Below are 110,842 nucleotides of genomic sequence, written 5' to 3' on the forward strand. Positions count from 1 at the left end.
TAACCGCTGTGTACCTCAGCCCCTCAACATCCCCTGGCTGGAGTGTCTCCATCCCTACAGCCCCTCCCCCTGCAGCCGCGCAGAGCCACCCGGCTCGTGGCCGCTGTTTACAAGGACACGCGCTTCCTGACAGTGACGCGAGCCGCCTCCTCCCCTTCCCCACGCTCTAGGAGGGGGCCGCGGGGGCCCGGCTCCCGCGTCGGCCAATCAGAGCGCACTTCCGTAGCTGACAAACTCAGTATAAAAGCTTGGGGCTGGGGCAGCGCGGTGGGGACCTTGAGGGTGGCCAGGCCAGTTTTGGATCCTGCGGGGAGCCGGGAACCGAAGGAAGCGACGCCGAGGGAGCGGGCACACCACGGAGAGAGAGACGAGGTCCGAAAACCCGGCAGCGCTTTTACGCACGGCTGCCAACTGGCTGCTGCCGACCGTCTCCAGTTCCCGAGGACGCGCGACCGGACACCGGGTCCCGCCGCAGCCGAGGACAGCTCGCTGCTCGCCGCAGCGAGGCCCGGGGCGGCCCTTCAGGGGGACCTTTCCCAGACCGCCCGGATGTGCACGAAAATGGAACAGCCTTTCTATCACGACGACTCATACGCAGCGGCGGGATACGGTCGAACCCCTGGCAGTCTGTCTCTACACGACTACAAACTCCTGAAACCAACCTTGGCGCTCAACCTGGCGGATCCCTATCGGGGTCTCAAGGGCCCCGGAGCGCGCGGCCCGGGCCCAGAGGGCAGTGGGGCAGGCAGCTACTTTTCGGGTCAGGGATCAGACACAGGCGCGTCTCTGAAGCTCGCCTCCACGGAACTGGAGCGTTTGATCGTCCCCAACAGCAACGGCGTGATCACGACGACGCCCACGCCTCCGGGACAGTACTTTTACCCCCGTGGGGGTGGCAGCGGTGGAGGTACAGGGGGTGGCGTTACCGAGGAGCAGGAGGGCTTCGCGGACGGCTTTGTCAAAGCCCTGGACGACCTGCACAAGATGAACCACGTGACGCCCCCCAACGTGTCCCTGGGCGCCAGCGGGGGTCCCCAGGCTGGGCCAGGGGGCGTCTACGCTGGTCCGGAGCCGCCTCCTGTCTACACCAACCTCAGCAGTTATTCCCCAGCCTCTGCATCCTCTGGAGGCGCCGGGGCCGCTGTCGGGACTGGGAGCTCGTACCCGACGGCCACCATCAGCTACCTCCCACATGCACCACCCTTTGCGGGCGGCCACCCGGCGCAGCTGGGCTTGGGTCGAGGCGCCTCCGCCTTTAAAGAGGAACCGCAGACCGTCCCAGAGGCACGCAGCCGCGACGCCACGCCGCCGGTGTCCCCCATCAACATGGAAGACCAGGAGCGCATCAAAGTGGAGCGAAAGCGGCTGCGGAACAGGCTGGCGGCCACCAAGTGCCGGAAGCGGAAGCTGGAGCGCATCGCGCGCCTGGAGGACAAGGTGAAGACGCTGAAGGCTGAGAACGCGGGGCTGTCGAGTACTGCGGGCCTCCTACGGGAGCAAGTGGCCCAGCTCAAGCAGAAGGTCATGACCCACGTCAGCAACGGCTGCCAGCTACTGCTGGGGGTCAAAGGACACGCCTTCTGAGCGCCTCCCTCGCTCCTCACGGACACCCCCAGCCCGGAAGGCTGGGCGCCCGCCCCCCACTGGGATGAGGGGGGCAGGCGATGGGCATCCGCCCGGAGGCCTGGGGCGCCGCACACACACTGGACTCTGGCTCGCCCGCCTGCGCCCAGTCCCTCCACCTCGACGTTTACATGCCTCCCCCCCCCCCCGCTGTCAATGGATTTTGTATGTCTTTTTTTTTTCTGGGAAGAGACCGAATTCATATTGAATATAATATATTTGTGTATTTAACAGGGAAGGAGAAGGGGGCTATCGCGGCGGAGCTGGCCCCGCCGCCTGGTACTCAGCCTGCCGGGACACTAGGGAGGGACCTCCGCCCCCTGCCCTCCCCCTCTGCACAGTACTGTGGAGAAGAAACACGCACTTCGTGTCTAAGAGTCTATTTTAAGATGTGTTTGTGTGTGTGTTTGACTTTTTATTGAATCTATTTAAGTAAAAAAAATTGTCTTTATTAATTCCTGTGGTCTTCTTTCTTCCAAGCCGGGCGGGTGGAGGGAGAACGGGCTGCCCCCAGCCGTTGCTTTTGGAGCTCGCTCCTCTCGGGTATCCCAGGGCCCAGTACAAGCATCCAGACCTCCCATCCCCTGAGCGCTGACACCCGACGCGGGGCAGGCAGGCAGTGGCAGGGAAGAAGCCACCCAGGACAAAACGCGGAATGTGTACGCGCGCCCCGCCCAGCGCCGGGGCTTTCCCCGCTGACGCGCCGGAAGCGCTGCCCATATATGGGCCTATTCTGCTCAGTGACGCCAGCGCGGTCTCCGGGCAGATTCCGGGAATCCCCTCCCCCCAGCTCTGCCGGGCAGGGCCGCGGCGCCGGGAAGGGGGCCGGGATTTTCCCGGGCAGGCGGCTCTCTGGGTGCGGAAAGCCCCAGGCCCGGGTCCAGGGCGCCCGCGGCGGGAGGGCTATGCTCTCCTGGGCACAGGGAGCCACCCGAGTGGCTCTCAACAGGCTGGCGCCGGAGTCCCGCCGCGCCCACGCCCCCTCCGTCGGATCTGACCCTGGCGGAGCCCAGCTGCAGCCTCGGTGTAGCAGACGCCGTCAGGACAACTCCCGCCAGGAAGGGCGGCGCCCGCCTGCCAGTGTCCCCTCCCGTGTGCCAGGCCAGAAGCTGGCAACTGCCAGGTCTGGTCCTGTCGGGGCAGTCGTTTGGGCCGCTGGGCGCTGCCGCAGCCTTTATGCTGGGCCCACTCCCCAGCAGCTGAAGTCCCCTGGGCAAAGAAGAAAACCGTAGTACTAGGGTGGAGCCGAGGAATAACTAAGTAGTAAAGTGGATGGGCTTTAAGTCAGTCTAGGCTACATAGTAAGGCGGACCTCTGAGTTCGAGGCTAGCTTGGTCTACAGAGTGTACTCCAGGACAGCCAGGGCTACACAGAGAAACCCTGCCGCACCTCCCACCCCCAACAATACAGCACAACAAAACTGTGACCCCAAACAAACAAAACCCTAAGAGACAGCTTGGACCACACTATAGATAGGAAAAAGAAGAGAGAGAGAAACAGAGACACAGAGAGAGAGGAGATACGGGGTAGATGAGAAGAAATGGCTCAGCGGGTAAAGATGCTTGCCCCCAAGCCTGAGTACTTGAGTCTGATCCCTGGGTCCTGGAGGAAGAAGCACTCACCTTCACATACTTTCAGCACAAATGAGCACGCGCGCGCGGGCACACACACACACACACACACACACACTTTTTAAAGGAAGAAAAAAGAAAGGAGGGCTGAAGAGATGGCTCAGCAGTTAATGGCATGGACCACTGCTATTCCAGAGCATACACTGCACACACCTTAGGCGTCTCACGAAACTCTATAACGAGCTCCAGGGGATGCAATGCCCTCTTCCGGCCTCCACAGGCACTGCACTCTTCTAAGCAAAAAACCCACATATACAGAGCTAGTTCCAAGACAGCCAGGGCTACCCCCAAAAAAATCCCTGTCTTGAAAAACCAATAAAATAAAATAAAAGTGAGGGCAGACATGATTTGAAAAATGGTGATGAGAGTTAGGAAGGGTCCTATTAGCTCAAAGTGTGCCTGCTGGAGCAGGGAAGGCAGGCTGATCCATGAATGTAACGCACTGTTATCTCTGCAACAAATTTGGCAGTGTAGGGTCCGAGCAAAGCTTGGGACAGAGGGATGGGATGCGAATACTGTGGCCCAAACAAGATTACCTGAAGAAGGCACATGAAATGGGAAATCACAGTAGGGTGGATGAACTCAAGAGACCCAAGCAGGAGCTTTGAGGAGACATTAGATTCCAGGGAACAGCTGAGTGTGGGCCTCTGTGGTAGAGTGTGCACATATCCTTCAGGAGGCCCTGGACGCCATCCCTAGCATGGGTGGAGAAAGGGAAAAACAGTTCCAAAGGGGGGAGATTATGAAGGCAGGCACGAAGGTATCCGTGTAAAATCTCAGCTCTGGCTGAAGGAACTGTAGTCTGATGACTCTCGTGTCAAAACATAAATAAAAACAACCAGACTGTCTCTTCTGTGGAATGAAAGTGGAACTCAGAATGGCAAGGCTGTTTCAGTGCACACAGCTGAATGGAACCTCTGAAACACCCATCTCCAATCTAACCCTCCTCGGCCTTCGACCTCAGGAAGCAAATGCTCTTCCCTGCGACTCCCACCGTTGGCTCTCTCAGGACCTTGGTCTCACTCGCTTGCCCAAAATTTACATGGAAATGGGACTGAGCCTGGACTTCACCTACTGGAACTCACATGGTGATCTGATTTTATTCCCCGTCCAATGTGGAGACCCACTGACGATCGCCGTTGTTAAATAGCACTTTCCGGCTGATGGCAAGAAGCGGGCATCGGTCTACAGAGACAGGATCCATAAGTAAGCTGTCCACCTCTGTTTTGGTTGTTTGGAGCAAGAAGTGCTCTTAACGGCTAAACCATCTCCTCTCCAGCCCTATTATTGGTTTTTCCTTTTTCCTTTTTTTTTTTTTTTGAGGCAAGGTTTTTCTGTAGAACAGGCTGGTCTCGAACGCACAGAGATCCGGCTGCCTCTGCCTTCTGAGTGTTAGAATTAAAGGCGGTGCGCCACCAAGGCCCGATCCGGTTGGTTTTTTTTTTTTTTGTTTGTTTGTTTGTTTTTTTCTTTTAAGACAGATCTCACTACTGTCAGGTCACGGGGTAATGGATTACCGAGCAATGAATGTGGTAATGCCTCCACCTTGTGGTGAAGAGCAGTAATTGCAGAGCCACTTGTACAGGCCAGAGAGTAAAGATGGGGTTGGAGTCAAGCTAGAGAGTACACCAACACAGTCTTCCACTGTCCCTAATACTTTATTGGTTTCCTATAGACCTGTGCCCAGTTGGGTGAGTTCAGGGCAGGGGGTCACTATTCACCAGATTCCAGGTGGGGAATGAGAAAGCCTTGGCCCAGCCTCCAGCCCCTACACAGACTGTGGAGGGGGATCTAGTCTTTTCTGGGCCAGCACAGGACATCCAGGTGGGGCGAGATCCAAGAACTCAGGATCACTGATGTTTAGCCATCTTAGTTGTGTTTGGAGAAGTATTCCTTGCTGTCATCCACATTGGGCTTGATGGTGTCACTGCCGGGCTTCCAGCCAGCAGGACAGACTAGAAAAAACACACAAGGATGAACACGAGGCTGAGCACCACCACCAAGGTCAGGAACAAGTAGGCCACGCAAGAGCCTAGGCCGCACCGCACGGAAGAGGCTGGGAGCTAAGGGCCAGGGTTCCAAACTGCAGGCAAGGCAAGACGAGACGGTTTCCTGGGCGAAACTTTTTTCTGTTCTATTGTTTCGTTTGTCCTGGTTTATTTTTTGGCCTCGACCCCAGCCTGACTGCTGGGATCACAGATGTGTATCACCACACTAAGCTGCAAATTCTTTTTATTTTATCTGCTGATGTATTGGCGTTTGAGTCCTGGGCCTTTTGTAAACCAGGGCTCTACATCTAGGTGTAGCTGTCTTTTTTCTTAAAAAGGGGGCTTCTGTCTGGTCTTCAGCTCTCTCCATAGATCAGGCTGGCCTCAAGCATTCAGAGATCCTCCTCCTCTGCCACCCCAGGGTTTGGGCTGTATCACCACACCTGAGCCTTTTGATTTTAAAACTGTCTCTGGCTGTAGCCCAAGCTGGCCCCCTGCATCACCTGCCAAGTGCTGAGATTATAGGCCTGTCTCCATGCTCCTCCCCTTCAACTCAATCAGCCTTAACCTCCCCAAACTTTGTACCTGTGGTCAGCTGTCCCTTCCATATGACAGGGTGCTGATTGGACTATGGGTATAGCTCAGTAGAAGAGCACTGTCTAGTATGTTTGAAGCTTTGATCACTAGCAAGAGAACATGTGTGCTGGTCTACACAGCTAGCTCCAGGCCAACAGCAATGCATACTGAGACCTTTTCGTGTGTGTGTGTGTGTGTGTGTGTGTGTGTGTGTACTCTAACCTGACTAAGATTAACTTGGGACACTTTTCAAATACATTTTTTTTTTTTTGACTTTTTGAGGTAGGTTCTCATGAAGTTTGGGCTGGCCTTGAATTAACTCGGTGGCTGAAGATGACCCTCAATCTGACCTTTCTCCCTTGGTTTCGAGTGCTGGGATTACGGGCATACACCACACACCCAGCTTTATCTTGGTCACAGGGACTGAACTCAGGGCTTTGTGAATGCCAGTCAAGCACTCAACCAAGTCCAATTCCCAGCTTGAAAGCCTGTCAGTGCTCTACTTTTTTACCTTTTCGTTTTGGTTGTTTTAAGAAAAGGTCTCAGCCGGGCGGTGGTGGCGCACGCCTTTAATCCCAGCACTTGGGAGGCAGAGGCAGGCGGATCTCTGTGAGTTCGAGGCCAGCCTGGTCTACAAGAGCTAGTTTCAGGACAGGACAGGCTCCAAAACCATAGAGAAACTCTGTCTTGAAAAACCAAAAAAAAAAAAAAAAGAAAAAAGAAAAAAAAAAAAGGTCTCATTCTATATCATGGGCTAGCTTTAATCCTGCCTCAGACACTTCCTGCCAAGTGTGGGGATGGCAGGCTCGACCCAGCACACCTAGATCAAATACCTTCAGCCAGCTCCCAGCTCTTCAGCTTTGTTTACTATGTATACAAATCGCCACCCCATCCTAGACACTCCCCGCAGGCAGAGAACTGAATTTTGTATGGGGCTTAAAAAAAAAATCCAGTGTTTGTTTTGCCTGTGTACATGTTTGTGCCTGCTACAGGAGAGAGGGTCAGATCCCCTGAGACTGGAATTACAGATGCTTATAAGCTACCACGTGGGTGCTGGGAATCCAACCCTGGTCCTCTGGGAAAGCAGCCAGTATTCCAGCCATCTCTCCCACCCTTGTGTGGGGCTATGACATCCACCCCATAAAGCTGCTAGGGCAGACAGCTCGTGTATGCAAGCTGTACAGAGCTGAGAACCAAGGAGGGCCTCCCCATTGCGGACACTCACTCACCTTCCCCGTGCTCATCTGTATACTGAAAGGCCTGGACTAGGCGCAGAGCCTCATCCACAGAGCGTCCCACCGGTAGGTCATTGACTGTGATCTGACGCAGGACACCCTTGGCATCGATGATAAAGAGGCCCCTGAAGACATGAGGGCCTACAGTGAGGAGCTTGGAGCCTCCCACTGCCAGGACCAGGGAACGAAACACACACACACCCCATTAGCCACAGTGGTCCCTTTAGCTTTGAGATGGGACTCCTGGAGTTGGGCTGAGGTCCCCGCTGTACCTGTAGGCAATGCCCTCATCAGTTTTTAACACGCCGTAGTTCTGGGACAAGCTTCTAGTCACATCAGCAAGCAGGGGGATGTTCAGGGGGCCCAAGCCTCCCTCCTTCCGTGGAGTGTTGATCCTGTGGGTGAGAGAGTCAGGGTTGGAGACTTAGGATGTCCAGCACAGCAGAATTCTCCCCCGTGGGCCTCCAGTGTGATAAGGGCTGAGTGGGGGTACTGGAAGCAAGAGATAAAGGATTTAAAAATGGCTGGGGAGCTCCACCCACCCCACCCTGGTGGAGGCAGCACAGCTGGGAAGAGATGGCCCCAGATAAAGCTTCATCTTCAAGTAGCTTCACTGTGGGCTCCTGTAATTTGCAGTAGAGACACCACATCAGAGTTCCCATTGCAAAAGCAGGGATAGGAGCTCAATAGGAGGGCACTTGCTTTGCAGCAATGAGACCTTGGACTGACTCCTAGTTTTGAAAAAAGGGAGGGAGGGAGGGGAGTTCCCACCATCATCCAGCTCTGGTCTTTCTATCAACCCATCCTCTTGAGAACTAGAGTTTCCCGTTTCATGAAATAGGGCGATGCAGTTTGTCTCCTGAGAACTAAGCCACAAGCCTCTGCAGTTTCCTTCACCTTCCAACTAGGTGCCAAACGCTAATTACCGTCATCCTTGTAAGGGCTTGGGTTTAATTGTTTCCATTCTTTAGAAGATGAAGGTGGAAGACAGTTTATCCCCATAGCTTGGGCTTTCCTACATCTCTGCACCCACTCCCCCGCGGAGACCCATACCACGCCAGGTGGGTGAACTGAGAGTCCACGGACACTCCGAGCACCTCGCAACCCAGCTTTCGAAAGTCCTCAGCGTGGTTGCTAAAAGCGATGATCTCCGTGGGGCACACGAAAGTGAAGTCCAGCGGGTAGAAAAAGAGGACCACGTACTTCCCTAGGGAAGAGGAGACCGGAAGAAAAGTTAGTTCAAGTCCCTTTCATATTACCCTATCCCCACCTGGCTCCCCTCCGGGCAGCTTCACCTCTGTAGTCCGAAAGCTTGACTTCCTTGAAGGCGCCATCCACCACCGCGGTGGCCGTGAAATCAGGGGCCGGCTTTCCGATGTAAGCGTTGCCGGATGCCATGACTGAAAGAAGAGACCCACAACGCAAGGCTGGTCAGTGCCGCAAAAGACCCTTTGTCTGGCTTTCCCAAGGTCACTCTTGGGGCTGAGCCCAGACACTGAGTCCGAGAAGTGGAAACAGCAGTACTCATATTCACCCTTCCAGAACAAGGTCTGCAAGGACTCAGGAGACCCGCCTCCCCCCCACCAAAAAAAAAAAAACAGGGCCCAAGTGATGGGGTCACCGCTGCCACCTGAGTCAGCCCAAGCACGGGAGAAGGAAGGGTCGTGAGCCCTTAGTTTCAGAACGGGATGGCGAGCCTGTGAGCTTGGCGGCGCTACGGCCTGCAAGCCAGGGCTCCAGCCTTGAGTCGGCCTCCACCCCCCTCCATCCCACCAACCCCACCCCTGCAAGGACAAAGGCGGCCACCATAGAGCACGAAAAACAAAGACCTTCAGCAAGGAGGTAATAATAGACCCAGAACCGCACCAATGGGGCGCCTCCTATTCGTGTGCACTCTGGGTTTCCATACCTGCGTGGGCAAGATCCGGACACGCGGACGACCAGACACGACAGGACACAGAAAACAGAGATCTCAGAGCCAAATGAGTCCTAGGCCCTAGAGCTTTTTATGCGCGGCCCAAACCACGTGAAGCAGGGCAGGGGAAGGTGGGCGGGACAGCTCCGCGGTCGGATCCACTGCGCCTGCAGAGGGGGAGAGCGAGGACCGGTTCACGCGCTTGCACAAGGGAGATGGGTGGGGTGTGCCCTTGCGGACGCCGGGATGGTCTGTGCTGTGGGCTCCGCGCGGTCCCGAGCCGCCGGGGCGCGTTGGGGTCGGTTGGAGTCCGGGCATGGCCCGGAGCCGACTGGCTCTACTGCTCCCACATCTAGTGCTTCTGGGACTGGTGTCCTCTACTCAGATCGACCCGGACTACCAGTATTTTGGCCAGCAGGGCACAAGTGATACCTGGGAGTTGCTGAGGTTGCAGCGAAAAAAGGGTAAACTTGAAGGTGGCGGGAGTGACAATTTCAAAAGGTGCCCCCAGAAGCCTTACTTAGCCAGTTGGCTACACACAGCCCCTCCGGTGTTGACTCTGCCCAGCTCAGCACAGGCCTGTCCTCTGGGACTGGCCGCTTTTCTTTGAGTGTGTTGGTTTCTCATCTGTGAGTTGTTTTAGATTTGTTTCGTTTCACTATACTGAAAATTTTACCCGGCAGCTTCCTCGGTGGTCTGATCTATGTAATAGACACTGACTGTCAGGAGCAGGGCACCAGGAGACAATAAACAACCTATAAACACGGTGCTAGGAAGGGTGGAGACGGAGATGGAAACTGGCCCAGGCAGCCTGAGATGTCAGCAAAGGTGTGGTGAGGATGGTAGCAACCCATTCAGCCGGAATGACTGGCAGGGTCAAAATTACAGAGATTGGGCGACAGTGTCCCAGGAAGAGGGAACAAAAGCAAAGGCCAAAAGGCCTCAGGGGAGGATGGGAAAAGCTGGGAGTCGTTTGGCAAAGATCTGTTGAGGAAGGGTATGAGGCACCAGGCTGAGTTTATCTCCACACACAGAAGTATCAGTAAGGAGTGGTGATAAGGCTTAGTGTTGTGCTGATAGCTCAGACGGAGGAGCCCTTGGCCCAGCCAGCATGAAGTCTTGTTCCTTCCCCAACACTGCAGAATCCACTACCCTATAGCAGTACACACCTGCAATCCTAACTTTCGGAACTGGAGTCAGGGGATCTGAAGTTCAGAGTCATCTTTGGCTACTAAGGGAATTGGAGGCCAACTTGGAGTACATGAGACTCTGGCAAGAAAGGAGGGAAGGGAGGGAGGGAGGGAGGGAGGGAGGGAGGAAGGGAGAAAAAAAGAGTCCTGTAAAAGTGTAAGTCAAGGGGCTGGAGAGATGGCTCAGTGGTTAAGAGCATTGCCTGCTCTTCCAAAGGTCCTGAGTTCAGTTCCCAGCAACCACATGGTGGCTCAACCATCTGTAATGGGGTCTGGTGCCCTCTTCTGGCCTGCAGACAGACAGAACATTGTATACATAATAAATAAATATTTTTAAAAAAAAGTGTAGGTCGGAGCCGGGCGATGGTGGCGCACGCCTTTAATCCCAGCACTCGGGAGGCAGAGGCAGGCGGATCTCTGTGAGTTCGAGACCAGCCTGGTCTACAGAGCTAGTTCCAGGACAGGCTCCAAAGCCACAGAGAAACTCTGTCTCGAAAAACCAAAAAAAAAAAAAAAAAAAGTGTAGGTCGGGGGAGGAGGTAGTGCATTTGACCAGAGTGTGTGAGCCCTTACACTTATCTTTAGCACAACAGTGAAAAAAAAAAAAAAAAAAAAAAACTTCGTAGCTGCTCCTGAGCATAAAAAACTACTTTGTTGCTACACGTTAGCCAGGCAGGAAGGCAGCAGCAGGGGATTTAACTGCCCTCACTGAGTCATTTATCTCGCCCTCTGTTAGCCCTGCCTGTCAGGAGGCTGTGCACCTGCTGGGTCGGCCCAATGAAGTCCCTTAGAAGTCCCTTAGGATAACAGTCAACTTTGGTTGTCAGGTGTGAAGGAGGACAGAGTGTCCGTACTCCCAGCTGAACAGGCTGGCACAGATTGGGGGTATCGGTTTGCAGCTGTGGGCAGTTCATGTTTGTCAGCCTGACAGGTGGCTTGCTCTCCTAGCTCTCACCACCACACAGAGGCAGTAAAGTCTCCAAACGCCAGCTGTCATTGGGTTCCTTATCTCTGTCCCTCCATGGACAAGTCAACTGTGTGGAGGCTAATTTCCCCAACTGGGTTTTCATGTCCACCTTCCTTCTTCAGTAGTGGAAGAGTCCGTCCTAGGCCCGTGGGGAGAGTGGCGTTGTTTCTGCGATCTGGGCAAACAGGAGCGCAGCCGTCAGGTGCAGGGCACAGCGCCGGTCCCTGTGTTCATGGACCGGGAGAACCTGGTACAGTTGAGGCCCTGCCGGCAACGGGATTGTTCGTCTTGCAGACCGATGGACTGCGACTGGAGGATCTGAGCAGAGGTGAGCAGTTGGGGAGGCGCAGAGAAGCCAGAGACCCAGAGGACCCAGGAGTAGGCAGGGAGAGAAAAAGTGAGGTAGGGCTGACGTGAAATGAACACTTGGGCCCAAAGTCTGAGGCTTTAGGCTGGTGGGGGAGCAGGCAGCTGACTTTGAACACAGGAGTCTTTCTGATAGCCAGGGGGAAGGTAGGAAATGTGGGTAGGGGTGAACCTTGTTGGTGGTGCACAACTGTGATTCAGGTGCCCAAGACAGAAGCAGCAGGATCAAGAGTTCAAGATCAACCTGGGCTACATAGATAGCAAGGGCAGGCCATTTAAGGCTATAGGAAACCTTGTCTTCAAAACAAAAGCAGAGCCAGGCAGTGGTGGCGCACACCTTTAATCCCAGCACTTGGGAGGCACAGGCGGGTGGATCTTTGTGAGTTCGAGGCCAGCCTGGTCTACAAGAGCTAGTTCCAGGATAGACTCCAAAGCTACAGAGAAACCCTGTCTCAAAAAAACCAAAACCAAACCAATAAAAAAAAAAAAAAGCAGAAAAGGAAAGGGTTGAAGAGAAGAAGGTGGCACCAGAGAGGCACGTGATAGAGGAACCGGAACTCAGAGGATGGACCGTGACTTTGATGAGAAACAAGATTCCACACAAAAGGACATGTGTCCCACTGAGGAAGGGAACAACAGAGGAATGTGATTGAATTAGCAGAGAGGTCTGGGAGATGTGGGCTTCTTTAAATTAGGAAAGAGCAGGAGAAGGGGGGGGGAGGGAAGGGAGAAAGAAGCCTGCATGGTGTGTGCAAACCTTAAATGGGAATCTGCCGGGGCCTGGAATCTATAATGGTGGTAGAGAAGGCTTTGCTTCAGTGAGATGTATTATGGGACAGGTCCTGGAGGCAGCAGCGTCCTTGAGAACTATTAATGCGGGTTTTGGGAAATTGGAGTCAGAAGGCCTGAGCCCTGTTAAATCTGGGACACCTAGTACTAGGAGCATAGATGATGTGGAGAATGTGGAGCGTGTTGGCGCTGAGGAGGCAAACGCAGGTGTAGCTCTGTGAGTTCAAGGCCAGTCAGGGAGACAAGTGAGTTGCTGGGGAAAAAAAAACAGAAAACAACAACAACAAAAAAAAAAAACTAGGACCCAGTGAGGTCAAGACTCCGAGAGTGCAATGATATTTGATCTTTTGTCATTTTGTTAGGTTTATTCTTCTTTCAGACAAGGTTTCTCTGTGTAGCCATGGCTGTTCTGGAACTAGCTCTGCAGACCAGGCTGGCCTCAAACCCAAAGATCCACCTGCCTCTACCTCCGAGTGCTGGAATTAAAGGTGTGCACCTTCACCGCCTGGCTGATACTTAATATCTATTAAGTCTCAAAAAAGTCCGCTATGGCGCACTCCTTTATTTTTTTTTCTTTTTAAATTTATTTATTATGTATACATATTCTGTCTGCGTGTATTCATTCCTGCAGGCCAGAAGAGGGCACCAGACCTCATTCCAGATGGTTGTGAGCCACCATGTGGTTGCTGGGAATTGAACTCAGGACCTTTGGAAGAGCAGGCAATGCTCTTAACCACTGAGCCATCTCTCCAGCCCTGGCGCACGCCTTTAATCCCAGCACTCGGGAGGCAGAGGCAGGTGGATCTCTGTGAGTTCGAGACCAGCCTGGTCTACAGAGCTAGTTCCAGGACAGGCTCCAAAGCCACAGAGAAACCCTGTCTCGAAAAACCAAAAAAAAAAAAAAAAAGGTCCGCTGAATGTGGGGTGGTAACCTCATCATCCCGAAGGTAGAGAGGAGGCATTATGAGTAGAAAGTCATCCTAGGCCACGTAGTGACTTCAGGGGAGGCAACCTGGGCTTCATAAGAAACTGTCTCAAACAAACAAACAAGAAACTGCAAAAAAACAGTCAAGTGAACTGCATCTTAATTTCCTCTTTATTTCTCTTTACATCAGTCACTGAGGGCCTGGTTCCAGCAGCAACGGGGCGGAGCTTGCAAAGTGACCCCGCCCATCCCCGACTACAAACCGCGCCCTTAGTGGACTACAATTCCCAGAAGAGAGCACAGCAGCGGCGACAGCGGCGCGCGCTTCGACGACCACGCCGACGAGTGCGTCGGAGGCGGGTCCTGCACGTCGATTGGTCGGCATCGAGAGCGGCAACCGGACTTGCGGAAAACGCGCGCTGGGACCTGCGCCTGCAAAATTGTTTTCTGCAGCTTTTGGCTGTCGCTGAGGCGGCATGGATCTCAGCGAGCTGGAAAGGGACAATACGGGCCGCTGTCGCCTGAGCGCTCCTGTACCCGCCGTGTGCCTCAAGGAGCCGTGCGTCCTGGGCGTGGATGAAGCGGGCCGGGGCCCGGTGCTTGGTGCGGCCCCAGGGCCGCAGGCCGGGAGGCGCGTTGTGAAAGGGGTGTAGATTGCAGGGACGTGGGAGTGGGGATCGAGCACGGCCTTGAGACCCAGGAGTGATAGTGGGATGTCTTTGGGTCATGGTGGTGATGGAACAAGGCAGGCGGCTTTTAGGTGTTCACTGGTTGGTACCCCGCTCTTAGAAATCTGACTTCCCTCCCAAGGCCCCATGGTCTACGCCATCTGTTACTGCCCGCTGTCCCGCCTGACAGATCTTGAAGGCCTGAAAGTGGCAGGTGAGCCTGTGCTGAATGTCTGCATTTGGGGTTCCGGGGTATATGCAGAGGCGCAGGTGAGATGGAGAGGGGAAGCAGGAACTGAAAGACCCAGCGAACTGCTCCCCCCCCCCCCGCTTTTTTTTCTTTAACTTCTCAGATTCAAAGACCTTGACAGAGAACGAGCGGGAGAGGCTCTTTGCGAAAATGGAGGAGGATGGAGACTTTGTGGGATGGGCTTTGGACATTCTGTCTCCAAACCTGATCTCTACCAGCATGCTTGGGCGGTAAGGGGCCCCTGCGTGGGTAGGGGAAGAGCGACCAACACAGATTGGCCGGGTTCTGCATCCGGGATGGTGTCGGCTAAGCTCTGTCCCTTACCACAGGGTCAAGTACAACCTCAACTCCCTGTCCCATGATACAGCTGCCGGGCTGATACAGTATGCGCTGGATCAGGGTGTGAATGTCACCCAGGTGAGCTGTTGGGTCACAGCCCTTTGGTGACCTTCTGGTGAAAGGGGCTTTAAAAAATTGAAGCTGGGGACATAGTTGGAAGACTGTTTGCCTAGCGTGCATGAAGTCCCGGCTTCCATCCCAGCATCGCTTGGAATCAGAGTTGTAGCACTTAGGAAGTGGAGACAGGAGGATCAAGATTTTAAGGCCAGCCACCCTTAGCTCCAGAGTGAGTTGGTGTCAGCCTGTACCACCTGGAACCCTGTTTTGTTTTTTGTTTGTTTGTTTTAAATCATAAGGCTGGACATAGCGGAGGAGAATTGTGACTTCAGGACATACATGGAGACCCTCCATGTCTTAGTTGCTACATGCCTGTTGCAGAGGCATGAGTAGTGAAAAGCCATGGTGGCACTCAGGAGGCAGAGGCAGGCCGATCTCTGAGTTCCAGGACAGCCATCATAGTGAGACCCTGTCTAAAACCTTCCTTTGGATCCATAGCCCCCAGTGACACGAACCTGTCATCCCGATGCCAGGATGAAGGAAGATCTTAGGGTCTTGCTGGCTAGCCAGTCTAGGTGAATTGAGGAGCTCCAGGTCTAGTCAGAGACCTTGCCTCAAAATAAATAAGTTAGGCAAACAAACAAATAAATAAATAAAAATGTACACGTTCATTCAGGTGGAAGACAGAGGTCACAGTCAGGGATTTTCCTCGGTTGTTCTTCAAAAGTCACCCTAGAGCCAGGCTATAGTAAACAGTTGGAGTGGTGGTGCAGAGTCAAGTGGATGTCTGTGAGTTCGAGACCAGCCTGGTCTACAGACTGAGTTCCAAGATATCCAAGGCTACACAGAGAAGCCCTGTCTCAAAAAAAAAAAAAGAAGTGGCTAGAGAGATGGAAGTTTTGACAGCTATTCCAGAGGACCTGGGTTGGAGTCCCAGCAACCACAGGGTGGCTCCCACACAAACATTCTAACTCCAGTTCCAGGCAGCCTATGCCCTTGTCTGGCCTCCTCAAGCAACACACCCATACACATAATTTTTTTTTAAAGATTTATTTATTATTTATTAGGTATGCAACATTCCTTCCATGTACACCTGCACACCAGAAGGGGGCACCAGATCTCATTACAGATGGCTGTGAGCCACCATGTGGTTGCTGGGAATTGAACTCAGGACCTCTGGAAGAGCAGCCAGTGCTCTTAACTGCTGAGCCATCTCTCCAGCCCCCACATAATTTTTTTTTTTACTTTATGTGCATTGGTTCCCCTAGAACTGGAATTACAGATAGTTGGGAGCCACCATGTGGGTGCTGGGAATTGAACCCAGGTCCTCCGGAAAAGCAGTCAGTACTCCTAAACACACTGAGCCATCTCTCCAGCCCCAACATATAACATTTTAAAAAAGAAATTAAAGTACATATCAGTTATTTAAACAGAAAGGAATTAGGGGCTGTTAAGATGGCTTAGTAAGGAGGCTTGTGTCCCAGCCTGACCTGAGTTTGATTTTCCGTATGGTAGAAGAGCTGATTCCCAGCGATATTCTGTGATCTTGATGCAGTGGGAGTTTATTCCCTCCAACATAATAAATGTCGAAAAGTTTATTTTAAATATTTATTCATATATGGGTATACTGTGTAAGTGCCTGATGCCCACAGAGGCCGAAAGAAGATGTGGGATCCCCTGGAACTAGAAACAGTTGTGAGCCACTATTTGGGCGCTGGAAGCTGAGCCTGGGTCATCTAGAGAAGTGTTCTTAACTTCTGAGCCATTTCTCTAGTCCTATTAAAATAAGAAAAAAAGTAATTTTTAAAAATCAGTTGGGACTGTAGCCTGGCTATATAGGGCTTTTGAAGAGCAATTGAGGAAAAGCGCTGACTGTGACTTCCAGCTTCCTCCTGAATGTTCACACACCCGTCACCTGGCACGCTGGGGCACACATGCACCGTTGCACATGCATACACACAATGGATGGAAGGGAAATGAGGGTCAGCATTGCAGGTGAGCAGTAGCGCTGTGCTGAGCATGCTCCAGCACCTGGGCCTACTCTCCAGCATCAGGGTGGTTCAGTGCATAAGAACCCCTGGCAATCTGAGTTCAATCCTCATGAGGGACAACTGGCTTCTTCAATGTCTTCTGACTTCCACAGCCTGGCATGTGTGTGTGTGTGTGCACACACATACTACAAAAAGTGAATAAGATTTCCTTCAGGAAAAGTTTAGTTGGCAAATTCAGCATTAGAACCAGATTTTATTTTGATTAGTCCTGCCCTAAATATATGCCCCAACCTCCCTATTCTAAGTCTCCAATGGTCCAGAGTGATTCCACAGTTCCACTTGTTCTGGCTTCTGTCCTGTGTCAGGGTCCACCCTATACCTGGGAATCCATCCCATCCAGTTTTCTCAGTGGGCCCACTTTTAGATGGCCCCCTCTACCCTGCTTTTTGCAAAGCAGACAGTCTCAGTGAAATGTAGGTTTTTTTTTTTAATTTAATGAACTTAAAAGATTATGCGTATGGCTGTTTGCATATATGTCACATGCATGTATGGTGCCCACTAGATGTCAGAAGAAGGTATCAGATCTCCTGCAATTAGAGTTACAAATTTTTTTTAAATATTTATTTATTTATTATGTATACAATATTCTGTCTGTGTGTGTGCCTGCAGGCCAGAAGAGGGCACCAGACCCCATTACAGATGGTTGTGAGCCACCATGTGATTGCTGGGAATTGAACTCAGGACCTTTGGAAGAGCAGGCAATGCTCTTAACCACTGAGCCATCTCTCCAGCCCCAGAGTTACAAATAGTTTTGAGCCACATGTGGCTGTTGGAACTGAAGCCAGGTCCCCTGAGAATAGCAAATGCTCTTGACTACTGAGCCATCTTTCTAACCCCTTTTTGATTTTGAGGGATATCATGTAGCTCGGCATGTCCTCCAACTCCATATGCAGTTATCCCTTGAGCTTCTGATCTCTACCTCCGTTTTCCAAGTGCTAGGAGGACAGGCCTATGCCACCAAAGCTAGGAATGTGGTCCTGGGGATGGAATGGAGGCTTTGAGTGTTCTAGGCAAGCACTCTACCTGCTGAGCCATATCCCCAGCCCAAATGCAAGGATTCTAATGTAGGGTATTTGCTGCCTTGTCCTCAGCCCCTAGAATAATGGTGCGCACTAAGTGCTCAAGCCTGTCGCATGCTTAGGGAAAGTATATCTTGTTTTAGGTCAGTGGTTCTCAATCTGTGGGTTGCAATCCCTTTGAGGGGTCGTTTATCAGATATCCTGCATATCAGATATTTATATTACAATTCATAACAGCAAAATTACAGTTAGAAAGTAGCAACAAAATAATTTTATGGTTGGGGTCCCCACATGAGGAGCTGTGTTAAAGGAAGATTGAGACCAATGTTTTAAACAGTGCTGTGGGTGGGGCGGAAAGAGCTGCTCGTGTAGTAAGAGGCAGTCTTATGATTGAGCTATCCTTAACCCTGATAAATAATTTTTTAAAAAAATTGTGTGGCCGGGCGGTGGTGGCACATGCCTTTAATCCCAGCACTTGGGAGGCAGAGGCAGGCGGATCTCTGTGAGTTCGAGACCAGCCTGGTCTACAAGAGCTAGTTCCAGGACAGGCTCCAAAGCCACAGAGAAACCCTGTCTCGAAAAACCAAAAAAAAAAAAAAAAAAAAAAAAAATGTGTGGCTGGCCAGTCGGTGGAGGTGCACACCTTTAATCCCAACATTTGGGAGGCAGAGGCAGGCAGAGCTCTGTGAGTTCAAGGTCAACCTAGTCTACAGAGTGAGTTCCAGGACAGGTTCCAAAGCTACAGTGAAACTGTCCCTTGAAAAAGAAAAAAAAAAATTGTGGGGCTGGAAAGATGGCTCAACAGCTGAGAGCACTTGCTGCTCTTACAGATCTGTGTTCAGTTCTTTAGCTCTCAGTGACTAAAACTGTAAGTACAGCTCCAAGGGATCTGACGCCCTCTTCTGGCCTCTGCAGGCGCCAGGCAAACGCACACACAGACACGCATGCAGACAGAACACCTGTACACCATAAGATGAGCAACGCTGGGCTGGCAGCTTAGTGCTAGGAAGTGGGTTTGGTCCTCACAGAGCAGGAAACTGTGTGCTTTACAGTTGTCTTTTCTGCTGTCAGTTAGATGACTGCGTTTCTGTCACCGTGGCAGGTATTTGTGGACACCGTGGGAATGCCAGAGACATACCAGGCTCGACTGCAACAACGCTTTCCAGGGATAGAGGTGACAGTCAAGGCCAAGGCAGATTCCCTGTTCCCTGTGGTCAGTGCTGCCAGCATCTTTGCCAAGGTTAGCATCCTGCTGGCCAAGGCCCACTTCCAGCATCTCCCCTGTGTAGGGACAGGCACGACTCCCATGAGGAAGGAGACACTAAACTACTTCCTGTCTTGCCTGCAGGTGGCTCGAGACCAGGCTGTGAAGAACTGGCAATTTGTGGAGAGTTTGCAGGATCTGGACTCTGACTATGGCTCAGGCTATCCCAATGGTGAGCTGAGGGTCTTCTTTTCATTAAGTTTTAAAAACTTTTAATAATACTCTGGAGGCAGAGGTAGGAGGATCTCTGAGTTTGAGGCTATCCTGGTCTACATAGTGAGCTTCACAACAGCTAGGGCTATATAAAGACCCTGTCTCAAAAGGCAAAACAAAATTCTATTTTATATGTATGGGTGGTTTCCAGCATATATATCTGTGTGCCATGTGCATGTCTCATGCCTGCAAAACACATGGTGCACATATGTAAAATAAAAGGAAATATTTTCAAAAATCAATATGAGGTCTGTACAGATGGTTCAGTAGCTAAGAGTACTTGGCTGCTCTTGCTGAGGATGAGAATTCAGTTCCCAGTACCCACACTGGGCAGCTCATAACTGTAACTTCAGCTCTAGGGAAGCCAATGGCCTCCAAGGACACATGCATTCATACACACAGACACACATACATACACTTTAAAATAAACATTAAGCCTGGCGGTGGTGGCACAAGCCTTTAATATCAGCACTCAGGAAGCAGAGACAGGCTCATCTCTGTGAGTTTGAGGCCACCCTGGTCTATAGAGTGAGTTCCAGAACAGCCAGGACTACAAAGAAACCCTGTCTGACAAACCAAAAAGATTAAAAAAAAAGAAGAAGAAAATAAAATTGGGCGGTGGTACACACCTTTGATCTCAGCACTCAGGAGGCAGAGGCAGGTGGATCTGTGTGAGTTTGCAGTCAGCCTGGGCTACATAGAGAAACCCTGTCTTGAAGAACCAAAGCAATCAAACAAAAGCAAATGGAAGGAGTTGGAGCACAGATTCATTTCATACTCTTTCCATTATGAGACTCCAGTCTCCTCCATTATGGACAGGAATACTTGCACACCTGCTCCCCAAACGTGGGCTGCTGCGAGGATTCGGCGACTTGAGACTGGTTTATACCTCAGTGGCAGAATATTTGCTCATCATGGACAAGTCCTTGAGTTCCACCCCACAACAAAATTCTTTTTTTTTTAATATTTATTTATTTATTATGTATACAATATTCTTCCTGCGTATATGACTGAAGGCCAGAAGAGGGTACCAGACCTCATTACAGATGGTTGTGAGCCACCATGTGGTTGCTGGGAATTGAACTCAGGACCTTTGGAAGAGCAGGCAATGCTCTTAACCGCTGAGCCATCTCTCCAGCCCCATAACAAAATTCTTAAGAAAGGAAAGACACAGTAGTACTTTCTTATCCTTGAAACAGGAGCAGGAGGATCACAAGTTTGGGGCTAACCTGGCAGCATAGCAAGACCTTGTCCCAAACAAACAAACAAAAAATCAATTTGATGACTGTTACCCTTGTGTTTTAGGGAGTTGTCTCAGAAATACTCCCAAAACTTCTTAAGCACTGATGAGACACAGAATGGGGGTTGGAGACAAACCACACCTGCCTATGCAAAGGACATGGGACAGAAAGGAACTTAAGATAGAGGGGGTGTCTTGGTACTCAAAAAAGCCAAAGATATATACCCTTAATCCCAGCATTCTGGAGGCAGAGGCAGGCGGGTGACCAGCCAGTGGTCTACAGAGTGAAATTCTGTCTTTTAACAACAAAGTGAAGAAGCTGAGGATGAAGGTGGCACGTGACTGTCACCTGTCACTCAGGTGCAGTCACCATTGCTTCTTTCTCCCTAGATCCCAAGACAAAAGCCTGGTTGAGGAAACATGTGGACCCCGTGTTTGGCTTCCCCCAGTTTGTCCGGTTCAGCTGGAGCACAGCCCAGGCCATCCTGGAAAAGGAGGCAGAAAGTGTCACATGGTTCGTGTCCTGAGCGTGCTGGGGGGGCAGAAGAGGGAAGGAGGCCATGTTTGTTCACTCAGCTCCTTGGGAAGTGGCCAGTGTCATTCCTTTTCCCCACAGGGAGGACTCGGCCGCTGAGGAAGATCCTGAGCAACCAGGAAAGATCACATCCTACTTCAGCCACGGACCTCAGACCTGCCGCCCGCAGCTCCCCCACAGATACTTCCAGGAGCGAGGCCTGGAGGCAGCCAGCAGCCTCTAGGAGTAAATGTGTGTACCTACCCCTAGGAATGAAGTTCTTCACAGAGTAAACGCTGTGCTTTGTGGCTGAGGGCTGGCAGCTGACTCTTCAAACAGAATAGGTGTTTCTAGATTGGTACAGTTTGATAATTTTTTAAAAACAAAGTGTCACTGTGTAGCCCTAGTTTGCTGGAACTCACTGTGTAGACCAGGCTGGTCTCGAACTCAGAGAAATCTGCCTGCCTCTGCCTCCCAAGTGTTGGGATTAAAGGTGTGCACCACCACCCAGCAATAAGGTGTCCTTGAACTCAACAGTGATTCCTCTGCTTCTGCCTCTGGAGTGCTTGGGAGTAAAGGTGTGTGCTACCGTGCTTGGCCCCATTTAAAAATTTTTTTTTCCTTCTTTTTTTTTTTTTTTTGGTTTTTCGAGACAGGGTTTCTCTGTAGCTTTGGAACCTGTCCTGGAACTCCCTTTGTAGACCAGGCTGGACTCGAACTCACAGAGATCCACCTGCCTCTGCCTCCCAAGTGCTGGGATTACAGGCATGCGCCACCACCGCCCAGCTTATTTTTTTTTTTTTAAGATTTTATTAAAAGTATACAGTGTTCTGCCAGAAGAAGGCACCAGATCCCATTATAGATGGTTGTGAATCACCATGTGGTTCCTGGGAATTGAACTCAGGACCTCTGGAAGAGCAGCCAGTGCTCTTAACCTCTGAGCCATCTCTCCAGCCCCCCCATTTTAAATTTTTGTCTTGTTTTTCTTTTTTTTTTTTAATATTTATTATGTGTACAATAGTCTGTCTGCGTGTATGTCTGCAGGCCAGAAGAGGGCACCAGACTTCATTACAGATGGTTGTGAGCCACCATGGGGTTACTGGGAATTGAACTCAGGACCTTTGGAAGAGCAGGCAATGCTCTTAACCACTGAGCCATCTCTCCAGCCCCTTGTCTTGTTTTTCTAGACAAGATTTCTCTATGTAGCCCAGACTGTCCTGGAACTCAATTTGTAAACTAAGCTGGCCTTAAACTCACAGAAGTCTGCCTTTCTATTTTCTCCTGAGTGATGGAAATAAAGTTGTTGCTAGGCAGTGGCAACGCACGCCTTTAATCCCAGCACTCCGGAGACAGAGACAGGTGAATCTCTGTGAGTTCGAGGCCAGCCTGGTCTACAGAGCAAGATCCAGGACAGCCAGATCTCTCCGGGGGGTTGGGGGGGAAGATATACATGTTTGTCTCTGCAGCACATCCATGCAATACTGAATGAAGTCAGAAGAGGGCACCAAATCACCTGCAGCTGGAGTTAGAGACGGTTTTGAGCCACCTTGTGGGTATTGGGAATCAGGTCCTCTGCAGGAGAGTCAGTGCTGTTACTGGCAGGCAGTCTCTCGAGTCCTCTATTACCTTTCATGCTGTTGTAGTGGCGCACGCCTTTAATCCCAGCATTTGGGAGTCAGAGGCAAGTCCAGGTCAGGCAAGGCTACGTGAGACCCTGACTTGAAGCAGAAATAGTTTATTTATTTGGGGGAAAGGCACATGAGTGCCACCACAGATGTGGAGGTCAGAGGACAACTTGCAAGAATTGGCTCTTTTTGTTGTTGTTGTTTGTTTTGAGACAGGATTTCTCTGTAGCTTTGGAGCCTGTCCTGGAACTAGCTCTTGTAGACCAGGCTGGTATCGAACTCACAGAATTCCGCCTGCCTCTGCCTCCCGAGTGCTGGGATTAAAGGCGTGCGCCACCACTGCCCGGCAAGAATTGGTTCTTTTACTACTGTGTGAGTTCTGGGGATAGAATGTAGGTCATCAGTTGACCTGCTGGGCCATTTTCCTGGTCTCTCTCTTTCCTTTCCTCTCCCACCCCCTTCCTCCTCCCCTATGAGATTTTTTTTTTTTTTTTTTTTTTTTTGCAGTTCTCGACTACTTCTCCAAGTAGCAACCACATCATATAACGTGGTCTAGACAGTAACTTTATTCTGGGAAAGAGCAAAATAAGTGAGCGGTGAGCCATTTCTAGGATAATGGGTAGAAAAAGTCTGTCTAGGCAACCCCAGGGCGTGGTTTGGGAGGGAGAGGAGAGGGATGTGACTCTAGGTGGCTCCTACTCAGGGCTGTCACCGCTGCCGCTGCCTGCAGCATTCAAGATCCAGGTGCGAGAGCGGCGGGCCCGTGGAGAGGAGGTGGAGACATTGAGACAGTGGCGTGAACCAGGAGCTGCCACCTGTAGTATGTGGCCCAGAACTGTGCGACACAGGTCTTCCGCATTGGTGAAGGTCTAAGAGAAAGGGTGGGGTCAAGGTTAAAGAAGGTGGAATCTGCATTGCTGAGACAGGTCTGGTCCAGGGTGTGATCTGGGCAATGGTGTTCCTCTGAGGGACTGGTCAGTCTCTGGCAGGGCCAGAGCCAGGGGAAGGGGTAACAGGTTTCTTGGGCTGCTGAGAACCCAGAGCAAAGACTAACGTGGAAGGAGAGTCTGGAGTCAGTGGGCTCCTGGGTACTATGCACATGTCCCACACGGAGGCTGGGACGGTGGAAGAGTGGAGATGAGCCTGTGGGCAAGGTAGGGCTAAGCACTTTAGACTAGAGATGGAACTCACAGAGTGCTGGGATTAAAGGCGTGCGCCACCATCGCCCGGCTAACCCACACTTTTTGATTGAGAGTACTGGAGCAACAGGCAGATGGATTTTTTTTTTAATATTTATTTATTATGTATACAATATTCTGTCTGTGTGTATGTCTGCAAGCCAGAAGAGGGCACCAGATCTCATTACAGATGGTTGTGAGCCACCATGTGGTTGCCGGGAATTGAACTCAGGACCTTTGGGAGAGCAGGCAATGCTCTTAACCACTGAGCCATCTCCCCAGCCCCCGGCAGATGGATCTTGTCAGCCTGGTCTAAGTAGTGAGTTTCAGGATAGCAAGAGCTATGTAGAAAGTCCCTATCTCAGAAAATTACCTAGTTAGTTAAAAGACCTCAGGTGTTGGGGCACGTCGGTAGTCCAGACCACAGTATGAATCCCATCCCTCCCCTCACTCTGGTCCTCACCTGCCCATAGGTGCGGCAACTGGCCTCACAGCCCCTCTTCCCAGAGGGCTGCAGCCAAGTTGGGCCACAGGTAAAATCTGCCTTGCAGGTAGTGAGCCTGGGTATGTGAGAAGGGAAGATGGGTTAGGGTTTTGGAGCCAGTTGGTTTGTCCTGCTCTCTGACCTGACCAATGGCCTCACCTCTCAGGCTCCATTCCTTCAAAAGACCAACCCAACCTTTGCAGGGTTCATTCCCCAAGCTTGTTTATTCATAGACAGGGCCTGAAGCTGGTCTAGAAGCTATTTGTCTCTCAGGATGACCTTGAGTTCCTGACCCTCTTTCCCAAGCACTGGTATTAGAGACCACCAGTACCACCACAGTATCCATTCCCTTTATAAAAATATTTAACTTAGCCGGGCGGTGGTGGCGCACGCCTTTAATCCCAGCACTTGGGAGGCAGAGGCAGGCAGATTTCTCTGAGTTCGAGACCAGCCTGGTCTACAAGAGCTAGTTCCAGGACAGGCTCCAAAACCACAGAGAAACCCTGTCTCGATAAAGAAAAATTTAACTTAATATAGGGCTTCTCTGTGTAGCCCTGGCTGCCCTGGAAATAACTCTGAAGACCAGGCTGGCCTGGAACTCAGAAATCCTCCTGCCTCTGCTTCTTGAGTGTTGGAGCTAAAGGCATGTGCCGCCATCACCCAACTTAAAATTACTTTTTTTTTTAATATTTATTTATTATGTATACAATATTCTGTCTGTATGCCTGAAGGCCAGAAGAGGGCGCCAGATCTCTTTACAGATGGTTGTGAGCCACCATGTGGTTGCTGGGAATTGAACTCAGGACCTTTGGAAGAGCAGGCAATGCTCTTAACCACTGAGCCATCTCTCCAGCCCCTTAAAATTACTTTTAAATTATGTGTGTACACACTAGTGCCAGTGCCAGGGGGGGTTCCCAAGAGGACGTCAGATACCCTGGAGCTGGAATTACAAGCAACTGTGAGCCTGACATAGGTATTGGGAACTGAACCTGGGTCCTCTGAGAAAGCAGCCCAGAGAACCTGTTTGTGAGCTGCTCCTTGCATACCTCTTTTAGCTCCTCTAAGGGTCAAAAACTTGAATCTTTTGACACTTCCTGGCCCTCCAGAGTCTTCACGCTGTCTTAAATGCTAGGTCATTCTTTTACCTTGGCATCTACCTAGATCTACCCTTTCTACCTCGGGTACACACTAGGTCTCTAGACCGACCCTGGCTCTGTAGGGGCTAAGGCCCTCCTCCTTGCTCATACTGTTGGGCACGCCCCTGTCCCCGCCTCTCTCACCAAATCTGGCAGAGCTCTGGGCAGAGAGGCTGCTCTCGGTGTACTCCAAGCAGCAGCTGATGGAAGCGATTGCGGAGGGCACGTTGAAGGCGTCCCAAGAAGAATTCACATCTGGACGTGGGAGAGACAGGACAGGCAGGGCATAATCCTCAGGGGAAATTAAGTCTGAGCCCAGGTGCGGGCAAATAAGGCAAAGAACCGAGGGACAGGCTAGTGGGTGCAGTACTCACTCTGGGCTTGGCACACCGCAGTTCTCTAGAGGGGCCCCTGGGCTTGACGCCTCTGGCCCGTTTATCTCTGAAGTACAGCAAGTTTCTGGAACTGGTGATGTCTGTGAACCAGGATCTTGGATCCTCGGGTAAGGCTGTGGAGCCAAGGACTGAGGATGCCCTGACAACAGGAATTTTATCAGCCATCCCAAAGAGAAGAACCTTAAAAAGATTTCTCTTGAGTTGAACGAAACGGCATGGATCTGCAGTCCCAGACACTTGGAGATTGAAGCAGAGGGAATCTCAAGTTTAAGAGCAGTCTAGGCAACTTAGATCCTGGGTGAGAATAAGAACAAATGGGGCTAGGCATTAAGGCATAAAGCTTGCCTAGCGTGTGAAAGGCACCAGGTTCTGCGAAATGTGGCTTCGAGCAGTTAGAACTGTGTGTCACTCATAATAATCAGGTTATATCTGTAGCATAGTGTGTATGTGCTTTATTCCCACAACACATGTATGTTCATTCTGTGATTTCTCCATGTTTTTATTTACTGGGGGTTGGATCTAGGGCACTCCCGTGTTTGGCATACATGCTATCATTGAGCTATATCTTCAGCATTATTGATACTAATTTTTAGAATTGTATTGTGTGTGGAGGTCAGGGTAAGTTGCAGGCATTGATTCTCTCTTCACCGTATGGGTTCCAGGGACTTAACTCAGGTTGTTGAGCTTGTTGGTAGTCATTTCTACTCAGTGAGCCCTCTCGTCAGCCCTATGCATTTATTTTGAGATAGAGTTTCATGTGGTTCAGCCTGGCCTTCCAACTCCTTTTGTAGCTGGCCTTGAAATCCTAATCCTCCTACATCCACCTTCTGTGGGCTGGGATTACAGGTGGGCATCACCGTGCCTAACTCTCTACCAAGGTGAACTGACTGGCTCAAGGTCACAGCACCGAGGTGTGGATTTGAAATTGAACTAAGCAGCCGGATACCCACTATCCAGGTTCATCACTAACCCTGGCTACCCACCCTCGTCACTACCCTCTTACAAGGAAGCTCAGAGTGGGGTTTCTCTGGGTCAGGGCTTACATAAGATGCTCACCTGCTAGGTGCAGCTGGTTTGTGCCCACACTGGCTGGCAGCCTAGGGTGTCCCCAGAACATAACTTGCAGTGGGTGGCTCCCTCCACAGGCCACCAAGAAGATCCATGCCAGGATCAGTCGCAGGGCCCAGTCCAGGCTGCTGGGTTGAAGGTGGCCTTTGTGGGCCATGTCCACTGAGACAAGAGCCAGCTGGTATGGAGGGGTGAGGTGTCACTGTCCTGGAGGTTCAGCTCGGCGCTGGTGAGCAGACACCAGAAATGGGTGCCAGGAAGCACAGAGAACGGGCAATACTAGAGGAGCCAGGCAAAGGCCAGACTCCCAGAACCCTAGGGGGAGTTTCAGGAGGAGCCCCTCCCAGCAGACACATCCCTTCCATTCATTCTTTCTGGCCCATGTACCACCCCAGCTTAAACCACACATGCAAGCAATCTCTCATCTTGTTTGCCCTCTGCTACTAACTTCAGAGGAGCAGGATCACCCCAGTTCTTCCAAGCCCCACTTCCACCCAAGACTTCCTCTCTCTCTCCAGCCCTGCCCTCCTCACTACTTTCACGGTCACCTTCTCTGGATCCACTATCGGCTTAGGAGCTTCCACCCTGGGCTGGACCTTTAGTATCAGCCCGACTCTGGCAGGGCTGGGGTTCTGCCACTAGGCACTACAAGCTTCTGAACAGAGGAAGGCAAGAGTATGGGAGACAAGATTCCCACCTCCCTCCCTACTCCCTGGCACTCACCTTTAGCGGGCTGTTGTATAGGGACTGTTGAGACACCTCAGAACCACTGAACAAGGCCGGCTAACAGCGTCAACTGTAAGGGGTGCGGTTTGGTTCAGGGGCGGGGCTTTCCAAAGTCCCATCCCCACAGCCACAAACACGTGCTCTTGGGACTGGTGCATTTATATCCACAAGCTTGCCCTGTGTTAAACTTGGGATTTAAGATCCTGTCTGTCTGACTCTGTGTGTGTGTGTGTGTGTGTGTGTGTGTGTGTGTGTGTGTGTGTGTGATGTGTAGGTAATCCTGTCTCTGTTGTGTGAGAGGATGCCTCTTGAGTTTGTGGTTTCATGTGCGTGCTGGCTGGTACAGGCTGCTGTACCTTTCTCCAGTTATTGCAATGCGTGTCCTTTAGCATTCTGTCCATTAATTCAAGATATTTGTTTATTTATTTTGCGTTTTTGAGACAAGGTTCTGTGTAACTTTGGCTATTCTGGAACTTGCTCTGTAGACAAATTCACAGAAATCTGCCCGCCTCTGCCTCCCAAGTGCTAGGGTTAAAGGTGTGCACCACCACACCTACCCAATAGACGTTTATTAAACATACACTCTGAAAAGCTGGGCAGGGTGGCCCACCTTTAATCCCAGCACCGGGAAGACAGAGGCAGGAGGATTGGTCTACAGAATGAGTTCTAGGACAGCCATGGCAGAATTCCTGCCTCAAAAACAAACACACAAAGCAACTCGGTACTGGTTTCTGGGGTGCACTTATACAAGATATGACAATCTGTCTTCACAGAATTGACTCGACTCAAGATGGAGAACCAGGTGGGGGAAACAGCGCTGGAGAAGAGGGTATTCATGGCTCTCATGCGCCTGGGTGCGAGCTGCTGGGAGGAGTGTGTATCTGTGTGTTAGGTGGGAACTGTGCTGCACCATAGAGCATCCTTGGGTTTTGGAGTTGTGCGTGTTGAGTTTGTAATTCTTTTTTTTTTTGGAGTGTGCTTGCATTTGATAAGTGTCTGTATGTCTGTTTTTCCTAAATATATGTTTGTATGATTGCAGAGTGTGAGTTTTTAAAATGTATCTTTTTAAAAAATTTATTTTATGTACATGAGTGCTTTGTCTGCATGTATGTCTTTATACAAGAAGAGGGCATCAAATCCCACAATAGATGATTGTGATCCACCATGTTGTTGCTGGGAGATGAACTCCAGACCTCTGGAAGAGCAATCAGTGTTCTTAGCTGCTGAGCCATCTCTCCAGCCTGAGTGTGTGTGTGTGTTTGTTTATGCACATTATGTGTGTCTGTTTGCCAGATATTTGCAAATATTTACTTATGTTGTTTGTGATTCTCTTTGCTAATTATGTGTGTGTGGTTTTCTTTTTTATATTTTACTACTTTAAATCAGGTGTGTCTGTCTGTCTGTCTATCTGTCTGTCTGTCTCTGTGGATATGAGTGCAGTTGCCCTGTGAGGTCATAGTCCTCTGATCAGATCCCCTGGAGTTAGAGTTACAGGAAGCAGTGAGCTGCCTGACATGGGTGCTGGGAACTGAACTTGGGTCCTCTGCATGGGTGGTATGTTCTCTTAACCACTGAGCAATCTCCCCAACCCATTATGCACACTTTTGGAGACTAGGTGGGTCTCTATTTGAGGAGTATGTACACCTTATGTGTGAATACTTGCTCGTGTCTGTGTTAGAAGAGTATGTATGTGTAAGGATATGCAGTATTTGTGAATGTATTTGTAGAATATGTACAGAACAATGTGTGTGCAGAGCACTGTTTCTGCTTTTACTCATATGTCATATTCATGTTTTTAGAGATATCCATCCATCCTTATAGAATATTTATAGCACCACCAGAAATGTGTCTCCCTCCTATCTCACAGTGGGGCAGGCATTTTAAAGACTTACTTTAATTATTTAATAAAGATAATTATTTAATTATTTTAGTGTGCATTGGGTTTGGGGTGTGTGTGCACTTTACTGGGGAGGTCAGATGCCTCTGATCACCTAGAACTGAGGGTACACGCTCTTGTCAACTACCCAGTGTGGGTCTGGGAGCCAAGCTCTGTTTCTCTGCGAGAGCACTAATCACTCTCCTTTTAGTGTAAATTATTTCATGCATATATGTGTATGTGCATCATGCTTGTGCTAAACGAAGATGTCAGATCCCCTGGAACAGGAGTTATGAACAGTTGTGAGCACAAAGGCAGGGATATAGTTTTGGTCTTTTTTCATTGCTGAACTCTCATATTGCCAAATTATTACCGAACATGCTCAGTAGATGTTGAGTAAGGAAATTAATGAATTAATGCCCCCCTAGGGAAGGATATCCCTATGTAACCCAGGCTAGACTGGAACTTCTACTTCTCTATCTTTCTATGGGCAAGAGTGACATCACAGAGGTCCCAGGAACCAACTGTTACAAGAAACAGCTTTTGTCTGGGCTGGACCAAGGTGGTTGGGAGTCATTTCTATCGTATTTGTGGGGTTTGCTTCCCTCAAGACCCTGTGCACACGCATGCCCTCATCGCTTTCACGGCGCTCATATTTCAGCACCGTGGACAGGAGCACGAAGCCAGCACCAGGGACAGCTTTTTAGGCCGGGAACGAGAACATTTCCAAGTCGTGGATAGACAAATATAAGCAACAGACTCATTGAGGTGGTTACGCTGACAAACTGAGACAGAAAGACGCAGGCAACAATAACACAGGCAAAGGTGCAGAAACGAGGGCCAACCACCAAGAACACACTGACCCAGCCCTCTTCTCCCCTCCGTTGTCCGGCGGAGGTCACTCAAGTTCAGAGGACCTCTCCTCCAAGACCTTGGGTCAGCTACGGGATGCCACCCTAGGAAACCGCTCTGTCTAGGATTCAGGTGATGTCCTCTCCAACGCTGGGAAGCATGGTCAACTGGAGCGGAGTAAGGATCACTCCATCTGCCCCCTCCCCAGCTACCAGTTAATCGCTCTTATAAATATATCCTGACCTGGCCTAACTACTTAATCCTGGCCATGAGGCAAAGACTCTGGAGGGGCTGCAGGACTTAAGGGGCTCTGTCCTGTGTCAGGCAAAGGAAGGCGTTCTGAGTTGAGTGGATATGCACATTTTTCTGAGGGGGGGAAACTCCCATGAGAACCAGCCTCTTGACTGAACACGTGACTCTGGAAGAATGCATCTGTGGAGATCTGAGGATGTCCTGGGGTGGAGACAATTTCCCACAGAGAAGAGAATATGCCTTAGAGTGGTCCCATTGGGGGGGGGGGGTATTCGCTCCAGGGTCCCCAAATATACCACCAATGGGATCTTTGAAGAAATGCCTCTTCAGGAGAAATTGAGATGAAGCGTCACCTCTCAGACACTATCTCTAATAGGAGTGATTTTCAGAGTGAAGGGATAGCTCTGCATGGCAGATCACATCCTTGTGGGAATGTGTCACCTGTGGGGGGCCGCTAGTCGCACCGGGAATTCGTCTGTTGGGAATAGCTCCCTTGGGGATCTTTCTTGGGTTGGAGGGTCTGTGCTAGAGAATGTCTTGATAGGGTCTCGCCAGCATGCCTCCCTTAGGGACATCTGGAGGCTCCACCCACCCAACCCTGCTCGCCCCACCACCACCAGCGCGGGCAGCGGTGGCCGAAACCGGGCTCCAGCTCCCAGACGCAGTGACGGCGCCGGGCCCGCCCCGCTTCGCTCCGCCCTCCGGCCCCCCCCCCCCCCCCACCGGCCTCCGCCGCGGTCCCTGAGGCTTCTCTCTTCCTCCCTCCTCCCTCCTCCTGCTGCCGCCACCTCCCTCCTCCCTCCCCCGGACCGAAGTCGCCGCCGCCATGGACGATTCGGGCCTGATCCGCCGCCGGAGGCTGCAGGTACGCTGCAGCCCGGGCTCCAAGGAGGGGATGGGGTCGGTGCCCTGGGGCGGGGCCGAGCAGAACGCAGGAGAACTTGCGCCCGGGTCGGCCCTGGCGACCCTTCGTGCTGCTAGAGGATGCTCTGGGCTAGGAGTGCCGTGGCCGCTCGTCCTGGCAGCGCGGACCCCGCCCCTCAGGCGTTGCCCGTGTATCCCGGAGGCTACTGGAGGGGCTGAATCCTAGCGCGCCCCCTCGAGGATGGCCTGGGCTACATCTGGCCCCACCGGAGTCGGAGGCAGCGGGGCCCAGGTCCTTGCCCGGACGTCTGGACAGTCTGGGGGTGAAGGTGCGGCAAGTAAAGTTATTGCCCCAGGGTTCGAGCCCCTCGGGGTTACCAGTGCTTCAGCAGCTGTAAACATGTTTGTTCGTCAGCCTCCCACCTCACCACCCCAGAGCCCTTCCTAGGCTTGCGAACCTGAGTCCTCCATTCACCTGTCTGGCCACTAGGACTCTTCCTACTGCCCTAATTGGACAGGCACCTAGACAGCCTTCCCACTTTCCATTCCACCCCCTCCACTACAATACTCCCACCACACACACACATACACACACCCGCCCGCAATCCTTAAGTCCAGCCCAGCTTGTGGGTGGGCGGGAGTGATTTTTAGCTCCTTACAGTCAGTCTTCTAAGATGCTGATCGCTAGGCTGCGCAGGCGCAGGAGGCGTGAGTCCAGTGCACAGAGTGGGATATTGAGGGTTTTTGGAGTGAGGGAAAGCTGAAACAAATCCTCAGGCAGGTAGGGAGTTTGAGGCTGAAACTGTCCTCTGAGGTTTGGCTTGTCCTTCTGAGTTTATAAACTAACCTCATAGGGAAAATGATCAAGGCTTAACGCCTAGGGCTACCTAGAAGCTGGTCCTTCTGAGCCTCCTTGGAGGTCAGTCCCTGATTGTGCTCCAGAATTTGGACTAAATCAGTTGTGAGCCCAGGCTCTTGTCCAATTGTAGGCTCCCTTAATACATCATTTCCAAGATCAAGACAACGGAGAGATGAGCAATCAGTAAGGGCAGGGGGGAAAATGAGACTCGGTAGGAAGGACATCCCTGGAGGCTGGAACAGCCTGATTGGAAAGCTAATTTGCTTTCAAACAGAGTCTCAAAGCCTGGGCTTCTCGACGTCTTCCTCACTTTCCCTCCTGCTCGCAAGGTAGATCAGGAGTGTGAGTCTTGAGTACGACAGGGTGTTGCGGCAAAGCCAGAGGAAGTACTACAGCGGCTAAACTGGTCCAAGGCAGCCCCTCCTCGCAGAAGGATGGAAGTGGGCGGTCCCTGAACGGGGTGTGTCCCGGTCCTTCGAACCTGCGCCGAATCCCATTGGCTCAACGCCACGCGGGACCTTGTCTCTGACGCAAGCCTCCGCCCCCAACCCCTATTTTACTGCTGCTCAGCCACTCAGTTCAGGACATGCAAGGAATTCCTGCTCTCTCGAATGCGGCCACTTTAATGCCTGGGTCCACTCACTCGCATCGGTTCCCACCGCTAAGCAAAATATCCCGCTATCCCTCAGCTCCAGAGTCGCCTGTGTGCAGTTAGGATACTAAACACGAAGAGCACAGCACCCTACCGGGAGAAGCAGAACTGCTCTACAGTTGGAGTAGGGGAGTGGGAGGTGGCGTTTGTCTAACATGACTCCAAGGTTCTACATTTCTCTTCTTTCTTTATTTTTATATAATTAAAAAAAACTGTGTTGAGATAGCATCTCACTGTGTAGCCTGGAACTTGCTATATAGACCAGGCTGACCTCGAACTCACAAAGATTCCCCTGCCTCTGCCTCCCGAATACAGAGAGGATCTAAATTTCTGTGGCTCTGGTTGGTCCCTTTTCTCCACTCTGGGATGTTTATGGGGAGCTTGCAGATGAGGTCCATTCTGAGAACTTCTTTCTGTGGTATTTAAAGATTCTTTAAGGCTTATCATCTATGCCTCATTACAAAGGTCTGGAGACCTTGGCTCCATGACTAAAAAATCCGGGTATTACTTTTGCTAGGTCCATTAAAGCTGCTTAGCTTGTGAACCGGGAGACCAATTCACCTCAAACCTGCCATTACAAGAGAGAAAATCTAGTCTGGCTTTCTGGTCACTGTGGCTCCCCAGGGCAGTGCCCTTTGACCCTGACTGTCTGAATGCCCTTTGCACATGGAAGTGGTAGGATCCTCTGAGACATTCTCTGCTGTGTGTCATGTCTATCAATAACTCTTATTCTGACTTATTGCTTTAACATTTTTTATTTTTACTTAAAAATTTGTATTACTACTTTTGAAATTCATGTGTAAGGATGTTTTGCCTGCATCTATGTCTGTGAACTACCAGTAGCCAGGGATCATAGAGGCCAGAAGAAGGCATTAGATCCCCTATAACTGGAATTTCAGACAGCTGTGAACTGCCATGTAGGTATTGGGAATCAAATATGGATCCTCAGAAAGAACAAGTGCTCTAATAGCTGAGCTTTCTCTCCAACCTGTTCTCTCTCTCTCTCTCTCTCTCTCTCTCTCTTTGTGTGTGTGTGTGTGTATGTCTCTCTGTGTGTGTGTATGTGTGTGAATGTATGTATGTAGGTGAGCATGTGTCACAATTTGTAGGAGGGGGTTCTTTCCTCTCACTACATGGGTCCTGTGGCTGGAACTCGGGGAACTAGGCTCATGAGAAAACACCCTTAGGAGCTGAGCATCTCTTCTGCCCTGCACTTACTGCTTGCTGAGCATACGCCAAGTGCCAGGTACCACCCTAAAATGCTAAAACCTGCATCACCACACACTCCACTAGGAGACAGGGGTACTTTGGGAAGGTCATTTGCCAAGCTCACAAAAGGCAAGTTTGGGATTTTAAAGCCAGGTTTTTATCTCTGAGAGACCATAGAAAGGATTATGATGTACTTGTTTTGTTGTTTTTGCACACATATGTATGTGGTGTGCATGCATGTGTATATGGGTGTGAGTACACACGTGTGTGCACATGTGTGTGGAGGCTGGAGGTTGATACCTGCTGTCTTTCTCCAGTCCTCTCTTTATTTACTGATGCAGGTTCTCTAGATGACCTCAGAACTTGCTAACATGGGCTAATCTAGCTAGTCAGTCTGCCCTGGGGGTCCCTTATCTCCACCCCATCCCAGCACTGGGACTGCTGGGGAGCCCTCATGCCCATCTAGCATTTGGGTAGGTGTTGAGGACTAGAATTTGGTTCTTGTTTTTTGTTTTTTTTTCCGAGAGAGGGTTTCTCTGTGGTTTTGGAGCCTGTCCTGGAACTAGCTTTTGTAGACCAGGCTGGTCTTGAACTCACAGAGATCCGCCTGCCTCTGCCTCCCAAGTGCTGGGATTAAAGGCGTGCGCCACCACCGCCCAGAATATTTTTTTAAAAGACTTTATTTATTTTTATCTATTGAGTAGGGTGTTCCTATGTAGACCAGGCTTGCCTTGAATCTGCCTGTCTACTCTCTTCCTCTCAAGTGCTGAGATCAAAGTTGCATGCCACCGTGCCCTGCAAGAAGTGTTTTATTCTTAAAGGTCTGTTTTAATCATGTGTGTGTGTGGGGGGGTAGTTGCACATGAATACAAGTGCCCACAGAGGTCAGATGTACTAAATACCCTGGAGCCTGGGTTACAGGCTGTGAGCTACCTGATGTGGTTGCTGGGAACCGAATCCAGGTCCTCAGGGAGAGCAGTATGTGCTCTTAACTACTGATCCATCTCTCCAGCCCTGGAATTCTGGTTCTTAAACTCGTTCATTACAGTCTTTATCCACTGGAATGTCACCTTTTTCCTTCTTCAAAAGATCCATTGAAGCAAGGCGTGCTAGCTTGCATCTCCAACCTCAGCACCCGGGAAGTGGAGACAGGAATTCAAGGACAGCATAGGCTACAGGAGACCTTGTTTCAAAACAAAACAAAACAAATCTTTTTAAACCTTCACCCAACTCTCCTCACCTGCATTGCTAGCCAACCTACTTTACCTCAGCCTGTGAAACACTATTGCGAGATGATTGTTCCTAATCCCATTGCTCTCCTCTGAAAAGGATCGGGACAATGTAAAGACTTTTCCTCCTTTTCATTTGTGTTTTGTTTTTGTTTTGTTTTTTGTTTTTTTTTAATTTTTTAAAAAATATTTATTTATTTATTAAGTATACAACATTCTGTCTGTGTGTATGCCTGCAGTCCAGAAGAGGGCACCAGACCCCATTACAGATGGTTGTGAGCCACCATGTGGTTGCTGGGAATTTGAACTCAGGACCTTTGGAAGAGCAGGCAATGCTCTTAACCTCTGAGCCATCTCTCCAGCCCTGGTTTTTGTTTTTTAACAGAGGGTTTTTCTGTGTACCCCTGGCTGTGCTGGAACTTGTTCTGTAGAGTAGGCTAGCCTCAAAGTCAGAGATTCCCTTGCCTCTGCCTCTCAAGTGCTGGGACTAAAGTGTGTGCCATCACCACCTGGCCCTCCTTTTCATTTTCTAAAGATTTATTTTTATAATAAATTTTTTTAAAAAATTTAAATTATTTATATTTTATATCTGAGTGTTCTGCAAATACACCTACATGCCAGAAGAGGGCATCAGCTCCTATTATAGATGGTTGTGAGCCATGTTGTAGGTGAACTTTTCATGTAAGTATTCATGCTTGGTCCTTAGCTTAGGCTTGTTACTAACTAGCTCTTACAACTTAAATTAACCTATATTTCTTATCTAAGTTATACCATGTGGTCTATGGCTTGTTATCTCATTTTATTTCTTTTTTGATTATTTTGTTTAGTTTTTGCTTTTGTTTGGTTTGGTTTGGTTTGGTTTTCAAGACAGGGTTTCTCTGCGTAACAGTCCTGGCTGTACTAGAACTCACTTGGTAGACCAGACTGGCCTCAGACTCCCAGAGAATCATCCATCTCTGCCTCCCAGGTGCTGGGATTAAAGGTGGACACCACTAAGCCCCGGCTTGTTACCTCATTTTCTAAAAATCCTGCTTCCTCTGTGTCTGGCTCCCAACACTGGAGACTCCCAGTGTCCTCCTAGTCTAGCGTTCTCACCCAGTCCCTTTCTGCCTAGTTATAAGTCAGTCAGCTCTTTATTAACCAAGAGTATTACATATTTACCTTATGCCAAGATTGTTCTGTACCAACCACGTACCATGTGGTTGTTAGGAATTGAACTCAGGACCTCTGAAAGAGCAGTCCTTGCTCTTAGCTCCTGAGTCATCTCTCCAGCCTTATTCCCTCATTTCTTCTTTTCTTTTTTTTTTGTTTTTCTTTTCTTTTTTTTGAGACAGGATTTATCTGTGTAGCCCTGGCTGTCCTGAAACTCTATAGATCAGGGTGGCTTAGCCTGGAACTCAGAGATCCACCTGATTCTGCCTACCAATAGCTGGGATTTTATATATATATTTGTGTGTACATGTATATGTATATATATACATATATATATATTTTATTTTTTTATATTTATTTTTGTTTATTATGTATACAATATTCTGTCTGTATGCCTGAAGGCCAGAAGAGGACGCCAGACCTCTTTACAGATGGTTGTGAGCCACCATGTGGTTGCTGGGAATTGAACTCAGGACCTTTGGAAGAGCAGGCAATGCTCTTAACGGCTGAGCCATCTCTCCAGCCCCATATATAATTTTTTAATTAAAGAGCTTTTGGCTCCTCTCAAACTCCCATTTACTATGCTACCCCAACTCTGGGAGCAGGCCTCGAGTGAAGCAGGGCTATCAAAACGTAGAAGTCATTCATTTCTTCATTTATGCTTGAGACACCTAAGTTCTATATTATGTCCAGGCTTTCATCCTTGCAGTCTCCTAGATGCTCTCTCCACAGTTCCTCTGTGGCGGCCTCTTCCTTTCTTTTTTTTTTTAATATTTTATTTATTTGTTATGTATACAATATTCTGTCTGTGTGTATGTCTGCAGGCCAGGAGAGGGCACCAGACCCCTTTACAGATGGTTGTGAGCCACCATGTGGTTGCTGGGAATTGAACTCAGGACCTTTGGAAGAGCAGGCAATGCTCTTAACCTCTGAGCCATCTCTCCAGCCCCCCCTTCCTTTCTTTTTAAATTTCAGTGTGTGTGTGTGTGCGTGTGTGTGCGTGTGTGTGTGTGTGTGTGCGTGCGTGTGTGTGTGCCTGTGTGTCGTGGGTGCCTGTCCTGAATGAACATGTGGTACATGTGGAGATCAGAGAATAACTTCTGTAAGTCATGTAGGTCCCAGGGACCAAACTCATGTTCTCAGGTTTGGTAGCCTGACCCACTTTTTCCTTTTATTTTATTTATTTATTTTTGAGTCAGGATCTCTGTATGTAGTCTTGAACTCACTATGAAGCCAAGGATAATGATGAACCCTATTTTTATTTATGTGTATGTGTATCTTGCCTGTGTGTATGCCTGTACACAATGTGTGTGCAGTATCCACAGAGGCCAGAAAATGGTAGCATGATTTCCCCTGGAACTGCAGTTACAGACATTTGTATGCACCATGTGAGTCCTTTGCAAGAGCAACAAAGTGGTTTTTTTTTAAAGATTTATTTATTTATTTATTATGTATACAATATTGCTTCCATGTATGCTTGCATGCCAGAAGAGGGCACCAGATCTCATTATGGATGGCTGTGAGCCACCATGTGGTTGCTGGGAATTGAACTCAGGACCTCTGGAAGAGTAGTCAGTGCTCTTAACCTCTGAGCCATCTCTCCAGCTCCCAACAAAGTGTTTTTAAGCACTGAGCCATCTCTACTATAGTATTACTTCTATATTACTCTTATTTAATATCTGTGGGTTATTATTTTATCTATTATCTTGTTATGGAGTCCAGGACAGTCTCGACTGCAAGAACATCCTGCCTCAGCCTTCTGTGTAGCTAGAATGACAAGCAATTGCTTCTAAAGGCCTTTTCCCAAAGGCCAGACAATCATTTTTCTTATTAACTGCCATGTTCCCAGTGTCCAGCATTAAGACCTGATGTTCAAGAAATGTATGTATTTATTTACCTGAGACAGGGTCTCACTGTATAGCTCTGGTTGGCCTGGAACAAGATGTGTAGACCAGTCAAATTCAGAGAGATTCTCTTGCTTCTACTCCCCGGGTGCTGAATTAAAGGTGTGTATCTCCACCAGCAGCAGGAAATATTCCTGGGGAGAGAAACTTTGCAATTATTTGTGGATGTCAGTGTCAGCTTTCTTTTGGAGTGGGTTCTCTCCTTCCACAGTGTGGGCCTTAGGATTCCACCTCAAGCGATCAAGCTTGTTAACCTCTGGGTCTTCAAGAAATATTTTTCATGACTGAGGGTATAGTTCACGTGGGAAAGTGCACCAAGGCCTGGGTTTGATACTCAGTACCATATACAGGGTGTGGTGGAGCATGCCTGTATGCCGGTGCTGAGGAGGTGTAGCGGCAGGATCAGAAGATCAGCTACACAGCAAGTTCAAGACCAGCTTGGACTACATGAGACCCTATCCAGAACAAAGAACAATGTTTTACAATTATTGTCATGGTGGCTCACAACTGTGATCTGAGCACTTTGGACGTGAGGCAGTGGGATCTCTGGTTGGAGGACAGCCTGGGTGAGTTCCAAGCCATCCTGAGCTAGAGTGAGATCCTGTCTTGTCAGAAAGCAAGTAAAACTTTATTCGCATGAACATGCTTTCAGATGTCCAGTTGGGTCTATTTCTTGTGCACTTGACCCTGTTTTGGCCACCGGGAATCAGGAGAAAGGCAAGGGTGACATGGCCATGCTGATGACGCTCTTGCTCCTTAGGTGAATGGAGCTGCAGTTTGGGCAATGGCCATATGTCCACGCTGACCTCCATTCTTTTTTACCCTTTTTTCTTCCAGAAGGATTTGCCCCTGCCCCGGAAAAGCAGCAGGTGAGCCTTGGGGGAAAGATGCACCGGCATGCTACCCCCAGGTAGGGACGCCAGGCGTGCACGCGGGCGGGGCCTCGCGCGGCTACACCCCGCAGCGCCCCCTCGCGACTGGCCGCTGCAGCAGGGCCCTCCCCTCCTCCGCCCTCCCCTGGCCGCCGCTGCGGCTCCAGCCTCCGCCCAGCGCACTCGCTCCCCGCGCTGCCGCTGCCGCACCTGCCACCATGTCGCCGCCGCCGGGTCATGTCTGACTCTCTCTGGACCGCGCTTTCCAATTTCTCGATGCCCTCCTTCCCCGGCGGCAGCATGTTCCGCCGCACCAAGAGGTAGACCCCCCCACCCCGAGACCCTATCCTGGTCTTCCCGGTGAAGCCGCCCCGCCGGCTGCTGCAGCAGGGCGGGGCCGGGATGCTACTCGCTGTCCAGCTGCGCCAGAGGTGTCCGCTGTGCCCTCCCACAGGGGATGGGGTTGAACGCGGGCGGTGCGGGCCGTGCTGCTGTAGAGACTAGAAAGGCCTGAGCTGGGGACAGGGGTCGAGCTGGCGGGGGGTTGCAGGGCCTTTGTTTGCAGACATGGTGGGCTCAGGCCGCCCGGTGGGGGTAGGGTACCGCGGGGAGGGGGGGCTTGGCACCCTCAGAACAATAGCCACAGCCTGGCCTCCCCCCCGCCCCCATCCGCGTGCTCTTGGACAAGCTAATATGCTCAGTCACTGCGGCTGAGAGGGAAGGGGCTAGAGCGACTGGGGGCTTCTCTTCTGCAGCTGCTAGGAGGAAGAGGGGGGGTCGCTATCACTGCATGGACCCTCCCAAGTCGAACACAGCTTCACACTGAAAATAGTGACACAGCGTCACACAGAGCATGACCACACACACACACACACACACACACACACACAATCCTAGTGGCTCCCATACACTCACTGGGAGGCACCACATGTACCCAGCCTCAGGTCAAAGCTATGGACAAATAGGGTCACCTCCGGTTGTCACACACAGACACACACACACACACACTGTGCTCGCCTAGTAAAATACTACATTCGAGACCACCCACCAAAAACGACCCGTTTTCAAAAGGACACATCCACGCACCTAACCCTGTCACAACAGCTGTGTCAGATTGACACCAGGATAAACAGACATAGGGACTTCTGCAGAGGCAAGGACACACACAGTCACATAGCTCGTATCCATGTGGTACACCGTTGCATGCTTGGAGGTGCCCAGTGTCACAGGGTGTTAAATTCACACACAGGGATGGGAACACACCGTGATGGACACACACAGCCAGTGTACCTCGTGCTGATTGCCCTGGTAACAACTGCACACCTGCAGCGGAAGTCATGCACCATGCAGGAGTCCCACAGTCATGTACGCGCTGTGTTTCTCACTGCACACTGCACCACACACGGAGAAAGATGTGTTGTCACCGAGATAGCCTACATGACACATACCGTGGATGCCACATGTGTCTATAGACTGTGACTGTTATGGGCATCTCAAGGACACGGACATTCAGGATGGACCAGTGGTGTCACCATGGCTATCAGGCCATAATTGACACAGACCTCAGAGCTGCACACGAGTCGCTCTCTACTCTGGAAGTGTCACACACTGGCTGCGGCGTGGAAGAGAAGAGAGGATCTGAACCGGAAGAGTGACTTCATAGGCTCACACTCAAGGGTCTGGGGCCTCTCTTGATCCCTGCACTCCTTCCCTGGCAGTTGCCGCACCAGTAACCGGAAAAGCCTCATCCTGACAAGCACTTCGCCGACCCTGCCGCGACCCCACTCCCCGCTGCCAGGCCACTTAGGTGAGACAAAGATGCAGCCTGGGTACGTGAGGATTTAGACCATAGGAGGCGGGGCCACAGCCGGGGCGTGGCCATTCCTTATGGGCGGGGCCATTCTGGATTGATGGAGTGGGTTGCACCCAGTTTAGAGGAAGCTGGGTTGGACGTTATAGAAGCAGAAAGGAGGAGCCAGAGCTGAAGGGCGGAGCCGTCTTAGAGGAGGCCGAATAGACAGACACCTGGGTGAGTTCAGTGAATCGAGACCCCCCAAAAATGTTGAGAGAGTCGGGGCCACTGCAAAAGGGGCGTGGTCGACCATACATGCACGGACCTACACTAGAAGGGTGAGCTGTCCCTAGCAACTTATTTTGGTGATCATAAGACCCTAAAGCCCTCCTTTCTCCTGCAGGTAGCAGTCCCCTGGACAGCCCCCGCAACTTCTCTCCCAATACCCCTGCCCACTTCTCGTTCGCTTCCTCCCGAAGGTGAGTCCCTCCCCTGAGGGCCCCATAACTCAGTGCTATCCTCCCCATCCACCGTCTGGGCCACCATCTGTTCTTGTCCTAATTGCACCCGAGTAGCCTCTGGGGACCAGTGGAAGGGCCTCAATGTCCTACTAGAATTCAAGGTGGAGCTTATAAAAAGGTGGAACCAATCAGTGATCCAGAATGGAGAGGAGGGGTCCTCCTTTGCAGTGGAGGGAAACTGCTGTACTCAGGAGCCCCAGGGTCGGCCTCCTCCAAGCCTTGTGCGCTTGGCCGAGCGTTTCCATAGCAACAGAACAGGGCTGTCAAGATGAGGTGCGCAAGCGCACATTGCACAGAGCCCATCTAGGGCCTCAGTGCCTCCAGCGGGGGAAGGGTGGTTAAGGCATTTTCTCAACCTTCCAAAACGTAAGATGTTACCTTTGCCTCCAAGGTTCTCGGTGGATTTAAATGAATCTTCTTGGGGACCATAATGAAAAGTGGGGAGGGGCAAAGACTTGTTGCGGAGAAACTTAGAGTCATTGGAATCTTTGGGCCAGGAGTGGAAGTTGGGGCGCCTTTTCTTTAGCTATATTCATGGTTATGAACCTGAAAGGAACAGGACATATGGGATGAAGGACACCTCATTTCTGACCTTGGCGTGATGAGGGGAGGGTGAGGCAGGGAAGATAAGGATAGGGATCGTTGCAAAGACTGATGAAGGCTGTAGGAGAGATATGGGGACAGAGAATGGCTTCCTGGACAGGGCGGGGAGCCCCTTTCAACAGTAGTAGAAATTAGCTGAAGGAACTGGGAGCCAAGCACGACGCTGGGTTTGTTCTGTGTAGAAAGAGGCCAGAGCCCACCCTATTTGAGTGTGTGTCTATGGTACTGGCCATCCGGGTGCCAGCGTGGGCGTACGCAAGCGTGAATTATGGGCAAATGCATTCGAATGTAAATCCATGTGTGCTGTAGGTTTGTAAAGGCATGCTAAAGGAGGACACCCCCACCTCTGTATCTCTGCGGCATGTGCAGCGGTGTGGGATATGTGTGAGTGTCTGAGGGAGCGGGTGCCCGTGTGCATCAGTGCATGGGTGCCAGTGTGCCTGGGTGAGCTTGCGGTCCTGCGAGTGTATGTCTGTGACAGAGTGTATATGTGACATAGGAGTTCTGGCCCGTGAGCATCAATGGGTGTGGGCATCAGTGTGACTGGATGAGAGTGTAGCTGTGTGGGAGTCTGACTGTCTGACAGTGAATGAAAGTCTCGACTGTGTAGCTGCATGGAGAGGAAACCACGGAGTGTGTGAGTCAGTATGCAACTCTCCGTGTGTCAGTGTGAGCCCGGCTCCCTTGTGTATATCGCTATGTCAGTGTGTGTCTGCTTTGGCCTGTGTTTGTGCATTAGTGTGTGAGGATGTTTGGGTAATGGACGGGGCTATGCACGCTCACAACTGCCTTTAACAAGGAGATGAGTGTGGGACTGAGAGCTGGAATTTACTCTTTTCTTTTTAGTTTTTCGAGACGGGGTTTCCCCGTGTAGCCCTGGCTGTCCTGGAACCCACTCTGTAGACCAGGCTGACCTCAAACTCACAGAGATCCACCTGCCTCTGCCTCCTGAGTGCCATGATTAAAAGCTTGTGCCACTACCACCTGACTGAGAGTTGGAATTTTCTTTCTGTTTTTCTTTCTTTTTAAAGGCAGGGTTTCCAGCAGCCCTGGCTGTCCTGGAAATTGCTAGAAGACAGGCTGGCCTTGAGAGTTGAAATTTTTAAAAAGATTTTTAAATTTTATTTATTTTTTATGTGTGTGTACCACGTGAGTGCCTGGTGCCTATGAGGTCCAAAGAGGGCACCAGATCTCCTGGAACTGGAGCTGTAGGACCATGGAGTCACTTTGTGGATGCTGGGAACTGAACCCGGGTCCTCTGCAGGAGCAACCAGTACAGTACTCTTAACTGCTGCCACACCCAGTCTCAACAGTCTGAATTTTTGTATGTGTTTTGTTTGGGAAAGGGTCTCATATAGCTTAGGGTGGCTACAACTTGCCCTGTACCCAAGGATGATACCGATCTCTGCTGCTAAGATTCTCCTACATCTTTTTTGTTTAATATTTATTTATTTATTATGCATACAATGTTCTGTTAACATATACACACCAGAAGAGGCACCAGATCTCGTTATAGATGGTTGTGAGCCACCATGTGGCTGCTGGGAATTGAACTCAGGACCTCTGGAAGAGCAGCCAAAGAGTAGCCTCTTAACCTCTGAGCCATCTCTCCAGCCCCTTCTCCTACATCTTGAGCAGCTGTTTTTGCACGTTTGCCAACAAATCCACCCCCTCTTTTGAGATGGGATCTTACTACTATAGCCCTGTTTGACCTAAGTGGTTTTGTAGACCAAGTTGGCCTTGAACTCACAGAGACCCAGTTGCCTCTGTCACTCAAGTGCTGGGACTAAAAGTGAGCACAGTCATTACCAGTCTTGACTTTTTTCTTTACATGTATTCCTTTCTGTACATGTGTCATACACTCACGTGTGTGTGAATGTGTGGTGGTGCTCATGGAGAAGACAGACAATGGTCAGGACTCGGTCTGCTGTAACTACCATGGGTTCCAAAAACCAAACTCAGGGGCTGGAGAAATGGCTCAGTGGTTAAGAGCATTGCCTGTTCTTCCAAAGGTCCTGAGTTCAATTCCCGGCAACCACATGGTGGCTCACAACCATCTGTAATGAGGTCTGGTGCCCTCTTCTGGCCCTCTTACACACAGACAGAATATTAAATAAATAAATAAAAAAATTAAAAAAAAAAAAAAAAAAAAAAAAACAAAAAAAAACAAAAACCAAACTCAGGTCACCAGGCTTTCAAAACAAGCTCATTTCCTTACTGAACCGTGTCACTGACCCTTGTTTTGTTTTGTTTAATTTTTAAGACATATATTTTGTTTATATGACTGCCTGTATGTATATGCATCACGCCTGCAGGCTTCAGAAGAAGGATTCATGGGCTGGAGAGATGGCTCAGCCGTTAAGAGCATTGCCTGCTCTTCCAAAGGTCCTGAGTTCAATTCCCAGCAACCATATGGTGGCTCACAACCATCTGTAATGAGGTCTGGTGCCCTCTTCTGGCCTGCAGGCATACATGTAGACAGAATATTGTATACATAATAAATAAATAAATAAATAAATAAATAAATGGATTCATTCCCGAGTCCCTGGAACTGTGAGCCAACATGTATGTGCTGGGCATTGAACCTGGGTCTTTTGCAAGATCAACAAGTGCTGTTTTGTTTTTTTTAAGTTTATTTTTACTATGTGTGTTGATTGTCATGGGTGTCGGGTCCTCTGGAACTGGAGTCAAGGACAGATCCGAGCTTTCATGTGGGTGCTGGGAATTGAACCCGGGTCCTCCGGAAGAGCAGTCAGTGCTCTCAACCACCGAGTCATCTCTCCAGCCCCTGTTTTGTTTTGTTTTGAGACAGGGTTTCTCTGTAGTCCTGGCTGTCCTGAAGCTCACTCGGTAGTCCAGGCTGACCTCAAATACTTTGATCCTCCAGCCTCCACCTTCTTTTTTTTTTTTTTTTTTTTTTTTTTGGTTTTTCGAGACAGGGTTTCTCTGTGGTTTTGGAGCCTGTCCTGGAACTAGCTCTTGTAGACCAGGCTGGTCTCGAACTCACAGAGATCCGCCTGCCTCTGCCTCCCAAGTGCTGGGATTAAAGGCGTGCGCCACCACCGCCCGGCCAGCCTCCACCTTCTGAGTGTTAGGATTGTCATCATGTACCAGTCTTCTGAGAACAGTCTTAGTCTGTGAACTCGACCAAAGTAGGCATAAGAACATGAGAGGTTGTGCTTATACTATGAGAGTGACTGTGGGAACAAGCGTGTATAGACCCAAGTCACTGTGTCACTGGGTCTCTTAGAGGGTGGGGGCCCTTTTTCTGAAAAGATGCCCAGGGGTCTTCTCTGAGAAATTTCTTGTGGGAGTTCTCTGGAGTTAGATACTGGGATTCCAGGGTGTGATTTATTCATCTTAGCTTCTTTTTATTGTGCTGTTACCATTTTTTGGGTACAGGAGACTGAACCCAAGATCTTGCACATTCTAAGAAAGCTCTCTACTGCTGAGCCACATTCTTAGCTTCCTTTGAATGGGCTTTTCCCAATCCTTCTGTGCCCAATCTGGGGGGCCTTTTGTTTTGTTGTGTTTTGAGACAGGGTTTCTTCGTGTAACAGTTTTAGCTGTCCTGGAACTAGAGTAGGCTGGCCTCGAACTCACAGAGATCCACTTACCTGTGCCTGGGATTAAAGTCTTGCACCACCACACCCTGCTGGGGGGTTGGGTATTTTGATATGGTGATAGTACCAAACAAGGAAGGATTCTGGGGAAGTCCCAAAGATAGGGATTCTTCCTCCACGACCATGGCACCTGGCTTAAATATGCCATCTTTCCCTGAAAGCCTCAGGTATCTGAGGCTCACCATCCCCCACCCCCATGCTGGTTCTCACTCCAGGAGTGAGAGGACCCCTGGCAGAACTCAGAGCAGCCTATTTGGGTTCCAGGGCGGATGGACGCCGCTGGTCACTTGCCTCGCTCCCTTCCTCTGGCTATGGCACCAACACACCCAGCTCAACTGTTTCAGTGAGTATGTGGAGGGAGACAGATGGGAGGGTGGGGACTGAAGTGACCACATGAAGACCAACAGTCCCAGACGGACTGAGAGGCTGGGTTCCACTGCCCTTCGTGAGTGTCCATTTGTCCATCCATTAGAGGTGACATCTTTCCCCCAGAGCCTCATCTCTGTTCTCACTACATTTTCCCGAGAACCTACTCATTTCTTGTTATCCATGATGTGCCCAAGTGTCTTTACCTGGCAAAAGTCAGGCCACCATGGCTTCTACCCAGAGTCCATTTGCTTGCACATTGGACACTCAAATCTCTCTCCTTCAATGCCCTTCGGAGACACAGCTCTGATTCTCTTACTCCCCCACTGCTGTGAGGTTTAACAAACGTTGATACGTGATCACATGACTTGGCTAGGGGTATACAGCAAGGCTTCCTGGAAGAAGTGGTTGACACCAGGACAAAGGGTCAGCTTGAATGGGAAGGGGTTGGGGTGAGATGCTCAGGAGGCCAGCAGCACAGGTCAACTCCCGAAGGCCTCAGGAAACATGGCACAGCAACAAGGTGAGGGTCACTGTGTCATATAGCTGACTGAAGTGACATGGGCCTGAGATCCCAGCTGGAGAGTCTGAGACAGGAACATCAGGAGCTCAAGGCCAGCCTGAGCTAAATGAGACCTCTGAGAGAGAGAGAGAGAGAGAGAGAGAGAGAGAAAGAGAGAGAAGAAAGAAACAAATTGCTGAGGAAATTAGCTGTATTGGTGAAATGTTTGCCTTTCATGCCTGAGGGCCTGGGCTTGATCCCCAGTACCACAAAAGAAAGCAAAAAGGAAGGAGGGAGGGAAGGAAGAAGGAGAAAGAAAGCTAACCGTGCAGCCAAGACTTGGAGCAGAGCAAGTGATTCACAGAGGAATGGCCCAAGCTTGGAAAACAGCTAATGCCAAGGCCTTGGGGCAGAAGCATGTGCAAGGATCAGCAGGACCAGCGGGGATGGAACAGAGCTGGCAAGGGGGAGAGCAGGAAGAGATGATGGCAAGGAGACAAGACCCGGAGGGCAGCATCTTGTGGTCTAGTGGAAGGCCTTGAGAGTATACTATGATGTGCTAAGCGCCACGGGATGGTTCGGCACGGCAATACCCCACCTCATCCACTTGGTGTTTCGAGATAGGGTCTCACTCAGTGTAACCGAGGCTGGCCTCAAACTCTGAAGCGCTGGGATCACAGAAGGGAGCTCCAGTGCTGGGTTGCTCCAATGCCGGCTCTGACTCCCCGCTCTCTCCTTCTACTCTAGTCCTCCTGCTCCTCCCAGGAGCGCCTTCATCAACTCCCCTACCAGCCCACGGTGGACGAATTGCACTTTCTGTCCAAACACTTCGGCAGCACCGAGAGCATCACAGACGAGGATGGTGGCCGCCGCTCCCCCGCCGTGCGGCCCCGCTCTCGGAGTCTCAGGTGCGCTGGCACCTGAGAGGGATGGGGTTTTGGTGCACCACCAAGAATCTTCGGCCCTGGGAAAATAGAGTGAAGCGCGCGGGGGTTTGGGGAGTCAGCACAAAGACAGGGTGCTGGACAGAGGGACTTTTTTTCCTGCAGTCCCGGCCGCTCCCCCTCCTCCTACGACAACGAAATCGTGATGATGAACCACGTGTACAAGGAGCGGTTCCCAAAGGTGAGACCCCCTCCCCACACCCCATGACCATCAATTAGCTCGCGGGCACACCTGGGCTCCGAGCGCCCCCTAGCGGTCGGCGTGCGCAGCGCAGGCTCCGGTGACCACAGCCTCCAAGCTCTCCCTGCATCCTTGTACCGCTGCCCAGGCCACTGCGCAAATGGAAGAGAAGCTGCGGGACTTCGCCCGCGCCTACGAACCTGACAGCGTGCTGCCGCTGGCCGACGGCGTGCTCAGCTTCATCCACCACCAGATCATTGAACTGGCTCGAGACTGCCTTACCAAGTCCCGCGATGGGCTCATCACCACCGTCTACTTCTACGAACTGCAGGAAAATCTGGAGAAGCTGCTTCAGGATGTGAGTGTCAAGGGCTTCAGACCCTGTCCACGAGCCGGGCAGGTCCTGCCCAGTTCTTCCACCCGCAAAGTGCGCGGAGCCGGGAGAGCAGCGGGAGGCGGAGGCTGGGAGGTGGTTCCCACTCTAGGTCCGATGGAGGAGCTGGAATTTATTTCCTTAGAGGCCTTTAGTTGTTTAAGCAATTGTCACCTTCTCCGATGGCCTAGACTCTCCCCTCTTACCCCTCACTCGGAATTGAACCCATGACCCAGTAGCCTAGAATAATTGAGACAAGTGCTCTATGACTGAGCTACATTTCCAGCCCCTATTTGTTTGTTTCCTTTTTCTTTTTGTTCAAGACAGGGTATCAAGTAGTGCAGGCGGGCCCCCACCTTGCTATGTAGCCAAGGATGGCCTTGAACCCCAGAACCTCCAACTTCCACCTCTTGAGTATTTGGATTACAGTTTTATGCCACCACTTCCGGTTTGTGAGATGCTGGAATGCATCCCAGGGCCTTTGCACGCTAGGGGAGCACTCTACCAACTAAGATACATCTCTAGTTTGCACTAAGTTGCCCACTGACCGGCCTTCAAATCACTGCATAACCCATGCAGGCCTTGAACTTGCCATCTTCCTGTCTTGGCTTCCCGCTGTCACAGACCTGCAGCCCCACACCCAGGCTGTGTGTAATTTCTAACTCTGCACACACAACACATTCTGTATATCTTTACTTGTCTTCTTTCTTGGTTTCCCTACTCCAATGTCTGGCTCACAGTACATGCTCAACAAATATTACATACGTGTCTCTGGGGGCATGGCTCGTTGACAAAGGGTTCGCTTAACATGTGTTAGCCCCAGGTTCTGTCCCTAGCACCACACACACACACCATTGGGTGAACCTACTGTGGCATCACACGCCTGTCAATCAGTACTAGGGAAGCTTAGGTAAGAGCATCTCAAGTGGGGGATGGAGAGATGGCTCAGTGGTTAAGAGCATTGCCTGATCTTCCAAAGGTCCTGAGTTCAATTCCCAGCAACCACATGATGGCTCACAACCATCTGTAATAAGATCTGGTGCCCTCTTCTGGCCTGCAGGCAGACATGCAGGAAGTACACTGTATAGATAATAAATAAATAAACAAACCTAAATAAACCTTAAAAAAACCAAAAAGAGCAACCCAAGTTCCAGGCCAGCCTGCCCTCCATAGCAGACCTTGCCTATGAATGAATGCGGGAATTAATTAATAAATTAGTGGGTATATGAATAACAGCAGACGAGACAGTATCCCATCCAAGTCAAGGATCATGGAGGGCACTTATTGAGCCCTTCCTCTGTGCTGGGACATGGCTGGCACAGAAGACAAGTATCCCAGCCTTCCTGTGGTGCAAGTGCCAGTTCAGGAACCATGGGAACAGGTCAAGGATCATGGTATCAGCTGACATTTAGGGCTAGGAGGGAAACAAAACAGTGACTGAATGCTCTCTAGGGCTGTGACATGGGAATTGGGACAAGAATAATAAGTAGACGGCTTCTGTGGAAAGAGCCAGAAAGAGTGTGCCCTGAGCGGAGGAAGCAGCAGGCTTGTGTTAGACCTGTCTCCAGTGCTTGCTCTGCAGCTCCCATGCCATTTAACCTTGTGCCTAGCAGGAGTCGAGGACGGCGAGTTGCTCACTCCTTTCCTTTTATTTTTTTTATTTTATTTTGTTTTTAACGATGTGTTTTTGTATTTTCTGCATATGGGTGTTTGGCCTATATGTATGTTTGCGCATGAGTATGTATGTGCATTGCCCACAGAAACCACACTCCCTTGGAACCGGAATTACAGAAGGTTGTTGGTGCTGTGGGGGTACAGGGGATTAAACCTGGCTTCTCTGCAAGAGTAGCCACTGCTCTTAACTGTGGGGCCATCTCAAACCCCTCATTTTAATTTTAAATTTTACCTATTATTTTTATGGGGGACACACAAGAGGACAACTTGTGGGAGTCACTTCTGTCATGGTTCTGGGAACCAAACTCAGGCTATAAGACTTGCACAGCAAGTACTATAACCTGCTGAGCCATTTCCCTGACAGCCACCCCCACCCCAGTGTGTGTGTGTGTTGAGGATAAAGCCCAGGTAAGCAGGCCCTCCTCTGCCACTGACCCACATCTGAAGTTCCAAGATGTCTGCCCCACTCACTTTAATAAATGTAGTCTTGGAAGAATGGTAGGGCTGGTAACCCCCCTTGAGCCCACAGTAGGAGACAGCCCTGCTCCCCAAAGATGTCCTCTCACGTGTGGCACACACCATGGTACACACATTCCTACACCCTTGTACCTCACACATACACAAATAATAAATAGCCATCCCTTTGGACAGGGTCTCTCTTGCTGTGTAGAGCAGAGCTGGGCTTGCACCCCCAGCTCTCTTCTGGAATCGGGACAGTAACAGCATTGCGGGCTCTGTGCAGCCCCAGAGCCTGGGGAGCCGGGTCTGAGAACGAGGCCTGGCAGAGCAGTTGACCCATGAGCCCCATTCCCTCACTTCCTTCGCTGCAGGCCTACGAACGCTCTGAGAGCCTGGAGGTGGCCTTTGTCACTCAGCTGGTGAAGAAACTGCTAATCATCATCTCTCGCCCTGCAAGGCTTCTGGAGTGCCTGGTGAGGGGCTGCTGGAGGGCTGTGGGGGATGGGGTGGCCCTCGGCGGGCACAGCAAGCTAAGTCCATCCATCTCTGCCCCAGGAATTCAACCCGGAAGAGTTCTACCACCTGCTGGAGGCAGCCGAGGGACACGCCAAGGAGGGCCACCTGGTCAAAACTGACATCCCCCGCTACATCATCCGACAGTTGGGCCTCACCCGGGACCCCTTTCCAGGTGTGCAAGGGGCCTGAGGGGGCGGGCCGAGCAGTGGGGCAGCGGCTCACACCCACCTCATTCTAGATGTGGTCCGCCTGGAAGAGCAGGACAGCGGGGGCTCCAACACGCCTGAGCAAGACGACACGTCCGAGGTGAGCTGCAGCCAGAGCTTGGCGTTGGGCCGGCCAGGGGCGGCGGGCGGCCTTGGTCTCACACTCTGCGTCTCAGTTTCCCTTTCAGTGCGATAGTTCTTTCTCCACGTGGTAGCGCAGAGCCCAGAGCCTTGTGTGAGTGCTCTGCTGCTGCTGAACTCCATCCTCAGACTTCTTGTTGTTTCTTATCATTATTATTATTTGTGTGTGGGGGTGCATCTATGTGTGGGTGTCCTAGAAGAGGGCATCGGATCCCCTGGAACTAGATTAATAGGCAGTGGTAAGCTACTTGGCATAGGTGCAAAGAGCCAAACTCAGGTTCTCTGAAAGAGTAGCAAGCACTTGGATTGGCTGAGCCATCCTTTCAGGGCATGTGAGTGTGTGTGTGTGTATGTGTGTGTGTGTGTGTGAGTGTGCGCACGCGCGTGCATGTGTACAGGTGGAAACCAGAGATGGTATTTGGTGTCTTCCTCAATCAGTCTCCACCTTGTTCTCTGAAATAAAGTGTCTCATTGAACATAAAGCTCACCAGTCAACTAGGCTGGCTCTCCAGTGAACTCCACACATCGGCTGCCTCCACCCTGCCCAGTGTTGGGGTTACACACGGGCACCATTGCCAACTCAGATGATTGCAGGGAACTGAACTCGAGCCCTCATACTTGCACGGCAGGCACTTTATGGACTTGAGCTATCGCTTCAGACCCAAGACCTCACATTTTAAAAACAGGGTCCCACTATTTTGCCCAGGCTGGCCAAGAACTCATGAGTATACTGTTCCTCAGCCTCCCAGGTACTGCTGGACTATGTCACCTTTTTTTTTTAGTTTTTTGTTGTTGTTGTTTTTTAGGTTTTTTTTTTTTCTGTTTGTTTTTTTGAGACAGGGTTTCTCTGTGTGTCACAGCCCTGGCTACCCTGGAACTCACTTTGCAGACCAGGTTGATCTTGAACTCACTAAGATCCACCTGCCTCTGCCTCCCGAGTGCTAGGATTTAAGGCATGCACAACCATCACCCTGCTAGTTTGCCGTTATTTTTTTTAATATTTATTTATTTATTTATTTATTATACAATATTCTGTCTGTGTGTATGTCTACAGGCCAGAAGAGGGCACCAGACCTCATTAGAGCTGGTTGTGCGCCATCATGTGGTTGCCAGGAATTGAACTCAGGACCTTTGGAAGAGCAGGCAATGCTCTTAACCACTGAGCCATCTTTCCAGCCCCTAGTTTGCCGTTTTTTAAAAATTGAGATTTGCCAGGCGGTGGTGTAGCACACCTTCAATCCCAGTACTCAGAAGGCAGAGGCAGGAGGAGCCATGTGAGTTAGAGGCCAGTCTGGTCTACAAAGCAAGTTCTCTGTTACACAGAGAAACCTTGTCTCAGTAAACAAACAAACCAAAAAAAAAAAAAAAAGAAAAGAAAAGAAAGAAAGAAAGAGAGAGAGAGAGAGAGAGAGAAAGGGAAAAAATTGAGGGTAGGTATGGTGGCACTTGCCTTTAATTCCAGCACTTGGGAAGTAGAGGCAGGTGGGTCTGGGAATTAGAGGCTGACCTGATTCACATAGTGAGTTCCAGGACAGCCAGGACTTGTATAGAGAGACCCTGTCTCAAACAAACAAACAAAGCTCCCAAGTTAAAAGCAAATAAATAACTAAAATGCTTGGGAGGTAGGGACTAGCATCCAGAGAGCTAGCTTAAAGGTTCAGATCAGAACATTTGGGGCTGGAGAAATAGCTCAGTGGCTGAGAGCACCGACTACTCTTCCAGAGGACCCAGGTTCAAGCCCCAGCACCCACATGGCGGCAGCTCACACCTGTCTGTAACTCCAGTTCCAGGGCTTCTGACATTCACTCAGACACACATTCAGGCAAAACACCAATGAACATAAAATAAAATAAATTAAATTATATATTTGAAAAAAGAACAGAACACCTCTGCTCTTGCAGAGAAACTGAGTTCAATTTTCAACACTCTCATTGGATGGCTCAAAACCATCCATAACTCACATATAAAAACAAATCTTTACAAATATTGAGGTGTTGCCTAGACTAACCTCAAACTCCTGGGCTCGCCGGGCGGTGGTGGCGCACGCCTTTAATCCCAGCACTTGGGAGGCAGAGGCAGGCGGATCTCTGTGAGTTCGAGACCAGCCTAGTCTACAAGAGCTAGTTCCAGGACAGGCTCCAAAATCACAGAGAAACCCTGTCTCCAAAAACAAACAAACAAACAAACAAAAAAAAAAACTCCTGGGCTCAAGTGAACTTCTGCCTTAGTTTCCCCAGTATGTGAGACTGCAGATGTTTGCAAAATAGCAGAAGTCACCAACTGAACCACTTTTTCCGTTTGCTGTTGATTTTGGTTGTGCTAGGAATCAACTGACCTCTAGCCCCCTTGTAAACATTGTAGCATGCTCGCACTACTGCCCAGCCATGACTCTAGCTAGCTACGACTTCTCTTTCCATTGCCAAAAAGAAATCTCTAACATACTGAGTGCCACTCAGTTCCCTCCCTCAGATCCCAGGGACACTGGTTTATCTCCACCTCTGGATTTGCTCAGTCCCTCTTTGTTATTTGAGACAAGGTCTCTGACGTAGCTAGGAGTAACCTGGAATTCATTATGTAGCCTTCAGCTTCTGTGCCTCCTGTCTCACAGGTATGTACCACCACACCTGGCAGTCCCTTTTCTTTTTTAAACATTTTTATTATATTCAGCTTCTTAAATTTTTTAAAGGATTTTTAAAAATTATTTATTATGTATACAATATTCTGTTTGCGTGTATGCCTATAGGTCAGAAAAGGGCACCAGACCCCATTACAGATGGTTGTGAGCCACCATGTGGTTGCCGGGAATTGAACTCAGGACCTTTGGAAGAGCAGGCAATGCCCATAACTGCTGAGCCATCTCTCCAGCCCCAGTTTTTTAAAATTTTTAAAAACTTATTTTATTTGGCTGGAGAGATGGCTCAGAGGTTAAGAGCATTGCCTGCTCTTCCAAAGGTCCTGAGTTCAATTCCCAGCAACCACATGGTGGCTTACAACCATCTGTAACGAGGTCTGATGCCCTCTTCTGGCCTGCAGGCATATACACAGACAGAATATTGTATACATAATAAGTATATAAATAAATAAATATTTTTTTAAAAAATTATTTTATTTTATTGACTAGGAGAGGATACATGCCACAGCATGCATATGGAAGCAGGGGACAAGTTTTGGGAATTTGTTTTCTTCTTTCATCCTGTGGGTCCTGGAGATGGGACTCAGGTTGTCAGACTTGGTGGCAAGTCCCTTAATCCATTGAGCCATCTTTCCAGCTCCCAACTTCTAGCAACATTTTATCTATGTGTGTGCTATTCTGATTAGCCACTTTGTAGGTTTTCTGCCTTTCCTAATAGCCAGGTTAGGAATGCTTTACCAGAGAAAGTTCTGGTTCAGGTGGCACCTTTGTTGCTTTCTCCCTGTGCAGACTGGATAAAGGGCTTATTCATGCCTTCTGTTCCTCAGTTTCCCCATGTGTAAAGGTGGTGATGACGATGGTCTTGCACTTTGCCCTGCAGGGTCGCAGCAGCACCTCAAAGGCCAAGAAACCACCTGGAGAGAGTGACTTTGACACTATCAAACTCATAAGCAATGGTGCCTACGGGTGAGCCACCCGGGGCTCTGGCGGGGGGAGAGTGGCGGAGGCCGGGTGTCTCGGAGGTGATGGCCGGTCCTCGCTCCCTTCCCCCGCAGGGCCGTCTACCTGGTGCGGCACCGGGATACAAGGCAGCGCTTCGCCATGAAGAAGATCAACAAACAGAACCTGATCCTACGCAACCAGATCCAGCAGGCGTTCGTGGAGCGCGACATCCTCACGTTTGCGGAGAACCCTTTTGTGGTCGGCATGTTCTGCTCCTTTGAGACCCGGCGCCACCTTTGTATGGTCATGGAGTATGTGGAAGGTGCGGCCACCTCTGGGGCATTTCTGCGCCAGCCAATGTGGCTGGGCCACCCTCTAGATCCAGGGTCACCCCTTAGATCATATGCTTGTTTTCCCAACTGTTTGCTATCCTGTTCTTGATCTGTCTGCCCATTGTGCCCATCGCTTATTTGGCTTGATTTTTGTTTTGAAACAGGGTCTCAATATGTAGCCTAGGCTGACCTCTAACTTTGATTTCCTTCTTCCCCTTCTGAGTACTGGGGCTCAATATGGTATTTATTTGTTTAGGAGTGAGTTGGGGGGGTACAGGCTTAGCTGCTTTGAATTCTATTGGTATGTAAATACGCCCCTCAATTTGTATTCTATATTCATCTTTTCATCAATTCATTTATTTTCACCCATTCATTGGAGCACCTGGTTTTTTTGCTTGTTTGTTTCTTGGGGTTTTTTTTTGTTTTGTTTTGTTTTGTTGGTTGGTTTTTTTTATTTTTTAGTTGTATTTTCATTTTTGTTTCTTGGCTTTTTGTTTTGTGTCTTTTCGAGATAGGGTTTCTCTGTAGCTTTGGAGATAGCTCTTGTAGACCAGGCTGGCCTCGAACTCACAGAGATCCGCCTGCCTCTGCCTCCCAAATGCTGGGATTAAGGGCGTGCACCACCGTCGCTCAGCTTTGTTTCTTGTTTTTAAGATTTTATTTATTTATTTATTATGTATATAGTGTCCTGTGTTCTGCCTGCATGTATGCCTGCACCCAGAAGAGGGCACCAGAGATCATTATAGACAATTGTGATCACATCCATCCAATTCCTTCCTTCTTTCCCTCCCTTCCTCCCTCCCTCCCTCCTTCCTTCCTTCCTGTCTTCCTTCCTTCATTGTCTTTCTTCCTGAAATACTCTTCAGAGTGTAGCTGACACTGACCTGAAACTCCCTGTTCCATCTCCTTCCTCAGTCGCTAGGTAGCTGGGACTAGGGGTGCAGCATCCCCCAGCCTCCGGGTAGCTGGGACTAGGGGTGCAGCATCCCCCAGCCTCCAAGGAGCTGGGAGTAGAGGGGTGCAGCATCGCCCATCACCCCTCCCTTTCACTTTCCACATGTTTGTCCCTCTACAATTCTGCTTTTTTGGGGGGGTTCTGCTCAGGCACACTCCTCATTGGGGGATTCTAGGCACTGACTCTCCCTCTGGGCCATGTCCACAGTCCTTCATAGGTAGAGGAAGTTCAAGGCCAGTTTCAGCTATGACTTAGTTAATAATAAATATTATTGTAAATAAAATACCATAAATAAATTAACTAAATAATTACAGTATTAACTAACTAAAGCTTATACTTTACATCATCATTCTTGCTTTATATTTTACTTTTATTTTCCATTTTTCTCTATTTCTGAGGCGTGTTGGAGTTTGAACCCAGGACCCTGTATGTGTTTGGTTTCAGCCCCAGCCATTCATCTGTCTTTTCCTATATTATGTAATAAAGAAATATATCAGCTCACTTGATGGAAAGGTCTGTGCCCCCTTTAGGAGTTGCTGTATCTAGGTGCTGCTCTTCTCAAGCCATTGGCCATCACACAGCCCCGCTTTCTCATGTGCACGTTCCCTCCTGATATACCCGACTGTAGCAAGGCTGCCTCCCAGCAGATTCCGTGCTATGGCCAATGTTCCTGCAAAAGAACATAAACCTCGTGCATATTGACCTAGGTACCCTGCCCTGAGTGGCAGCCCCACCCCCTGTAAGAAAAAGGGAGAATGGCTATCGGGCAGACTGAAATACTGATATTCGAGGAGGGATGTGGTTCAGTAGTAAAACATCCGTCTAGAAGCCACCATTAGGGGCTGGGAGTGTGACTCAGGAATGGAGTGGTTGCTGAGCACGCGCAAGGCTCTGGGTCCCACCTGCGTCCTGACTAATAACACTCCTGGGTGGAGGCCAGGAGCCTACATTTAAAAACCTCTGACCCGGAGTGGGTTTCCCTCCATTGGGTTTGTGCGGCCCTCCAGTCCCGCCTTCCCGCCTTCCTCCTAAGCAGCCACTCCTGCTCTTCTTCCTTAAATGAAAGAACTGTCAGCTCTGAGTAACTTGCAGGTGACAGAGGTAATTCCCTTTTCCCAGAATGCCAACTGATAAATACAGAGGGAACAGAGTGGTGTGGAGCAGTCACCCTCCTGCTGCTGCTCTTCCTAGGGAAGGAAAGGCTCTGCCAGCTGGGAGGGCGGTGTCCCAGTCTCTGATCTGGGTACCAGTGTGAGTGCTGGTTTGAGAAGTCATTCCAGAATGTGCTTCTCCTTCTCTTCCCTGCTCACCTTACCTCAAGTTTTTTGTTTTTTATATTCTGACAGACTTCTTTTTTTCACTTTTTAATTGATATTTATTGAGCTCTACATTTTTTTCTGCTCCCCTCCCTGCCTCCCCTCCCCCTTCAACTCTCCCCCAAGGTCCCCATGCTCCCAATTTACTCAGGAGACCTTGTCTTTTTCTACTTTCTACTTCCCATGCAGATTAGATCTATGTAAGTCTCTCTTAGTGTCTGCATTGTTGTCTAAGTTCTCTGAGATTGTGGTTTGTAGGCTGGCTTTCTTTACTTTATGTTTAAAAAACACCTATGAGTGAGTACATGTGACAATTGTCCTTCTGTGTCTGGGTTACCTCACTCAAAATGATGTTTTATAGCTCCATCCATTTTCCTGCAAAATTCAAGCTGTCATTATTTTTTTCTGCTGTGTAGTACTCTATTGTGTAAATGTACCACATTTTCCTTATCCATTTTTCAATTGAGGGACATTTAGGTTGTTTCCAGGTTCTGGCTATGACAAACAAAGCTGCTATGAACATAGTTGAGCACATGTCCTTGTGGCACGATTGAGCATCCTTTGGACATATACCCAAAAGTGGTATTACTGGGTCTTGAGGAAGGTTGTTTCCTAATTTTCTGAGAAATCGCCACACTGACATCCAAAGGGGCTGTACCAGCTTGCATTCCCACCAGCAATGCAGAAGTGTTTCCTTTACACCACAACCTCGCCAGCATAAGTTGTCATCAGTGTTTTTGATCTTGGCCATTCTTACAGGTATAAGATGGAATCTCAGAGTTGTTTTGATTTGCATTTCTCTGATGACTAAGGATGTTGAACATTTCCTTAAGTGTCTTTCAGCCATTTTAGATTCCTCTGTTGAGAGTTCTCTGTTTAGGTCTGTACTCATTTTTTTTTATTGGATTATGTGTTCTTTTGGTGTCCAATTTCTTGAGTTCTTTGTATATTTTGGAGAACAGACCTCTGTCTGATGTGGGGTTAGTGAAGATCTTTTCCCATTCTGTAGGCTGTCATTTTGTCTTATTGACCGTGTCCTTTGCTTTACAGAAGCTTCTCAGTTTCAGGAGGTCCCATTTATTAATTGTTTCTCTCAGTGTCTGTGCTGCTGGGGTTCTATTTAGGAAATGGTTCCCTGTGCCAATGCGTTCAAGTGTACTTCCCACTTTCTCTTCTATGAGGTTCAATGACTGGCTTTATGTTGAGGCCTTTGATCAATTTGGACTTGAGTTTTGGGTCTATTTTCATTCTTCTACATGTTGATATCCAGTTATGCCAGCACCACTTGTTAAATATGCTTTATTTTTTCAATTTGATATTTTTTGCTTCTTTATCAAAGATCAGGTGTTCAAATATGTATGAATTGATATCCGGGTCTTCTATTCGGTTCCATTGGTCCTCCTGTCTGTTCTTATGCCAATACCAGGTTGTTTTCAGTACTGTAGCTCTGTAGGAGAGTTTTAAGTCAGGGATTGTGATGCCTCCAGAAGTTCTTTTATTGTACAGGACTTACCTCCAGTTTAATAATATGGTTATACTTTTCTTACTATGAAAAAAAAAAGCCGGGCGGTGGTGGCGCACGCCTTTAATCCCAGCACACGGGAGGCAGAGGCAGGCGGATCTCTGTGAGTTCGAGACCAGCCTGGTCTACAAGAGCTAGTTCCAGGACAGGCTCCAAAACCACAGAGAAACCCTGTCTCAAAAAAAAAAAAAAAGAAAGAAAGAAAAAGAAAAGAAAAAAAAAACTCTGACCCTCAAGGTTCAATTCTCAAGAGGTCGAGTCATGCTGTCTTTGATTCCAAACAAAATTCACAATCATCAGCTTCCTGTCTGAGTCAGACCTGAGTCAGAGTCCTTATGTAGAAAGTGGGCTGGTCATACCAATGCCAGAGGATGGCTAATAGCAGGAGGTGAGCCTAGGAGAGTGCAGCTCTTTCTGAGACTGGCTCCATCCCTAGACCTCAGTTTTCCCCTTCTGCAAATGGGTACAATGGAAGTAGAGACATGGTGCATGATGTGTGCTTGGTTTTGGGTGCAGGGTGACCCCTCTTTGAATCCCTCCCCTGACTCTCAGGTGGTGACTGTGCCACTCTCCTGAAGAACATTGGAGCGCTGCCTGTGGAGATGGCTCGGATGTATTTTGCAGAAACAGTTCTGGCCCTTGAGTACTTACACAATTATGGCATCGTGCACCGTGACCTCAAACCAGACAAGTGAGTCTTGACCTTTATTCTAACCCTGTCCTGTTCCTTGGGAGACGCAGGGGCGAAGGGAAAGGACTCACTTTTGAAACCTGCTTATGTCCTGTGCCTGCAGCCTCCTCATCACCTCCATGGGTCATATCAAACTCACGGACTTTGGCCTCTCCAAGATGGGACTCATGAGTCTCACAACCAACTTATATGAAGGCCACATTGAGAAGGATGCCCGGGAGTTCCTGGACAAACAGGTGTGTGGCGGGCATGGGGGTCACCAAGGGTGGAGTGACCTGGAAGGACCTCAGGGACCCAGGGCCTGGTGGGGGGCACAGCTCTCCCTTGAGGCCCCTTCTGTGGCCAGGGCACAGGCTGACCGCCTGCCCCCAGGTGTGTGGGACCCCAGAATACATCGCACCCGAGGTCATTCTGCGCCAGGGCTACGGCAAGCCAGTGGACTGGTGGGCCATGGGGATCATTCTCTACGAGTTCCTGGTAGGCTGTGTGCCTTTCTTCGGGGATACCCCAGAAGAGCTCTTTGGACAGGTCATCAGTGGTACGTGCCTCCTAGGTGGGTAGGTGGACTGTAGAAAGACGGGCAGACTGGACCACTCAACTTCCCTTCACTTTGCAGATGACATACTGTGGCCTGAAGGGGATGAGGCTCTGCCCACAGATGCCCAGCTCCTAATATCTAGCCTCTTGCAGACCAACCCCCTGGTCCGACTTGGGGCAGGTAAGAGGCCTTCTGCACAGTCGGCTGAGCCTGGGAAGCAGGACTGGTCCAGCTGAGGCCTGCGGTGGAGGTGGCCTGATGGGCTGGGTGGCAGGGTGGCCGGGCAGGCTGTCAGGGGTCTCCTGCCCACAGGTGGGGCTTTTGAAGTGAAGCAGCACAGTTTCTTCCGAGACCTCGACTGGACGGGGCTGCTGCGGCAGAAGGCAGAATTCATTCCCCACCTAGAGTCAGAAGATGACACCAGCTACTTTGACAGTGAGTTGGGGGTAGGGAAAATGGGATCTAAGAGGGCTGGGACAGGGTCCATCTGAGGTGTGTCAGGATAAAAAGGCTGAAGCTGCTCAGGCCTCAGGGTGCAGGCCAGTCCTCCCAGCTATTAAGAAGGCTTTCTGTGTTACAGAGAGTTCAGGGACAGCCTGGGCAATTTGGTGAGACCCCATTTTAAAACAGAAAGTGAATCTGGACATTGTGACAAATGTCTGTTATCCCAGCCCTTGGGAAGCCGGGCTACCTCGAGTTCAAGGTGATCCTCGACTACCTCTCAGGTTCAAGGCTACCTTGGCTACAGTAAACCGTTTTGAAGTTGGGCATGGTGGCACGCGGCTTTAATCTCAGCACTTGGCAGGCAAATGTAGGTAGATCTCTGTGAGTTCCAGGCTAGCCAGCCATGGCTACATAATGAGACCCTCTCAGAAGGGTAGTGGTGGGGCTGGAGAGATGGCTCAGCAGTTATTCCCTGCACCCACTCACAGCCAGCTGTAACTTCAGGCCTAAGGGGATCCAGCATCCATTTCTGACGGTCACGGGCACCAGGCATGGGTGTGGCGCCGTGACATACATGCAGGCGAAACACTCAGACACATTAAAACAAAACAAAGGCGAGAAAAAGCTGGGAAGAAGGTTCAAGGGCTCAGAGTCCTTACTACCCGTGTGGAGGATATGGGTTCTGTTTCCAATACCCCATGCAGGAGGGTGGGGATTGGCAGAAGGCAGGGGATGCTCAGAAACATCTGTAACCCAGTAGGGAGCAAGATCTGTAGTAGCCTGAGGTGGAGTCAGGGTGCAGGGTGCTGTAAATGCAGATCTGGTAGTTTGACCTCCTCCAGATTCGGGAAAGGCAGAGAGATTTGGAGAATGGGGGTGGGGAGGAGTCTAGGGGACGAACCTGGAGCAAATTGGAGGGGACATGGCGAGATCAAAGTCTGGCTGGGCTCTGAGGAGGCGGCGGTTCTCCAGCCCGCTCGGACAGGTATCACCATGTGAACTCCTACGACGAGGACGACACCACCGAGGAGGAGCCCGTGGAGATCCGCCAATTCTCCTCCTGTTCTCCGCGTTTCAGCAAGGTGCGACAAGGCGGGCTGGGCTGGAAGGCCTGTGGGCACCAGGGTCGCAGGCACTCAGGGTTCTCAGTTTGGAAAGCTGCAGAAGGGGTGGGAGCTAGGGAGTGGAGAATCCTTGTTAGGGTGGAGGGTGGGGCTCTACAGGGCAAACCTTTGCCACTGGGCTGGCCTGAGGATGACCGCGGAGGCGGGGCAACGTCGTGCAAGGTCCAACCAGTTCTGAGCAACTGGAGGGATGCCTGGCCCAGCCTGGTGCCCAACGGACAGGAGCTGTGGAAGGTAGAGAGCACAACGGTCAGGGAGCTGGACTTGGAGGGTCTAGAACAGGCAGGCTTGACTTTGAGGGTTCTGGAGGGCAGAACTGCAGGGAATTGTAGAATTGAGCAGACGGCGCCCAGGGAGGACAGAGCGCGGTTGCAGAAAAACTGGATGTCGCGCGAAGACGGACTCAGCATCTCCCACTCCTTGGCTCTTAGGTGTACAGCAGTATGGAGCAGCTGTCGCAGCACGAGCCCAAGACCCCTGTATCAGCATCAGGCGCCAGCAAGCGGGATCCAAGCGCCAAGGGCCCAGAGGAGAAGGTGGCCGGAAAGCGGGAGGGACTGGGTGGCCTGACTCTGCGTGAGAAGACCTGGAGAGGGGGTTCCCCGGAGATGTAAGCAGGGCTATAGAGGGGCTCCAGGGCGGGGCCGAATGGAAGTGTCCCTTCTGATCTGGCCGCCCTCTGTGCAGTAAGCGCTTCTCAGCGTCTGAAGCCAGTTTCCTGGAGGGGGAGGCCAGCCCCCCGCTGGGAGCGCGTAGACGTTTCTCGGCGCTGCTGGAGCCCAGCCGCTTCAGTGCCCCTCAGGAGGACGAAGATGAGGCTCGACTCCGCAGGCCTCCTCGGCCCAGCTCTGATCCCTCTAGCTCACTGGATACGCGCCTCACCAAAGAGGCAGCTCAAGGAGAGGGCATTTCTATTCCTGGAGACCCGGAGGCCGGTGAGTGCCTTCTCTAGTTCCCCAGGGACCATCTATTGAGCATCCAATGACTGTACATGGTACAGTGTATGCAAGATCCCACACACTGGACATGCACCTGCCTGAGGGTATTACCACTGAGAGAGCTTACCAGGGTCGGTGAGGCTCAGTGGGGTGCCTGGGGCTATGGCTTAAGACCCAGAATTTAGGCCACACAACAAAACTACAGCTACAAAACAAAGCCACAGAGAAACCCTGTCTCCAACAACAACAACACCAACAACAAAAAAGCCGGGCAGTGGTGGGCACGCCTTTAATTCCAGCACTGGGGAGGCTGAGGCAGGTGGATCTCTGTGAATTCGATGCCAGTCTGGTCTACAAGAGCTAGTTCCAGGACAGGCTCCAAAGCTACAGAGAAACCCTGTCTCGAAAAACCAAACCACACCAAAAACAAAAAACAAAAACAAAAAAGAAGTATAGTTTGGAAGAGCTGTTAATTCTACCACTGACGTGGGGATGAGGCGAGTGGGGGTTGCTAGCTTAATTTCCTTTTATAAAGATCACTCGGGGGCTGGAAACATATAGTTCAGTGGTTAAGAGCACTTGCTGCCCTTTCAGAGAACTCAGGTCCAGTTCCCAGGATCTGAACCACTCACAGCTGTTCACAGTTTCAGTTCCAGGGAGGCAGGTGATCTCTGTGAATTCAAGGCCAGTCTGGTCTACACAGTGAGTTCTAGAATAGGCACACAGTGAGTTCTAGAATAGGCAGGGCTACAAACTGAGACCCTTTCTCAAAACAAACAAACAAATAAATAAAAACACTCACTATCCCAGGCTGTCATTCAGCCAAATGGAAGGCTGGTGCTGCTGTCCAGGGCCAGAGGCTGTACCACAGGGTCTGTGGCTGTTCTGTGAAGCACACGGAACAGGAAGAGTACGTGAAAAGCCCCTCACCTGATAGCTCTTGCTCTCTCTTGCAGCTGAGCGCTCACACTCAGGTGACCTGTGCCCACCCTCCAAGGATGGAGACCCATCAGGTCCCAGGGCCACCAATGACCTGGTTTTGCGAAGGGCCAGGCACCAGCAGCTGTCTGGAGATCTTGCTGTGGAGAAGCGACCTTCTCGAACTGGGGGCAAAGTTATCAAGTCAGCCTCGGCTACCGCCTTGTCCGTCATGATTCCTGCAGGTGAAGCTGGGCCCCACCCGCCAGGGAAGGGGCTCCCTGCAGTGGTGATTGGCAGGTGCACCTGCCCTGTCTCTGGCCCCTTTGCTGTCAGGATGGAGCAATGAAGAACCTGCAATGGGGCTTTGACTTGGAAGGCGTGAACAACAGACACTGGGGTGGCACAGTCAGGTTTGTCCTGATCTCTCACCGTTGTTTTGTGTCTGCAGTGGACCCACACGGAGGCTCACCCCTTGCTAGTCCCATGTCCCCTCGATCTCTCTCCTCCAATCCATCGTCACGGGACTCTTCACCTAGCCGGGACTACTCACCCGCTGTCAGTGGACTCCGTTCCCCCATCACCATCCAACGCTCAGGCAAGAAATACGGGTTCACGCTGCGTGCCATTCGTGTTTACATGGGCGACTCAGATGTCTACAGTGTCCACCATATTGTGTGGGTGAGTCTCACGGGCTGGGGGATGGGGGGACACAATGCTGAGGGTGAAAGGCAGGATAGTCTAGGTGAGACGTCGCTCCCTGTCTTAGTTCTCTAATCTCAGTTTCTTTGTCCGTGCAATGAGGAGAATAATGCCTATGTCATAAAGAGCCAGAGCAAATAGTGTGGGGCTTTCTTCCTTTACCACCCATCAATCATGCCCCTGTGGGTTTCCCCACTTACAGCACGTGGAGGAAGGGGGTCCAGCACAAGAGGCGGGGCTCTGTGCTGGGGACCTCATCACCCACGTGAACGGTGAGCCTGTGCACGGCATGGTGCATCCCGAGGTGGTGGAGCTGATCCTCAAGGTGAGTGGAAAGGAAAGGCGACCACGGAGGGAGGGTGGAACAGGACCCAGCAGCCTCTAACCAATGGGTTTCCCTCCCTTCTCCCAGAGCGGCAACAAAGTAGCTGTGACCACCACACCCTTTGAAAACACCTCCATCCGCATTGGGCCTGCCAGGCGCAGCAGTTACAAGGCTAAAATGGCTCGTAGGAACAAGAGGCCTTCCGCTAAAGATGGCCAAGAGAGGTGGGCGGGACCATAAGTAGTTTATTCTGCTAACAATGGGTGGTGCGGGAGATGCTAGGAACAGAAGGGAAAGTGCAGTGGGTAGGAAGGGAAGGGGAGTAAAGACTGCCAATCAAACCCAGGCTGGGAAAGTAGCGGGGAGCCCGGGAAGGAAACTATTTAAAATAAAAGCATTGTGTATTAGCCCTTGATCAGGTTAGACCTGTTTCAACAGGATTTGAGAGGGGTTGAGACAAAAGATTACTATTGGCTGGGCAAGGTGTACAGGCCTTTAATTCCAGCAGTCCCCAATTCCCAAGGTTCAAAGACAGTGTGGTGGCAGAGACAGGCTGATCTCTGAGTTCAAGGCTAGCCTGGTCTTGTTCAGGACATATGTAGAGAGATGCTGTCTCCAAAACAAAACACAAACCCTGGTTCCAGTATAGCTAGAACTGTTACACAGAGAAAGCCTGTATTGAAAAACAAAATCAAACAAACAAAACCCAAAACAGCAACAACAGCAACAAGACTGAGCCACCTGGAACACAGTTAAGCAGACCATCTGGTGGGGGCACCCCTGTAATTCCAGTTCTCGGGAGGCTGAGGCAAGAGGACCTCTGGATGTTAAAGGCCAGTTTGGGCCTATATAGGACAGGAAGGAAAGAAAGGAAATACAATCAAGCATTATTCAGTGATGGAAGTGTCACAACAAATGCATCTTTACTTCCTCACTTCCAGGATTTCCTCCCGTGAATATCAGCTCACCTGGGAGGTCACTAGGCCAGATAGTCATGTAGGACTAATACGGTGTGGGATTTGCAAATGTGATTATATTATGGGGCATGGCTGTAAGTTCTTCTCTTATACATCGGAAGGATTAAGAGAAAGGGTGGGACCAGGAGTTCTGGTGTGTGTGTGTGTGTGTGTGCGCACACACACATGTGCTTGCCCTGTGGATTGAACCCAGGTCTTCATTCCACAGAGTCACCTCCCCAGATCCAAGAGAAAAGTTTGTTTATTTAAATTTTTTAAAAATATTTATTTATTTATTATGTATACAATGTTCTCTCTGCGTGGATGCCTGCAGGCCAGAAGAGGCACCAGGTTGTAAGCCACCATGTGGTTGCTGGGAACCGAACTCAGGACCTTTGGAAGAGCAGGCAATGCTCTTGACCACTGAGCCATCTCTCCAGCCCCTGTTTATTTAAATTTTAAAAGGATTTATTTTAATTATGCACAGTGTGTGTCTGTGAATATGAGTGTATATGAATATGAGTGAGTATGTTTTGGCCTGTGGAGGCCAAAGCAGGGCATGGGTCGGATTCCCCTGGAAGCTGGGGTGACAGGCATTCTGAGCTAGCTGTCCAACAGAAGCACACAGGTTCTCTGCAAGGGCAATATACCCTCTTAACCACTGAGCCATCGCTCCAGCCCCAAGAGAACAGTTTTGCTTTGTTTTAGATTTTGTTTCCTTGCATCAACGTTTTGATTGCTTCTGTTGATGTGTGTCCCTGGTGCCTAAGGAGGCCAGAAGAGGGCGCCAGATTCTCTGGAACGAGACTTCCAGGTGGTTGTCAGATGCCATGTGGGTGCTGGGATTCCCACCCTGGTCCTCTGGAAAAACAGCCACTGTTCTTAACTGCTGAGTCATCTCTCCAGCTACAAAGAGAACAGTTTTGACAGCTGGCCGTAGTGGCACACACCTTTAATCCCAGTGCACAAGAGGCAGGCAGATCTCTGTGAGTTGGAAGCCAGCCTAGTCTGCATAGTTTCAGGAGTCAGAACTATATAGTGACCCTGTCTAAGAAAGAGGTGAGGGGAGCAGTTTTTTTTTTTTTTTAGCAGTTTTGATTAGTAAGTTTAGTCAGGACCTAAGTGAGGATTTCAGTGAAGGAAGCAAACCAATCGGGTAAGAGTAGAGTGCGAAGGGGCGTGACTAAAATATGTGGGCGGGCCCAGAAGAGGCCGAGTTTGTTTGGAAGGGATTTCTGGCTTGGATTGTTAAGTGGCCAGAAAAGAGTAGCCATGACCAACCAGGATCGAGCCAAGAGTTCTGCTTCGATAGATGGGATGTAGGGAAAGGGGAGAGCTAGGAAGGGGTAGGCAGTTACTGGGCTGCAATCCAGAAGCGGGAAAACCCAGAGTTCCAGAGTTAAGGAGAGCTGACCCTTTGGTATTTATCCCCCAGCAAGAAGCGCAGCTCCCTCTTCCGGAAGATCACAAAACAGTCAAACCTGCTGCACACTAGCCGATCGCTGTCCTCACTGAACCGGTCCTTGTCGTCCAGCGATAGTCTTCCCGGTTCGCCCACGCACGGACTACCAGCACGCTCGCCCACGCACAGCTATCGCTCCACGCCTGACTCCGCTTACCTAGGTAGGTTCTGCGCCTGCGCGGGGTAGGGGCCGGGGCACTGCAGTGCTCAGCCGGCTTGCACCTTCTCTGGCCTGCAGGCGCCTCATCACAGAGTAGCTCCCCAGCTTCCAGCACGCCTAACTCCCCCGCGTCATCGGCGTCGCACCACATCCGGCCCAGCACCCTGCACGGGCTTTCACCGAAGCTACACCGTCAGTACCGCTCTGCACGCTGTAAATCGGCCGGCAACATCCCGCTGTCACCACTGGCGCACACGCCATCCCCGACGCAGGCGTCGCCGCCGCCGCTGCCAGGCCACACGGTGGGCAGCTCGCACACCACGCAGAGCTTCCCCGCCAAATTGCACTCCTCACCGCCTGTTGTGCGCCCGCGCCCCAAGAGTGCAGAGCCGCCGCGCTCGCCGCTGCTCAAACGGGTGCAGTCAGCGGAGAAGCTGGGGGCTTCGCTGGGCTCAGACAAGAAAGGCGCACTGCGCAAACACAGCCTCGAAGTGGGTCACCCGGATTTCCGCAAGGACTTCCACGGTGAGCTGGCTCTACATAGCCTCGCCGAGTCCGATGGTGAGACGCCTCCCATCGAGGGTCCTGGAACGACCCGGCAGGTCGCCGTGCGACGCCTGGGCCGCCAGGAATCGCCCCTGAGTTTGGGCACGGACCCGTTGCTACCGGAAGGTGCCCCGAGGCCGATGGCGTCAAGCAAAGAGGAGTCCCCGGGAGGTGCAGAGGCTTGCACCCCGCCTCGCGCGACAACCCCCGGGAGCCGGACCCTGGAGCGTGACTCGGGCTGCACGAGGCACCAGAGCGTGCAGACTGAGGATGGCCCAGGTGGGGTGGCCAGGGCCTTGGCCAAGGCGGCGCTAAGCCCGGTGCAGGAACATGAGACAGGCCGGCGCTGTAGCTCTGGCGAGGCAGGCCCACCCCCGGTGCCCATTGTTGTAGAGCCTGCCCGGCCAGGGGTCAAGACCCAGACAGCTCAGCCTCTGGCCACAGACTCCAAGGGATTGAAAGAACCTGTAGCCCAGGTGCCTCTAGTGCCTGAAGCGCCAAGGGGCCGGGAGCGCTGGGTGCTCGAGGAGGTGGAAGAGCGGACCACACTAAGCGGACCTCGCTCCAAGCCCGCTTCCCCTAAGCTCTCTCCCGACCCCCAGACTCCAGCCCTAGTCCCAACAAAGAATGTGTCCCGCAGTGCAGTTCCTCCAGTCCCACCTGCTTCCCTTGTGGTCCCAGGCGCCAAGCCTGAAACAGGGTTGAACTCCCGGTGTCCTGCCGAAGCCGTGACTTCCGCAGGCCTGACCAAAACTGGGGCACCCAGCCCCGCACCTCTAGGCCCATAGCGGAGCAGGCCTTTGGCCCTGTGCTGTACAGATGCCTGTATACATATGTACACATATAAATAAAGTGCCCGTGCTGCCTGAGCTTTCTGGGGTTCACTTTCCTCTCGGGACAAGGAGTGGGTCCTGTGCTTGGTAGAAGTGGGAAGGTAGTTGTCGGCTGAGCCTTCCTGAGTCCCATCCACTGCCAGTTCCTCACACGAAAACAGCTTGGGGCAGACCTAGGAAGTGGTGGGCCCACCACTGTGTCCTAGGGTCCGTCTGAAGAGAAAGGTAACAGCCTCATGTACAGAATTCCTTTTATTACAGCGTCTAGAGAATGTGTTGTGATGCCCATATTACAGATCAGTAGACAGTCAAAGAGGTTAAGGCACTATCAAGTATCCAGTTAGGAAGAGGCTGGACTGGTACTCAGGCTCATAGGGCAGAGGGTGGAGTTCAGCAGTACGGTGCATATGTACCGTGTGGCAGGCTCCAGGGTTCAACCCACCAAAACCAACCCCCCAAACAAATTCAAGTCCAAACTAGTCCCTTTTTTGGGGGGTGGGGGTTTCAAGACACACTCTCTCTGTGTAGCCCTGGATGTTCTGGTACTCACTTTGCAGACCAGGCTGGCCTCGAACTCAGAGATCTGCCTGCCTCTACCTTCTCAGTGCTGAGATTAAAGGTGAGCGCCACCATGCCCAGCTAGTCCCTGACTCTTTTAGTCTTTGCTCCGTTGGGCTCTTGGTCAGCTGTTCTCTTCACAGGGCTTGCAGGCCTTCACCAGGGACTGGAAGGCCTTCCAAAAGGAAGGTAGTTGGGTACACAGTGTGCCCCCACCTCGGTGCATCTCCCCGTTATTCCTGTTCATGTCACCCACACAGGCCCAAGGCCCTTGAGGAGCCACACACCATTTGGAGTGATCTTCTGTGGCACTGAAGGTTGGTCCAGATGGGCCAGAGAAGCCCGTCTGATCCACGTTAAGAATCTGGTGCGTCCCAGAGCAGTTGGAAAGCAGGGTGCCTCGAGAATTTGGCCAGAATTGGACCTGTAGGTCGCTGTTGAGGGCTGCTGCCAACCAGCCAGAGTACAGGTCTGCAGGCAAAGGAAGGGGGAGGGCCGCTGTTGGAGTCCTTAGGCCAGCATCTTTCTAGGAGCTCAACTGCCTAATTCTGGAGTGACATGAACCTAAATAGCCCTTACCAACAAGCCAGGTCACATCTGCAATCCTAACGCTCTGAAAATTGGAACAAGAGAATCTCAGGTGGTCTAGCCTGCAATGTATGGTGAGACCTTACCTCAAAAACAAAAGGATAGGCTGGGCATGGTGGCCCAAACCTTTAAAATCAGCCCTCAGGAGGCAGAGGCAGATGGGTCTCTGTGCGTTCCAGACTAGTCAGGGATATACATTGAGACCCTATCTCCAAAACAAAATCAAAAACAAAACAAGAACAAGGTAGTCCTTACCAAAGGACCTACGCTATTTCACAACCCTCTTAGGGTAAGCATCAATATTCTAAATTTTCAGATGAGCAAACAGGCTCAGGTCATATCATAAACCGCACATCCAGAACCAACACTTGAACCTAGGTCTGCTGGCCGATCTCGAGCTCCAATCTCTGCCACTATGGCGCTGGGATTACAGATATGTGCCGTCTGCCCAGCTGGCCTGTTGAATGTTTACTACTCAGGCTGCTACTGTAATATGACTCGCAGAGACACTGGCTCTAAATGTGCCCTGCCCTCAGGCTTGCGTCTGTCAAAGAAAGTGCTCTTTACCCCTCAACACCAGGACTCACTCACCATCTCCAAATTTCCCAGCCTTGGCAAAGCTCTGGAAGGTGGCCCCAGCTTGGGATGTGAGTGTCGCACTATTGTTCCAGGGCTCATGGAGGACATGGTAACCCTTGATCACCTTCTGTAGGTCAGGTAATTTCTCGGCAAAGATGCCTTCCAGCTTGTGGTCATAGACCAGGGGATAGGTATAGGTTAGCTGCCGGCCTGGAAGACAAGGCCACGGGGAAAAAAACGTGAGTACACCAAGTAGTTTGAGAATTACCACACCTCAACGATTCCACTCACCAATCTCGAGAAACTGGGAGAAGGGGAAGGACACGCAGAGTAGGGTCTGGCCATAGGTTTGAGCGTTAGGAGGCCAGCTGTAGGCACCAGAGGACACAGGGGGTGGGAAGCGCGGCACACTGTGGATCAGCCAGAAGCCCCCTTCTTGGTCCAGGAGCACAACACCTAAAGCACAAGAAGGAGGTCAGAGAAGCTGCTGGAAGTAGGCCCCTCGAGCCAGCTCATCTGAAACCAGGTACACGGTCTCGGAGGGCTAAAGTCTTAGGAACAGACAGGAAACTCCGGTCAACAGTTGGATGGGGCAGATCCCCCCCCACCAACCTTTATGTAGGTCACAGATTAGTTTGGGTAAATTTACAAGAAATTCAGGGGAGGCTGGAGAAATGGCTCTGTGGTTAAGAGTGCTGACTGCTCTTCCAGAGGACCCAGGTTCAATTCCTACCACCCACATGGCAGTTAACAGCTGTCTGTAACTCCAAGATCTGACACCCTCAGATAGACATACATGCAGGCAAAACACCAATGCAAATAAAATAATAAATAAAGAAAAAGAAAAAAGAAAGAAAGAAAGAAAGAAAGAAAGAAAGAAATTCAGAGCGGCTCCAGGACCACCAGTCCAAGCCTCACCCTTTGTGTGGCCACGGCTGGAAGAGTCCGGAGCTGAGCTGGGATTAGGAGGCTGGTCGTTGTAGAGTAGGAAGGCCAGCTGGAAGAATACAGAGAGACCACGTAACTATCCCCCCTTCCCCGTGGGACCCGCCACAGTAATCCAGCCCCGGTTCCCACAGCACTCGGTCACCTGGCTGGAGTTGCCTCGGTACAACGGAAGCAGGCTGCGGCCCACGGCTCCCTCCGAGTTGTTGATGTACCCCACACCGTCGCGCCAACCATCGGAGCTCTGATCCATGTATTTGTACTTCAAACCCTTCCATGAACTATCCCCAGACCCGCTGTCCGCTGGCAGCTTGTATACCACGAACCTGGAGGGCAGGGAAGACAGGCGGGGGAATGAAGGGATCTGAGGTTTCGCCGAAAAGCGCCTCAATCCCAGTGCCTGCGCCGGTGCCCACGCAGCCTGAGGGGACAGTCGGGCAGGCAGTTCCTTGCTCACCAGTCCACAGGCTGCCCGGAATCTCCATAGCAGCTCAGGGCTTCGGCAGGGACCCACAGCAGCGCGGCCAGCAGCAGCGAGCTCGGCGGTGCCATGAGGCGGCAGCTGAGGAATCTGTGGAAAGACCCAGGACCGCCGGGTCACGGGGTTCAGACTCACTTCCCCCTAAAGCCCGCTGAGACCTGGGTGGGGGTTTCGCAAGGGTGAAGGCAACGCCCGCAAGGCCCCGAGCACCGAGGCGGGGCTTCCTCTGGCGAGGTCCCTCCCACGGACCCCGCTCCCTCCAGGCCCCACCCCGCCCTCCAGTTTCTGGCGACTCTGCCCCGGGTAGGCGCCACCCTTGGACACACCCCGCCCTCAGGCATTGTCTATCACATGATTCTTCTAAGGCTCTCCAATTTCTGATTTTTTTTTTTTTTTTTACCCCATTACCGCTCTATAACGAAGGCACATTTTAGAGAAGGTATTTTTTGCCAGCATGTATGTATGTTTGTGTATCATTTGGGTGACTAAGCAGATCCAATTTTTCTTTCCCTTTCTCTTTTTTTTATGGTTTTAATTTTTTTATGGTTTTAATTTTTATTTATGAATTTTTATTTATGGTTTGTTTGAGACAGGCTCTCACTATGTAGCCCTGGCTGACCTGGAGCTCACAGAGATCTGCCTCTGAAAAACTGTTTTAAAAGTATGCACCAAATACCCTGTTGTTGTTTTTTTTCCTAACAGTTTTCTGGTTCCTTCTCTGACCTCTTAACACCGTGGTTGACCCTTGCATTCCTGATCTTCCTGCCTCTACCACCCAAGAGCTCAAATCACAGAGTCGCTCAACCACATTGTATATATGTGGAAGCCAGGACAATTTGTGGGAGTTTCCCCTTCCACCGTATGGGGCTTGGGGAATCGAGCTTGACAGCAGAAACCTTTACAGGCTGAGTCTTCTTTTTTTTTTTAAATATTTATTTATTTATTATGTATACAATATTCTGTCTGTGAGTATGCCTGCAGGCCAGAAGAGGGCACCAGACCCCATTACAGATGGTTGTGAGCCACAATGTGGTTGCCGGGAATTGAACTCAGGACCTTTGGAAGAGCAGGCAATGCTCTTAACCTCTGAGCCATCATCTCTCCAGCCCCCAGGCTGAGTCTTCTTATTGGTTATTATTTTTTTGAGACAGGGTCTCACTGTAAGCTCAGGCTGGCCTGGAACTCTCAACCCTTGCTCAGCCTCCTGAGTGAGGGCTGAGGTTATAAATATGAGCCATTCTTCCAACTTCTTAAATATCAGCTATGTGCATCTGCTTGTGCCCTCGTGAGTTTTGCATACCATGTTCAGGGTGGGCAGATGTCCAGAGGTGTTAGACCTCTGGAGCTGCACTTACATGTAGTCATAAGCACTCTTTGGGTGCTGGGTATAAATTCAGGGCCCCTAGAAGAGCAGTAGGTGCTTGCGACCACCGAGGCGTCTCTCCACCCTTGCCCCTTTCACTCTGTAGCCAAGGGTAACTTCTAACTTACAACCTCCCTGTCTCACCATCACGAGTGCTGAGATTCCCAGTGTGAATGAGTCACCACACCCAGCTGGCTCACCCTTGCTTACTTAGACACTTTGCTTGCTTTGTTTGTTTGGTTTTCTTGAGACAGGGTCAAGACAGGGTTTCTCTGTGTGGCTCTGGCTGTCCTGCCTGGCCACTCTGTAGACCAGGATGGCCTCGAACTCACAAAGATCCGCCTGCCTCTACCTCCCGAGTATTGGGATTGAAGGTGTATGCCACCATACCCGGTTTGGTGCATTGCCTTCTGCATCCTCTCTCTGTCTGTTCTGCAAGTTTTCTGGCCCTCCTTGTGACACTGACCAGTAGTCACTTTGGGTTGTGGTGAGGCAGGAATACAGGGACTGCTGAGCACTCTGCCATAGCCTGTAGCATCATAGCCCTGGCTGGTCTGGAACTCACTACAGCTGAAGAAATCCACCTGCCTCTTGAATGCTCGGCCTAAAGGCCTGCAGCACCATGCTTCTCCCCTTTCCCCCACCTTTTTTTAAATACAAAGTCTCTATATTATGTAGCCCTGGTTGTCCTAGAACTCACTCTGTAGACCAGACTGGCCTCCAACTCAGAGATTCACCCAGCTCTGCCTCCCAAGTACTGGGTTTAAAGGCATGTACCTCTGTGTCCAGCTTCTTTGCTTTTGTTTTTATTTTTGAGACCTGAAGACAAAACAAAGAGAGTAAACAACAAGATCTCTGAGTTCAAGGTCAGCCTGGTCTTCAGAGTGAGTTCCAGCCAGAGTTACACAGAGAAACCCTGCGTCAGAAAGAGAGACAGACAGAAAGACAGAGCACTCAGGAGGCAGAGACAGGATGATAGGATGATCTCTATGAGTTTGATGCCAACTTGGTCTGCAGAGTTTCAGGCCAACTAGGGCTACATAGTAAGATCATATCTTAAGAAAAAAAGGGAGGTGGGGAGGAGGCAGATGACAGTTGTCCATGTCCCTGGGTTGACAACAGGTGATCTTGATGGAGAAGGGCTATGAAGATTGCACTGCTGGGGGGGGGGGGAGTTCATCAGAAGCGAATGTGTTTTAGACGATGTAGGAGGTGTGTGTACAGAAGTCTCTCACCTGCTGGGGGCTCAATGCTCCTATTTTCCAGGCCCATGTTACACTGAGGCTGACACCGGTTTTATACAGGAGAATTTAATAATACCAACGACAATCGCAGCTGAAAGACTGCGTGAAGGCCCCTTCTAGACTCTGGGAACTCTCTCCCCACTCCACAAGACTCAGGGTCACTCCTGCACTGGTAAGGGTCCATCTGAGTTTATTTATTGGTGGTCTGTCTTGCTGGGTCTGTGGGGCCATCAGATGGTTCTGTGTGGCTCCCCGGGGATGTGTGAGGATTCTGTTGAAGGCTCCTTTGCATTGTCTATGGGTCAGTTCTTGATCTGGGTAGGTCTGTAGGGCTATAAGTCCAATATTGGCCCATTCTTTGGAAGACCATCCTTGGATCCACTCTTGGGTCTGTGCAGGACTGGAGCTCAGAGGTGACGCTTCATATGCAAAGCTAAGTGGTCGGAGCGCGAAAAGGCACGTGGGCAGAGTCCGCAGCAGAAGGGTCGCTGGCCAGTGTGCTTCCGGTAGTGGCGTGTCAGTTCGTCAGAGCGAGCGAACCTCCAGCCGCAGCCATCCCAAGAGCAGGCATAAGGCTTCTCTCCTGAAGGATGGGGAGTTGTGAGTACCAAGGTCCAAACATCCAGCTCTGATTTGCATATTTTATGAGGTGGAGTCAGGTCTTAGGTTTATTCATCTAGCGGGCACAGTTTAAAGAAGGGCGCACAGCCTGGCCCTTTCCTGGATCTGCAGCTGTGATCCTGGGGTTTTCTCTTTTCCAGTCATCTATCCCACTTCCTTTTAGTCCCCTGCCTGAGACCTTATGTGGCTGCACCTTCGTTCTTTGTTCTCAGTGTTCCAGCTATCTCACGCACTGGCAGAGCCTCCCGCTGATGTCCAGTCAAGGCCCTGTCTCCAGTGATTCCCCTCTTCCCATATACACCTGGCACATGGGCCTGCCGTGCTCGGGAGGCCCACAGCTGTCTTACACTCCTGGTATGACCTGGTTTCTCTTCCTATCCTGTCTTCCAGCATTTCCTTCTCTTTTTCCAGCCCGCCTCATGTCCGGATCCCAGACGCTTCCAACAGGAGCGTGCACGCGAATATCGGCCATACCCTGAGTTCTGGTATTCCAAGCTTGTACCCTCCCCCGGGTCGCCCCCCTAGTTCCTTCCCTCTTGCTACTCTCATACTGCATTCTGCTCCTCCGTCCATCTCTAAAGCAGGTCTTACACATCAGCTTCAAACCCTGAAGTCCCCAAAATGTTCCCCCCAGGTCCTCTGTTTACACCCATTTACTTATCTGTCTGTCTATTTATTTATTTATTTATTTATTTTTGAGATAGGATTTCACTATGAACCCCTGGCTCCTGGAATTCGCTATAATAGACACTTTTTTTTTTAATTCTTTTTTTGTTTTGTTTTGTTTTTTCGAGACAGGGTTTCTCTGTGGTTTTGGAGCCTGTCCTGGAACTAGCTCTGTAGACCAGGCTGATCTCGAACTCACAGAGATCCGCCTGCCTCTGCCTCCCGAGTGCTGGGATTAAAGGCGTGCGCCACCACCGCCCGGCGCCCCTATAGACTTTAGCCAAGAGTCTCAGGATCCCACTTCAGGCCTCTAGCGCTGGGGTCGCCTTTAGCCACGCCTCTACCCACCTTCTGGCCCCACCCTTCGCTCCGCTTCCGGATCCCGGCTGCGCCCCCACCGCTCGGCCCCGCCCTTACCTGTGTGCGTGCGCAGGTGCGCCTTCAGGTGCGAGCTTTTGGTGTAGCTCTTTCCGCAGCCCTGGTGCCCGCAGGTGTGTGCCGCTTGCCTCTTTCGTGCCAAAGCTCGCCGGCTGCGCTTGGGCGGCGCGGCTCCCGGGGTCAAGCTTGCGTCTCCCGCGTGCGCGGTGGCCCCGAGTTCTGTGCCCACCGCGCCGGGCCCCAGACAATTCAGGAAGGAAGGGGGCGCGGCGGGGCCGGCAGTAGGCGCCGTGAGCCCGCGAAACAGCTGAAAATGCCCTTGGTACTGTGGCGCGGGGTACAGCGCAGGGTACCCTGACAGCAGCCCGTAGGGGGCGCTGGGAGCCGTGGGCACCCCGAGCCCGGCCCGCGGGAAGAAACTGCCTGCAGAGCCCGCTCGCGAATCGGAGAATGCAGGCTGCGCCTTGGGCACAGATCCATGGGCCAGGTCAGGGGCCACGAAGGGCTCAGGAGCTGGGGCTCGCGGGGCGGAGTGCGCCCAGCCCGTGTGCTCCTCGGAGCCCAAAGACCCGGCCACCAACCCTGGGCCACCTGCATAGGCGCCCAGAGCCTCGGGCGGCGCGTACTGTGCCACCGGAGCCCCGCTGGGCACCAGAGCAGAGGTCCGGGGAGTGCCTGGCGGCTCGGGACCTGGGAAGTTGGTAAGGAAAAGATCCGGATCCCAGGCACAGGTCACGTCCCTCTCATCGTCCTCGTCCTCTCCGGGAGGGGGCTGCGATTTCAGACTCACGTGAAGGGATGGTCCCGTGAGATCCGGGGGACCCGGGCCCAAATCCTGTGTCTCGTCGGGGCGCCACCACTGCGGGAGGGAGCGCACTGCTTGAATGGTGGGCACCCAGTACCTGGCCCTGATGCAGTCCCGGCTGGAAACACCGTTGGGGCAGGTTGGTCGAGGGGTTTGCGTGCCTATCGCTTACCCCACACTGTTCCCCTAACCCCCTCTCAGCTCCAGACAAGTCCATTACGTCTGGCTAGAGACAGATAAGACACTTACCGAGAACAGCATTCAGGATGGGGGAAGGGATCGCAGAGTTCAAAAATGGGAGGCTAAGGGGCAGACTTGACTCTTTCCCCCAGCCCTTCCCTGCCTTTTCACATCTTCCAACAAGGGTTACATCTCAAAGCCTGGGAATCCCAGGAAACCTTTATCTGGGACTTTGTCTGAGGCTAGCCTCTTAAGATGGTGAGCTCAGAACTCAGCTTCCTGTTACAGAAACAGGCCTCACCTTGCTCTCAGATCCTTAGAACAGTACCCCAAGCCAGGCTTACCCCCCCCCCCAAGAAAAAACCCTGAACAGAGAAAGATACTAAAGTAAGATAGAAGCCCGACCCCCAAGTGCTATGCCCTAGGTCACAGCAAGACCACCTGCACCCCCCACTGGCCCCACCTTGAGGAAGTCCTCTTGGGTATCCAGGAACTGGCCCAGCGTGGCCAGTGTACTGATGGAGGACAAGGCAGTCTCAGCTGCAGCCATGACTGGCTGATGTCCACTCTGGGCCTCAGGCCTACGTCTCCCTCTTCTACCTCATGAGCTGTGAGGTTTGGAGGGCTCCTTTCTGTCCTCGTCTGATTGGCTGTCTTCCCTGATAAGACACAGGCAAGGCAGGGGGGTAGTAGCGATATGTGTGTTACTTTCAAGGGAACAGAGACCTCACCTTGGCCTGCTTGGGAATGGGTCCCTGAAAACCAATCTGTATGTAAACTAAGTCAGAAGTCAAGGGATTGGGGCTCCAAAGTTTTGGGGTTCAGGTAAGGGCCTGATTCCCACTTACCCTCCTCACCTCCCCCAGAGAAATGAGAGGCCTCCCGGGTTTGGGCACAAGTTTCCTTGGAGAAGGGGTAGACCAGGAAGGATAGATTTCTTGGGAAAGGACTTTGGGACCCTTTGACCTCCAACTGGGTTACTGTACCCCTCTATCCTCCCCTACAAACAGCACCAACGGTGGTGCTAATGGCGGGACTTGGCACCAGCTCTCTTTCAAGCATTATCAGACAAACCAGATGTTTTAAGCTGCTATCAGGTAGGGGGCCCAGAACAGCCATAGCTCTATCCCTCCTTGAGCAGAAGGGCTGGGGGTTAGGGCCACACATTATCTTGACTTTGAATTGCCTGAGTTGTGTTGGGGTCTGAGCCATTTAGCAAGAGGGAGCCCTTCAAATCAGTCCAAGCTTGGAGACTGAAGACCTTCACTGGAAACTCTATGGAGCTGACAGGAATGCTATAAACCCTGCAGTGTGGGTCCTCCTGGTGGGATAGGGCCATGAGATGGAAGCACAGCCAGTGAGCCATTCAAGAGACCCCAACCCTGACTGGGCCCAGCCCCCACGGTAAAAAGCCTGCAATTCTCATCCTCCATTCTGCTGCCACGGGAGTCAGGACAGGGAAATGGAGTGTCATTTATACGGTCACACAAGCACCGTCCTTGCTTGGTATCCACAGGGAACATCAGATCCACTATAGAAAATGGCACCTAGCCAGGCATGGTGGTGCATGCCTTTAATCCAGCACTCGGGATGCAGAGGCAGGCTGATCTATGTGAGTTTGAAACCATCCTGGTCTACAGAGCTAGTACTAGACAGCCAAAGCTACACAAAGAAACCCCATCTCAAAAAACCAATAATAACAAATAAAAAGAAATGTGTACACTGAGTCTACGCACACCCATTTATAGGCTTTAGTAATATGATTTTTTGAAAGAGGCTTCACGTGTCCCAAGATCTCGCTGTTGTGGTACCTGATACTTGGTGCATAACATCTATCATCATCCTCACACTTGGGCCTTGTGACATTCCTTCAGAGGGAGAGAACTTTGCCATCGGTGCGCAGTCTGGGGTGGATAGTACGTGTTCACGTCTCAGGAAGAGTTCACGTTAACAAGGCTCACTGTGTAGCTAGACTGGCCTAGAACTCGTGATCTCCCTGAGCCCCCTGACTGCCCATTTACATGGGTAAGTGCCGCCGCACCCTGCTTTCCCATATACCTGTGAGTCACCTGCAGACTAATTACACTACCTAATGCACTGTAAGTGTTAGATAAATAGATAAGTGTTGTTGTATTGCTGTTGGTTTGGCCTAGCAATTTGGGAACCAGTCAGGTGAGCCTGCAGACAGAATTCATAATGACAGTGGTGGTTGGTGAGGTAGCTACACAGCTATGCAGTTCCACTTAAGCTCTGGTCACACCAAGCAGACTCGTGAGAATTCTCAAATGTGATGTCTCTACAATGATTAAAGTCGCACCTTCCCATCAAACACAGAGATAGCCTCAGATACAAAAATAAACATGAGGGTTTCAGATATGGTTCAGTTAATAGAGTGGTTGCCAGCTGTGGAATATTCTTTTACACTGTAAATATATGTCCCTGTAATTGGTTTATTTTATTTATTTATTTATTTATTTATTTAAGAAAGGGTTTCTCTGTGTAGCTTTGGAGCCTGTCCTGGAACTTGCTTTGTCTGTAGATCAGTCTGGCCTCACACTCACAGAGATTCACCTGTCTCTGCCTCCTGAGTGCTGAGATTAAAGGTGTGCACCATCACCACCTAGCATGAATTTTTTTATTAAAGAAAATGCTGGGGGGAAAAAAGGGCGGAGTATGGAGTTGGCAGCAGACACAGAGAGAAGCAAGATGGGCATACTGTAATGAGAAAAGGTATCAAGCAACATAGCAAAGCATAGATAAAAATATGGGTTAACATAAATGTAAAAATTAGCTAAAATGAGTCTGCGCTATTGGCCAGGCATTTATAATTAATATTAAGCCTCTGTATTGATTTGGGAGCTGCTGGCAACATAGAATCTTCCACCTATAGCTGGCAAATGAAGCCCTGGGTTCTATCCTCAGTACTGAATAAACTGAGCAAGTAATCCTAGCACACAGGAGAAGGCTGCAGGAGATTCAGAAGTTCAAGGCCATCCCCAGCTACATAATGAGTTCAAGGCTAGCCTGGAATATGTGAGACTCTTTCTCAAAAACAAACAATGAGCCGGCCATTCCCCCTCCAGGTCTAGATCCCAGAGAATCAATAACAAGTCTTCAAGCAAACGCTCATGCACCGGCATTCACAGCAGCACCAAAAGGAAGAGATGGTCTGAATGTCCGTGGACAGGCAGCTGGTGCAGAAGAATGCTCCCCGGTACAGGGAGGAGTGTCCAATAACAGCACAGAATGAAGTGTTGATGCATAAAGCTGGGCAGTCCTTGCTGGGCAAACATAAAAACCTAAGTTTAGGCCAGTGGTGGTGGCACACGCCTTTCATCCCAGCACTCAGGAGGCAGAGGCAGGTGGATCTGAGTTTGAGGTCAGCCTGGTCTACAGAGTGAATTCCAGGACAGCCAGGGCCGCACAGAGAAACCCTGTCTCATTACCCCCCCCCACACACACACACAAAAACCCACAAAAACAAAAACAAAACAACAAAAACCAAAACCCCAAGTCTTGACACTGGCCTTTAAGGTGTACTGTGGGAGCCCACAGATTTGAATCCATTCCATCTTGATTAAAGGTCAGAGAGTTCAAACCTATTCTTGCTCCTCAAGGCCAAATAGCAGGATCTTTGGTCAAAGGTGTAGCTACTGGATGCTTTGTTCCTCAAAGGCCAGACAATAAGATTTGACTCAGGGTGTGGTTACAGGTGTTTTTGAGTTGTAAGGAGGTAATTAATTATACGTGCTTCTTGCTTGTTCCTTGTGTTATGGTAAGGAAGTCTTTTGCCCTCCCCTTTTGATTGGGGTATATAAAGATTGTGAGTAATATTTGAGGCGGTTGCAGGACTCAAGCCCTCCCAACTCTGTTCTTTTGTCTAGTCTATTTCTTCTCTCAGTCCTCATCCCCTTTTCAGGCATGTAAGGGTGACCAATCCTGACATTGTAACGTGGAAGAGGAAAGCCCTATAAACAAAAATACCAAATGCTAGTTAAGGCCGTTCAACCAGCTTCAGTGACTGCCCAGGCTCCCTTACGTTCTAAAGTCCAAGGATCACTGGGTCCCTTCTTCAAATGTGGTGAGGAGGGTCACTGGGCCCAGCCTTACCCTACCCCCCACCCTGCAGGTCACCCCGACCATGTTCAAAGTGCTGCCAAGAGGGGCATTGACTGTTGATTGCCCCGGTGTCCCTCGCAGCATGGGGACATCAGATTGGGCTCCCTAGGCCTGACCACTGCCGGCTCCAACTGGGAGCTCCAGGCAGTCATTATGATATCAGGACACTGGGGTCACTTATTCAGTCCTGACAGTTTGGGGATTCACCTCTCCTCATTTCCCTATTGTTGGGGAAAGAGGACAGAGGACAGGCTCATAAACCTCACCAGACCCCATCACTCCACTGCGTTTTCAGGGACGTTCCTCTCACTCATTCTTCCCTGGCGGTGCCAACCTGTCCTGTCCCATTACTGGGGATCTATTTCCTTTGCTCCCTCCAACTGCCTGATCTCAAGCTCATCGACAGCCCTGCTCCTCCTCCTAGCCACCCAACCTACTGGTTCCAACACTACTTCCACACTCTACTTCCTTTGCCAGCTTTTGAGGTAGACCCCCAAGTCTGGGATACCCAAGAACCTTCTGTTGACAAACACCATTTCCCCATCATTAGCCAATTACAGGGACCTACCTGGTACATTACCCAAGTCCAGTACCCATTCTCTACCCAGAGCCTCAGGGACCTTAGGCTTAGCATCTCTGGCCTCCTAGGAAAGAAGCTACTTCATTCCCTATCTCCCCACGTCAAACCCAATGGTGCCCTCTGCCTGGTTCCAGATCTCGAGCTCACCAACTCCTCTACAGTGGTCCCTCTCCATCCTGTCTGTAGCTAACCCTCACACACTCCACTTGTCCCTCAGAGACCTCCTGTTTCTTAGACCTGAACCTCAAGGATGAATTTTTCTCTCTCCCTCTTGACACCCAGTCACAAAACATCTTTGACTTCACCTGAACTGACCCTGACACCCAACTGTCTACCAAACTCACCTTGACTGTCCTACCCCAGGAGTTTGAGACAGCCCACACGTCTTTGACCAGGCCCTGGCCTCTGATCTATTCTTTTTGTCTCTCTCCAAATACAAACTTAAACAAGATACAGATGACCTTCTCCTCTTCAGTCTGCCCCTACAAATTAGCCAAACGGACACCTCTCTTCTTCTAAATTTCTTGTCTAGCCGGGGCTATAGAGACTCACTTTCCAAGGTCCAGCTGTCCACTCCTCAGGTCACCTACTTGGGACTAACCATTACCCCAACCCACAAAGCCATTACCTTGGATAGAAAACATCTAATCCAGTACATCTTGATCCCCTCTACCGAAGAGATTTTATCATTCCCAGGAACAGCGGGCTTTTTATACTCCTGGACCCTCCTTTTCCCTTCTTGCCTGACCCCTATATGAGGCAGCCCTTGGCCCCTCACATGAACCCCTTTTCACACCCATTACCAAGCCCTTTTGGAAGCTCCAACAGGCCCTCCTCCTGGCCTTGGCACTACACTGCCCAGGCCTAGCCTGTCCCTTCTCCCTCTATGTAACAGACAAAGAGGGATATGCCCTTGGTATCCTAGGCCACTAATTAGGACCTTCCTTTGTACATGCCTGTCAAAAAAAAATTAGACCTTGCCACCCAGGGATGGGCACCCTGCAAACATGGTTTAGTGGTTGCCAAGATCCTTATATGTGAATCAAAAAAACTAACTTTCAGGTCACTCACCACCATCTTCTCCTCCCACAGCCTGCCCCATCTCTTTTTTTTTCTTTTTTTTTTTTTAAAAATATTTATTTATTTATTACGTATACAATTTCCACATGTATGCCTGCAGGCCAGAAGCAGGCACCAGACCTCATTACAGATGGTTGTGAGCCACCATGTGGTTGCTGGGAATTGAACTCAGGACCTTTGGAAGAGCAGGCAATGCTCTTAACCACTGAGCCATCTCTCCAGCCCCCTGCCCCATCTCTTAACACATAAAGGTGCACACACTCCACATCCCTTCTAGGTTCTCTCTCTCCAGGGGGGGCACTAGTAGAAGATGCCACACTTTCCAATCATGCCCACCCCTCAATATCTCAAATCTTCTTCCCCAACCAAACATCGACTACTCTCCATCTTATTCTTTTTTTTAAATTTATTTTTATTATTTAATTAAAAATTTCCACCTCCTCCCCTCCACCCATTTCCCTCCTGCTCCCCCCATCCTCCTTCCTCTCCCTCTCCAGTCCAAAGAGCAGTCAGGGTTCCCTGTCCTGAGGGAAGTCCAAGGTCCTCCCCCCTCCATCTAGGACTAGGAAGGTGAGCATCCAAACAGACTAGGCTCCCACAAAGTCATTACATGCAGTAGGATCAAAACCCAGTGCTATTGTCCTTGGCTTCTCAGTCAGTCCTCCTTGTCAGCTACGTTCAGGGAGTCTGGTTTGATCACATGCTCCATCAACCAGCTGGCCTTGGTGAGCTCCCATTAGATCAGCCCCACCGTCTCAGTGGGTGGGTGCCCCCCTCGCGGTCCTGACTTCCTTGCTCATGTTCTCCCTCCTGCTCCTCATTTGGACCTTAGGAGCTCAGTCCAGTGTTCCAATGTGGGTCTCTGTCTCTAGCTTCATCCATCGCCAGGTGAAGTTTCTGTCCAGATAGAACTCCTCCTCCATCTTATTCTTGTACTGAAATCCAAGAAACACTACTTCCCCGTCCCTCTCATACAAGTGGGCACATGCCCTCAGGCCATCTACACCTGGTACACAAATGGCACCTCCTTTTTATACAAGAGGGCCCCAAAATCAGGCTATGCCATAGATACTGAGGGGTTGAGGCACAGGCTCTTCTGCCCACACCACTGATCAACAAGTTCAACTGAAAGCTCTCACCAATGCGCTTTAATTGGCACAAGGGCAATCAATCCCTAACCACCTACCCAGACCGTATCTATGCCTTCCAGTCATTCTGTCTCATGGTGCCCTCTGGGAAGAGTGCACGCTACTTACAACAAAGGAGGGAGGATCAAGAACCAACTCAGACCAAATCATGGCCACCATCTCCCCACTGCCGATCCCACTAGACCAACAATTCCATCTTCTCTAAGGAAATCACCAAGCTGACGAGGTAGGTAGAGCTGCAGAGGCCCAGATCTGTCTCACTCACTGCAGGACATCCTTGCATTACAACCCACATCCCCAGAGTTGCCCCTCAGCCCCCAAATTCTGTCCTATCTACAACAGCTCTCTCATCCTTGAACTTATTAAGCAGGGGTCCTGTTTGTTATAATTTATTTAAAAACGGTGGGAGAGGGAGTCATGCCATACAACAGGGCTCCCATGGGATGTTTATTGAAAGAGGAGAGAGACAGGGCAGAAAAGGGGACAGAGAGGGAGGAAGAGAGGGGGAAGAGACCAGTCCCTGGGGACGAAAGTGGTAGAGGAGAAAGACAGAGAGATGGGAAGTGGGCTAGACCCACTCTTTTCTTTTTTAAAGATTTATTTATTACTATGTATACAGCATTCTATCTGCATGTATGCCTGCGGGCCAGAAGCAGGCATCAGTCTCATTACAGATGGTTGTAAGCTATCATGTGGTTGCTGGGAATTGAACTCAGGACCTCTGGAAAAATAGGCAGTGCTCTTAACCTCCAAACCATCTCTCTGGTCCACCTTTTGAAAGGGAACATTGCGAATGTGCACAGGAGGTGCTCTTAGTGGCTGCAGAGATGGCTCAGAGGTTAAGAGCACTGGCTGCTCTTCCAGAGGTCTTTTTTTTTTAAGATTTATTTATTTATTGTGTATACAACATTCTGCCTCCATGTATGCCCACATTCCAGAAAAGGGCACCAGATCTCATTATGTGGTTGCTGGGAATTGAACTCATGACCTCTGGAAGAGCAGCCAGTGCTCTTAACCACTGAGCCATCTCTCCAGCCCTCTTCCAGAGGTCTTGGGTTCAATTTCCAGCAACCACATGGTGGCTCACAACCATCTGTAATGAGATCTGGTGCCCTCTTCTGGTGTGCAGGCATACATGTAGGCAAAATGTTGTATACATAACACATAAATCAATAAATCTTTTTTAAAAATATTTATTTATATTTATTTATTATGTATACAATATTCTGTCTATGTGTATGTCTGCAGGCCAGAAGAGGGCATCAGACCTCATTACAGATGGTTGTGAGCCACCATGTGGTTGCTGGGAATTGAACTCAGAACCTTTGGAAGAGCAGGCAATGCTCTTAACCACTGAGCCATCTCTCCAGCCCCAAATCAATAAATCTTTAAAAAAAGAACTTCTTTTAAAAAAATCTTGTGGTTTTGCATTTAGAAGCCTTGGGTTGATGTGGCTAGGGGCTACATCTTGGGAGCGCTCTTGGACAATAGTACCTAAATAAAAAGCCTAGACCTATAACAGAGGCTCCGTGTCAAAGGGGCCTGTCTGAGAGGTTGTTTTACTGTACAGGTGCTTGTCACCAAGCTTAAAGACATGAAGATCTCCAGGGCACACAGTGCAAGGAGAGAACCAGCTCTATGCTGTCCTGTTGTCCTTCACCCTCCTCCACATGGGGAGCTGTGGCACACTCTAGGCACTCGGTAAGTAATTCTCTCCCTCCCTCCTTCCCTCTTTTCCTTCCTCCCTCCCTATTTGCAATTCTGAGTTTTCTCTCTCTCCTTCACTGGGCAACTCTCTCACTAGACACTCTTTCTCTCATACACACACAATGAATAGATAAATGTAATTAAAACTTGCACACGAGTGAGGTCACACACACACACTCCGGGATAGACAGGCAGGCAGGTTGCGCTGGGATCATCCACTAGCGGCCCACTTTTCCCTCCACCGCACTCCGTTTGCGGATTTCTCAAGGTTCAGAGCCCAGGCTTCCTTATTGAACTTTGGGATCCCACCCCTCAGGCCCTTAGCAACTGGATAACCTGGGTGGGCGGAGCAGGAATACAGTTGGCCAATTGGGTTTGTACACTCGTTTTCCGCCCCTTTCAGGTTCGGATTCTTAAAGGGGATAACCTTCCTGCGCCGAGAAGAGCCAGCCTGCAAAGCGGCTGAAGCCCTGTCCCTTTTAAAAGGCAGAGCCACGGAGGGGGGGGGGGGGTGTTCTGGAAGGAACCAATGAGCAACCATTAGGCCGAGGTCAAGCGCGCAGGTCCGGAGCACAGTCGGCTTGAACCAGGTAAGAAGGGTACGGGGTTGGAGAAGGCTGAGCTCCTCTGACGCCTGGCTTTTCCAGGTAGCGGTCGCAGCGCACTCGCCGGCTACATGGCTTTGAGAGGAGTCTCAGTCACCGCGCGGCTACTGAGTCGCAGGTCCGGCCTGCACTTCCCACGTGTCCCGCGTACGTGGAGTTCGGCGGCACACACTGGTCAGTGCGGGGACCTGGGATGGGGTTGGCGGGGAGACACAAGGACACTTTCTCAGTGTGATTTTTCTCGCCCTGTGTTTGCAGAGAAGACACAGAGCCCATCGGTCAAATGTAAGAACCTCCTTTCGGGGCTGGAGAGATGGCTCAGAGGTTAAGAGCACCGACTTAGTGCTCTAAGTCCTTCCAGAGGTCCTGAGTTCAACTCATGGTGGCTCACAACCATCTATAATGAGATCTGGCGTCCTCTTATGGCCTGCAGGCACACATGCGGACCTGTATACATAAGTAAATCTTGAAAGAAAAAGAAAGAAAGAAAGAAAGAAAGAAAGAAAAAAGAATCTCCTTTCCCCCTAACCCCTATCCAGCTGTTGCCTTGACCTTTGGTGGTCTCTGTGATTGCAAGGGAAGGGAGGCTGGGTTGTGCCCAGGGTCAGAAGCGCTACTGGGCTAGAGAAAGGTTATGTTTATCAGACTGTTTTGAAACCAGCATTCACCTGGAGCGAGATAGGGAGAATGGGTGCAGTTTACAAATCTGGAGGAGGGCCGGGCCGTGGTGACGCACCACGCACGCCTTTAATCCCAGCACTGGAGAAGCAGAGGCAGGTGGATCTTTGTGAGCTCTAGGCCTGCCTGGTCTAAAGAATGCGTTCCAGGACAGCCAGGGCTACACAGTTCTAGAAATCCTATCTCGAAAAACTTAGAAGTAAATAAGAAATCTGGAACAGATAGCAGGGGTCTGACTGACTCGAACTCCATGCCCTACCCAGCCTCTCGTCCTGGGTTTGACTGGAGGGACCCACTGGTGCTGGAGGAACAGCTGACCGCCGATGAGAAACTCATCAGGGACACGTTCCGCAACTACTGCCAGGAGCGACTTATGCCTCGAATTCTGCTGGCCAATCGGAATGAAGGTGCCCTGGTGGAGGGTGGGCACCCTGGGCTCCTCAACCACACAGGATTTGCACCTGCTGTAGTGCACACACGCTAGCTCTGTCCCTGGAGTCAGGGACTCCATCAAGCTGAAAAGGGACTTGACTCTCGCACCCATCTCTGCAGTTTTTCACCGGGATATCGTGTATGAGATGGGGGAGCTGGGCGTGCTGGGACCCACCATCAAAGGTAAAGGCATTTCTGTGTATACTCTGCAGTCCTTACTCCCAACATTCCACCCCGGCCCTCTGCCCAGTCCCAGCTGGGCTGAACTTTGGTCATCTTTGATCTACCTGATCCTCTTCCACACCAGGGTATGGCTGTGCTGGAGTATCATCAGTGGCCTATGGGCTCCTGACCCGAGAGCTGGAGAGGGTGGACAGCGGCTACAGGTCAATGATGAGTGTTCAGTCCTCCCTCGTCATGCACCCCATCTATACCTATGGGAGCGAGGAGCAGCGGCAAAAGTATCTGCCCCGGCTGGGTAAGCAACTGCTACCTGGTGGAGGGAAGTCCGCCTGGTCTAAAATGCAGATCCCAGTGTCCCCACAGCCTGGCTTCTTTCCTTCAGACCACCTGTGCCCTTGCCAGGCCTGAGGGCTCAGTTTCTTTATCCCATGCCATCTTTGTTAGCCTTCTCCTCCTCACCTCCCCTTTGACTTCACCCGTGGCCATCATCATCTCCCCTTGAATTTGTTCTCTGGTCTCCTCATTCCAGCCCAAAGTTGAAAGTCTTAACTGCTAGCCAGGTCCATGCAGCCTGTGAGCAAGCCCAAGACCTTTCCTCTACTTCTCCGATTTTATTTGTAGACAGGGCCTCACTATGTAACCCTGTTTAACCTGAAGCTTTGTAGACCAGGCTGGCCTCAAACTAAGAGGTCTACTTTCTTTAGTCTCCTGAGGGAGAGAGAAGAGCCAGGATTAAAGGCATGCATGACCATGCGCATCCCTCTGGTCACTCTTGACTGCTCAGCTACTAGGGATTCTCCAAATAATCATTACCTTGGCGATTACTCTTCCTCATACCCTTCCTCAGGCTGTGTGTGGTGACACAGACCTCTAATCCTAGCACTTAAGAGGTGGATCTCTGTTCTAGGACAGCTAGGTCTACACAGTTCCAGGACAGCCAGGGCTACATAGTGAGACCTTCTTCTCAAAAACAAAACGAAGAAACAAGAAAAACTTCCTTCTTCCGCTAAACCTTAGTGCCCTTCAAGACACTCTTGCCAACCCCTTCCTTCCTTGCCTCTCTCACATTATGACAGTGTGATTATGGCCTGGACCACTTCCTCAGCTCAGAGTGCAACGATGGCAGGGAGTATCTGCCTCAGTTATAGGCCTGGCTCAGTGGTGAGGTAATTTATCAGATGAATGAGGCCTGGTAGCCTTATGACCTGTCTTGTGCCTCAGTTATAGGCCTGGCTCAGTGGTGAAGGTAATTTATCAGATGAATGAGGCCTGGTAGCCTTATGACCTGTCTTGTGCCTCAGTTATAGGCCTGGCTCAGTGGTGAAGGTAATTTATCAGATGAATGAGGCCTGGTAGCCTTATGACCTGTCTTGTGCTTGCAGCCAAGGGTGAACTTCTGGGCTGCTTTGGGCTTACAGAGCCCAACCATGGGAGTGACCCAGGTGGCATGGAGACCAGAGCTCACCACAATCCATCAAACCAGAGCTACACTCTCAATGGGACCAAGACCTGGTGAGGGCCCCAGGTGGTAGTGGGTGACACAGTGTGGGCATAGCAGCCAGATCCCTCTATAACTTTCTGGTCCCCAGGATCACCAACTCACCAGTGGCTGACCTGTTCGTAGTATGGGCTCGGTGTGAGGATAACTGTATTCGGGGCTTTCTGCTGGAGAAGGGAATGCGGGGCCTCTCAGCCCCTAGGATTGAGGGAAAGTTCTCCTTACGAGCCTCGTCTACTGGTATGATCATCATGGAGAACGTGGAGGTGCCCAAGGAGAATGTGCTCCCTAATGTGTCCAGCCTGGCGGTATGTGGTATGTGGTAGACACCTTGGGTACTGGTGGGGGTTACCTGCTTTCTCACCTTTTCAAGTGGAGAGCAAATATAATGGTCCTTGTGCAAGAGTTTGTGGTGCTCCCTGTTCATGGATGTGCTAATTGTACCTCTTGGGATACCACCTTACTCATTGGCTCTGCCCAAGATATATATGGGCCCTGGGCCACTTTCTACACTGCTTGTCTGAGCAGCTTCCTGTCTCCTGCCAGCTTTATGCATACTGAGCACTGAGGTCAGGCCCCGTGCTGTACAGGACTACATGCACACAGAATGGAAAGGCACTGAAAGGCTTGCTGCACCCCAGTTTTGATGTACACACCCTATGTGATTTAAATGTAGATTCCCTTGTTTGGGACATTTGGAAAATGGATTTTCTTTCACAGTTGGTTCTTCCCAGACCTTCAGCTGACTGAGACTTCTTGTTGATCTTATAGGGTCCCTTTGGCTGCCTTAACACTGCCCGATATGGCATCACGTGGGGTGTGTTGGGAGCTGCTGAGTTCTGTTTGCACACAGCCCGGCAATACGCCCTGGACAGGTGTGTGGAGGTGCTGTAACACCTGAGGGGTGTGGAGGGTCTTGGAGTTCACCTTGTTCCCCAACAGTGACTTCCCCAGCACCCAGGTTTAAGTTCTCTGTTCTGAGCTGGCTCAGGACATCCTGAGCAGTTAAAATGTTGAGCCAATAGCAGGGTCATCATAAATTGGGAAGCCTCTTGAACTATACAGGCCCTCATTTGACCTTGTCTGTTCTAGGATCCAGTTTGGCGTCCCCTTGGCCAGGAACCAGCTGGTTCAGAAGAAGCTGGCAGACATGCTCACCGAGATCACACTGGGCCTCCACGCTTGTTTGCAGCTTGGCCGTTTAAAGGATCAGGACAAGTAGGGATTATACTCTACGATTGAATCCTGGGCCCTTTCTGTGGTCCTTCCCAACTGATGGCCCCAGGGACACAGCTTCTTTCTTGGTTTAGATGGGTTAGATCAGGGATAGCCTTGCCAGTTGGACATGTGCTCCATCTGTTGGATGTGACCAGTGCATGAGACCCAATGTTTATAACATATGTGCCACTCCCAGGGCTACTCCAGAAATGGTCTCCCTGCTGAAGAGAAATAACTGTGGGAAAGCACTGGACATTGCCCGCCAGGCACGAGACATCCTGGGAGGAAATGGGATTTCTGATGAATACCATGTAATCCGGCACGCAATGAATCTGGAGGCCGTGAACACTTACGAAGGTCAGAGCTGGACCCTGGGCTTGGGGAAGAGGGTGTCACAGTGGCCTGGGGGAGGGAGACAGCAGTAAGGAGCCAGAATAGCACAGCTCCATCCTCTAGCTCCTCCTATCCCTTACCTAGAGTTACTCCACAGATGTTGTAGGAGTAAGTATATATGGGAGTGACTGCATGACTTCAGAGGTCCCAGTGAGCACCTGAGATGCTCCTGGCCCTTGTTCTCATCGTGGCACAGGGCATGGAAGGAGACACAGTCCTAGGACCAAAGCGCCAAGAGATAGGCATGGTTCCTGGTGGTGGGTGTGAGGAAAAGAACAGCACACTGTATCACAACTTTGTTCAGAGGAAAAGTTGTTTGTAGACTATGGGAGTCTTGTACCCATGGCTTAGGACTAACGTGGAAAAAGATTGAAAAATGATACTGGGGACAGGGGAAGAAGGGCTGTAAGAATGTTGTCATAAAAACATAAGAACCTGAGTTTAAATCCAGAGCCCTTATAAAGCCAGGGCTCTTAGGTAAAATGGGAAACTGAGGCACAAATCCCTGGAAGTTCTCATACCAGTCAGCCTGGGTACACATAGTGAACAACAACAAGCCCATCTCAGGTAAGGCCCAAGACCTGAGGCTGCCCACTGGCCTCCAGATGTGTCGTGGCACGTGCACCTACACTCACGTATTTCTCACCAGTATTTAAAAGGGAGGAATATCCAGTGTGAGCCGTGCACAATGAGACACTAGCTTCATGGGCAGAGAGGCTTCTAGACAGAAAAAGCAGAATGTATGGAATATTTTCACGCCTCAATAACTGAGGGTTTGAACCAAGGGAAAGTTGCAGTCTTCAGTGTTTATCTGAGGCTACTGGGATGAAACATTCCAGCAACAGTGAGAGGGAGAAGTGGGCGAGATCCTACAATGTGAGCATGATTTGAGATGGGTCAAACTTGGGCTTCTGAAAGTAAATGGATCATTTAACTGTGTAAAAATGGAACTATTGGTTTCTGCTGCCGTCCCTAAAGATGGGGTGGAGCAAAGGACCATCCATGTTTTTGCACAGATGATCAGTTTTCCCAATTCTGGACAAAAGTAGGCCAGGGTAGAAATCAAACATTTAAACATTTAGTCAACTGTAGGTGTGTACAGAACTGTAAAACAAACAAACAAACAAACAAAAAAAACTCAGTATGGCTCAGTGGGCTCTGTGTTTTTTCTTGATGGCTGTCATTAGAACGGGAGCTTCTTACAGCAGTCAGCATTCACCACCTGCTCTTCTAAAGTGGGGACCTAGGGCAGCACGAGACGTGACTTTAAAGGTCATTTATGAGCTGAAGATTACAAACAAGTTCTAACATTCATCTCACACAGGTACACATGACATTCACGCTCTGATCCTTGGGAGAGCAATTACTGGGATTCAGGCATTCACAGTTGGCAAGTGAACACACTTCAACGGAGAAACACTTGGCTAGATCCTGGCAGCACCACACACTGCTCTGAGTCTGCTCAAGAAGTGGTGGACGGACCCAGCTTTTATGGTGGAAAGTGAGACACTGGTTTGAGACTATGGAAATTTCCTTCTGAGAGATGTTCAGATATGTTCTACAAAAAAAGAAACAATTCTCTGTAGCCTTTTAAAAATGAGATCAGATTCCATCTACCTTGTTTTCAGCTTCTTCTAACTGGGGGAGGAGAGAAAGACAAGCCAGTAAGTGAAGCGGAGCAGACCTTGTGAGAAGGTGCTCTGGAGTTTACAATGTGCCTTCCTTCCTGCCTCCATCCCAGGGGCAGTACCTTCTGTGTTCAACACCAACCAGATAAGAGGAAAATAAAGAGCCTGTGCCTCACTCATTGGGGTTGGTCTGGGTTTTCTGGTAACCACAGAGTGGTAGTTTGGGGAGCTTCACATAGGAGGGATGAACATGCCTGGGGTTGTCTTTCTGGAATAGCTCATAGACTCTGAGCTAGACAGTCTCTGACTGGTAGGGACACTTTGTTTTTCTTTCATGATACAGCTAACTAATTACACAATAACATGGATAACAGATTTCTCAGTCCAGACTATGTGACTTGGGACCCCAGAAGGTGACAGAGCACCAAGGGCTTTTGGAGGGACTGTAACCCTGTGGGCTAGGACTGGCAGTATAGGGTTTAGTAACAGGCCTGTTTCCTAGAGTTAGGGTGGCTATCAGTGGCGGAGCACTTGTCTGGCATGTGCAAATCCATGTGCCCCGGATGTCATTCCCAGCAATGCAGGGAAAAAGGAAAAGGTCTGGTTGCTGTTCATATGTACTCTCAGCTGAGTCATTCCAGGTCTCTTTCCTCACAGGATACCTCTGAACTCTTACCTCAGACTGGACACATAGGTCCTTGTATACAGTTTCCACAGTTTGGCAGACTTGTTTGAGTTCCATTTCTAGAAGGCTGATCTTTGTCATCTTCTGAGTGAATTCTTGGAGTCTTTCCTGAATGATCTTGCTGTGGTTGCTGTACACCTGGTACATCCTCTCCTCCAATTTCTCTGTCAGATCCGAGACCTTTTAGAGAGTAACAAAGAATTGTACTCACTGTAGGCAAAATTTTGCTTATGCGTTACTTCTTTAGAGACATGGCCCTGCCTGTACCAGGCTGGTCTTGCTTGAACTCATCGGCCTTCCTGTCTCACACTCCTCAGTGCTGGGATTACATGCACACAGGTGCACACACTAGTCTCAGTTCTTTTGTTTCAGATCATCAGTCTCACATAGTCAGGATTGGCCTTGAACTTGCTATGCAGCTGAGGCTGGTTTTGAATGGACCCTAGTGCTTTTCTACCTCCCAAGTGCTGGGAATTATAAGGATATGCCATATGCCTATCTTCTTTTTTTTTATTATTTTTATTTTTATTCATATGTATACAGTGCTCTGCCTGCATGTATCCCTGCAGGCCAGAAGAGGGCACCAAATCTCATTACAGATGGTTGTGAGCCACCATGTGGTTGCTGGGAATTGAACTCAGGACCTTTGGAAGAGCAGGCAGAACTCTTAACCACTGAGCCATCTCTCCAGCCCTAGCTTCTTTTATTTATTCAAACAAGATATAAATGTGTGTTCAGTTGGTTCATCATCTTAAATTTAGGAATGATTAAAAATCAACAGGTTGGCTGGAGAGATGGCTCAGAGATTAAGAGCGCTGGCTGTTCTTCCAGAGGTCCTGAGTTCCAATTCCCAGCAACCACATGGTTGCTCACAACCATTTATAATGAGATCTGTAGACATACATGCAGGCACAACATTGTACACATAATAAATAAATAAAACTTTAAAAAAATCAACAAGAAAAGTTAAATCTGTAGGAAATCAGGTGTAGTGGTACAAATCTGTTATCCCAGCCTTTGGTACAGAGGCAGGAGGGAGGGTCTCCTGGGGCTTTACATTGAGTTCCAGGTCATCTAGAGTTACATAGCAAAATCCTGCCTCAAAACCCCAAAATAAAATGTACAGAAAGACATGTATTGGTTCTATGCAAACACTACCTCATTTGAATGAGAGACCTGAACACCATCTGTGAAGACTAGCATCCATGGAGTTCTGGAACCAATCCTCTTTCTGATACTAAGAAAAGACTATCTGTATTTAAAATAGAAAAGGTGTGACTGAGAGCCCAGGACCAGTGCAGTTCATGGCTGCTGGCTGTGCATTTTCAAGCAGCATCAGGCACAGCCATTGATACTGCATTCCAGCAAGCATAGCTCAAGGGATGAGCGCCACGTGTGCTATAGAGCCAACTATCTCATCCCAGACCATGGGTAAGATAGCGCAAGCTACAACCAGGCCTGCTGGAACAGTCTGTAATCCTAGCTACTTAGAAAGCCAAGGCAGGAGCCTGGACTACAGAGTGAGTTCAAGGCCAACAGGGTAAGTGACACCCTGCTTCAAGATAAAAAAGCCCAGTATTAGAATACTTATCTAGCATGCTTAAGACTCCAATTGAGGTGGATAGATCTAGGTTCCTGAGTCTAGTTCCCTTATGTCATTTACCATTTTATTTTTAAAGATATGGGTGTTTTGCCTGCTTGTCTGTAACATGCATGCCTAGTGACTGGAGGTCAAAAGAGGACATCTGATCTACTGGAACTGGAGTTACAGGCAGTTGTTACCTGACATGGGTGCTAGGAGTCAAACTCAGTCCTCTGGAAGAACAGTAAGTGGTCTTAACTGCTGAGCCATTTTGAGCCCCAATTTTTTGTTGTTGTTGTTTAATTTTTTTGAGGCAGACTCTTACTATGTAGCACAGCTGGCATGGACTCATTATGTATGCTGGTCAGTGGATGACACACACCTTTAATCCCAGCACTCAGGAGGCAGAGGCAGGCAGATCTCTGAGTTCGAGGCCAGTCTGGTCTACAGAGTGAGTTCCAGGACAGCCAGGGCTATATAGTGAACCCCTGTCTCAAAAAACTTGGAAGGAAGGAGAGGAAGGGAGGGAAGGGAAGGAAGAAGGTAAGAAAAAGAAAGAGAAGGAGAGAGAAACTCACTATGTAGACCACGCTGGTCTTGAATGCATAGAGATTTGCCTGCCTCGCTTCCTAAGTACTGGGATTAAAGGCAGAGCTACCATACCTGGTTTTACCACTTTAGAAATTGCTTATGTGGCCAGCAGTGACTTTTAATCCAAGTCAGAGGCAGGCAAATCTCAGTGAGTTCGAGGTCAGTCAGGACTGTTATGCCCTGTCTTGAAAACGAAAAAAAAAAAATTGTGTGTGTGTGTGTAATGAGGTATCAAACCAATAGCCGTTTTCAGGTTAGACAAATGCTCTACCACTAAACAACACACTCATTTCTGAGCCTTAGTTTTCTCATTTATGATATGGGCCCAATCTATTGAGTGTTCTAGAATAAAATGAGAACTGTGTGCAGAGCATCTTACAGGGTCCCTGGAACCCAACAGATGTCAGACCATAGGTTCTTCCTTCCCTTTGAGAGATTCTGTCACCTTCATCTTGAGGTTGTCCCTGAAGTTGGTCATGAGTGCATGGTCCTTCTGCCTGCTCTCATTGATGTTTTCAATCAGCTCCTGGGCTTTCTTCTTCAGGATTTCAATGCTAGACTCCAGAGAGGAGAAGGGTCCTGGCAGCTGGTAGTTGGCACTGAAGTGGAGATATAAGGGTTAAACTCTGACTTCTGAAAGCACTGAAAGTATCATGTTCTTCTAAAAGTGGCTGACCTGAGTTGGAGCTCAGTGGTAGAATATGTGCTTATCACAATTGAGTTCCATAAACACACGCTCATGGGGGCCAGGGAGAACGTGATCTAATGAAGCTGTATGGTATGAGTGAGGAAGGTGTGGACTGCTGCCTTTGTGGATGACACTCAACAATTTCCCTACTTCATTTGTACCTTGAGACATGGGGCAGCCTCCCAACCCTTGAATAACCTAGATGAAATAGAGTGTAAGTCTAACCTGCCTGCAGTTCCAGAACACAATCTGTGCAGTGCAAAGCCACTGTTCATGTCTGTATGTATACACCACTGGCTTCTATGAAATGAGCACTATGGTAGTTTCCATAAGAACCAACATATGTTGACAATTTGGTCCCTAGTTGATGAAACTATTTGGGGAGGATTAGGAGGCATGGCCTTGGAGGAGGTGTGTCATTGGAGTTTGAGGTTTCCAAAGACCAGCACCATTCCCAGTATGCCCTCTCTGCTTCCTGTTTGTGGATTGAGATGTGAACTCTCAGCTGCTGCTACAGGCAACATGCCTGCCTGCCACCATGTATACCCTGTGGCTCTACACTACTGTGCTTGTCACGTATGATCAGAACCTCAGAGGACTGTGCACTGGTTGCCTCTGTACTCTAGCATGCAGTTGTCCACAGCCCATTTTGTTGTTGGTTTCCAGGCAGTACCTCATTCTTTAGCCCAGGCTGGTTTCAAACTCAAGGCAACACACCTGCCTCAACCTTTCAAGTGCTGGGATTACAGACATGAGTCACTATGCATAACTTCACTCTCTGTTGAATGAATAAAGAGCACTATTGTGGAGTATTATTTTAAGGTATGTTACATTTCTTCCTACTGCTTTTGTTTATCATGCAAAAACATGTTCCATTTGTTTGATTAAATAAAATTAACATGTGGTCAGGAGGCTAAGTCAGTAACTAGCTGACAGGAAGGGGTAGAGAGGAAACCAGGTATATAGCGAGTGTTCTTAATTGGGCCCTGAGCAGGTCTCGAGGGTTTTTCAGGAGATGCAACTAAGAGGAGAAGGTGAGCTACTTGTAGTTCAGCCTCTCTGAGCTAGCAGAATTTCACCTCAACCTTTGAATCCTGAGTTCTATAGAGGAATAGAGATGTAGATAAAGTTTCCCTTTGAGAGAGCCCAGTGTATGAGGGAACAGAATTCCTGCCCACTGCAACCCTTGTGGCCGAACTATAGCTGCTGAATTGCAGTTGCTGATTAGGATAGCAACTGCTTAAGGGGCAGCCACAGGATTGGGTTAAAAAACAACAGAACACCCACTGACCTATATTATCCCACCTCCATACAGAGACTCAGGTTTATTGTCTTCCAATGTGTTTACTATAGGACTGCTCTAGAAAAGCAGAAACACTACATACAGTGAAGTCAGTTACAGAAAGCATGGGAACGAGGAGGCCAGTCCCTGAACATTTCTAGAAAATTACTTTTGGGGTGGAACAGATGTACAAAGGAGTCTCTGGCCTCTGAGGCTTCAACCAGTCATCTTTCTAAGTCTGAGCAGGGTGGAGATTCACTCAAATCCTTGTGTGGCTTTGATGTTTTCGAAGGACAGCTATACTCTCCTTGCAAGAGCCTAGGCCTGGGGAACAGGCTCAAGATAATACCCAGTCTTGGCTTCCCCAGCTGTTTCCCTCCAGTATGGCTTCAGACAGGGACTATGCCCTCAAAGCTTGCTGGCGAGCACAGCTCCTCTTACCTGGTGTACCCTCCCAAAACCTACTGTCTCTCTACAACCAAATGCTTTCTCTTTTTCCATATTCCATGTTCCAGTTTTTGTTTTTGTCAACTTGACACAGGCTGGGGTCATCTAAGAAGAGGGAACCTCAATTGAGAAAATGCTTCCATTAGATAGGCCTGTAGACAAGTCTGTGTGGGCATTTTCCTGATTAATGATTGATGTGGGGTGATCCATAATTTGGTCCTAGCTTGTATAAGAAAGTAGGCTAAACTGGGTGGTGGTGGTGCACACCTTTAATCCTAGCATTCTGGAGGCAGAGGCAGGTGAATCTCTGTGAGTTCGAGGCCAGCCTGGTCTACAGAGTGAGTTCCGGGACAGCCAAGGCTACACAGAGAAATCCTGGGGGAGGGGGGAGAAAAAGAAAAAAGTAGGCTAGCCGGGCGGTGGTGGCGCACGCCTTTAATCCCAGCACTTGGGAGGCAGAGACAGGCAGATCTCTGTGAGTTCGAGACCAGCCTGGTCTACAAGAGCTAGTTCCAGGACAGGCTCCAAAACCACAGAGAAACCCTGTCTCGATAAACCAAAATAAATAAATAAATAAATAAATAAAAGAAAAAGAAAAAAGTAGGCTGAGCAAACCATGGAGAACAAGCCAGTAAGCAGTGTTTCCCATGGCCTCTGCTTTAGTTCCTTCCCTGCTTGAATTCTTGGTTTGGCTTTCCTCAATGATGGATTGTGATTAAAATGTATAATTGACACAAACCCTTTCCTCCCCAATTTGCTTTTGGTGATGCTGTTTTATCACAACAATAGAAAGCAAACTAGAGACAAGAATGGCCCTGGAAACACTGTAGCCCTAAGGGCCACTACCATCCTACCTATGTTTGTTTATCTTACTTTCTCATACTTCCCACCAGTGATCCTGGAACATCAGAATTTGTCTTAAATGTGCATATACAAAACTAAGTAGCGAAGATGATATCCTGCCTGTTGACCTTTCGGACTCCCCATCTCCATTCCCAGTATCAGAAACTGAACTTACGGACTTACACATGCTGGGCAGATTATTTTGAGACAGGGATTCACCCAAACAGGCAGAACTTGGATTCTGGCTTTGAACTTTTGCTCTTTCCTGGCTCAGCCTCTGGAGTAACTGAGATTAATGCCTGTGCTACCAGACCTGGCTCCTTTCTTGTATAACTTTTAAAATAATTATTATTTCTCCTTTTATTGAAAATGGATTCTTTTCTCATACAATATATCCTGAAACTGAGTTTTCCCTCACAGTTCCTCCCCACCTCCCCTACTATCCAGGTTCACCCCCTCTCTGTCTTTCATTAGAAGAGAAGACTTCTAGGAGATAACCAAACATGACAAAATAAAGCATAATAAGATAAAACAAAACCCATCACACAGACAAGGCAAACCAAAAGAAGGAAAAGACCCCAAGAACCAGAGACTCACTCCTTCATAGTCAGGAGTCCCATAAAAACACTAAACTGAAAGCCATAATAGATATGCAAAGAACCTGGTGCACCAGCAGCAGCCAAAGAATGGGAAAAGATAGTCACCAATTCCACTTCTGATAGAGGACTAATATCCAAAATACATAAAGAACTCAAGAAACTAGACATCAAAATAACAAAAACAAACAAAAAACTAGCAATAATCCAATTTTAAAATGGGTACAGATTTAAACAGAGAATTCTCAATAGAGAAAACTCAAATAGCTGAAAAGCAGTCAGAGAAATGCTGACTACCTTAGCCATCAGGGAAATGTAAATCAAAACTACTTTGAAATTTCATCATATGCCTGTCCATGGCTAAGATCAATAAAACAAATGACAGCTCATGCTAGTAGGTGGGAGTCAAATTTGTACAGTCACTATGGAAATCAATGTGGCTGATTCTCTCAGAAAGATGGAAATCGATCTACCTCAAGATTCACCTGGGGGCTGGAGAGATGGCTCAGAGGTTAAGAGTACTGACTGCTCTTCCAGAGGTCCTGAGTTCAATTCCCAGCAACCACATGGTGGCTCACAACCATCTGTACTGAGATCTGGCGCCCTGCTCTGGCGTGCGGGCATACATCAAGGCAGAATGTTGCATACATAATAAATAAATAAATAAATAAATAAATATTTAAAAAAAAAGATTCACCTGTACTACTCTTGAGCATATACCTAAGGATGCTTCACCCTACCACAAGGACACCTGTTCAACCATGTTCACTGCTGCTCTATTTACAACAGCTAAAAACTGGAAACAACGTAGGTGTCCCTCAACAGAATGGATAATTATTATTTTTATATGCGCCAGTATTTTGCCTGCATGTATGTATGCATACCAGATTCGTGCCTGGTGCCCACAGAGGACACAAGAGGGCATCAGATTCCCTAGAACTGGGATTACAACTGCCATGTGGATGTTGAGAAGAACAAAAGCCCAGCCAACTCTCTAGTCCCTCCTCTTGTATCTTTAACCTGTTTGGGTTGACTTTTTCCTTTCTCCTTGGCATGTGCTACTTCAAATCTCTTCCACCTTGAAACGGTCTCTTTCTGTGTATCTCCTACCACGTCACAGGCTACCCTCATGTACAAAGAGCTACTTACACTGCTAATTTGTATTTTCCAACCTCCCATTTACTTTTCAACACACTGCAATGAGGTTCCTGCCCCAGTTCTTAAATAAAACAGCTCCTGGTATTCAGTGAGACCCTGCAGTTAGACCCTAGCACAATCCACACTGTCATCCCTTGGCAACTGTTGTCACTGTGGGGACCCACACCACCACACACATCTGGAGGACAGAGGATAATTTCCAAGAGTTTGTTCTCTAATTCCATCATGTGGATCCTAGGGATCAAACTCAGGTCATTAGGTTCAGAGGCAAGAACCTTACCCCATGAGCCATATCGCTCCCTGACTCTGCTGTCTTCTAACTCAGGCCTTCCCAGCTGTCTTCCACAGTTCGGGCCAGCTTTCTTTTTTTTTTTTTTTTTTTTTTTTTTTGGTTTTTCGAGACAGGGTTTCTCTGTGGCTTTGGAGCCTGTCCTGGCACTAGCTCTTGTAGACCAGGCTGGTCTCGAACTCACAGAGATTCGCCTGCCTCTGCCTCCCGAGTGCTGGGATTAAAGGCGTGCGCCACCACCGCCCGGCTTCGGGCCAGCTTTCTTCAAGGGTGTCCTTGTAGTGCGGGGTGCCCGGGCAGTGACTTTCTTACCTAAGTCCTGGATCCTCTAGAATAGTGGTTCTCAACCTGTGGGTCACAACCCCTTTGCAGGCTGAATGACTCTTTCACAGTGGTTGCCTACAACCATTAGAAGACATAAATATTTACATTATGATTCATAACAGTAGCAAAATTTTAGTTATGAAGTAGCAATGAAAATAATTTTATGGTTGGAGTCCCCACAACTGCAGCATTAGGACGGTTGAGAACCACTGCTCTAGAACTACCTGGCCTTGGTGTACACATCACTTACAGTGTTAACATCTTTGTCTATAATCCAGCCAACTCCAGACTCTAGGACTGGGCCTTGTAGAATTCATCTTCTCTATCCCCCCCGTGTGCAGCCAAAAAGTGATTATTTTGTTTTTCAACACAGGGTTTCTCTGTGTAGCCTTGGTTGTCCTGGAACTCATTCTGTAAACCAGGCTGGCCTCGAATTTACAAAGATCCACCTGCCTCTTCCACCCAAGTGCTGGGATTAAAGGCGTGTACCTGCTGAGCCCAAATTAATGATTCTTAAACTGAGTATGGTAGTACATTTAAAACGAGCCCTTGGGAGACAAAGGCAAGTGAATCTCTCCAAGTTCAAGGGCAGGCTGGTCTATATAGAGAACCTGTCTCAACAAACAGACAAAAATAATGATTCCTGAGGGCTTTCATCACCACCCATACACATGTCCCTCTTCAACCTCCTAAAAGTGTCTCCTTCCAGACCTCTCAGCAAGGCTATCCCAAAGGCATTCAAGCTTCATCTTTGTCCACCAATTAACATCTCTCTTTTTCTCCCTACACAAGATCCCATCCTCCCTCCTCTTAGTAAATGATAAAGCCACCTGATCCCAACACTAAAAATTTAACAGTCTGCCTAGAGATGGGTTTCTCTGACCCTCCAGGTCCTATCTAGAAATCTAGTTTCTACCTTTCAAAATTTCCCCCAATCTATTATCCTTTGCAGTATTGTGGTTTTCATTTCTCACCTGGATCATTGTGACTTTCCAAACCAAAATCTGACCTCCTAATCCTGTGTGACAGCCTAAAAAAGACCCCCCAGGGCCATATGATCAAATCTAAATTCCTTATATAGCAGACAAGGCTTTCCAGGGCCTGGGCCTGCACCCTTTCCAGCCTTACTGTTTTGTTTTCTATGTAGGGTGGGCCCCAGGCTCTGTAAATGCTAGCTAAGTGCTCTATCACTGAGCCATACCCTCTGCCCTAGCAATCTGACCCTTTCACAAAAAATTTCCCCAAACCCACTGGCCTTTATCCAGAACCACTTCCCTTTCTGCCTCTGCCAAAGCAAGACCTAAGCTTCCCCTCCTGTTCTTGGTCATGACTCTTAGATTATGTTTTTTGTGTTCAGGGTGGAAACGACAATTCTCTTCTGTGCTTTTCAGCACTTCAAAGACTTCACTATGTGCTGAATTCCTGAATGTTCTCCTGACAGAGCTACTCTAAGATCCCTGCTCTCGTGCCTTCTTACACCAGCTTCCCTTGACTCATCCTCTTCTGGACTAGCTCAGGATTTCAAAATTAGATTCATCTTGTAAGGTGTTTCTTTTTGTGTAATTCTCTGCAACATGACTGAACTCCCAATGGCTGCAAGATGCTCTACTACAATACTCAAGAGTTGAGGTGAAAAATCACTTGAATTAAACTAATTCAGATTTTGTGGTGGGACAAATGCCTGCATCAGATGTCTACTGAGAGCGTATTTTTATTTTTCCAAACCCATCTTTTTATGGATTTCAGCTTTTCCATTTCATTTTCTTAATACTCAGCAGCTGCATATTAATCAAGATGCTAATGAATCATTGGCTTCCCTGGGTCTGTACTCACCAATTAGCTTTAATAAACAAAATGTGTGGTGTCCTCTCTGTAGGCTTCCTCAGTTCCTGGGCTGACTTCTGTGGCAGAACCCTGGACTGAGGCCAGGGATGGAAAAGAGCCCAATACAGTTATGGGGCTTGCTTGGCCTGTGTGGAGCCTAGGATGGGGGGCCTTTAAGCGTATCGATGCACCCATCTATTATGTCTGTCCTTCTAAGGAGACCCTAATCAGTTCCAAGAATTAGAAGAGTTCCCACGCTGGCAGGGGGCCCAGGAAACGGGTCTCAGCAAAGAGACCATCTGTTCGCTCCAGGTAAATCTATGATTGGCAGGCGTATGAGCCAGAGCTACCCACTGATGGGGCCTTCTTTCCATGGCCTCTCACAGATAACACAAATAAAGAAGCCACCAGCCACTTATGACCATCCTGGGGGACAGTCCCAGGAGAGGGACCCACAGAATCTGGCACTCAGGAAAAGTGATGTTTTGTTGAAGTCCTGCCAGGAAGGGGGAAGGTTTGAGTGGAAGCTGATGAGCCAGCTCCTCACCTACCTCCCCTCCAGAAACGTGTTCATATTTCAATCATGTTGCTGCGTGTTGGCTGCTGAGTCCATTAACTGGTCCCTGTGATGATTTTCATCCATCTGGTTTTTGGCTCCTGTAGAAGTCCTTCAAGTCTGTAAACGCTTTCTTTGCTTGTGCCTCTTCACCTCAGAGATTCTGGTCTAAGTGTGCTATTTGCAGTACATTTATCAAATAAATGATTCATTCATATCTGCTTGTTTTCTAGTTTCTGACTAATAGCACTAATTCCACCCTGTGGTCTGCCTTCTCATTGAGAAACGGGGAAGAAAAGGGAGAGCTGTCTTTGTCTGGGTCCTCTGGCTCTGGCCTCAAGTGAGCTCATTCAGTCCACAACTGTCATCACAGCAGCCTCTCCCACAGCACCCTAGCAGTCCCTGATATCACACCACTTTGAGTTCCAGCACAGAGATCCCAGTTTTTTTTTTTTTTTTTTTTTTTTTTTTTTTTTTTTTGCTTTTTTGAGACAGGGTTTCTCTGTGGCTTTGGAGCCTGTCCTGGAACTAGCTCTGTAGACCAGGCTGGTCTCGAACTCACAGAGATCCACCTGCCTCTGCCTCCCGAGTGCTGGGATTAAAGGCGTGCGCCACCATCGCCCGGCCAGAGATCCCAGTTTTGATTTCTTACCTTGGCTGTACATAATCATGAAAATGTCCCCTGCTCTCCCACACACCTCAAAAAATAAAAAAAGGGGGGGGGGTAATGTAAAATAGAATTTAAGTTCTTGCCTCTGATCTAGAAGCTAGCACCTCCGGGAAACCATGCCAAGCAGATAGCAGGGATGTCCTGGTGAGCACTGAGCTACTACTGGCTCTCTGAGGAATGGGGGAAAACCCTGATTTGAAGTTTGCCAAATGCCACACTGCAAATATTCCCACTATAGCAAATATCAAGCTTCCAACACAAACTTGCCAACTTGAGAAGGGATATATAGAATCAGCTCTTGCAAGCCAGTAGGAACCAGTTCCAATATACTTCCTCCTGCCTATTCCCTAAGGGCTTTCCCCCAACCTCCCCTGATAAATGGCACCCCAGACAGAACCCCCAACCTGATCCATATCCACTCACACGTCCTTCAAACCATTCTCTACTTAGTAGTCAGGGCATTTCTTTCTTATTTGTTTGTTTGTTTTGAGGCAGTCTCACTATGTAGCCTCAGCTGTCCTTGAACTCAGAGATCTGCCTACCTCTGCCTCCGGGGTGCTGGGATTAAAGTTGTGTACCACATCCAACCATCATCTCTTTATAACAGGAACCTGAGTATGCCACTTCTCTGGCCCAACAGTTCCTACTTAATATAAGTACCTTTCTTCTAGTACCCGCTAAGGTACCTAAATCTGTGGACACTCATATACACACCTTCTGTAAAACGGTGTAACACTTGCACAGCCTACACATATTCTTCTGTTGCAAACCAGGTGTGATGGTGCATGGGAGGTGGAAGCTGCAGCACCAGTTCAGGACAATTTCAGCTCTGTATGAAGTTCAAGGCTAGCCTGGACTACATGATAGACTTTCAAAAGGACAAACAAGCCTAATAAGGAGTCAGTGAGATGACCCCGTAGGTAAAGGCCACTACTAATCAAGCTAAGAGACCTATATTCAATCCCAGGAACCCAGATAAACATGGAAGGAGAGAAATGTAATAAATCTGTTGGGTGGTCTGGCAATTTGAAACCTGACTATAAAGGAGACTATATATACTGCATCCCCATAAAAACTTCTATATGGATGTTCATAGCACTAGTACATATAATAGTCAAACATCTATTTGTCTATTAATAATAAAATATGACAGATTCATAGTATGTAATTTCATTTGGCCACAAGGAGGACCGAAGTTCTAATAAAGGCTAAAGGTATAAATGACATGCCAAGTGAAGAAAGTTAAACACAAAGGAGCACATGGCATATGACTCCATCCAAATGAAATGTCCATAATAGACAACTGTATGGAGACAGAAAGCAGATTAGTAGTTACAGGAGATAGGAAAGAGGCAAGGAGATATGAGGTTTCTTTTTTAGAATGATGAAAATGTTTTGAAGTTGATTAATGATTGTATGGCTCTATGAATGTATTAAAAAGTATTAAATCACAAACTTCCACAGGTGAGTTGCATGGCATATCACAGGATGAGCATCCTCAATTCTAAATTCCAAAATTCAGGGCAGGCATGGTAGTGAATACCTTTAATCCCAGCCCTGAGGAGGAAGAGGTAGGCTGGATGTGTTGCTTTCATTGGCTGAATAAAGAAACTGCCTTGGCCTTTTGATAGGGCAGCACTTAGATAGGCAGAGTAGAACTGAATGCTGGGAAGAAGGGCAGAGAGAGCCGCCATGGAGCTGCCAGGTCAGACATGCTGAATCTTTCCCGGTAAGCCACAACCTCGTGGTGATACACAGATTAATAGAAATGAGAGAGCTAATGGGCCAGGTAGTGTTTAAATGAATACAGTTTCTGTGTGATTATTTCAGGTGTAAGCTATGGGGTGGCCGGGACCAAAAGCAGAGCCCTTTCCCTTCAACAGCAGGCTGATTTGAGTTCAAGACCAGCCTAGTCTGCATTGTGAGTTCTAAGATGCCAGGGTTGCATGTTGAGACTTTGCCTTAACAAAATAACCCCCAAATCCAAAACTCTACAATGCACAGAAAGATTCAGATAAGCAGATGGCACATGCCTATACTCCTAGCACTTGGGAGGCTGACACGGAAAGACCTTGAGTTCTAGGACAGCTGAGCTGTACAGCAAGACCCTGCCTTAAAAAAACAAGGGCTGGGTGTAGAGAGTGGATGAAGTCCTGAGTGGATGTGCATTGTTGATATGAACATAGCGTATCAAGAACTTCAATGCCTTAGATTCCTAGAAACAACAAATTCTTCCCATGGTCTAGGTCAGATGTTGACAGTGTCTGTACAAAGTATAAACCACAGTTGGGTTTTTTTCCTCCTAAATGTTTACAGCCTGAGAGTTCCCTACAGAGACACATACTGAAATTAGCAAAATCTGCCTCCTCAATTGGTTAATATATATGTATATATATATGTATATGTATTATATCTGCACACACACTCATATATATATATTTATATAAATAAATGCACTGATTTTTGGGGCTGCTGCTAGGGTGCCTCCATCAGAGCACATAGTCCACTCAATCCCAGCTTTTCTGTACATGTGTCTGTCCTTTCTTCATTCCTTTGTCACACCAGTCAGGGTCAAGTTCAAACTGCCGTAGTTTCAACAACTGGAAATGTACACTCAGTACATGTACCATGCATAAGACACTGGTTTCTGTCAGGCGATGATGACACAAGCCTTTAATCACAGCACTGGAAAGGCAGAGGCAGGGGGATCTCTGTGAGTTCAAGGCCAACCTGGTCTACAAGAGTTAGTTCCAGGACAGGCTCCAAAGCCACAGAGAAACCCTGTCTCTAAAAAAACAAAAACAAACAAACAAAAAAACAAAAAAAAAACAGAAAGAAAAGAAAGAACAAACTGAGAAATTGGCCCTCATTGAAATTAAAAACTTAAAAGCCAGGTGTAGTTTATAGCTGTCTTATTCATAACTACTAAAATTTAGACGTGATCAAGACGTCCTTCAAAAGTGAACTGAATATATACTGGGGCATATCCACACAAAGGACATTTTGAAGCACTAAAAACAAGTTAAAAAAAAACCAACCAAATGAGTTGTGATGCCACCAAAAGACAATGAGCTATCACAACTCCATATTGCTAAGTCCCTAGAAACCAAAAGTGCTGGCTTAGCCATTGTTGCAATGCCCATCATCTAGACCCTCAATGAATATCTGGTTGAATAAAAGTCCATGGGAAAAACTTTTCTTTTTGAGACAGGGGTTCTCTGTGTAATAGTCCTGGCTATGCTAGAATTTTCTTTGTAGACCTGACTGGGCTCGAACTCTCGGAGATCCACCTATCTTTGCCTCCCACGTGCTGGGATTAAAGGTGTCCGCAACTACCACCCAGCTGAGAAAAACATTTTTTAAGTTATTCTTGACACTTTCTTTCTTTCACTCCAGAATCTAATCCATTATCGATTTTCAGATCTATCCTCTTAAATATTTCCAGAACCTGACACATCTTACTACTTCCATACCACCACAGACCAAACTATACACCTTGCACTTGGGATTATTCCCATTGCCTCCACACTCCTGTCCTTTATGTCACAGCAGCTAGGGGGAGCCTTTTACTACTTTCTTTCAAAGAGAACAAACTTCTCTAAAAGGCTAGATAGTAAAAAAAACAAAACAAAACAACTATTTTTTTTTTTAAAGATAGTCTCATGATGTAGCCCTGGCTGGCTTGAACTCAAAAAGATCCATTGGCCTCTGCCTCCCTAAAACTTTTTAAAATATGTTTTATGGTTTATTTAACATTATTATTATTATTATTATTATTATTTGGTTTTTCGAGACAGGGTTTCTCTGTGGCTTTGGATCCTGTCCTGGAACTAGCTCTGTAGACCAGGCTGGTCTCGAACTCACAGAGATCCGCCTGCCTCTGCCTCCCGAGTGCTGGGATTAAAGGCGTGCGCCACCATCGCCCGGCTTAACATTATTTTTATGTGCATTGGTGTGAAGGTGTTAGATTCCCTGCAAATGGATCTTCAGACAGTGTGAGCTGCCATGTGGGTGCTGGGTATTGATCCCGGGTCCTCTGGAAGAACAGTCAGTGCCCTTAACCACTGAGCCATCTCTCCAGCCCCTCCCTAAAACTTTTTAATATAAAGTAGTCAAATGGAGCTGGGTGGCATGCACCTTTAATCCCAGCACTCAGGAGGCAGAGGCAGGCAAATCTCTGTGAGCTCGAGGCTAGCCTGGTCTACAAGAGCTGGTTCCAGGACAGGCTCCAAAGCTACAGAGAAACCCTGTCTCAAAAAAACAAAAACAACAACAACAACAAAAGTAGTCAAATGGTGTTGGTCCTCCCATTCTTAAACCTCTGAGAGGCATCTGAAGTCTGACTACAAAGCTAGGGATGGAACTCAGTTGGTAGAGAGCTTGCTTAGCATACATAAAGCCCAAAGCCCAGGATTTAACCCCAAGCACTGTATAACCAGGTGTGTGGCAGTATAAACTATAATCCTAGTAGTTGGGAGATGGAGGGCAGGAGGATTCAATTCAAGGTCACCCTAGACACATGGTTAGTTTGAGGCCAGCCTGGGATATGTAAGAACCCATTGAAGGAAAGCAAAAAGAAGGCAGGGAGAGGAGAGGTCTAATTGTGTCTCTTACTATCTCTCTCTCTCTTTTTTTTTTTGTATCTTTTGAGACAGGGTTTCTCCGTAGTTTTTGGTTCCTGTCCTGGAACTAGCTCTTGTAGACCAGGCTATCCTCGAACTCACAGAGGCCTGCCTCTGCCTCCCGAGTGCTGGGATTAAAGGCGTGTGCCGCCACTGCCCGGCTACTATCTCTCTCTTACTCTGTACTGTTCAATAATCTCTGCATGCCTATACACCAACTGCTCCTCTGCCTGGAGCAGGGTCTTCCCTACCCAGTGGCTTACTCCTCCTCACCACCTCCAGGAACTCTGCTATGACCTTGAGGGTGAATCCGTCACCATTATTTTTCCCTCACACCATGTAGCATCTGGACTGCTACCTAGCTGGCTCTCCATATCCATAGGCTCTCATCCATGGATTCAAATCACAAGTCAAATTTAGAAGAGGTTCTGGGGATGGGGCGCTTGCTTGCATTTTGGAAAAAATATTCATTTTGATTTTTATTGCGAATATTGCGTATCACCAGTGTGTGGTGATGCACACCTTTAATTCCAGCACTCAGAGGCAGGCAGATTCCTGTGAGTCCGAGGACAACCTGGTCTGCATATTGAGGTCCAGGCCAGGCAAGCCTACATAAGGAGACCGCTTTGAGAGAAAAATGGATGCTCAGCAATTAAGAGCACTTCCTTTTTTTTTTTTTTAAAGATTTTATTTGTTATGTATACAGTGTTCTGCCTGCATGTACACCTGCAGGCCAGAAGGGGGAACCAGATCTCATAGATGGTTGTGAGCCATCATGTGGTTGCTGGGACTTGAACTCAGGACCTCTGGAAGAGCAGTCAGTGCTCTTAACCTCTGAGCCTTAAGAGCACTTCTTGCTCTTGCCGAGGACCCACATGGTGGTTTACAACCATCCAGAACTTCAGTTCCAGAGGATCTGACATATGACATACCCTTCGACCTGCGTAGGCGTTAGGCATGCGCATGATGTACACACACACACATTCAGCTAAAACACTCACCCAATCAAATCTAAAACACAAAAAACAAAACAAAACAAACAAACCCCTAAAGTCTACAGAAGCAGGGCCGTGAATGACATGGTTCATGAAACAGGCATTTGCTGCTAAGCCTGAAGACCAGTTTCATCCCAGAACCACAAGGTCCAACAGGTTGTGACTTCCACAAGTTCACCATCTCACACACATACAAAATAAGTATTAAAACAACAACAACAAACGGCACAAGAGAGCATGAGTCTGAGGATGAGGCTGCTACGCAGTGTGAGAGAAGGGGCCGGAGCGCCTGTAGCTCGGACTCGGGGGGCGGGGGGAATCCTGAAACTAAACCTCGTGGGTACGGAAAAGATGAGAACGTGTCGCCCAGCACCCTGGACCGTGCTGGGCACCCGGAAGGTGTTACGTCACCGTGGAACAAGACCTCGTGGAATGACCCGCGTGAACCAAGACGGGGCCCCCACCTGGCTGCCGCGGCGCTAGCCTCTTCCTCGTGGTTCTCGTTCTGCTGATGCTCCCCGCTCTCCACAACCGCCTGGGGCTCCTGGTCATTTAGGTCCACGGGAGGCACCTCCACCTGCGAGCACAGGAGGTTCTGAGAGGCGGCGTGGGCGGGCGCCCCCACCCGTGTCTGGTCCTCACAGGGGATCCCTGTGGCGCGCTAGAGCTTCGGGCAGACAGCGAGCGAGCGGTGCGCCCCTCGTCCCCTCCCCGGCCCGGTCCACACAGCGAGGGGCCTTGACGCGGCGCCGGTAGCGCACCGCATGACCGCACCGTCTCTCCTCTATCAAGACTAGCCGTTCCGTCAGCCAGAAAAACCTCGCCTCGCGGGGCAGGAGGCGGCCCCAACAGTAAGGAACGGCCCCCTGCTTCAGGTCGGCGGGGGAAGAGCCGGATCCAGCCCGCCCTTTGCCCCGCCCGCCACCCACGGAAGGGAAAACATCACCTCACGTACTCCCTGGCGCTCCATTTCGTCTTTTCCCGCCTCGGAGCTCCCGCCCTCTGCTACGCCTCCGTCTTCTGATAACGCTCCGCCCTCCGCACGCCCCGTCTTCTGCTACGCCCCGCCCTCTGCACACGCTCCGCCTTCTGAGCATGCGGGGCTTCTGAGCACACCCGCCCTCTGCACACCTTTGCTTTGCCACGCCCCCGTCTTTTACTACGCCCCGCCCTCTCTACACGCCCCGTCTTCTGCTACGCCCCGCCCTCTGCACACGCCCCACTCTCTGCTACATCCCACCTTCTGCACGCGCCCCGACCTCTGCACGCCCCTGTCCTCTGAGCACGCCCGCCCTCTGCTACGCCCCGCCCTCCCCATGCTGGTCTTCTGCGCACGCCCCGCCTTCTGCTACACCCCGCCCTCTGCGCACGTCCCGCCCCTCCCCGCGTAGAAGCGCTCCCTGGCCCCGCCCCCCAAGCTTACACTACGTGGTTAGGCGCCAGTGGAGTTATGCTGGTCCAGCGCCCACCGTCTAAGGTGGCAGAGCGTATTTGCAGGACTAGAGGGTCACCTGTGGCACTCAGATTACAGAGTTTGACGAACTCATACTGTACATCGGCGTTCCGCCCCTCTGTTCTACAATTTTTTTTTCCAATTCTTCTGAAACAGGGTCCCACTATGTC

The 110,842-nt window shown here is 49.8% G+C and overlaps 10 protein-coding genes across 15 annotated transcripts; 5 read left to right on the forward strand and 5 right to left on the reverse strand.

Annotated features, from left to right (window-relative positions):
• The first annotated feature begins 239 nt into the window (after window positions 1-239).
• Junb (JunB proto-oncogene, AP-1 transcription factor subunit) lies at window positions 240-2,078 on the forward strand. Its single transcript, XM_041649424.1, has one exon. The coding sequence runs from the start codon at window positions 550-552 to the stop codon at window positions 1,582-1,584; it is 1,035 nt and encodes a 344-aa protein (XP_041505358.1). The 5' UTR covers window positions 240-549; the 3' UTR covers window positions 1,585-2,078.
• A 2,815-nt stretch (window positions 2,079-4,893) lies between these two features.
• On the reverse strand, window positions 4,894-9,117 carry Prdx2 (peroxiredoxin 2). The gene is made up of 6 exons (XM_041650926.1): window positions 8,963-9,117; window positions 8,349-8,453; window positions 8,107-8,260; window positions 7,326-7,448; window positions 7,048-7,178; window positions 4,894-5,209 (listed from the first exon to the last, which is right to left on the reverse strand). Exons 2-6 carry the CDS (start codon window positions 8,449-8,451, stop codon window positions 5,124-5,126), a joined length of 597 nt encoding a protein of 198 aa, XP_041506860.1. The 5' UTR covers window positions 8,452-8,453; window positions 8,963-9,117; the 3' UTR covers window positions 4,894-5,123.
• A 78-nt stretch (window positions 9,118-9,195) lies between these two features.
• Window positions 9,196-13,513, forward strand: Thsd8 (thrombospondin type 1 domain containing 8). The gene is made up of 3 exons (XM_041650927.1): window positions 9,196-9,432; window positions 11,248-11,453; window positions 13,396-13,513. The coding sequence occupies exons 1-2, from the start codon at window positions 9,285-9,287 to the stop codon at window positions 11,445-11,447; spliced, it is 348 nt and encodes a 115-aa protein (XP_041506861.1). The 5' UTR covers window positions 9,196-9,284; the 3' UTR covers window positions 11,448-11,453; window positions 13,396-13,513.
• A 75-nt stretch (window positions 13,514-13,588) lies between these two features.
• On the forward strand, window positions 13,589-21,300 carry Rnaseh2a (ribonuclease H2 subunit A). 2 transcript variants are annotated; one of them, XM_041650924.1, is made up of 8 exons: window positions 13,589-13,808; window positions 14,016-14,087; window positions 14,227-14,353; window positions 14,453-14,540; window positions 18,692-18,829; window positions 18,938-19,025; window positions 20,697-20,820; window positions 20,923-21,299. In XM_041650924.1, the coding sequence occupies exons 1-8, from the start codon at window positions 13,682-13,684 to the stop codon at window positions 21,062-21,064; spliced, it is 906 nt and encodes a 301-aa protein (XP_041506858.1). In that variant the 5' UTR covers window positions 13,589-13,681; the 3' UTR covers window positions 21,065-21,299. The 2 variants fall into 2 exon arrangements, with proteins under 2 accessions (XP_041506858.1, XP_041506859.1); XM_041650925.1 differs by having other exon boundaries at window positions 13,631-13,764; window positions 20,923-21,300.
• A 1,840-nt stretch (window positions 21,301-23,140) lies between these two features.
• Rtbdn (retbindin) lies at window positions 23,141-26,863 on the reverse strand. Its single transcript, XM_041650875.1, has 5 exons — window positions 26,695-26,863; window positions 25,618-25,777; window positions 25,388-25,498; window positions 24,087-24,183; window positions 23,141-23,314 (listed from the first exon to the last, which is right to left on the reverse strand). The coding sequence occupies exons 1-5, from the start codon at window positions 26,861-26,863 to the stop codon at window positions 23,141-23,143; spliced, it is 711 nt and encodes a 236-aa protein (XP_041506809.1).
• Window positions 26,864-31,184: 4,321 nt separating this feature from the next.
• Window positions 31,185-68,442, forward strand: Mast1 (microtubule associated serine/threonine kinase 1). Of its 3 annotated transcripts, none has more exons than XM_041649578.1 (27): window positions 31,185-31,277; window positions 39,119-39,150; window positions 40,872-40,960; window positions 41,349-41,424; window positions 45,957-46,035; window positions 47,308-47,468; window positions 47,610-47,685; window positions 47,834-48,043; window positions 50,563-50,664; window positions 50,747-50,879; window positions 50,946-51,013; window positions 54,567-54,652; window positions 54,742-54,950; window positions 59,306-59,444; window positions 59,548-59,680; window positions 59,817-59,982; window positions 60,061-60,162; window positions 60,295-60,417; window positions 61,399-61,508; window positions 61,982-62,160; window positions 62,238-62,485; window positions 63,445-63,651; window positions 63,858-64,087; window positions 64,311-64,433; window positions 64,521-64,657; window positions 66,825-67,012; window positions 67,090-68,442. In XM_041649578.1, the coding sequence occupies exons 1-27, from the start codon at window positions 31,239-31,241 to the stop codon at window positions 68,343-68,345; spliced, it is 4,701 nt and encodes a 1,566-aa protein (XP_041505512.1). In that variant the 5' UTR covers window positions 31,185-31,238; the 3' UTR covers window positions 68,346-68,442. The 3 variants fall into 3 exon arrangements, with proteins under 3 accessions (XP_041505512.1, XP_041505513.1, XP_041505510.1); XM_041649579.1 differs by having other exon boundaries at window positions 31,224-31,277; window positions 39,122-39,150; XM_041649576.1 differs by lacking the exons at window positions 31,185-31,277; window positions 39,119-39,150 and adding an exon at window positions 39,313-39,473.
• A 170-nt stretch (window positions 68,443-68,612) lies between these two features.
• Window positions 68,613-71,785, reverse strand: Dnase2 (deoxyribonuclease 2, lysosomal). The gene is made up of 6 exons (XM_041649580.1): window positions 71,518-71,785; window positions 71,206-71,386; window positions 71,034-71,112; window positions 70,407-70,571; window positions 70,128-70,325; window positions 68,613-69,419 (listed from the first exon to the last, which is right to left on the reverse strand). The coding sequence occupies exons 1-6, from the start codon at window positions 71,610-71,612 to the stop codon at window positions 69,073-69,075; spliced, it is 1,065 nt and encodes a 354-aa protein (XP_041505514.1). The 5' UTR covers window positions 71,613-71,785; the 3' UTR covers window positions 68,613-69,072.
• A 2,419-nt stretch (window positions 71,786-74,204) lies between these two features.
• Klf1 (Kruppel like factor 1) lies at window positions 74,205-77,387 on the reverse strand. The gene is made up of 3 exons (XM_041650777.1): window positions 77,262-77,387; window positions 75,853-76,672; window positions 74,205-74,731 (listed from the first exon to the last, which is right to left on the reverse strand). Exons 1-3 carry the CDS (start codon window positions 77,346-77,348, stop codon window positions 74,556-74,558), a joined length of 1,083 nt encoding a protein of 360 aa, XP_041506711.1. The 5' UTR covers window positions 77,349-77,387; the 3' UTR covers window positions 74,205-74,555.
• Window positions 77,388-85,951: 8,564 nt separating this feature from the next.
• Gcdh (glutaryl-CoA dehydrogenase) lies at window positions 85,952-92,242 on the forward strand. 2 transcript variants are annotated; one of them, XM_041650916.1, is made up of 12 exons: window positions 85,952-86,022; window positions 86,080-86,211; window positions 86,296-86,322; window positions 86,979-87,122; window positions 87,268-87,330; window positions 87,455-87,625; window positions 88,713-88,842; window positions 88,920-89,136; window positions 89,600-89,703; window positions 89,921-90,046; window positions 90,243-90,403; window positions 91,764-92,242. In XM_041650916.1, the coding sequence occupies exons 2-12, from the start codon at window positions 86,109-86,111 to the stop codon at window positions 91,835-91,837; spliced, it is 1,320 nt and encodes a 439-aa protein (XP_041506850.1). In that variant the 5' UTR covers window positions 85,952-86,022; window positions 86,080-86,108; the 3' UTR covers window positions 91,838-92,242. The 2 variants fall into 2 exon arrangements, with proteins under 2 accessions (XP_041506850.1, XP_041506849.1); XM_041650915.1 differs by having other exon boundaries at window positions 85,990-86,211.
• Syce2 (synaptonemal complex central element protein 2) lies at window positions 91,504-110,229 on the reverse strand. 2 transcript variants are annotated; one of them, XM_041650918.1, is made up of 5 exons: window positions 110,175-110,229; window positions 109,684-109,796; window positions 95,371-95,524; window positions 92,744-92,932; window positions 91,504-91,682 (listed from the first exon to the last, which is right to left on the reverse strand). In XM_041650918.1, exons 1-5 carry the CDS (start codon window positions 110,187-110,189, stop codon window positions 91,623-91,625), a joined length of 531 nt encoding a protein of 176 aa, XP_041506852.1. In that variant the 5' UTR covers window positions 110,190-110,229; the 3' UTR covers window positions 91,504-91,622. The 2 variants fall into 2 exon arrangements, with proteins under 2 accessions (XP_041506852.1, XP_041506851.1); XM_041650917.1 differs by having other exon boundaries at window positions 110,166-110,224.
• Window positions 110,230-110,842: the final 613 nt, after the last annotated feature.

The sequence above is a fragment of the Microtus oregoni genome, unplaced genomic scaffold, assembly GCF_018167655.1.
Source record: "Microtus oregoni isolate MIOR12 unplaced genomic scaffold, Mior012 000004F_ref0000308, whole genome shotgun sequence".
Classification (NCBI taxonomy): Eukaryota; Metazoa; Chordata; class Mammalia; order Rodentia; family Cricetidae; genus Microtus; species Microtus oregoni.

What these genes read in the sequence shown, in the direction of transcription:
- Junb (XM_041649424.1), top strand. Translation starts at nt 550, where the DNA reads ATGTGCACGAAAATGGAACAGCCTTTCTATCACGACGACTCATACGCA.
- Prdx2 (XM_041650926.1), bottom strand. Translation starts at nt 8,451, where the DNA reads ATGGCATCCGGCAACGCTTACATCGGAAAGCCGGCCCCTGATTTCACG. An exon ending in CAAGCTTTCGGACTACAGAG is followed by an intron (nt 8,261 to 8,348) that starts GTGAAGCTGCCC and finishes CCTCTTCCCTAG; the next exon opens with GGAAGTACGTGGTCCTCTTT. An exon ending in CAGTTCACCCACCTGGCGTG is followed by an intron (nt 7,449 to 8,106) that starts GTATGGGTCTCC and finishes TCTCACCCACAG; the next exon opens with GATCAACACTCCACGGAAGG.
- Thsd8 (XM_041650927.1), top strand. Translation starts at nt 9,285, where the DNA reads ATGGCCCGGAGCCGACTGGCTCTACTGCTCCCACATCTAGTGCTTCTG. An exon ending in GAGGTTGCAGCGAAAAAAGG is followed by an intron (nt 9,433 to 11,247) that starts GTAAACTTGAAG and finishes TTCCTTCTTCAG; the next exon opens with TAGTGGAAGAGTCCGTCCTA.
- Rnaseh2a (XM_041650924.1), top strand. Translation starts at nt 13,682, where the DNA reads ATGGATCTCAGCGAGCTGGAAAGGGACAATACGGGCCGCTGTCGCCTG. An exon ending in TGAAGGCCTGAAAGTGGCAG is followed by an intron (nt 14,088 to 14,226) that starts GTGAGCCTGTGC and finishes TTAACTTCTCAG; the next exon opens with ATTCAAAGACCTTGACAGAG. An exon ending in AGGGTGTGAATGTCACCCAG is followed by an intron (nt 14,541 to 18,691) that starts GTGAGCTGTTGG and finishes TCACCGTGGCAG; the next exon opens with GTATTTGTGGACACCGTGGG.
- Rtbdn (XM_041650875.1), bottom strand. Translation starts at nt 26,863, where the DNA reads ATGGCCCACAAAGGCCACCTTCAACCCAGCAGCCTGGACTGGGCCCTG. An exon ending in AAACCAGCTGCACCTAGCAG is followed by an intron (nt 25,778 to 26,694) that starts GTGAGCATCTTA and finishes TCCTGTTGTCAG; the next exon opens with GGCATCCTCAGTCCTTGGCT. An exon ending in TGCGGTGTGCCAAGCCCAGA is followed by an intron (nt 25,499 to 25,617) that starts GTGAGTACTGCA and finishes TCCCACGTCCAG; the next exon opens with ATGTGAATTCTTCTTGGGAC.
- Mast1 (XM_041649576.1), top strand. Translation starts at nt 39,391, where the DNA reads ATGTCTGACTCTCTCTGGACCGCGCTTTCCAATTTCTCGATGCCCTCC. An exon ending in ATAAGCAATGGTGCCTACGG is followed by an intron (nt 54,653 to 54,741) that starts GTGAGCCACCCG and finishes CTTCCCCCGCAG; the next exon opens with GGCCGTCTACCTGGTGCGGC. An exon ending in CGTGACCTCAAACCAGACAA is followed by an intron (nt 59,445 to 59,547) that starts GTGAGTCTTGAC and finishes CTGTGCCTGCAG; the next exon opens with CCTCCTCATCACCTCCATGG.
- Dnase2 (XM_041649580.1), bottom strand. Translation starts at nt 71,612, where the DNA reads ATGGCACCGCCGAGCTCGCTGCTGCTGGCCGCGCTGCTGTGGGTCCCT. An exon ending in TCCGGGCAGCCTGTGGACTG is followed by an intron (nt 71,387 to 71,517) that starts GTGAGCAAGGAA and finishes CCTGCCCTCCAG; the next exon opens with GTTCGTGGTATACAAGCTGC. An exon ending in CAGCCGTGGCCACACAAAGG is followed by an intron (nt 70,572 to 71,033) that starts GTGAGGCTTGGA and finishes CTTGTGCTTTAG; the next exon opens with GTGTTGTGCTCCTGGACCAA.
- Klf1 (XM_041650777.1), bottom strand. Translation starts at nt 77,348, where the DNA reads ATGGCTGCAGCTGAGACTGCCTTGTCCTCCATCAGTACACTGGCCACG. An exon ending in CCCAAGAGGACTTCCTCAAG is followed by an intron (nt 76,673 to 77,261) that starts GTGGGGCCAGTG and finishes TCCCTCCCGCAG; the next exon opens with TGGTGGCGCCCCGACGAGAC. An exon ending in GCACCTGCGCACGCACACAG is followed by an intron (nt 74,732 to 75,852) that starts GTAAGGGCGGGG and finishes CCCATCCTTCAG; the next exon opens with GAGAGAAGCCTTATGCCTGC.
- Gcdh (XM_041650916.1), top strand. Translation starts at nt 86,109, where the DNA reads ATGGCTTTGAGAGGAGTCTCAGTCACCGCGCGGCTACTGAGTCGCAGG. An exon ending in GAGTTCGGCGGCACACACTG is followed by an intron (nt 86,212 to 86,295) that starts GTCAGTGCGGGG and finishes CTGTGTTTGCAG; the next exon opens with AGAAGACACAGAGCCCATCG. An exon ending in CTAATGTGTCCAGCCTGGCG is followed by an intron (nt 89,137 to 89,599) that starts GTATGTGGTATG and finishes TTGATCTTATAG; the next exon opens with GGTCCCTTTGGCTGCCTTAA.
- Syce2 (XM_041650917.1), bottom strand. Translation starts at nt 110,189, where the DNA reads ATGGAGCGCCAGGGAGTACGTGAG. An exon ending in AGCGCCAGGGAGTACGTGAG is followed by an intron (nt 109,797 to 110,165) that starts GTGATGTTTTCC and finishes CTGTGCTCGCAG; the next exon opens with GTGGAGGTGCCTCCCGTGGA. An exon ending in GCTAGCGCCGCGGCAGCCAG is followed by an intron (nt 95,525 to 109,683) that starts GTGGGGGCCCCG and finishes TCTCCACTTCAG; the next exon opens with TGCCAACTACCAGCTGCCAG.